We start from the raw sequence: 144,179 nt of genomic DNA, 5'->3' as shown, positions 1-144,179 counted from the left end.
CAGCTAAAATCTCCCAGAGATCTCCATCTCAACACTAGCAGCCAGCTTCACTCAACGACCAGCAAGCTACAGTGCTGGACACCCTATGCCAAATAACTAGCAAGACAGGAACACAACCCCACCCATTAGCAGAGAGGCTGCATAAAATCATAATAAGTCCACAGACACCCCAAAACACACCACCAGATGTGGACCTGCCCACCAGAAAGACAAGATCCAGCCTCATCCACCAACATACAGGCACAAGTCCCCTCCACCAGGAAGCCTACACAACCCACTGAACCAACTTTAGCCACTGGGGACAGACAAAAAAAAAACAATAGGAACTACAAACCTGCAGCCTGCAAAAAGGAGACCCCAAACACAGTAAGACAAGCAAAGTGAGAAAACAGAAAAACACACAGCTGATGAAGGAGCAAGATAAAAACCCACCAGGCCTAACAAATGAAGAGGAAATAGGCAGTCTACCTGAAAAAGAATTCAGAATAATGATAGTAAAGATGATCCAAAATCTTGGAAATAGAATAGACAAAATGCAAGAAACATTTAACAAGGACCTAGAAGAACTAAAGATGAAACAAGCAACGATGAACAACACAATAAATGAAATCAAAAATACTCTAGAAGGGATCAATAGCAGAATAACTGAGGCAGAAGAACGGATAAGTGACCTGGAAGATAAAATAGTGGAAATAACTACTGCAGAGCAGAATAAAGAAAAAAGAATGAAAAGAACTGAGGACAGTCTCAGAGACCTCTGAGACAACATTAAACGCACCAACATTCGAATAATAGGGGTTCCAGAAGAAGAAGAGAAAAAGAAAGGGACTGAGAAAATACTTGGAGAGATTATAGTTGAAAACTTCCCTAATATGGGAAAGGAAATAGTTAATCAAGTCCAGGAAGCACAGAGAGTCCCATACAGGATAAATCCAAGGAGAAACACGCCAAGACACATATTAATCAAACTGTCAAAACTTAAATACAAAGAAAACATATTAAAAGCAGCAAGGGAAAAACAACAAATAACACACAAGGGAATACCCATAAGGTTAACAGCTGATCTTTCAGCAGAAACTCTGCAAGCCAGAAGGGACTGGCAGGACATATTTAAAGTGATGAAGGAGAAAAACCTACAACCAAGATTACTCTACCCAGCAAGGATCTCATTCAGATTTGATGGAGAAATTAAAACCTTTACAGACAAGCAAAAGCTAAGAGAGTTCAGCACTACCAAACCAGCTTTACAACAAATGCTAAAGGATCTTCTCTAGGCAAGAAACACAGAGAAGGAAAAGACCTATAATAACAAATGCAAAGCAATTAAGAAAATGGGAATGGGAACATACATATTGATAATTACCTTAAATGTAAATGGACTAAATGCTCCCACCAAAAGACACAGATTGCCTGAATGGATACAGAAACAAGACCTGTATATATGCTGTCTACAAGAGACCCACTTCAGACCTAGAGACACATACAGACTGAAAGTAAGGGGATGGAAAAAGATATTCCATGCAAATGGAAACCAAAAGAAAGCTGGAGTAGCAATTCTCATATCAGACAAAACAGACTTTAAAATAAAGACTATTAGAAGAGACAAAGAAGGACACTACATAATGATCAAGGGATCGATCCAAGAAGAAGATATAACGATTGTAAATATTTATGCACTCAACATAGGACCACCTCAATATATAAGGCAAATATTAACAGCCATAAAAGGTGAAATTGACAGTAACACATTCATAGTAGGGGACTTTAACACCCCACTTTCACCCATGGACAGATCATCCAAAATGAAAATAAATAAGGAAACACAAACTTTAAATGACACATTAAACAAGATGGACTTAATTGATATTTATAGGACATTCCATCCAAAAACAACAGAATACACATTTTTCCCAAGTGCTCATGGAACACTCTCTAGAATAGAACATATCTTGGGTCACAAATCAAGCCTTGGTAAATTTAAGAAAATTGAAATTGTATCAAGTATCTTTTCCGACCACAACACTATGAGACTAGATATCAATTACAGGAAAAGACCTGTAAAAAATACAAACACATGGAGGCTAAACAATACACTACTTAATAACGAAGTGATCACTGAAAAAATCAAAGAGGAAGTCAAAAAATACCTAGAAACAAATGACAATTGAGAAACAATGACCCCAAACCTATGGGATGCAGCAAAAGCAGTTCTAAGAGGGAAGTTTATAGCAATAGAATCCTACCTTAAGAAACAGGAAACATCTCGAACAAACAACCTAACCTTGCACCTCAAGCAATTAGAGAAACAAGACCAAAAAAACCCCAAAGTTAGCAGAAGGAAAGAAATCATAAAGATCAGATCAGAAATAAATGAAAAAGAAACGAAGGAAACAATAGCAAAGATCAATAAAACTAAAAGCTGGTTCTTTGAGAAGATAAACAAAATTGATAAACCATTAGTCTGACTCATCAAGAAAAAAAGGGAGAAGACTCAAATCAATAGAATTAGAAATGAAAAAGGTGAAGTAACAACTGACACTGCAGAACTACAAAAGATCATGAGAGATTACTACAAGCAACTCTATGTCAATAAAATGGACAACCTGGAAGAAATGGACAACTTCTTAGAAACGCACAACCTGCCAAGACTGAATCAGGAAGAAATAGAAAATATGAACAGACCAATCACAAGCACTGAAATTGAAACTGTGATTAAAAATCTTCCAACAAACAAAAGCCCAGGACCAGTTGGCTTCACAGGCGAATTCTATCAAACATTTAGAGAAGAGCTAACACCTATCCTTCTCAAACTCTTCCAAAATATAGCAGAGGGAGGAACACTCCCAAACTCATTCTAGGAGGCCACCATCACCCTGATACCAAAACCAGACAAGGATGTCACAAAGAAAGAGAACTACAGGCCATATCACTGATCAACATAGACGTAAAAATCCTCAACAAAATAGTAGCAAACAGAATCCAACAGCACATTAAAAGGATCATACACCATGATCAAGTGGGGTTTATTCCAGGAATGCAAGGATTCTTCAATATACACAAATCAATGTGATACACCATAGTAATAAATTGAAGGAGAAAAACCATAAGGTCATCTCAATAGAGGCAGAGAAAGCTTTTGACAAAATTCAACACCCATTTATGATAAAAACTCTCCAGAAAGTAGACATAGAAGGAACTTTCCTCAACATAGTAAAGGCCATATGTGACAAACCCACAGCCAACATCGTCCTCAATGGTGAAAAACTGAAAGCATTTCCACAAAGATCAGGAACAAGACAAGGTTTCCCACTCTCACCACTCTTATTCAACAGAGTTTTGGAAGTTTTGGCCACAGCAATCAGAGAAGAAAAGGAAATAAAAGGAATCCAAATCAGAAAAGAATAAGTAAAGCTGTCACTGTTTGCATATGACATGATACTATACATAGAGAATCCTAAAGATGCTACCAGAAAACTACTAGAGCTAATCAATGAATTTGGTAAAGTAGCAGGATACACAATTAATGCACAGAAATCTCTGGCATTCCTATACACTAATGATGAAAAATCTGAAAGCGAAATCAAGAAAACACTCCCATTTACCATTGCAACAAAAAGAATAAAATATCTAGGAATAAACCTACCTAAGGAGACAAAAGACCTGTATGCATAAAAGTATAAGACACTGATGAAAGAAATTAAAGATGATACAAATAGATGGAGAGATATACCATGTTCTTGGATTGGAAGAATCAACATTGTGAAAATGACTCTACTACCCAAAGCAATCTATAGAGTCAATGCAATCCCTATCAAACTACCACTGGCATTTTTCACAGAACTAGAACAAAAAATTTCACAATTTGTATGGAAACACAAAAGACCCCGAATAGCCAAAGCAGTCTTGAGAATGAAAAACGGAGCTGGAGGAATCAGGCTCCCTGACTTCAGAGTATACTACAAAGCTACAGTAATCAAGACAGTATGGTACTGGCACAAAAACAGAAATATAGATCAATGGAACAGGATAGAAAGCCCAGAGATAAACCCATGCACATGTGGTCACCTCATCTTTGATAAAGGAGTCAGGAATGTACAGTGGAGAAAGGACAGCCTCTTCAATAAGTGGTGCTGGGCAAACTGGACAGGTTTATGTAAAAGTATGAGATTAAATCACTCCCTAACACCATACACAAAAATAAAGTCAAAATGGATTATAGACCTAAATGTAAGGCCAGAAACTATCAAACTCTTAGAGGAAAACATAGGCAGAACACTGTATGGCATAAATCACAGCAAGATCCTTTTTGACCCACCTCCTAGAGAAATGGAAATAAAAACTAAAATAAATAGATGGGACCTAATGAAACTGCAAAGCTTTTGCACAGCAACGGAAACCATAAAGAAGACCAAAAGACAATGCTCAGAATGGGAAGAAATATTTGCAAATGAAGCAACTGACAAAGGATTAATCTCCAAAATTTATAAGCAGCTCATGGAGCTCAATAACAAAAAAATAAACAACCCAATCCAAAAATGGGCAGAAGACCTAAATAGACATTTCTCCAAAGAAGATATACAGACTGCCAACAAACACATGAAAGAATGCTCAACATCATTAATCATTAGAGAAATGCAAATCAAAACTGCAATGAGATATCATCTCACACCGGTCAGAATGGCCATTATAAAAAATCTAGAAACAATAAATACTGGAGAGGGTGTGGAGAAAAGGAACACTCTTGCACTGCTGGAGGGAATGTGAATTGGTTCAGCCACTATGGAGAGCAGTATGGAGGTTCCTTAAAAAACTACAAATAGAACTACCATGTGACCCAGCAATCCCACTACTGGGCATATACCCTGAGAAATCCATAATTCAAAAAGAGTCATGTACCAAAATGTTCATTGCAGCTCTATTTACAATAGCCAGGACATGGAAACAACCTAAGTGTCCATCATCAGATGAATGGATAGAGAAGATGTGGCACATATATACCACAGAATATTACTCAGCCATAAAAAGAAACGAAATTGAGCTATTTGTAATGAGGCGGATGGACCTAGAGTCTGTCATACAGAGTGAAGTAAGTCAGAAAGAGAAAGACAAATACTGTATGCTAACACATATATATGGAATTTAAGAAAAAAAATGTCATGAAGAACCTAGGGGTAAGACAGGAATAAAGACACAGACCTACTAGACAATGGACTTGACGATATGGGGAGGGGGAAGGGTAAGCTGGGACAAAGTGAGAGAGTGGCATGGACATATATACACTACCAAACGTAAAATAGATAGCTAGTGGGAAGCAGCCGCATAGCATAGGGAGATCAGCTCGGTGCTTTGTGACCACATAGAGGGGTGTGATAGGGAGGGTGAGAGGGAGGGAGACGCAAGAGGGAAGAGATATGGGACCATATGTATATGTATAACTGATTCACTTTGTTATAAAACAGAAAGTAACACACCACTGTATAGCAATTATACTCCAATAAAAATGTAAAAAAAAAAATTACTAGTGTTAACAGAGTACCACTAACATAAACTCTTAATGAGAACAGTCATGTTTATTTTCTTAGGATAAATTCTTATAAAGAATTGCTGAGTCAAATGTATGCACATTTTTAAGAGTTTTGGTATATATTGCCAAATTGTCCTCAGGAAACTTTGTCTCAGCAGCAGTGTATAAAAATTCCTGTTTAATTTACAATTGACAATAATGCATGTAATTTTTTAAGTCTTTCTCAGTTGATGAATAAAAATTAAATCTCACTGAGAATTTAATTACTAGTGCTTGAAACTATCTATGTATTATCTATCTTTCCATACACACATATATATTAGAGATTTTTAGTTGATATCAGAAACATGTTCATTTCTTTGTCCATTTTCTATTGGTACATTAATTTTGTATTTATTTTATTTAAATATTGAGGACATCAAAAATTTGGCCTTCTGAAAAAAAAAAAAAAAAACTTGGTCTTCTGTATCAGTCAGACTCCAGTCAAAAAATAGAAACCACACTGGCTATTTCAAACAAAGAGAATTTCATACATGAGATAGGATATAAAGTTTTGGATTCTCTGAAAGAACCAAAATGAGAGGGGAATGCTAGAGAAATAAAAAGGATGACAGAATATTACCCTGAGATCAGAAAGCCACAAATGCCCTTGAGCGTGAGCCATGATCCTGCGCCTGCTGCCGCATGGCTGTAGGTGCAGCTGAAGTAGCTCCATCTCCAATGTGGCACTGACGTTGCTGGGGAGAGACCTGCAAAGAAGGGACCCTGGTGTTTGGGTTGGCGCTGCCATGGCTACTAGAGGCCATCACTGTCTTGTCACCACTGTCACTAGTGCCAAGGTCACCAGCTGCTGCCATTTTCAGAGCCAGATGCAGAACATGCATTTTTCTTCTTCCTACGTTTTACTATCTATCCTCTATCTCCCACTGACAAAACTTAATTGAAAACTAGCTAGTTACAGAGTCTGGTGAAAGCACTTTAAAGTGTACAGCTATAGTGGCACAAAGCAGAGGACATAAGAGAAGAACCAATGTGGGACCAAGAGAAAAATGATAAGTAATTTGCATACTACTTATAAATTACAATATTCTCCAGGTTTTCATTTACTTATATTTTTATTTTATAATGTCTTATGAACATACAGAAATTTTGAGTTTTATTTATTAAAAATTTGTCATTTTTTCCCCTGTTTTCTTCCATTGGTATTTTGACATATGTGAAAACAAATATATGTATAATATATATAAATATATATAAAATCTTCCCTAATTGATGTAAATTTGTTTATATATTTACATTTTAATCCTTCTGAGTATTTATTTGTATGTTCCTTCTTTCTTTCTGACAACCTTCTTTCTTTCTATTTTATTTATTTTTTCTGCAAGTGGTAAACTAATTATTTCAGTACTCTTCATTCAATAATTTAGTTCTTTTCCAACAATTACATATGTGATGTCGAGAAAGTCATCTAACCTGCTGGCTCTAATTTCTCTGTTCCAATTCTTTTACCACCTTCTAATCAAGCTTTGGCTGATCTTTCTAGGCCATTCATGACCCCCATCTACCTTAGTAAATCCTAACTTCAATTCTCAGTTCTCACCTCACCTGTTGTATCATCATTTGATCTAATTGGTTACTTTTTCTTCCTTTCTCTTATCTCATTAGTCATGCCTTCTCAGACTCCTTTACTTGTTTCTTCCTCTCTCCTTTACTTCTTAACATTTGAGTTTCCTAGAGCTCAGTTCTTAGACATCTTCTCTTCTGTTTCTATTTATTCCCTTGATGATTTTGTCTAGTCTCTTTGGTTTCAATACACCCATATGGAGACCTCTATCTCCGTTCCAGAATTTCCCCCTATATTCCAAAATTACATAGCCATATGCCAATTCGATATCACCATTTGCTTATTTAAGGGATATCTCAGACTCAAAATAAAAATCAACTACTTTCGGGCTTCCCTGGTGGCGCAGTGGTTGAGAGTCTGCCTGCCGATGCAAGGGACACGGGTTCGTGCCCCGGTCCGGGAAGATCCCACGTGCCGCGGAGCGGCTAGGCCCGTGAGCCATGGCCGCTGAGCCTTCGCATCCAGAGCCTGTGCTCCGCAACCGGAGAGGCCACAACAGTGAGAGGCCCGCGTACCGCAAAAAAAAAAAAAAAAAAATCAACTACTTTATCATTGTTCCCAAACTTGCTTTTCCTATAATGTTTTCTATCTCCGTAAATGGCAATTCCATTAGGTTGCTCAAGACTAATGCCTTGGATTCATTTTAGCTCCTCTAGTTCTCTGATATCCCACATCTAATCAATCATAATACCCCATCAGCTTTCACCTCAAATTGATTAAAAAATAAAAACTTCCACTGCTACCATCCTAGACAAAGCCACCATCACCTTTTATCTGGATTAATATAAAAGCCTCTTAATTGGTCTCTCTGATTTCCACTATTTTCCCCCTACATTCAATTCTCAGCACGATAACCAAATTCTGCATTTAGTATACAGATTCAACCATACACTGCTCTGCTCATAACCATCTAAATGTATCTCATCTCATTCAGAGGAAAATCTCTAGAAACCTTATGATATTCTTCAAGAACACATACCATGTCACTACCCTCATCTCACAGACTCAAGTTCTGGCTCTTTCTCTTCTTTTGTTTTATTCACACTGATCCACTTGCTTTTCTTCAAATCCACCAAGCATATAGTAATTTCAGGGACTTTTACTTTCCTCCTGTCGAGAATGATTTTTCCCCGCATATCTCTATTCCTCATTCCTTCTCCTCAGTTTTTCTCAAATTTTGCTTTTTCAGTCAGGCTTTTTTGACCATCCTATTTAAAATTGCCATGTCAGAGCTGGTACTCCAATTCCCCTTGCTTAGTTTATTTTCCTTCATTGTATTTGCCAACATTTAAAATATACCATATTTTACTTATTTGTTTATTGCCTGTCTCTTCAACTAGAATATGAGCTTAATGAGGGATTTTGTTTGTTTATTTGTTTGTTATATTTTGTTTACTGCTTTTATCTTCATTGTTCACAATGGTGCCTGGCACTTGGAAGATTTTTAATAAATACTTGTTTAATGATTTAAAAGCTTAGTATATAATTGTAGGTGTGTTTCATTATGTTCTATGCAGTGATTTACTTGTCCAGATTTGTAACAGTGCTATTGTTTATAAATTACTACATCTCTGTAGTGGACTTTAAAGTTTGGAATTTCAAACATCCTTTTGTAAACAAACTTTTAATTTAGAATAATTTTAGATTTACGGAACAATTGTGAAGATAGTGCACAGGGTTGCTAAATACCCTACTCCAGGTTACAATTATTAACATTTTTACATTAGTATAGAACTTTTGTCACAGTTAATTAATCAATATTTACACATTATTATTATTAACTAAAGTCCATACTTTATTCAGATATCCTTAGTCTTTATCTAATGTCTTTTTTTTTTTTTAATCTAAGAATCCCTCCAGCATACCACATTGCATTTAGAAATCCTGTCTCCCTAGGCTCTTCTCGGCTACATAAATTACAGTTTTTTTGTTTTTGATGACTGCAGGGGACTGAATGTTTGTATCCCCTAAAATTAGTATGTTGAAATCCTAACCTCCAGTGTGATAGTATTAAGAGGTTGGGCCTACTGGAATTAAGTCATCATAATGTGCCCTCATGAATGGGATTAATGCCCTTAATAAAGTAAACCTGAGAAAGATCCTTTGCTCCTTCCGCCATGTAAGGACACAGTGAAAAGTGAGCAATCTGAGCCAGGAAGTGAACTCTCATCAGACACCAGATCTCCTGGAGTCTTGATCTTGGACATCCCAGCCTCCACAACCGTGAGAAATTTCTGTTGTTTATAAGCTAGCTAATCAATGGTATTTTTGTTACAGCAGATGAGGATAGATTAAGACAATGAACTTTACAGTTTTAAAGAATACTGGTCGGGTACTTTGTAGACTTCCTCTCTTTCAAAATTGTTTTGATGTTTTTCTCATGATTATACTGGGGTTATGAGTTTTTGAAAGAAAAGCCACAGAGGAAAAGTGCTCTTCTCATTACATATCAAGGGTACACACTATCAACATGACATCAGTATTGATGTCAGTCTTCATCACTTGGCTGAGGTAGTGTTTGTCAGGTTTCTCTAATGTAAAGTTATTCTTTTTTTCCTCTTTCCATACTATATGCTTTGGAAGGAAGTCACTATATTCAGTTCACACTGAAGAAGTAAGGAGCTGTGCCCCTCTTACTTGAGGGTGGAGTATAAACATAAATTGTTTGGAATTCTTCTGCATGGGGGATTTGCCTATTCTCTCCCATTTGTTTATTTATTCAATCACTTATTTATGTAAGTATGAATACATGGATATTTAGTTTATACTGCTTTATTTATTTTATTGCTCAAATTGTTGTAGCTTTGGCCATAGGGAGCATGTACTACTGGCTCCCGCTTCCCTTTGACATACTCCATGACTGTGTTTTTTTTTTTTTTTTGAGTACTACCTTATTTTCTGGCACTGAAAGATGTTTTAGACTGATCTTGTATATTTCCTACCCTAGTCCAAGAACAGCCCTTTATCCAAGGGGACTCTGGTTCCTTTAATCAAATAATGGTTTTCAAAACCAAGATCTGGACACTAGGGCTCAAATATCTGTTATTCATTCATTCAACAATCATTTTTGTGTACTTTTGCTTATACATCGTAGATGTTGAAATTATTATTTCAAGTTAGAAAATTTTATATTTTTCTTCATACTCACTCTAAATTTTCCTTGTTTTCTCTCATTAAAAAAAAATTGTATTGCTATTGTGAATGGGTTCTTTTGTTCCATTTACATAACTGGTCATTGCTATTATATTTAATTCATAAATGAAGCTTTACTAAACATATATTCTAATACTCTTTCAAGGTTATTCTTTGACTAAGTAATCATAATATTGTAAACTACTTTTAGCTTTTATCTCCTGCTTTTTAACACTTATAGTTATCATTTATTTATGGTGATAAAACTTCCAAGAAATATTAAATATAATAGTGAGATTATTTTCTTCTTATTTGTGTTTCAGTTTTACTAAAAAGAAGATTCTAAATGAAAGCATACTCTGATTCAGTAATAGAATCTTGGCAATCTATGGCAAAAAATCGGGATTTATGCAGTGATAGGCACTTCAAATGTAATTCTGATAATATGTTGGGAATTTTAAGAAATCACCTCGAAGAGGAAATGTCAAAAAGCAGTAGGACCTACTCTAGGTAAACTGATACCACAAAAACTTTATTGAAGTCATTACAATTCTAAACCACACATCCGTTTCATCGGGATGTTTCTACTATAACTACATATTTCTTATATTTAAAAATAACTATTTGTAATCATTAAGTTTAGCTTTCTTTTTAATAGGAAAGGATGCCTAGTCTTTCAAATGTGAATTTGGTGAAAAACAGTGATAAAGCAAGTATAAGACATCAGACAGGTTCACCACAGATTTTTAAATGAAATTATATAATTCCTGATATTTTCCTATAAAGATGTAGTTAAATACATCTTCTTAAAATAAATGAAAAGTATCCTTCTCTTTGACTGCTATTAGATATATTTCTTAAAATAGATTATTAAATATTGTGTTTTGGGGCTTCCCTGGTGGCGCAGTGGTTGAGAGTCCGCCTGCCGATGCAGGGGACGCGGGTTCGTGCCCTAGTCCGGGAGGATCCCACATGCCGCGGAGCGGCTGGGTCCGTGAGCCATGGCCGCTGGGCTTGTGGGTCTGGAGGCTGTGCTCCGCAACGGGAGAGGCCACAACAGTGAGAGGCCCGTGTACCGCAAAAAAAAGAAAAAAAAATTGTTTTTTTTAAAAATTGAGTTTGTATTCTTTGTTTCTCCCTTATATAGAGGGTAAATAAAGGCATGATGATTCTAGGGATTTTTATGGAAGATATCTGTTTTTTTCTCAGAGAAATTTTAGTTTCTGATGGTTTAACATGTGGAAAAATGGATAGTATCAAGTTTATACATTGCAATAAAAGCTACTAGTTATTGCTGACTTGGTCATTATGATATTGAATGACAGCCCTTGATTTGCAGTTACCACCTGGCTGAAGGAGGATTTACCAGTAAGATTAGTTTATGCTTCATAGAAATGTTAAATCTTGCAGACGAAGAATCTGAAGTAGGAATGAAAAGTAGGCAGGATTTTTTTTTGACAATACAGACTTACCAAAATTAATTGCTACTTAATTCTACTTTTAATGCTGACACTTGAATAAACTTTAAAAGTTCATCTACTCCTAATGAAACAAAGATTATTCTAAAGCTTGTATAAATATTGTGATATATTCTATATGAAAGTTTATAAGTAATACATCAAACAATGTATGTAGTCAGAAGAACAGTCTTGAAGTTCCATTATTTTCTACATTTCAAAACTTTAAAATCTCTTCCTATGTTAACAATTCCCCAACAGCCTGAGGATTGTAGGGAGCCGAGATCTATTCAAGGAAAAGGTTATTTCTTCATGGACACAGTAGCTCAACCTCTAAAAATTATCCAAAGGCATTTTTGTCTGAAGCTAGTGTGCCATTGGGGGGTTTGTACAGGCTGCTTTAATCTCTCCAGGCAATGGAGTGAAGATGTGATTAATAAGAGAACTGTGCTGTAAACCAGGGGTTGGCAAAGTTTTCTGTAAAGGGCCAGATTGTAAATATTTTAGGCTTTGTGGGCCATATGATCTCTGTCACAAATACTCAACTCTGCCATTGTAGCATGAAAGAACCCATAGAACATTACATAAGTTAATGAATGTAGATATGCTTCAATAAAACATTATTTTTATACACTGAAATTTGAATTTCATATAATTCTCCTGTGTCACAAAATATTATTCTGCTCTTGAGTTTTTTTAAACCTTCTAAAAATGTGAAAACCATTCTTAACTTACAGGCTATACATAAACATGAGGCAGGTGAAATTTGTTTTCTTAGCCATTTGTTTTCATTGACCATTGTTTAATGATATAAACACTTGAATCCTCTCAGGATTCAGGCCTCTTAGGACAGAATTTACCCAATAATTGAGCAATTGATGATAGGAGACCATCATGTCTTTCAAGGGATACCATAAATCTAGTTTGGGGGAAAGTGTTACCATATTGATCTTCCAAATGTTTTTTGCCTTCTCTTGGAAACATTACTTTTGGAAACTATGTTGATTAGACTAAAGAAGCAGATTATTTCTAGAACTCCTGAACAAAAAAAATATATATATATACCTTTCCTTTATTTTGGTGAGGAAAGAAGTCTTTGTACGTGACAAGGATATCTCTTGCTTTTTCCCAGACTATGGATTATTTTTTTAACTTGGAAGGTACGAAGAGCATTCCCATGAACATAACTCATTTGTGTATATGTGATATATATGTATGTGTGTGTGTATATATATATATCAGTAAAAAGAAGGTACATAGCTCAAGGTGAGCCCAAACATATCCTTTCTGTCTCTGCTTAAGCTGGATGTCATTAAAGCTTTACCTAGATATCAGCATGGGGTAAGCTGGAAGAAGATTAGTTTGGGGAAGCCAGGGAGCTGCATGAAAGCATCAGTCCACATCAACTCTGAGGTTGGTATAAATATGATAAAGGGATGAAGAAGAGGCTAGGAAGACAAAATTTATTTAACTTAAAACTTCTGTAGTCACTTTCTTAAGACTATGCTAGATGAACATAATCTTCTATATATAAAGCAGAACATTTAGGACAGACTGGAGTCTACTGATGGTCAGTCTTTCCTTTTGGTCTTTAATTTGGGGAATGCATGATTTGAAAGCTAAAGCCTAAAAAGAATAAATGAGTTGCTTATTTAAGCTGGAAGAAAAGTAAAATGAATAGAAACAAAATTTATTTTGAATAACTTGAAAAGGTTTCTAACAATGTGATGGATTGACCCAAAGCACTGGTAAGACTCTGGTAATTGAAAATGAAACTGTCTTGTTGAAAGCAACAAATTATCTATAAATTTTAAAATGAAAATTGTTTATTTGGTATTGGCCATTATAGAGGAGAAAAAATTTAGATATTTGCAAGAGATTGTGCTGTTATGTTTATTTTATCTCAGATTTATGGACATTTCTAAAATGTACAGTGCCATGCGAAATCCATGACTTAATATAATTGACCTGAAAGTAATAATTCCACATTTATCTCTCAAGCTGGTCAGCAGAGGACAGGATGAAAATGTCTATTGAAATATTTTAATCAGTGTACATTCTCCACCCAAAATTGTGGTTGGATAAAGTCCAGAATGACTTTCTTTGTCTTCTTCATATTTATCAAATGGTAAAGTAGAATAAAAGAGCAAAAAAATGACTTGCCATAAATGGAAAACCTTAAAACTAACTATTTTTGTCATTCTCAGTTTTTTCTAAGACCTCACATTTGGCTACAGAAAAGCAAGGTGGTTTCCATCTTTTCAAGACACAATGAAGTACATGGTTCATTGAGCCAGTTGGCCTGCCAAAATTCCTTGGCAAAGGGAAGCTTCTGGCCAACTAACTGTGATATAATAAATGATCTGACCAGATTGTCAATGAATTGAGATCTGAAGTTAGAGCCGCTTTGGGGATGGAGAAATTAGTTATTTCTCTTCAACTTTTGCCCCTAAAAATATCAAAGCTCTGAAAAGTGTACCACAAATCTCCAGAGAACTAATACCATATCAAGTGGTGGTATGTTTCTCATTTGTCCATTATGAATCATTTATTTATTCATGAGAAATTTCATTATTAAATATTTATTATGTCTGATTTTCAATATAATATATGTTCATTTGGGTAATAGGGCAAAGTTTAAAGAAAAAAATAACAGCTATCCATAATTTCAGTACCCACATATATCTACTGTAAAAATTTTGATATATGAATAGTTGTTTTTTTCTCTGCATTTGTAGATTATATTATGTTTTGTGTGTTACTTGGTATTTTACTTTTAATAGCTTCATATTATAGCATGAGCAATTCACCAAGTCATAAATAAATCATCATAAATACTACTTAAGTATTTTAAGGTATAGTAAGTCCCCTACATACAAACGAGTTTCATTCCAAGAGCATGTTTATAAGTCCAATTTGTTCACAAGTCCAACAAAGTTAGCCTAGGTACCCAACTAACACAATCGGCTATATAGTACTGTACTGTAATATATAGGTTTATAATACTTTTCACACAAATAATACATAAACAAACAAAAAATAAAGAAAACTCTTTTTTTTTTTTTTCGGTACGCGGGCCTCTCACTGCCGCGGCCTCTCCCGTTGCGGAGCACAGGCTTCGGACGCGCAGGCTCAGCGGCCATGGCTCACGGGCCCAGCCGCTCCGCGGCATGCGGGATCTTCCTGGACCGGGGCACGAACCCATGTGCCCTGCATCGGCAGGCGGACTCCCAAGCACTGCGCCACCAGGGAAGCCCAAGAAAACATTTTTAATCTTACAGTACAGTACCTTGAAAAGTAGTACAGTACAATAGCTGGCATACAGGGGCTGACATCGAGTGAACAGGCAAGAAGAGTAACTGACTGGAGGAGAGAGAGGAGGTGGGAGATGGTAGAGCTGAAGGATCATCAGCAGTAGGAGACGGAGGGCAAGCTGCAATTTTATTCACACCTGATGTGGATTCAATTCTATCTACCCTCTTGAAAAAACAATCCAGTGATGTCTGGGTAGCAGCTCCTTTTTTCTCGTCATAGATGGCACGGTAGCACTGGACTGCATTCTGAATGGCTGCAGCAATCTTCATGTACCGTTCTTCGTTCGGGTTCTTTGCCTCAAAAACTAACTGTCTCCTCAAATAAAGAAAATCCCCTTGTCATTTCAGGCATCGTGAAACTCTTTGGTTCTTCCGTTACTTCTTCTTCCTCTTGTCTCTCTTCATCCTTTCCCTGGGCCGCCAATTCTACCAGGTCTTCATTAGTAAGTGTCTCGCGTTGCACAGCAAGGAGTTCAGTGACATCGTCCTCTTACAGATCTAGCTCCAGCTTCTCGCTGAGCATCACTAAGTTGCTGCAGATCTCTTTGGACTCCTCATCCACCTTCTCAAATCCATGAAAATCCATGAACAAACTGCAGGCAAAGGTTCTTCCAAACCCCACTCATGGTGATGGCTGTAACCTCACGCCAAGCAGTCAATGTTTTTTATGGCCTTGTAGATATTATAGTCCTTCCAAAATCGTGCCACGGTTGTTCCTGATTTATCACTCACCTTTAATGCCCAACGAAAAATGTGATGTAAATAATATTTCTTGAAAGTCGTTGTAACTCCCTGGTCCATAGGTTGGATGAGCGACATAGTATTCGGTGGCAGATGAACTACTTTGACGTTGGGATGAAAGTCGTCCATGAATGGGGGGTGGCCCGGAGTACTGTCAAGCAGCAAAAGAATGTTGAATGGGACATCCTTCTCCAAGCAATATTTCTCTACCTGGGATAAAGTGGTGGAAAAAAGAGTCCTAGAAAATGGCCCGTGCAACCCAGGCTTTGGGGTTACTCTTCCACACAACAGGAAAAGAGCCCTTGGCTATGTTTTTAAGGACTCTTGGGCTCTCTGAATGATAAGCTAAGAGAGGCTTCTGCTTCATATCGCCAGAAGCATTGCCACCAAACAACAGAGTTAGCCTATCCTTTGCTGCTTTATAGCCTGGCATCAACTTTTCCTCCTTACTGATTTAACTTTGGTCTGGCATTCTCTTCCAGTACCATCCTGTCTCATCCACATTAAAAACCTGCTCGGTAGTGTATATATACACTACCAAATGTAAAATGGATGGCTAGCGGGAAGCAGCAGCATAGCACAGGGAGATCAGGTCAATGCTTTGTGACGACCTAGAGGGGTGGGATAGGGAGGATGAGAGAGAGGCTCAAGAGGGAGGGGATATGGGGATATATGTATACTTATAGCTGATTCACTTTGTTGTACAACAGAAACTAACAGAACATTGTACAGCAATTATACTCCAATAAAGATATTAAAAAAACAAAAACAAACAAACAAAAACCCTGCTCAGGTAAATACACGCCTTCATCAATAATTTCTTGAAGTGTTTTAGGAAACTCCCGGGCAGCTACCTTATCTGCACTAGCTGCCTGACCACTTACTTTTACATTCTGAAGGTTGGCTCTAGACTTGAACCAATGAAACCAGACATGGCTGGCATTAAAAGATGCACCCTCTGTTTCTTGGCTGTGTTTCTTCTTCGAGTCTTCATAAAGGCTTTTAGCTTTCTCTTGAATCAGCACTAAGCTTAGCTGGTCTCAATGCTGGTGCTGATCCTGCATCCACACACTGAGGAGTTTCTCCATCTCCTCCATCACTTTTCCACACTTTGATATTATTGTTGACATCATTGGCACAGCAGACTTCACATGTTCCATGATCTTGTCCTTGTTCTTTAGAATTGTGCCAATGGTTGAACTATTCATGTTATAAGAACAAGCAACGTCTACCACCTTTTCGCCTCACTCCACTCTCTCAATTATTTTCACTTTTGTTTTCATGTTATCGCTTGGCTCTTAGCAGTACCAGCTACATCACCGCTGCTTTTATGCTTGCTTCTGGACAGCCTGGGCTTGAAATAAAGACACTATACTACTGTACTCTATATAGTACTATACAGTAAAGTACAAAAAAGCACAACCACTCATAGAGGATGCACGCATGTGACAATGTACGCCAGATATGTGAACTAACTTACATGATTGGACATGTGAATGCATATTAGCATCTTTGAAAGTTTGCAACTTGAAGGTTTGTATGCAGGGGACTTACCGTATTCAATCACAACAATAATTTTTGGCCATTTAATGTATCTGCTTGCCAGTATCTTCACAACTTCAATATAAATTGTTTTAATATCTATCATTGCTTCAGTTTTCCACATTTATTTTCTAAGATACCAAGAACTATATTCCTGATATCTATGTTAAATTGTTGCCTTTAAAGTTTTTGTAGTTGCTGTCCCAGTAAATTTATTTTTAAAAACTACATAACTCGGGCTTCCCTGGTGGCGCGGTGGTTGAGAGTCTGCCTGCCGATGCAGGGGACACGGGTTCGTGCCCCGGTCCGGGAAGATCCCACATGCCGTGGAGCGGCTGGGCCCGTGAGCCATGGCCGCTGAGCCTGCGCGTCCGGAGTCTGTGCTCCACAAAGGGAGAGGCCACAACAGTGAGAGGCCCGCGTACCGCAAAAAAACCCCCCCAAAAAAACCTATAGAACTCTATGTCAGAAATAGATTTCAAAAAACTTTGATGGTCTCCACTGAGAATCCGCATGAAATCAGATGGGGCTGAGCTAATATGTGAGATATCTAAATTTTTTGTGCTCTTTATGACATCCTAGGTGTGGACTTCCTCTGCTTGAGCATGTTTGTCTCATGCACTCTTTTCATTATAATGTCCTTAAGTTCTGTTCTATCTTGGGTAAGAACATTTATTCATATAAGTTAAATTTTATAAGTGTCTAGTTATTTCTGGATGGTCTTTGGTAAATATGTGAGCTAACCACTCCTCCATATACCCCTCTCATACTTTCTTCAATGCTCTGTTTTTACATCCAATGCTGGTTCTCAGTTTTCCATAAATTTTAATCATCCCTACTAGGACTCTAATCTAGAATAAATATAAATATCTTAATTCATTCAACAAAAGTTTAATAAATATCTAACAGGTGTCTCTGAGAGTTGTACACAATGGGAATACAGTAGTGCACTCAGCATCAAAACCTCTTCTCTCATGGAGTTATCAACACTTGGTGAGTGGAGGGAGAAGACATTGCATAAATAAAAAATAACCTGAAAAAAGTCAGGTAGTGGCAAGTACTAAAGTTTTATTTAAAATGAGGAAAGTTAATAAAGATAACAGGATGATTACTTAAGATTGCATGTTCAGAGATGGCAGCAACGAAGAGGTGACAGTTTGAATTCTCAATATCATGAAGGAGTCAGCCTTGTGAATACCAGGACGAGACTTTCAGACAGAGGAAACAGTGCAAATGTTTAAAGGTAGGGACCAGATTGGTGTGTTCAAGGAAAACAAAGAAGGTCCATATGACTGAAGCATGGTAAATAAGAGAAAATATGGAAAATAGATTGTAAAGGAAAAGTGGGAATCAGATGTAAATGAATATGTTAGCTAGGATGAGAATTTAAATTTCATTCTGTTTTTATGAAGAATCCATTGGAAGGTTTTAGAGAGATCAGTCGTATGATATGAGAGCTAGCAATACAATTTAAATTTCTTCATTTTGGATAGTTTATAAGAACTCAAGAGTAGAGACGGGGGATATTTACAAGTTGTAGTAGACAACAAACACAAAAAAGATGATGACTTGGACTTGGGTTGCAGAGTGTAGATGGAGAGAAGAGGACAGATGTGAGACATGTTTTATTTTGTTTTTAATTGAAGTATAGCTGATTTACAATAGTATATTATTTTCAGGTGTACTTCATAGTGATTCAATATTTTTAGAGATTACATTCCATTTAAAGTTATTACAAATTAATGGCTCTATTTCCCTGTGCTGTACTATATATCCTTGTTGTTTGTTTACTTTGTACACAGTAGTTTGTCTCTTAATCCCTTACCTCTATCTCACCCTTCCCCCATTCTCTCTTCCCACTGGTAACTACTAATTTGTTCTTTATATCTGTGAGTCTGTTCCTGTTTTGTTATATACATTCATTTGTCTTATTTTTTGGTTTCCACATATAAGTGATAATTTAGAGCATTTGTCTTTCTTTGTCTGCTTATTTCACTAAGCATAATACTCTAGGTCCATCCATGTTGTTGCAAGTGGCAGAATTTCCTTCTTTTTATGGCTCAGTAATATTCCATTGTGTATATATATATGCCGTATCTTCTTTATTCATTCATCTGTTGATGGGTACTTAGGCTCCATATCTTGGCTATTGTACATAATGTTGCTGTGAACACTGGGTGCATATATCTTTTCAAACTAGTATTTCTTTGGATATATACCCAGGAGTGGAATTGCTGGATCATATGTAGTTCTATTTTTAGTTTTTTAAGGAACCTACATTCTGTTTTCCTTACTGCATGTACCAATTTACAATCATGCCAAGAGTGTACTGGGGTTCAATTTTTTCCACATGTTCACCAACATTTGTCATTTGTAGTCTTTTTGATGACAGCTATTTTGATGACTGTGAGGTGACATCTCATTGTGGTTTTGATTTACATTTCTCTAATGATTAGTGATGTTGAGCACTTTTTAATGTGCGTTATATATCTTCTTTGGAAAAATGTCTATTCAGGTCTTCTGCTCATTTTTTACTTGGGTACTTTGTTTTTTTTCATATTGAGTTGTATGAGCTGTTTGTATGTTTTGGATACTAACCACTTATCAGTCATAACATTTGCAAATAATTTCTCCCATTTGGTAGGTTGTCTCTTTCTTATGTTGATGGTTACCTTTGCTGTGCAAAAGCTTTTATGTTCAATTAGGTCCCAGTTGTTTATTTTTGCTTTCATTTCTTTTGCTTTAGGAGACAGATCCAAAAAAAAATTGCTACCATTTATGTCAGAGTGTTCTTCCTGTGTTTTCTTCTATGAGTTTTATGGTTTCAAGTCTTACATTTAGGTCTTTGATTCATTTTGAGGTTATTTTTTTATATGGGGTGAGGAATCTTCTTGAAGGTAGAAGAAGAGCTAATGGATTTGATCTAGGCAGAGGAGATTTTTGGTGCAAAAATATTGGTGATTTGTGTGCATTTTTCTGGAGTGGAAAATCTACCCTCTACCGAGGGTAGAGCAGATTTGGGAGAGATAAATCAAGAGTTTGTTTTGGACATACTAACTTATAGATGCCAATATGATATCCAATTGGAGATAATGAGGCAGCTTCTATGACTCATGAAAATTAAAGACAGATAGGGACAGGGAATACTAGAAATAAAGACTCAGAATTTATCTGCCTATACATGGCATTTGAATCCATGAAGTAAGGTATGTTATCTACTGTAATCCTACTTAGTTCAAAGTATTCATCTAACCCCCAACTTATGCCATTGTGCTTGGTGAGCTCAGTACTAACATAGACAATTATATAACTCCTTATCTTCACAGATACTTGGCCTTTTCAATACTAGTGATCTTCACCTTACTCTATTTTGTCACTTATTCCCACAGCTTCATCCTGGACCTGGGGCCAGGCATGACCCATCACTTCAAAACTCATATTCCACACCTTCTTTCATAATTACCAAGCAAGAACCCAGACCAATCCCAAATCTATACTCTGTGCTCCTATATAATACCAGCTAAATACTGTTGCCATTAAAACACTTCAACACTTTTTAAAAGTTGTTTCCCTTTCCTATCTTTCAGGGTTTTTTGGTTGGTTTGTTTGTTTGCTTTCAAAACTGTAACATTTAGGATTAATGTGGCTGTAAGAATAAAAAATGATATAGAATGGCATACATAAAAAACTTTTAAATTTTTAATTATTATGGCCTTGGAGAGGAAAGTCTGTTGTAATTGGTTCAAAAGTCCATTGACATCACAATCAACATTCTTGTAATTCTCTTGGGCTTTACCCATGGCCACAGAAAGTAGTTCCAGTTCCAGGCTTTGTATTAACATTCAAGGCAGGAAGAAGTAGGAAATGGGAAAGGGGCCACACCAGTTATGCTTGTCCCTTTAAATCTAGAAAGCAGAGGCTTTCTTTCCATCTCTGCTTCACTTTTAGCATTAGAAAATTATTTTCCCTCCTATTTTTCAAAGCCAACTCTTCCACAGCAGTTCTTAATCCTGTTTGCTCCATTCTCTTCTTTCTTCATCATCATTTCTCTTCTCTCTCTCTCTGTCACTATGGTTAATTTTCAAACCTCTATTTCTCCACTCACTTTTTCTATTTAGCCCAATGAAAACAGCTAGGTCTTTTATAATAAAAAAATGCCTTTCCGTTGATCTTTCATCCCTCATAACTATAATCACTGTCTCTCTGATTCATGCTCCATTCTATTATGAGCCCACTGGGGTCTTTTCTCTCCCTCACCATTCCCAAACACTGTCATTTGAAAGGTCACTGATGACCTCTTTAATGGCAAGAGCACATCCTTGTTTTACCACCTTTTGACTAATTTAACCCTGTTAATTGGTGTTGATCATTCTTAGAAGTATCCACTTAAAAGTGTCTCAGATTCCATATAAATATTGGCTCTCAAGTCTCTGAATGCTTCTGAAACTATTCATTGATGGCCTTCTTTGTTTTTTAATATTTTATTGAAGCATAGTTGATTTACAATGTTGTGGATGGCCTTCTTTTTAAGTCCATCGTTGGTGTATCAGAATTCTCCCAATAAATGATATTTATTTTCTATGAATACTTGACCAATGTGATCTCAACAACTCTCATGTTTTTCACAAAATAAAAGGCAGATGATTGAACACTGACATCTCCACTCTGAAATCTTTCCTGATGGTTTATGTGACACTTATCTACATGATACATTATTTAAATGTTCCACAACTAAATTAGTGTCCAAAATTAATCTGAGATATTTCTATCCTTTTCCTCTATATTCCCATGGTCACCCAAAAAAATGAAAACTGGGAAGCACATTGGTTACTTCACTACAGTGCAACTCACAATGCTACGATCAAGTATTAATCCTAATATTTCTTAAATATTTCCTCCCACTTATTGATACCTACTACATCCACTTTAAATTCAGGCTTCATTCAGCTCTTACTGTATTATTTCAACAGCGTGCTAACAAGGAAGGTCACTCTGATTATATCCATCCCTCATACTGAAACAAAAACCATCTACCACATCTACTGCTCAAAAGTCTTCAGTTGTTCTTCATCACTCATAGGATAATCCTTCAGTGTTCCCCATTATTCACAAGATAACTCACAAGAGGCATTTCATGGCAATGAATAGTATCTCTGTTCTAGCTCTTATCTGAAACCTGGTCTTTATATGGCTATAAAGCTTCATCTCTCTTTACTCCTTTCCTCACACTATATGTGTTGGTAAAATCAAAGTGTGTGGAGCTCCTGGAGCAGGCTGCAATGTTGTACAGCTCCTGCCTCTACTCTCACTGCTCTTCTGAGGTTCCTTCCTACCTTACTGCCTTGATCCATTTAATTATTGCTAATTCTTGTAAATTTAGTTTGGTGCCACTTTTTTCAGATTTCATGTCTGGTCATTATTTCTCTCCAGATTTTTAGCTTTCTCCAATATCTGTATCACCTTACCTCCAGAAATATCAAAGTAATTTCAGTTCCCCCAAATGCTATGATTTTTTCCAATTGTAGACTTTTGCATTAACTCTTCCTTCAGTCTGATCTTTCCTCTCCTCTCCCCTTATCTCACACTTTTACGTTCCAACAGCTTTGCTCTAGAACATTTTCTATTTCAATGAGATATTACTGCCTTCTAGAAGTCTCCCTGAGTATCAAAGTCTTGATTTTCTCCCTTTAATGTGGCTTCAAAGTACGATAACAATATCAAACACCTATAGTATCTAACATGTGCCAGATACTTTTCTAAGTACTTTGCATTTATTAAAGTATTTAATTTTCACAATAATGCTGTAAGGTAAGCATGGTTATTATCCCCACTTTAGAGATGAGAAAACTGAGGTACTGGGATGTTAATTAACTTACCCTATGTTGAACAGTTAGCAAGTGAAAGGGACAGACTTCACACCAGGCCAAGCAGTCTTTGCTTTACTGTATAATACTTCTCCATGTACTACTTCTATGATACACAGAACTTGTTTACTTGCTGTTACCATTTGCCAGAATATAAATTCTATGAAAACTTATTTACTATTGAATCCCCACCATCTATCTAAAAGCCTTTGAACATATTTGGTGCTCAAGAAATTTTTGATAAATGATAAAAGGTATAACTTAAGTGTTTCTCTTCTGTGTTGCCATGGCACTCTGGGAATAACTATGATTTTGCTGAATTTTTTCTATTATTTACTTATAGCTTTCTTGGCTTTATTGAACTGCAAGCCCCTCTAGGACAAAACTTTAATTATCCATCAGTGTGTCCCAAGTGAAGCACATGTGCTCAATAAATGTTTGTTGAACAAATCTGTAAATAATACCAGTGGAAAAAATGTATGCAAGATTTTTGGGGTGGATCTGAACAGTCCCCTTCTATCTGTACTTCTATACGGCTCTAGGAAAATATTTATTATATAACACATATGTTAATCAACTATTTTTGAGACCTCTTTCTATTTTATTGTAAATAAGGATCATTTTGAGATAAATCTTTCCCCCTAGAACCTAAAACTTTTATGAATCTTAATTCTCTTCAAATCTTAGACCACTATCCAAAAACATACCAAAATACATCTTAATAGAACACAAATTACTCAATATTAAATTGCCACAAGGAGTTAAAATGAATCAGAAGATATATTTCTTGCTCACAAGGGCAATGTAATACAGAAGTTAGCTCCAGCACAAATAAATCTGGGCAAACGTAAACGATAGATACATGCATATCCTCCTATTGATATGTCAAGATACACACAGGTAAAAGAATATCTGAAGTGAATGGACCCAGGCGGATTTAGTTTGACAATTTTTCCAAGAGTAGAAATTTGAAGGAAGGTGATGTGGTTTTATGCATTTAAGAAAGGTGTGTAACCTAGAAAGGGCAGTGAAAACATATACTTTAACACCACATGAAGGATAATTTAAAATATTTTCATTTTTTTAGGTATTTATAACAAGTCATGAGGTTGCATATAATAATTTGACCTGCTAATCAGAGATGAACTCATAAAAGTCCATTTTCTTTGACAAATAGTCCAGGCATGGGCTTAATTTTTATTTTTTATTGCCCCACTGTGCTTGTATTTCCATATATCCTCAGAAGAATCCCACATATCTTTCTACCTCTGCTCCTTGAGATTTCTTCCCTTTTCTTTTATTCTCTTTCTTGTTTTAACAGTATTCTTTGGTTTGTTCTTATGGAGAACAAATTCACTAACTCTTAGCAATTATTGCTTACATTACTGCTTGCATTTTCAGTACCTTATTAGTTCATCTCACTTAAGCAACCTTTTTTTTTTTTTTCTTTCCTCTGGTACGCGGGCCTCTCACTGTTGTGGCCTCTCCCTTTGCGGAGCACAGGCTCCGGACACGCAGGCTCAGCGGCCATGGCTCACGGGCCTAGCCGCTCCGCGGCATGTGGGATCTTCCCGGACCAGGACACGAACCCATGTCCCCTGCATCGGCAGGCGGACTCTCAACCACTGCGCCACCAGGGAAGCCCAACAACCTCTTTTTGAAGCGAGGAAGTAGGGCTTAATGCTTTGCATCATAAGCATTTTGGCATCTAACATTAAATTAAATAAGTATGGATATTTGATAAATGTGAAATATACATGTATTCACTATATTTTTACATAATTGAACTAATGTTTAATGTTCATCATATAATGTAACATGTATAGCATGCCAGAAAGGAATAATCTGAATAATAAAATAACTATTAATTTCAAAATATGGTAGCTATTTTTAACAGACTTTTTTATTTGACTCTTTCCCAAGGGGGCCATTATGAACTTGATTTGAATGAACCAAAATTTTCCCTAAAGAAATCCCGATTTCCTACTTTGTTGAGCAGTTTCATTTACATAATCTCATAAAGCATTATCTTCAATCTAAATGAAAGGGTTAAGTGGCATTGCCTAACACTATCAGTTTATCTGAATTGAAACAGGGAACCACATCTCTAGTGCATGTCTTTACATATATAAGTCCATAAGCAACAGAATGAGTGGTCTGTAGACATAGCCTACAGTAATAAAATGAAGAAAAAAACTCACTCTGTTGTGCCTTCATGTGACCTTTCTTTGCCTAAGACTCGGTGTTATCTAATCTGGGTTTTATTCCTTCCCTTTGTCAGAAGGAGATCAAATCTGGGATTCATTCTTTTGCACACTCCTTATCAGAAAAAGAAAGAATTATATAAAGCAGTCTAAGCATGGCTCTTCTCCTTTCTGAACTCCTTTTGGTCTATGAAATTCCAGGTGCAGCCCACAACTCACAAACAATTTGATTTATTTTGATTTTCTTTTCTGTTTTGTATGCAGACAGTTTACAACAAATTAGGAACTATAGTACATATTCCTGCAGCTAGGATTTGGAAAGTGTTTCTTCTATTTATTCCTGGGAGAGAGATATTTGACTGCTCTACCAGAATGTAAAGTGAAGAATCAGATTTATTCACAGCTATATCGCTATATTAATTAGTATGGGAGGAAGAAATAAAGCAGTGTTGACCCTTTGTATAAGTAACATATAATAACAAAAAAGCTAACATTTATTGAATGTGCCAGATGCTATTTTAACTACACACTTTATTTGTGTTACCTCTTCATAGGTGATAGATATGCTACCAACTAGGTACCATCTTTATCGCTGCTTCACAGATAAATAAACCAAGGCTAAGTTTAAGTTATTTTCCTAGTAATTCTTAGCTATTGAGCAGGAGGGCTGGATTTCAGCCCATGTCCATCTGGCTCCAGAATGTGTATTCCTAAATAGCATGCTATATCATTCTATACTTAACACCCCAAACCTCAAAATAATTTTACTGTTAAGTACTATTTAAATTATGTGTTCCATTAAGTTCTCTATAATTACAATTACAATGAAATTTAATAGCTTTGGAACCATAATTCAAATGCAGAAAATGGGATAAGTTGCATCTTAAGATGTTTCAGGTGTTCAAATAAAATTTTTAACTTATAAAAATACTTTATATAGTTTTAACTGAAATTTCATGTAATACATCTATACCAATCTCCTTAGTACTCTCCTCAACAATCTCATTATTCCACTTTGGGTCTCTCCTTGGCTTATCTTTAATTATTCTCTCTCTACTGTTTTAATCCATTATATTTTGTCCATCCTCTCTCCATCATGTAAAAATGTATTTAAATATTTTGGCTTCTTTATGGTATTCTTCCTAGGGAAGGGTTTATTTCCTATTTCATATTTTGAAGGGTCTTAGGAGAAAAGAAAAAAATACATATTTGCTCAGTCTGATATCTTGAAACAGAGGATTTATATATTTAACTTTTAAAGAGAATGATAGATGGTGGTGGTGGGATGAACTGGGAGATTGGGATTGACATATATACACTAATATGTATAAAATAGATAACTAATAAGAACCTGCTATAAAAAAATAAATAAAATAAAATTCAAAAGTTCCAAACAAAAATGACAATGATAGAATAATTGTTAGAGGCATATTGGATGTTTAACATCAGCGTCAAATGGCACTATCACTTAACTCCATTCTTCATTTTTATTTTTGGATTTCTGAATTTTCTCACTCAAAAAGGAAGATAAAATTTTATTAAATTAAACTAGTTTGTACTGTTTCCCCCTTGACTCAGGCCCCTTTGCAGGATATATAATTGGAAAGAATATGTATAAAAATCAACAGAGGTGGTAACACAAATATGAGTCAAATAATTATTAACATACTGAAAAGAACATTTTATGATTACCGGAATTTGAAATTATATGGTGTTAAATAGAGATTGATTTTTACAGTAAGACTGAACAAACCAAATGACAGCTTTGTAAATCCAGTGTTGATGATAATTTCATGATCAATTTAAATATATTAATGGAAATAATTCTTAATATAATTTCAAATAATTGATGGCCAATTAAATTTACTATCAACTGCTTTTCAGTCATTTATGTCATATACCTCTGCTTAGGCATTGCCTTTTTCTGTTGTATCTTCTAAGATTTGAAATATTCCTGTGTCTGAGGATTGCTGTATAAATATAACACATGTCTGTGTCCTATGAATAGGTATAATATTTCCATGGTGAGTTTCTATATGAACTAAATTCATTGACACTCCCTTGAACTTCGGCTGTTACCATCAAGGCCCTCAGTTTTGCTTCTTTCTCTTTTACCACTCTCAAATAAGAGGGCAGACATCACTTTCTTATTTCTCCTTAATATAGATAAGGCTTTAAGTTTTAATAAGAGTCTCTGGAAAGGATTTTGGGAATATGGCAGGAATCAAGCAAACAGACATACATAAAACTGGCTACTGTTTGCAGTCAGCGATGTCTGCAGTTCTCAAAACTTAACCCATTCTTGTGAGTATTTCAGCATCTTGATATAGAACACTAATTTACTAAACTTTAATAAAGAATGAGACTCCATCCCTCCTCAAGCCCTTGCTCCTCCTTCTTGCTGGGACAAATGGAAGGATGAAAATGAGACCTGTATCACTCAAACCAGTCACTATTTTATTTCTTTCTCTCTAATTTGCAGCTATGTATGTGACTGATATTGATAAATTTTTCATTTTTAAAATGCTGGTTATCTGCAGTCTCTGAAGTCTATATGAGACCTCTGCAGGCCTATTCATCACATAATACCCTCCATCTGAGATATCCTGCTTTGACACAACCTCATTTACTCTCCCTTAGCTCTTCCCCACAGGGCACATGCTTCAGGGATTTTCTTGCCCAGCAAACATTCCTATTATATGGTACACAGGCAGGATTGCTCAAGCACAGCTACTTTTCCAGGTACCCATTTGATCCACAGTAAACCCATATGCATCCTTGGCCTGCTCTTGAAACTGCCATCTCTCTCTGCTCTTATATGAAAAGGGACAGATTAGCCAGTGAACAACTTATGTAGATGGCAACCAGGGAAGGGAAAAAAATGCTAGATTCCTCTTCTTACTGGCCTCCTTGCCTCTCTCTTCCCTTTTCAACCTCTCCTCAGAAACATTATCTTTCTAAGGGACAAGTCTAAAGACCCATTCCCTTTCTTGGTCCTATTGGAGAGTGTGGTGGGTTAACGTCTGCAGGACCAATTTTACATACTCTAAGCCTTGGATGAAGATGGCTAGGCCCAAATGTTTATGGGTTACTTACAAAGTGGAGTTTCTCAGAACCCATTATTTTCTAGTTTTAGCACAATCCTGAAAAAGTTAGACATCACTGGTTGAAACATGTCTGATCACTCTCCAAATACTTAACTGGGTCTCTGATACTCTCCTTGCATTTACTGTCATGTTTCCATCCTGTTCATTTTCAAGTTTTAATAGATCAATTTTCTGTAGTGTAAGATCAGTGGGTTTGTATATGTCATTCTTACTCAGGCCTAATGTTTTGAGATTTTACTGTGATCAAATGATTTCCTTGCATTATTTTCATTGGTACTATATTAGTGACTTTCCTTAGATGTTTAGTGTTTGAGAAAAGAACATGAAGGAAAACATCTTTCTTTTCTGTGCAGCACATATTCCCCCAAATAGAGCAATTATGAATTCACATCCAAATAATACCTTCATTATTATTTTTTCTAAAAATATTGATGATTAAGTTTGTAAGATTTCCTGTGCAAATTCTTTTTCAATATAATTTTCACAGAAGGAGAATTGCCCAAGTAATCATTTCCAAAGCATTGTAATCTCAAATTATCTTTGAAGGTAGATATATTCAAAATAGGAGAGAAAGCAAATTTTCACAGATAGAGGTAGGCTATGTAAAGTCATGTGAAATTTTTATTACAGTTTTATGGAGTATTACCTTTTCAGTAAAAATTTTAAATAAAATGATACCACTGAAATACAAAGGATCATAAGAGACTACTGTGAACAATTATACACCCATAAATTGGACAACCTGGAAGAAATGGAATAATTCCTAAAAATATACAAGCTACCAAGACTGAAATAGAAAATCTGAACAGACTGATTACTAGCAAGGAGGTTGAATCAGTAATAAGAACCTCCTAACAAACAAATATCCAGGACCATACAGCTTCACTGGTGAATCCTATCAAAGTTTCAAAGAAGAATTTATATCAGTTTGTCTCAAACTTTTTGAAAAAATAGAAGCAGGGTCCTATTCCAAACACATTTTATGAGGCCAGCATTACTCTGATACCAAAATCAGACTAGGATGCCACAAAAAAAGGAAATTACAGGCCAATATTCCTGATGAACATAGATATAAAAATAATCAACTAATTATTATCAAACAAAACTCAACAATACATTAAAAGGTTCATACACCATGAACAAGTGGTATTACTCTGGAGATACAAGGATGGTTCAACATCCAAAAATCAGTCAATGTTATACACCACATTAACAAAATTAAAGGATAAAAATCATATGATCATCTCAATAGATACAGAAAAAGCTTCTGACAAAAATCAAACATCCATTTATGATAAAAACTCTCAATCAACAAAGTGGGTATAGAGGGAAACATACCTCAACATTATAAAGACCATACCCACAGCTAACGTCACTAATAGTGAAAAGCTGAAAGCTTTTCTTCAAGATCAGGAACAAGACAAGGATGCTAACTCCACTTTTATTCAACACAGTATTGGAAGTCCTAGTTAGAAAAACTGGGCAAGAGAAAGAAATAAAAGTCATCTAAATTGGAAAAGAAGAAGTAAAAATTTCGTTATTTGTAGATGACATGATAATCCTTAAAGAAAACTCTAAAGGCTTCATCAAAAAACTATTAGAGTGAATAAATTAATTCAGTAAAGTTGCAAGACACAAAATCAATATGCAAAAATCTGTTTTCTTTCTTTATACTAAACAGTGAACTATCAGAGACAGAAATTAATAAAACAATTCCATTTACAATTGCATAAAAAGAATAAATTCCTAGGAATACTTTTAACCAAGGAGGTAAAGAACCTGTATATTGAACCCATCTAAAACACAAAAAGACAACTTACTGAATAGGAGAAAATAATTGCAAATCATATATCTGATAAGGGGCTAATATCCAAAATACACAAAGAACTCATACAACTCAGTAACAAACAACAAACAATTCAATTAAAAACTGGGCAGAAGATCCGAATAGACATTTCTCCAAAGAAGACATTCAGATGGCCAGGAGACACATGAAAAGATGCTCAACATCACCAATCATCAGGAAAATGCAAATCACAACCACAATGAGATATCACCTCATACCTGTTAAAATGACTATTATGAAAAAGGCAAGAAATAATATGTGCTGGGGAGATCGTGGAGAAAAGGGAACTCGTGTACTGCTGATAGGAATGTAAATTGGTTCAGCCACTGTCAAAAACAGTGTGGAGGTTTATCAAAATTTTAAAAATATTATTATCTTATGATCCAGCAGTTCTACTTCCAGGTATCTATCCAAAGAAAACAAAAACGCTAATGTCAAAAGATATCTCACTCCCATGTTTACTGCAGCATTAATTACAACAGTCAAGAAACAACCTAAGGGTCCATCAAAAGATGAGCGAATAAAGAAATTGTGCACCTTCAGGGCATTACACTAAGTGAAATAAATCAGACGGAGCAAAACAAATATCATACTATCTCTTTTATACATGGAATCTAAAAAAAAACCCCACAAAAATAATACAAGCTCATAGATTCAGAGAACAGATTTGTGATTGCAAGAGGCAGATTTGGGGATGGATGAAAGAAATGGGTGAACTGATTTTTTTTTTTAAGTTAAATAAATTGAATATTTTTTTTTAAATAGTAGAACATAATATAGTAAAAGAAAAAACACCTTGTGTGGGAGACCGTACTTTGTCACACGGGAAAAAATAGTATACTTCACATAAATATAGTCATGGGGTGTTTTACCAGAAATGCTGAAGCAACAGAGTTCTACTTGGTGTTCTACATGGTGTTAGCAGGAATATGAGTCATTCAGCTGAGCTATCAATGTGTGTTCTCTCTTTCTCTCTCTGAACACTGTAAGATTCTGGTTCTGCTCACTAATCATTATGCTTCCCACCTGCTAGTAGCTGAATCAATACAGCTTCTTCTCTACATGGATTTAAAAAGCACATCTTGATTTCAATAAATGCTTTGTAGAACCAAGGATTTTTAGGGCATGGCTATGTTAAACACAGGGCAACTTTACAATTGATCCTCACTCTTGTAAAGCTTAGAAATTGTTAAGAATGCCTTGAATCTATGCAACCCATAATTTAAAAAATGCTATTCTTAATGAAAATAACTGTTACTGAATCTAAAAAAAAACTTAATTGAATACTCATTCTGTCATTATGACAGTATAGGTGCTAGTCGTATAAAACAGGGAAATCATATATAATTATATTTAACTTTAGCAACATTATTATTCTTTCCTGGACTTGCTATATGTAATCAAATAAGACAAAAGTGTGGGAATTTGGAGAATCTGAAAAATCATGTTGACTTAGGGGCACTTGGCTATCTATGTCTAACTCTGAGATTCCTTCTGTTATCCTTAGCTAAGAAAGAAACTGAGTATTATGTGTGGATTACTGAAAAAATTATGATTAATGTATCTTTTAAAGTTAATTATTAATAATAGAGTTCTACAGTTCTAAGTTGCACGTGAACACTTGTGAACAGTATTTTACATCCATCATTTGATTTCATCTTTATGTATTAACACTGATAACGACAACAGCTATCATTGTCCAAGTATTTACTAGTTTCCAGACAATTTGTAGAGGGAACTTTATAGTTTCAGAAAAACAGCCATTAAAAACCCTGAGACACAAATACTGTATTCTATGTTGTTACTGTACTTTTAGAAAGCAATGAGCCGAGATTCTATCTCACATTTAACTGACTCTACCCAATATGCTATATTTCCTCCCAATGTTTCTGAGACAAAGGCAAGGTAATTATCATTAACCATTCAATAAATGAGGCTCCATGGTGAGGAAGATCTCACAGGCTTTGGATAATCTAAATCAGATCCTGCTGCACCCCCATATTACCCTTCTTGAATTATGCAGATGCTGAGTGTGAGGTTAGGTAGAATGCACAATGAAAACTCAAAATCCTTTATGGCACTAAGAAAGGTATATAATTAATATCAGAAGACAAATATATCTACTTGCAAAAGTGCAGAATTTGAAAGGAAAGGAAAGTCATATGAGAAAGGTTTTGTTCATCCACCTCACAATTTGTTAAAAGAGAAAGTTGGTAAACAGTGACATCTTGATTTATTTCACTCTTCATTTTTTTTCTAATTCATTTTTCTTTTCTCACATTTTCAAGAGATGGTAAATTAAAACCAGAAAACTTGTTTCTTTAACTTAAAAAAAAATTCTTTACACTATAAACATCAACTACTTAAGAAGTTACTTTGAAAGAACTTTGAACAAGTAAACAAAACCCACTTACTTCCTACTTGCTCTTAAGGCTTATAGTATAATCATGTCGTGTCCATTTTCTATCTTTTCCACTTATTATACAATGACACCATTGTTTTCACACAATAAGAAATATAATACTGTACTCTGCTTTTTTTCCCTCTAGAAGCTAGTAGAATATAAATGTTATCATCTCACAATGAAAAGAATTGTTTTAAGAAAAAAAATCTTTTACATCTTCTGTGACAATAATGATTTTAAACAATCATTAAACAGAATTTTTTCTTTTACTTTGGGTTCTTGTCAGAAGGAATAAAGACACAGTCCTTAGCACATTTTAGAATGTATTCTAATACTCTGCTTTTAAAAAGGTGTATCTCACTTTCCCCACAGATCTCTTGTATTCTCCAATAAAAAGATATAGTGAATTGCATTCAGCCTGTTGTCAAGAGCTTGAAACCAGTAGGTCAGAGGTATGAAGCTGTTAATATATAAAACATGTAATCTCAATAATGTTTTTTACTTTGAACACCTTCTTGCAAGGATTTTCCCATACCTTTTCTCAAGCTCATTGAGGTTCACCAGGGCAATGCAAAATAGAAAAAGTAACAGGCCAAGAGCTTGGATCAAGTTCAGGCCTCACCATTACATTAATTCAAAACATTTAAGGGAAATAATTGTGCATAGACCTTGTTTTATTCCCATTTCCTCACATAGAACTTGGCATGGAATAAGAAATAAATAAATACTTGTTGAATGAATAAACACATGAGCTCAAACAAGTTGTTAATGTTCTCTGAGTCACAGATTCCTCAGTTGAAAAATGGAAATAATAATATCTGAACTGTGATGACAATAAGAAACTATATGTGTGTTTGGTTTGTATGTATATGTACATAAATATGTTCTGAAGTTTGTGGAAGCTATATAGTACATGGACATGTAAAGAATTATTATGATTTTTGTTAATACTAGAATCCTTTGAAGACGCTAAGTGAGGAAAATGAGCACTTTATGATACTCACCTACTATGATAAACAAAAAGCTTGTAAATCCAAAGTGAGGTTATAAATACAAAAAGTGAGAAAACTACTATGTTTCTAGCTTGTGATAAATCTTCCTGACCTAAATACTACACATCTGTTCCCTGAGAGGCAAGCTGAATACCATTTAATGCTGTCAATAGGATATTCAAGAAGAAAAACAGTGTTTTTTTTCTTGAATATCAAACAGAGATGTTTGATAAAACATAAAAACATGTCAAACAGAGGTGTTCCTCTCACACACTGCACTGTTATTAAATACTGACGTCAATCAGAAATTCATTAAAGAAAGTAGTGAGTTTAACATTTGGATTATTCTTAAATCTTAGAACACTCACTGTGATTGGTAGAGGCATGTCAAAGATGAGTCAGTAGGAGCAGTCCATCTGTAGTGCAGGCAATTCATGAGGTGCACTGTCTGTAGAGAATTTAAAAACAATAATAAAACTTGACTAAGGTTGGTCTGCGTTTTATTAACACCATGCTTCAAGTCAGTGATAAAATTTTCCTTCCAGAAAAAAATCTGTTGTTCTAAGTTCTAAACAATTGCTATGGTTACTACTGAGTTTTAATAAATATATATGTAAGCTTCAAATTAGCACATTTTTATTACTTATCCTTTGGTAAACATTGTATTCTACATGGAATTTAATTTAACTCTCAGTTATGCAGCTGGACTTGATACATGCACTTGTTTCAGCAATGAGTTTATAAAGGTATGGAATCATTTAAGCTCTCTTCAAGCCCAGTCCATGCTCCATTTAAACAGCAGAACAGAAACGAACAATGATAGTCTAGTGAATGTAAATAAAGGAACAAAACTTGATCACCTATACCTTTATCTGTGTGTAAAGTATTGGAAGCTGTTAGAATTAATCCTAAAGAAAAAATCATGTAGAGCAATATGGCAACTTCTGGAATTAACTATAAAATGGGATTTTTACCACTCTATGACAAACTTTTCGTTATATTTTAGATTTTTTAAAACTGTATGGATCAGTTGTATCATGTGAAATATATTTTTTTGAAATTAAAATTAATGAAAAGTGTTTCTCAATCAGCTACAACCAGAGATAGAGTTACTAATCTGGTTACATTGTCTATTGACCATAGATATTTTAAGAAGATTCATTTTGATAAGGTCATTGACAAATTCGCAGATAAATAATTGCAAAAAGAAAATGTAAAGTTATTATAACTCTTTACAGCCATAGAGAAATGTATGTGTAAGGTATTTTCCTAATCTATAAAAGACACAGTAATAAACTAAAAAAATACTAATCCACTACATTATTCCTTTCTGTACCATACAATAATTCCAAATCTGTACTCTTTCATTTGTTTTACTGACATGATTATATATACATGAAGTTCAGTAAATAAAACCTTTACTGTCTGTGTTCTTTCCAGACATTAGTATTATGTCTTTCATTTCATGATTATTACTTGGTAATGATCTACTCAGGGTGTCACTTATGCTAGGTATGCTACTGATGATGATTCCTGACACACAAATTATCATGTGAAGAAAAGACTGTTAAAGCTGGGTATGTCTATTTTCAAACCATATGGAAGGAATGGTTATTTTTAATAGCAGAGAGATTCAGTTGTCAATTGAATGGTACAAAGGCAGAAAAAATTAAGGTTCTCATCTGTGTTTTTACATGTAAGTGTGTAAATAAGGTATGACACTGAGGCAATTAGAAAGGGAAATGTCCCCCTGATCTTTAAATGAAATTTCTGTTCATTTTAAGATACTATTAAGAGCATGAAAAAAGTAAGCCACAGAGTGGAGGAAGATACTTGTGATACCTGTAGATAATAAAGGATTCATATTCAGAATGTATGATATATCCTTATAATTCAATAGGAAAGAAGCTAGAGAATACAAATGAGAAAAAAAAAAAAAACTTGAACAGGACATCCAAATGGCTAATATACACATAAACAGTGTTCAATATCACTGTAGACAGTGACAGTGACACTGTTTAACATGAATTAAAACCACAATGTGATATCATTATAAACTCACTAGAATAGCTTAAAATAAAAGAAAATAAAAGAGACTAACAATACCTATCATTGGCAAAAATGCATTGGTAGTAGGAGTGTAAATTGGTACAATATTTTGGAAAATAGTTTGGTATTATCTACTGAAGTTAGTCATGTGTATTCCCTGTGACTCAGCAATCATTATAAGGGTGACCTAACAGCTTCATTTATGATGGCCAAAAATTCTAAACTACCCAGTTTCTTACCAACATTAGGCTAATGAATTACCTGTGGTATATGAATAGAATTGAATGTCATAGAGCAATGAAAATGAATAAACTACTGCTACATGCAACAAGATGCATTCTCACAAACATCACTTATATACTATATATAAAGCATATATAAAAAAGAAATCCTACAACATTTATATTAAATTCAAAACTGGACGAAACTAATATGAAATCAGGATAGTAACTAATTTGGGGAGAAGTACTGGTAACTGGGAGATATTTCAAGGAGGAATTTTGGTGTGCTGGTAATATTCAATTTGTTAAAGTTTTCTATATGCACTTTCTACTTCAATAAAAAGAATTTAATTAATATAAATTATAACACATTGCACCTACTGTAATTTCAATAACATAGCAAATCTAAAGAAGAACTTCACTTGCATAGCAAAACCACACAGACGATATCTCTAATCTATAATCACAGTAAACATAAGTTGACCTTATAGCAACCCTTGTTATAAGGCACTGGTATAGACTTTTATATTTCATCAAAAATGTTTTGGATATAAAGGTCATTAATAAGCAATTTAGATAAAATTGGATTTTGAGATTGAGAGAAAAAATCTATTACTTTTGTTTCTTATATGGTGATTTAATATCTCATTCACAACTTAATCATTATCTCACACAGAATTACTAGATTGCCTAGTGGAATTACCAGTTAAAGGGATATAAAGAATATGTGTATTACATTATTCTTAGCATTCCTCTATGAGTTTTCACAGATGTTTTGAAATGTACATTAGGGACAATTGCTTTGCCAGACACATAATTAACGCTTTTAAATCAAGAACCTATTGAAGGTTACAGCATACCTGCACTATTTTGAGTTTTTCTAATTAGATATATGTTATTATTTGTTGTAACCAGATTTATTTTTTTCCAAGAAAACACGAATAAATAGGCAGATTCTCTGGATAAAAATCCTTGAGTCTTCTCCAAGGGCAGAGGATAAGGGAATGGTAGTAACGTAGCATAATGGCAAGAAGTGTGCCTTTATAAATGTGTGCCTTTCTTTTTGATTTCCTGGGATTTTGCAGAGTGATTAATACTTGTAATACTAATTAATACTCATTAGTACTCATAGAAGTCAATTTTATCACTATTACAAATCATATGTGAAATTTCATCATATATGTAAGTATTGTAAATTACTGGTAATTTAAGAGTAAAAGCCCTCATAACAATGTGTTTGAAAAAATTTATCTAAATTTTATCAAAATGTGAAACAGAGAAAAAAGTAAACCAAAAGAATGAAATTCTGAAAGGCCTGACAGAAAACTTAATCAAGATTAATAAACGGTGTCCTTTTATCAAACAAGAGATGTTTTAAGACAATGTCTACATCATATTATTAGTTCTTAAATCATCAGAAAATTTTAATTCTATATGCAAATAAACTCAGTTATTTTTTATAATGTCAGATAATTATCGTAAGTTATGCACATGGAAATTGTGACGTTTTTAGTGTACTGACATCTCTTAAAATCTGAAAAAATATATATGACTTAAAAAATAAATATTGAAAAACAGGAGTCAAAGTTACAGTCTACAGTTTGTTTTTTAAAATTTGTGAGCATTAACTGTGTATGTTCTCTAGCATGAAATTAATGTCATTTGTCTATTGGTTAATTGATAAAATATATAGAAGAAATCACAGATGGTTTGTCATCCAGGTGAGAGGCTATTGCCTAAATATCCTTTGGGCTGAGTGGATGTCTGGAACCCAGGTTACTTGATATTTGGACCCAAGCTCTTAACTACCTCAGGTTTCCTCCCTTGTTCCCTTAGACTCCATTTCAACTTGCTGGCATCACATTATAGCTCCACCCAAGACCTATCCTGTTCAACTATAAAGCTGATTTACACACAAATTTCCTGATTCTTTAACCTCTAGAAAATAATCCTAATAGTTTGTGATCAGCATCCATTGATTTCTGCAGAAATGCCCTGTGAGAGAATTGTTAAATCTTTAACATCATGTTCCTTAGGAACATGTACTCTATTTAAAAAGTTGGTATATTTGTAACTAGTTATTAGGCTCTTCCCTTTAGAAATAGCCAACCAGAGCAATACTTTTCTAAATGCTCAATTTTGACTTCTAATATCTCTTTCAATTCTAATATTCAGGTATATTTTTGTTCCTTATGTTCTTTACGTGATGACTTTTTTTCCTTAAATGTAGCTAAGCTATTTTTTTTGTTGTTACTTGGCAGATGAGGATTAAATTGTATTATCAACTACAGAAAGAATTTATAAAGTTGAAAATTCATAGAACTCAAAATTTCATTTCTTGCTCTACTATTATCTATGTGGTGTTCAGCTGCATCATTTGTGAGTTGATAGGTTTTGAGGGACTCTGTTATGTCCAAAGTTGCTTCTGATGCAAGCTGTATGCGTCTCGGGTCATAAGATTCAGAAGACCCCTTTATTCAACAGCTCCACAATTCTGTTGTTAGCTGGTATAGCCACTTTTCATTGAACACTGGTTAATGAAGAAGCCATCAATCTGGGTTTCTGACCTAATGGACATGTAAGTCATTTAGTCTGATGAAGCTATTTCCCTTTTTACTTTGCCTTCCATTATGTTTTTTACTTTGTAACAAAATGCCCTGTAGTACTTTAATTATTGTTATTTCTTCTTGGAACTGAAGAAACATCACATAAAAGTCATCAACTCATCTTCAGAACACACTTCAGAACACCACTCCAATCATTGTGGTTGCTGTTATAAATGTAATAAGAAAGGCTTTGAAAGTGAGTTTATCTGGAAGTTATATTTTTGTCAATACTTTTAATACCAATATGTAAAAGCCTAATAAAATTCTTCTGGATTTTAGAAAAAGATGAACATTCATGGAAAAATTTTTTGTCAAAGAAAAGAGAAAAAAAGACAATAGTTTAAAATATTTGCTTTGATACCAAGTTAGAGTATCACACCTTGGGTCATGGAAAGACACTTAAACAATATATTTTCCAGCTACTACATAGCAAAAGTATGATTGGGTAAAAAGTTCATTTTCTTCCATATTATGTAACTTATTATTAAAGATAATTTACTTTCATTTCCATCAATCATGCCCTCAGAAAGAAACATTTACATATACCACTGGTCCATCTGTAGGTTTCTATCAAGAAAGAATATCCTACAATACAAAAAGTAGTTAAAAAAATCTTGGGTCTGCTATAGTTTTCAATATTGTTATCTCCATGAATTAGAATTCCATCTCTTAAAAAGGTATAATATATATCAATCTATCAATTATATGTCCTGATGAAATATTATATTTGTAATTGTTATTTTTATAGATCATTTTTGTTAATACTAGTATAAAAAGGTTAATATGTTTGATTAATGTATTTAAAAACTTGTTTTTAAAAATAAATTTCAAGTTAAAAACATTTTAGGATCTAATCAAGTATCTTAATAAAATTCTAAATTTCAAAATATGCTTGGGACACAAAAATATTGACATTAACTGGATTACCCACATTAACCATAATATACTTACTATTCCTGGTGAAAATTGGTGCATCATTCACAAACAATTCCCATTAGAAGCTTAGTGAATACTTTTTTGTTAGTTTCTTGATTTTTTTTTTTTTCCCATTCTAAATACAAACACAATCAGTTGGCTCTTGCTGGCAATTGTTTACTATTGGGAAATGAAGGTGTGTATTTTTTTTTTTTTTTTCTTTTTTGCGGTACGCGGGCCTCTCACTGTTGTGGCCTTTCCCGTTGCGGAGCACAGGCTCCGGACGCGCAGGCTCAGCGGCCATGGCTCATGGGACTAGCCACTCCGCGGCATGTGGGATCCTCTCGGACCGGGGCTCGAACCCGTGTCCCCTGCATCGGCAGGCGGACTCTCAACCACTGCGCCACCAGGGAAGCCCCAAGGTGTGTATTTTTAACCTGAAATTTACTGGAAGGAAAGTAAAAGACCACAATGATGCTGATGAAATATATGGATCTGATACCCTAATATGATTCAAGAAAAAGTGTGTGAAAAGGTGGCTCTGCTTGGTGTGGTATTAAATGAATGGGACATGTTGTTTTTCTTTCTTTTTAAATGTTTTTGATGATATTTGTTTAATTTTTAGTTTCAAGTCAATGACCTCAATGAATTAAATATTTTCAAAATTTTATCTCGATAGATAGATAGAAATGAACTTTTAAAACATAACCACAGGGCTTCCCTGGTGGCACAGTGGCTGAGAATCTGCCTGCTAATGCAGGGGACACGGGTTCGAGCCCTGGTCTGGGTGGATCCCACATGACGCGGAGCAACTAGGCCCGTGAGCCACAACTACTGAGCCTGCGCGTCTGGAGCCTGTGCTCCGCAACAAGAGAGGCCGCGATAGTGAGAGGCCCGTGCACCGCGATGAAGAGTGGCCCCCGCTTGCCACAACTAGAGAAAGCCCTCGCACAGAAACGAAGACCCAACACAGCCAAAAATGAATAAATTAATTAATAAACTCCTACCCCCAACATCTTCAAAAAAAACATAACCACAACATATTATCAGGTTTTAAAATTACTATTTCCTTAATACTATCACCAAATATACAGATTAAATAATAATTTGATTTAATTTGGATACAAATGAGATCAATATGTTCCTAGGTCTCTTTTAACTGTTCATTTAAAATAATTAATATTTAATTAACTATATACTTCCATAATATCTCTTTTTCTCCCCTTGCAATTTATTTATCGAAAAAAAAATGAGTTGTTTGGTAGAGTTTCCCAAAGTCTGGATTTTTCTGATTGCAGTGTCATTTATTGAACATATTTCTTCATAGTTTATACTTCCTGAAAATTGACAGTTAAATCTTACTTCATGTGAGAGACTGCATATACAGTAAGGTGTAATTTTTTTCATACAACATAAGCTAGAGTTTGGGAAATGTATTGTCGGCAATTATGGTTACATTGCCCTTATTCCTGAGTGTTGATTTTTACTCTGAGTGATGAGGAGGTTTCTTCTTGATGATAACCAATGGAAAATATCCTGTGGCAGAAAATTTGGAGAAGATCAAATCATCCTCTCCCTGTGACTCATGTTTGGATTAGGTTTATAAGGTGATAAGATACCTCCACATTTCACTGGAGACACTTGATCAGAGTCTTACTGACTCTAATGAGACCTATTGAGGAGTGCAGTGCTAAGATACTTTTTATGTTTTCTTCTATCTTTATTTCTGGAGAAAAGTTTGTTTTATCCTATCCTGTAATAAGCTTTTGGGAATTAAGGACAAACTTTCGTCAACTCAGTACAAAGTAGTACTGGGCACTTGCCCTTTAATTCCTCAAATATTAGATGATTACCTATGAGCCAGGCACTGTGTTAGGAACTGAGGGTATAAATATTAGTGAAAACAGACATGGTTTCTCTTTTCACAGCACTATGGTCATATAAGGAATACAGATAATAATCAAATAAATCTCCTAGTTAGTATATAATTACTAATTGAGAGTGCTCTGAAGGGAAAGAACATTATTTAACATCATTATAAAACAAAGGAACCAAATCTCAAGATGTAGCAAGAAATAAGACAGTCGAGAATGAGGCACATTTGGGGGTGATAAGTATCCACTAGGATATGTTTGTGGAACATAAAAATATTTCTCAGTTTCAATCTCAGAAATTCACTGAGGAAGGAAACCTTATTCCTGAAAAAGTTTCTGAAAGTTTTGAGATATAGTCCTCACACTTTTTAAAATTAGATATTGAATAAAAGGATTATCCCTGAAAGGAAGAGAGATATGAGCCATTTGGTTTCTATGACAAAACTGCTTGTTAAAACACAGGCCTTCTTATTTCTCTTATTTGCCCATACGGTCCACATGGAAAATATTGGGTAAGCAGAGAACTACATCTAGTCACAAAAAGTTTCGACTTCTGAATAGGTCCAAACATAATTTTAACTGCTGTTTGCAATACAAACTAAATGGTTTAGTGATTACATTAACTACATCGGTATTAGGCTAATTAAGTTGCTTTGTCTAGAAATATAGAGAAATTTCTTATAGGCCTTTGTAAAGCAACCATAAATAACCATGTGCAAAAATATGAACACAATCTGAACAGATTTAGAAATACAATATTCCCTACATCATGAAGTATTTTTCTACTTCAGCAGTTCTTTATGTGAGTCACCAAAGACTCTTTAATATAAAGAAACCACAACTTTTTTTTTGTAATAAATGGGGAACAGAAGAAACAGGAAAACAGAATATAGGAAATAATTTATGAAGAAAAAGATAGAAAACAAAAGAACAAATTTTTACTCTAAAATTTTGCAGTCTGATACCTGCCCTGCTCACATGAACCATTATTCAGAGAAGATAAGTGGTGACAGATGTGGCTTCGTTATGGAAGGAACTTAATGTCAAGCAGCTGAGCAACCACACTTCTTAAAGAAATTAATCTGAGCCCTCCTAATTGGACTCTTCCTCTCCTGTTTCCTCCTTAAATTTCTAACTGGAGTTTTCAGTAAACGATAGCAATCTTGATGGCATCTAATGGTCTAAATAATATTACATTCCCGAGTCTTCCTTCTGGTAGTATTCATAAACACCTTTCGAAAGTACCAGTGTCTGGGGTAGAATAATTCATCTGAAATATGGCCATTTACTTATGATTTGTTATCATTTACATATATATTCTCCTTTCTATTAACTATTTTTTCTTTCCTGTCATACTTTTCTTAAGGAGTAATGGGTTAGACAATGATATTATTAGTAGGCCTAATTTATGAGATTAAAAAATACCATTTTTTAAGTGTTATATATTTAACCATGACATTTGAGATTCCTGTAGTATGACGGTACCATTTTTGAGGGGGGAGGGGCAGTTTTGCCTTTCTGCTGGTTAGAGCCCTTATACAAAAACCTTTTTTAAAAAATCCATAATAAAAAATTAAACAGTGACGGGATATGAAGTTAAAAGCCCTCTGGAGAAGGTATATATTATAGAAGGGGGAACTTATATATATATATATATATATATATATATATATATATATATATATATATATGAAAATATATAAATAATACTTTGCCTATTCCCATATGTATGTGGTATTTAATCTCACTACACCATGAGTATTCTCCGAGTGACACTGGAGCACTGAGGATACCACTGGGTGATGATGGTGATGAAGTGGAGGAGGAAGGTGGTGATTTTTATTCTGAGGGCCACTCCAGCCTAGTGAGCTGCTCCAGGAAAGATTATGATTCCAGTGATACTTCCTTGCTCTGGAATGACCCAGCCTCCACATCCCAGTGAAATGGCTCCTCATCCCTGTGTGGTGTCATCTGGCCCTGCATGTGTAGTCTTTCACTCGTGTGGCTTTCTATTTTCCTATCCATCTTCTCACATAATGGTTAAAACTCCTCATGGCATTCTAGATCAGTGTTGTCCAAGAGGAATATTATTCATGCCACATTAGGAATTTAAAATTTTCTAGTAACCACATTAACAAAACTAGAGCAATTAAATTAATTTTAATAATGTATTTGATTTAACCTAAGGTATTAAATATTATTTTAACACACATCAATGTAAAAATCATTAATGAGTATCTTATGTTCTTTTGTTTTTTTATACTAAAGGTCCAAAATCTGGTGTGCATTTTACACTTACAGAACATCTCAGTTTGAACTAGACATATTTCAGGTGTGCAATAACCACATGTCCCTAATGGCTACCATATTGGAGAGCACAGCTCTGATTATTCCTCTCCTTCATGTAGCCACAGGCCTAGATCAAGCTATTATGTACTTTATCAAGGATGCCCCTCCATTTTCACACACTGAGAAACCTAGAAATGAGATGACACAGTTCCTCCCTTAGACAGTCAAATATCACCCTTTCTTTTAAAGTTCATCTTATTTGGACAAAATTTACATGATTTTCTATAACTCAGTTCATAAACAGAACATATAAAACTTCATTCTCAGTCTCCTTTCATCCCACATCAGGTTTGTGCATTCCTTCTTCTTTGAACTCTTAGATATCTATTTGTTGACCAAGCCCTTAATATGCTCTTATTATAAATTAGGCAGAAATAGGAAACAAAAGAGAATTCCAAACTCAAGAGAGGTTGGGAATCATATAATCCATGTACCATGTCCATAGGAAAATAGTATGTTCATAATAAAAGCCAAAAGCATGATTATTTTTACTCAGATAGAGCCAGATTTTAATCCTGCCTCTATCATCTGTTTATGTACCTAACATTTTCACTATAGGAACCACTTTTGCTCTAATATAGGAATAATAATATTAATAGTCCCTAATTAAGAATTACAAATGCAACCATACCTTGAATACTTGCATTGGATCAGATTCTTTCCTAAGGATTTCACATTCATTAATTATTTATTAAATAAAGGAAATAAATCTCACCAAATGAGATAATGCATGTAATATTTCTATCTTATACTAGCTTATCGATATAGTCACTATAATAAAGCAATATTTATGATGGTAATCATTGCTTTCCTTATTATCTTCTAGCCTATCTTCAATTTTCTTAATAGATAACATCTCAATCTTCATCATAGACAGAAATCCTGCAATGACAAAACTATGTGTATTTATTAAATGAATCCCCAGGGTACAGTTTATTTCTTGTAAACTTTTGGTGCTCAGGTGCTCAATAGACAATGAATACATTAATGAATTAATTAATAAGCCAAAAAAGGGGGCACTTCTGAATTCAACAGCTGTGGTATAGCAAAGCAAGACTGTATCAATTATGTTTACTATTTCATTTAGAGAACTGTATTTACTACACTACAGCCTCCAAAATTTGTCAAAGCAAACCAAAGGAGATGCATGTTGTATAGTCTTTGACAATGGGACCAATTTGATTCCTCTTCTCCTGCCCCTTCCCACTAATGACTAGGTCACGGGTGTGCCACCTGATCTGTTAATGGCTGGAACAGCCTTACATACACAGTGGTGAATCCTGTGGATGCAGAACAGATTCATATAAAAGTGGCTCTGCTCTTTCCTAGCTTTCAGATTTGGGAATTCATTGAATCTGCTTCCTTCTTTTTTTTTTTTTTTAAATCTTACAAAATACTAAAGTTTTTGCTTGTGCCATAAACATGTAAGTTAAAAACAAACCATACCAATTCATTTCTGAGCAAATGTTGAGTTAATGCTCTTTTGTGTACAAACTTCTAATTTAAAAGTGCTCATTTTGTAAGAGCCAACAAAGTTAATTGACAATAACATCAGCATTTCTGAGAAAATTAGATATTCACATATAAAAGAATAAAACTACACCCCTATTCTACACTACTCACAAGAATTAAATCAAAATAGATTAAAGGGTTAAATGTAAGACCATAAACCATAAAACTCCTAGAAGAAAATGGGAAAAAAGCTCCTTGACATGGCTCTTGGCTATGATGTTTTGGATGTGACACCTAAAGCACAAGCAACAAGAGCAAAAAAAAAACATGTGGGAATATAACTAAAGAGTATCTATACAGCAAAAGAAACAATTAACAAAATGAAAAGACAGCCTATGGAATGGGAAAAAGCATTTGCAAACCATATATCTGATAAGGGGTTAATATCCAAAATATATGAAGAACTCATATATAACTCAATAGCAAAAAACCCCAAATAATCCAATTAAAAATGGGCAGAGGATCTGAATAGGTATTTTTCCAAAGAAGATATATGAATGGCCACAGGTACATGAAAAGATGCTAAATATCACTAATCATCAGAGAAATGGAATGAAAAGCACAACGAGATATTATCTCACACCTACTAGAATGACAATCATCAAAAAGGCAAGGGATAACAAATGCTAGAGAGGATGTGAAGAAAAGGGAATTCTTGTGCACTATTGGTGGGACTGTAAACTGGTACAGCCACTATGGAAAACAGTATGGAGGTTCCTCAAAAAATTAAAAATAGGACTACCATACGATTCAGCATTTCCAATCCTGGGGATATATCCAAAGAAAACAAAAATGCTATATTGAGGTATCTGCACCCTTATGTTCATTGCAGCATTATTTACAATAGCCAGACATGGAAACAATATGTGTCCATCCACAGATATATAGATAAAGAAGTGATATATATACAACAATGGAATATTTTTTAGCCATGAAAAAGAAGGAAATCTGCCATTTGTGACAACATGGATGGAACTTGAGGGCATTACGCTAAGCAAAATAAGTTAGACAAAGATATATAAATTCTGAATGATCTCAATTATATGTGTAATCTAAAAACAAAACAAAACACCAAACTCCAAAAAAAAGGAGATTTGTGGTTATCAGAGGTGGTAGGTGGGGGGAGGAGGGAATGGTTGAAGGTGGTCAAAAAGTATGAACTTTCAGTTATAACATAGATAAGTACTAGGGATGTAACATACATATACAGTTAACACTGCTGTGTGATATATTTGAAAGTTAAGAGAGTAAGTACTAAGAGTTCTCATCACAGGAAAAGAAACATTTTCTCTTTTTTCTTTTTGTATCTATATAAGATGATGGATGTTAACTAAGCACTTGTTGTAATCATTCTACAATATACTTAAGTCAAATCATTATGCTGTATACCCTAAACTTATACAGTGCTATATGTCAATTTTATCTCAAGAAAACTGGAAAAAAATATGATAAAGAGAAAAAAATAATCAGCATTTTGTATTAAATGCTATTTGGAATGACGATCACCTTTAACTTTTCCTGCCCTTTTAAACTTTACTTAAATGAAAATATTTTTTTATGTAGCTACATTTCCTATTTACATGAACAGCAAACAACTGCTACCTTATATGTGATTGTATATCAGAGTTACATACCATTATTTTACATCTAGGCTGTTTAAAGAACTTCTACTTTAAAGGAACAAAAACTACTAAAGGGTGAAATTTTCATTGTAATGCCTCAGGAATTCCTCGTCTAAAAATTTTCAGGATATTTCCAATACCAGTATTAGAACTTCTGATGACAGGCTTATGACAGATAAAAGTGATTATAATTCTTTACACCTGATCATCTGGGAGAGCTTTTAGATGAAGTTTTTACTTAAAGAAAGAAATAAGCTTCAAAGTTTTTCCTCAAAGGAAAATGGATATGAGTGTACCTCCCCTCTTCTTCTTCCTCCTCCCTCCCTCCCTCTTTTTCTTCCTTCCTTCCTTCCTTCCTTCCTTCCTTCCTTCCTCTCTCCTTCCTTTTTCTTTCCTTTCTTTCTTAGCAGAGGAATAAAGCTTCAAAGATTGATGTCATGTGAGTACAAGAAATGAGATCCATACTTTGGAGCCCTAAAGGATTAAAGATTATTGCCTGAGGGGACAATGAGCTTGTCTCAGAAGGCTCTATAACTACTTCATTAGAGTAAAAGGTGTGCATAGCCCTGCTATTGAGCTTCCTAAGAAGTCTATCCTCTCTTTGATCACCACATTGTTGACAAGGTATCTCACATATGGAAACGAGAGATCCACAGACGCACTACTGTGCCCTTCCATGCATGAGGATTCAGCAGACATGATTTGGATTATGCACAATACTTAATGGAAATAGCCAAAAAAGAGACATGGCCTTGCAGGAAACTGATAGGAAACTTAGCTTGAACATGCTTGAAAGACAAAGAGACTATTAAAAAATGAAGGACATCATCAAACTCATGAGCTTTATCAAGCCATCCTAGTTTCAGGACCTATACAGTTCAAAGCTGAGTTACAGGACTCCAAGCCAGGAAGGTTTATAGATTTCTAATTCTGTCTTCAACTATTTGCTAAATGACAGGGAATTAAAAAACAAATCCAAACAAAAAAGATAAAAGCAAAATCTCTGCTTTATTAAGCTGCTTGCATTCTCAACGAGTTACCTGTGAAGTAGAAGAATCTGGCTGAATAAATGAAGGTTAAATCATCAACAGCAAGATCACTATTTTCTCATTCAAAAGATCTATAAAAGGATGTAGTGCTGCCCTTGCTGTATTAATTTGCAAGCATAAATACTTGAAGGTAAAAGCCTGTGATGTGCATCTGGTCCAAAGTTAACAATAGTAAATGAATGCTAACTTTCTTTGAATCTATTTTTTTCCTAGATTATAAGACAGATCAAATTATGATAAGTACACAAAGGAATTTTTACTATTATATTATGTATATTATATTTAATTTAAATATTATTTCACATTTGTGATACCTAACCTATTCATCTAAATAAATAAGGGCCATGTTACTAGTATTTCCTCTCATTGGTTTTACTCCATATTTATCATGAACCAAGTTTGGCATATGCATATATTAAGTGAGAGCCCTTACATATTTAGCACAACAAATATACAACAAAGTAACTAGAAGTAAGAGTTTTGTGTCTTAACTTTTGATTAGAAATTTTAATTTTCTGGGCCTTAATGTCTTTATTTGTAAAATGGTTTATTTGAAAAAAAAAATAGATTAGACCTAGATGCTTAAGGTGTTATAATTTTTTCTGGAGGGGGCACAGAGATAAATGCTCAGGAATATATCTATATTATTCTACTCTTTCCAAGACAAAAAAGCTGATTAATTGATTTGCTTATTTTCCTGATACTTAAAGAGTGATATTATTAAGCAAAATAAAGTGAGTTTATTATTTTTTTCTCCAGCTTTTGCTTTGAGGAGCTAGTTTGTTTTATAAGAAGGTATGAGGTATTTCTGTGAAGCTGTATTAACAATAAGAATAAATCAAAACTATAAAACAGTTTTATACCAAGCTTCAACAATAAATACATGCGTTGGCTCTTTATTTTAACTTTTGGACTATACACAATATTATAATTGACTGATCTAGTTACCTTGAATTCCAGTTTGTCCCCATTTGATTCTAAGCAATTATCTGTTTAGATGAAGTAAAGAAATAAATCATCTCCATTTTATATGAGGTGTTGACATTTATTGATTTAATGTTCTCTTAAAATCTTTTGGGGAAATGTTTTTTAAATTACAATAATAAGTGGGCAGAAGTTAATGGACTTACCCAAACTAGAGCAACATGTTGGCATGTAATTCATTGTCAAAATTCTGCGAGTGAATTTTATTTCCACTCCTTCTTTTAGTAAGGAAAATTATGGCTAAGGGGCTATATGTTGCTATCCTTTTGTAACTTGCATTGCTCCTTCTCTGTGAGCTAGTGTTTGAGGATACTGCACTACTAAGAAACAAAATTATTTCCTTTTAGACACTGACATGTACTATGTTTTCTGTCTTCACTAGACTAAAAGTCCTTCAAAACAAAATCTTTGAAAAAAGATTGTACCCTAATTTAGGAAGAAGAAATAGATAAACTATTATGAACATAATAAATGATTAACATTCAGACACTTCTGCATTAATATTTAATAAGAAAATGTGTTGTAATGTAACAGGCAGTATAAACTTTACTAAATATATAAAAACATGAGGCATAAATCATTCAGATTACCTTTCTTATCAGTCTCCAAGATAGCTGTGAGTACACATAAATTGTGCCTCTCTACAAATACATAATCAGCCCTTTTTCTTTTATCTCATAATTCCTTTCATGTTGTTTACCTTGCTTCTCTATCAGTTTTACCCAATCCTTTATCTATTATCTATCCTCTTCCTTTGTTTTTATGTTTAAAACAACAGTAGTGTGGTCTCTTTTTCAATATGCAAATAATTTATATTTCAAAATTGTTACAATTTGGGCTTCCCTGGTGGTGCAGTGGTTGAGAGTCTGCCTGCTGATGCAGGGGACATGGGTTCGTGCCCCAGTCCGGGAGGATCCCGCATGCCACGGAGCGGCTGGGCACGTGAGCCATGGCCGCTGGGCCTACGCGTCCGGAGCCTGTGCTCCGCAACGGGAGAGGCCACGGCAGTGAGAGACCCGCGTACCGCAAAAAAAAAAAAATTGTTACAATTTATTAGGTTTGATTACATAGGTACATGCAAATTAAATATAAAATTAGAATATACCACTTTTCCCATATCAGTTTCATATTTAAGCATCTTTAAGTAAATCAGGATTTTTCTAAAATCAGTAACAATACAAATTCTGTGCTCAACAAAGATTAGGTTAAAGGGGCAATTGATAGATCAAAACAAGTTCACTCAAAAAAGTAAAGTGAGCTGATTTTGCCTCAATAGGAGATACAGAAATGGTGGAAAGGGTTCAAAATACCTTCAGCTGAATTCTTGCCTTATTTGAAATCATAGTGAAGGATTATCTCCTTTCAGGAGCCTGTGTCCAACTATATTGTTTTCTGATATAAAACTACTTTTCTTCTGTTACAAATGTCTATACTACATTGTTAAATCTGAAGTCTGAGGTCAAAGAATACAGTACCACTTCATGTTTTAGATATACCACAAAAGGCATTCTCCCATACTTCTCTCTCTAAGATGCTTGAAGTGCTCTTGTGAGTTTCCATAGCTTAGCTCTCCAAAAAACTAAGATAGGGAAGGCTGAAGGGAATCTAAGACATGGGTAAAAACAACTTTTAGGTTCTCATTATTGTGGAAAATAAACCTTTGGCTTGAAATTTTATTTCAGATTGATTAGGCAAATAAAGCTTGAAAAAGCTGTTCCACTTCAAAATCATTGGCTTTTGTTCTCAGTTTGACTTTTGAAATACCTCTCTTCCCTGCCAATTGTGCTACCCCCATGGTCTTTTGGCATTATTTATCTGTTGGGTTATTGTATTTTAGTGTACAATCTTAGTATACTCAAAATGCAAGCAGCTGAAAAAAATTACTTTATATTAAAGGCATACACTAGTTTTTTACATGGGGAAGTAAATTTCCACACTTTTAATGGAAGTGTGGAAATCGTTCCAAAGAAAGTACAAATCTCACTTAATTTGGCAGGTTTAGACTTACTGAGCTAAACAGACTATTCAGCTGGATAGTGAAATTCAGGAAATACAATCACTGTTGGAATTATATTGGTGGGACTTGGCCTTTAAAGTTGTTTCAGTACAAACCTTCTACAAAACATCTATGTAAAAATCTTTCCTTCTCCTTCTGGTGTGTAGGTCATGATACGTAGTCATTTCCTTCTGAATGTCCATCAAATATTATTTTGCTAATTTTAAGAATTTAAAGTCTCATATATCCAATGGCAGACTCATTCAAAACCCCAACAACTCTCATCAGGATTGTTCACATTCCTGATTAATCCCTGGAGCATACAGGATAACTCGCTTAACTAGCTGTGTGGGGAAATGGAAAATCTATAGTCAGACAGAAGCCCAATGATTATTCTGAGAAATGCATTCACTCCTTCAGTCTCATTTTTTTTCTAGTATGTGTACTACTAGTCACTAAAAACCAAGTGATATTTTTCCATTATTTGATTTGTTAGAAAGGCTTTACTGCCTTCAGTTTTTAAGACCCTAAGTTATTAAGCTAACATGTTTCATAAATCATCAGACAATAACAATGCTAGTGGCTCTATACGAGATATATTTGGGAGAGTCTTTTTTAAACATTCAAATAAAATTAGCATTTGAAATTTTACCTTATTATTTAATATATAATTTGTACTTATAGGCCATACAATTTTAACATGATTATAGTTAGCATATGTAGTAAGATAAGTTTGATACTCTCTAACAGAAAATTTGTGGTGACTGAGGGTTTTCTGTACAATGATAGGCAGTGCTGGAGAAGCAACTGTTTGATGCTGAAGGCAAACATACAACCTCATGATTACACCCACATCAATGCCTTTAGAGTCTGTCCTGATGAGTACACAACAAGATGACAAAGAATCATTCAGTCATTGGAGACATACTCCACACTTCTGAGACAGGTACTGTGGGTGATACAAAGCTGAAAGAGACCTACGACATAGAACTTCAAAGTCCTAAGATATAGAACTTCAGTGCACTAGATTTTTCATGTCATTTCAAGGGGTTCACAGAGTACCTGTAGTTCAGATTAAACATCACTAACTTATATGAAGACTGTTAAGAAAAATCTTGAGTTACCATGAAAAATTTTAGCAAGACCAGTAGCATTATGAGGACAGATATGTTAAAAAGAGAGAAAGAAAGAGTTGTTCTTGTTGAAAGTCTCTTCAAAAACCCCAGGTCTGGGCTGCTTTACCATTCTGAATCATCCTATAAATCTGATTATTTTAAAATGGTGATCCAGTGAAAAACAATTACAGAAAATTCAAGTTCAGGGTTTGAATAAGTGCAATTTAGATAAATGCTGAGGCACCATGAGAAACGAGAATCTTGTAGACTCAGAGTGGCAATTAATTGATACAGAGCCATGATTATTCAGTAGAGGCTTGACATAAATGAGGAATTGTTTTATTATATCAAGTGGGGGGGCAAATAACAAAAAGAAGAAAAATGCAAAAATCAAAAATCTGGCTTTGGGGCTTACCTGGTGGCGCAGTGGTTGAGAGTCTGCCTGCTAATGCAGGGGACACGGGTTCGAACCCTGGTCTGGGAGGATCCCACATGCCGGGGAGCAACTAGGCCCGTGAGCCACAACTGCTGAGCCTGCGCGTCTGGAGCTTGTGCTCCGCAACAAGAGAGGCCCACGCACCGCGATGAAGAGTGGCCCCCGCTTGCCGCAACTAGAGAAAGCCCTCGCACAGAAACGAAACCCAACACAGCAAAAATAAAATTAATTAATTAATAAACTCCTACCCCCAACATCTTAAAAAAAAAATATATATATATATATATATATACACATATAGCTTTGGTGAATTTCGTCAAAGATATCATCCTTTGCTGAGTGGCTTTGTTGAAATTTTATTAATCAGAATATTACCTGTTCTATGTCTATGAGAATCTGTGACCTACACGACTTGTTTCCCTTTCCCATCCAGGGCCCTGGCTGGATTCTTGGAACATAGTGGATACTCTAATAATGGATTAATCAAGTAATAAATCAAAACATACCATATATCATTCAGTTAGTGGCTTTTTTTTTTCTTTTTTCCATAAAGGGGAATATTTTGAGTTTCTCAGCTTTTGTTCTACCACTCTTTTCATATCCAATTCAAGTCATATTTTTTAAATTTTTTTGCGGTACGCGGGCCTCTCACTGTTGTGGCCTCTCCCATTGTGGAGCACAGGCTCCGGACACGCAGCCTCAGCGGCCATGGCTCACGGGCCCAGCCGCTCCGTGGCATGTGGGATCTTCCCAGACCGGGGCACGAACCCGTGTCCCCTGCATCGGCAGGCGGACTCTCAACCACTGCGCCACCAGGGAAGCCCCATATTTAACTAGCTAAATAACTTCATCAGCATGTAATGAAATAAAAGTTATCTCTCCCTCAATTGCTCTTTCAAGGACCCGTTTGTATTTCTCTTCAAATTTCTTCCCAGGAAATATTTAATAAGTACTTATTAATTATATCTGTGTTCAAAGATGGGATATATCATTTAAAAGAAAGATCAAGTTTTTGCCTTTCATGGAACTTCTATTTTAGTGAAAGAAAAAGATATGAAACACAAAATTACATAATATAATACCAGATAAATAAAACAGGAAGTGAGAATAGAGAATAACAGAGGCGATTTTAGACAGAGTTAAGGAAGGCCTCTGTGCAGAATCAGCATTTAGGATAAACTATTTCAGGAAAATAAAAGGCAAACACAATGATCTAATGTAAGGAAGAGTTTTGTGAAGTGGAGGATTAGAAAGAAGTCCAGTGAGGGTGGGGGTGGGGGTTATGAGTAAACAGGAGATTGATAAGAAATGGAATTGGAAAGGTAGGAAGAACCAGATGTTGTATGGTCATGAAGAAGTTTGGATTTTATTCTGATTGTGATAAAAGCCACTGAAAGTTTTGAACAGGAAGTGATCTGATCTAATTTAGGTACTAAAATGATCATACTGCCTGCTCATTTTGGTTTATATTGTATTTTAAATTCTAAACTGTTCATTTTTTTTCTTTTTTATATTTTATTCCTTTGCTGAGAATATCAGCTAAAATCAATGTCTTTGTATAGACTAGCATAGAGAGGTGGTGTTGTTATTGAGTTTTCCAACTGCTTAATCTTAAGAGCTATTATTTTGGTCTTTAATTTTTCTTTTTCTAGGCAAAAGTTTGTACAAAGTGTTCATCAAGGACTTGTAATTCTTAGAGGGTGCTGTTTGCTTTCTAATCTTTGATTTTCTAGCTAAATCTATGACCTTGGGTTTAAGGTCTTCAACAAAAAAGTGCATAGGACAGTTAGGACTGTTGAAATGTCACTCCCTGATAGAGGGAAGAATATTCTCTAAAGGTGCTAGTGATGTGGTCTAGAAAGTCTACAATGATTTTTTTTCTATTTATAAGACTTCAACTTTTTAAAATATGCTTTATATTTTAGAACAGTTTAATATTTACAGAAAAATTGAGAATATAGAAAGTTCCCATATACTTTGTACCCAGTTTCCCTATTAGTAACATAGACATTAATATGGTTTAATATTAACAATAAATGAAACATTATTGATACATTAGCTAAAGTTTATACTTTTTTCAGATTTTCTTAATTTTTATTTAATGTATTTTCCTGTTCTAGAATCACATCCAGGGTCGCCAAGTCTTTTTAGCTTCCCCTCTGTTGTAACAAGTTTTTGGACTTGTTTTTGATGAATCTGACAGTTTTGAGGTTTACTGGTCAGTTATTTTTTAGAATGCCTCTCTATTGGAATTTTCCCGATTTTTTTTCCTCACAATCAGACTGGAGTTATGGGTTTTGGTCTTGCGGGGGAGGAACACCACAGGAAAAGTGCATTTTCACTACATCTTATTGAGAAAATATACTATCAATATGGTTTACCACTGTTGAACTTGACCTTAATCATCTGGCTGAGGTCATGTTTGTCATGTTTCTCCACTATAAAGTTACTCTTCTTTCCCCCTTTCCATACTACAATGTTTGAAAGTAAGTCACTGGGTGTAGCCCAGACTTAAGGAATGTGGAGTTACATTGCCCCTCCTGAATGCCAAGGATTACATAAATTATTTTGAAGCCTTCTGTACAGGAGATTTTTCTCTCCTCCCAAATTTATTTAATTATTCAATCATTTACTTATATAAGTATAGACCAAGGCATATTGATTTTATACTTTGGGTTATAATGCAGTATCACTTTAGTTCCTTGCTCAAATTATTCCAGTTTTGGCCTCTGGGGACTCTTTTAGTTTCCCCATCATCATTATCACTTATTAATTGGAATATGTGTGTGTGTTTAGTCACCTTCGTATTCTCTGGCTATATAAGAATGTTTCAGGTCATCTTGCATATTTTCTGCCCCAGTCCTAAAATAAGCCATTTCTCCAGGGAGCCTTGGTGCTTTCATTTTGCGAATGGTATAGATACCACAATCTGAGAGCTAGGACTGGAGTTTTGACTAATCATTTTTGATAGAAAAGTCCTTTGGGAAAGCTCTAGGCTGAATTGTGTTAGCCTTTTCAAAGTTCTGCAGAATAACCACTGAAGTTATTAACTGTCCTTGGTAAAATTCTGCCAGATTTCAAATATTTAGTTACATTTTCATCATAAAATTTGTACATGCAAGAAGTTGGACATAAAATCAGATTTTCATTGAATTGCTGAGAAAATCATACACAAATGATAGGAAATAATAGAGAATTAATAGATAAGAGTCTTGGTATTTTTTAATGCCCTAGGTAAACAAACATAGTCCAATCAAGAGGCTACACCAAAGTCAAAAAAGAGAGTAAAAGCTTAGGCAGCACTTGAAGCAGAGTAGGTATGCTCATCATAAATAGGAATTACTCAACTGTGCAGGCCCTGGGATTTTGAGGATGCAGACTTTAAGAGGTGTTGTTATGTTCTGTTCAGGAAGTGACCTGGGCTAAGTGTGATATAAGTGGCAGCACCAAAAATGGTGGAAGAAAACTAACCTGATCACCATTAAGGATAGTCTTTATTGAAAAATGCTACAACAGGTTCAGCTTTGAAAGAGTGTTTTATCATAAGGAAGAAGGGTAGTTTTTGTAGAGTTTTTTGCAGAAGGAATAAGAAGTATGTAAATTTTTGGAAGTGTTATAAACATTTCTTGGAAGACAGGGAGATTATTATTGTGCTTTAGCAGCTGATGGCTAAGCAATTTTAATTTGACAAAAGTGGTAGAAGAAAGAGGGCTTAATATCACATGAGGACTACCATAAGGGGTGGGACGAACAGTCTGGGGGATTGAGAACATAAGAGGGTCACAATAGAAAATTTTCAACCATCTAGTTTCTTATGCTTGATTATATTAAGCATCAGTGCTCTTCAGCTTAGAGTAAATACTTGTACCCTCCCACACATTACATTTATTAATTTTAATGTTTTAAGTAAATTAAATATAGTAAGAACACTGTATTAGAGGATTAAGTACCTCTGTACTGTACATTTTTCAGAATGCCTTCTTGTCCATATAATGTCCTAAATAAATATTTTGTGGAAAACTAAGCATTTAAAGTAGAAATATTTATGATTTATAATTAAAGAGCCATATGCTTACTATTAAAAACTCATAGAATACAGAACTAGGCAAAATTAATATCCACTATCCTTCCTCTCTCTCCGTCCCTATTCCCACATTCACATATTTTCCAGGGGTGGTGATTATTAGTATATTTTGCATATATAAAACATATATTTATGTGATAGTAATAGTACTAGTTAACATTTATTGAGTCAACCCAGGCAATGGTATAAGTATTTTCCATATTTATTCACCCTTATATTTTACAAAACCCTTTAAGGTAGTATTATTACTATTTCCATGATAACATAAAAGGAAATAATATAAGTAACAAAAAGAAAAAGTATGGTACTTACCCTGGCAGGAGCTATTTATGTGATCTCAGGCTACCTTGTTAATATCTGCACTGGTGAGTGCCATTTTGGAATTCTCCATCTAATCTGCTAGCACCAGTAGGCATGCCCTGATGAGAAGTGGGCCCACCCACTTCTGTGCCTCTGCTGGGACCTCACAGCCAGCCAATCAACGGTGGCCACCCCTGCCAGTACCAGTGACAGTTGCCACCTGGCCCTGTAGCTGGTCCAGGAGCCAGTTCCGCTCACCATTCCTCCATAGCTGTCACTGCCCCACCAAAACAGAAGGCAACCCATATAAGGGACACCACTTGAGTGTCTGGTTCTGTGTCCAGGCAGCACTGTGCTTCTGAGTCACACAGGATATCTTCTAAATAAAGTCACTTCTTCAAGACTGGGAGAGCTAGTTGATATGCCTAATGTGTAGAAACAAACACAGAAAATCTGGCAAGATAAAGACAAAGAGGAATATGTTCCAACTGAAAGAATAAAACAAAACTACAGAAAAATGACCAAGTAGAATGCAGATAAGCAATCTATTTGTTAAAGATGTTAAAATAATTGTCAAACATGGTCAGCAAACTCGAGAAAAGTGTGAATGAACAAAGTGAGAACTTCAACAGAGATAGAAAATACAAGAATGTTTCAAACAATTGAACTGAAAAGTAAACTGGACAGACTGAACAGCAAACTGGATGAAATAGAAGAACAAATCAGTGAGCTGGAAAATAAAGCAATGGGACTCATCCTGACAGAGCAGCAAAATGAAAAAATAATTAAAGAAATGAAGATACCTTAAGGCAACTTTGGGACAACATAAGGAGAATAACATTTGCATTTTAGGCACCCCAGAAGTAGAAGAAAGAGAGAAAGTGCCAGAAAAAATATTTGAAGAAATAGTAGCTGAAAAATTCCCTATCTGGGGAAGGAACAAACATCTAGGTCCATGAGGCACAGAGAGTGCCAAATAAAATAAATCCAAAGAAACACACAACAAGGCACATTATAATAAAAATGGCAAATGTTAAGGATAAAGAGAAAATCCTAAAAGGAGCAAGAGTAAAACAACTTGTTATGTACAAAAGAAACCCCATAAAGCTATTAGCAGATTTTTTCAGCAGAAACTTTGTTGGCCAGAAGAAAGTGGCATGACATATTCAAAGTGCTGAAAGGAAAAAATTGCCAACCAAGAATCCTCTACACAGAAAGGTTATCATTCAGAATTGAAGGAGATATCAGGAGTTTTACAGGTAAGAGAAGCTAAAAGATTTCATCACCACTAAACCAGCCCTATAAGACATATTAAAGGGACTTCTTTAAGGTTAAAATAAATAGCATTAAGTAATAATAGGAGAACTTACAAAAGTAAAACTCTCACTGAGAAAGGTGAGTATATAACAAACGTAGTGGGTCAATCACTTATAAAGCAAGCATAAAGGCTAAAAGACAAAAGTAGAAAAAGTAATTACAATTATAATATTGGGTGGGCCAAAAAGTTTGTTTTCTGTAACATCTTACAGAAAAAGCTGAACAAACTTTTTGGCCAACCCAAGGAATGCATAAAATTAAAAAATGTAAAATATGTCATCAAACTATAAAGTATGGGATATGGGGGAGTGGAGTAAAATGTGAAGCTTTGGAATGTGTTTATATCTAAATTGCTGCGAACGTAAAATAGACTTAGTACTTACTGGCTGTCATATGTAATCCTCATGTTAATCATAAGGAATTAACTTACAGTAAATACACCAAATAAATGAGAAAGGAATCTAAATGTAACACTAAAGAAAACCAGCAAAACGCAAGAGAGAAATAAGAGAAGAAAGGTACAGAGAGAAACTACAAAAACATCCAGAAAACAACTAAAAAACTGGCAATAAGTACATACCTATCAATAATCACTTCAAGTGTAAATGGAATAAATGCTTCAATTGAAAGACTCAGAGTGACTGAATGGATTAAAAAAACAAAAAAACAAAAACAGGACCCATCTATATGCTGCCTACAAGAGATTCAGATCTAAAGATACAGGTGGACTGAAAGTGAGAAGATGGAAAAAGGTATTCCATGCAAATGAAAACAAAAGGAAAGCTGGGGCAATATTTATATCAGACAAAATAGACTTTAAAGCAAAGACCATAACAAGAGACAAAAAAAGTCGTTACATAATGATAAAGGGGTCAATCTACCAAGAGGATATAACATTTGTAAATGCATATGCACCCAAGGAAGGAACATCGAGATATGTAAGCAACTATTAAGAGATTAAAGGGAGAAAGTGAAAGAAATGCAATAATAGTACGAGTCTCTAACACCTCAATTACACCAACAAATAGATCATCCAGACAGAAAATGCTAAACACTCCACCAAAAACTATTAGATCTAATGAATGAGTTCAGTAAAGTCACATCATACAGAAATCTCTGGCATTTTTACACACTAATAAAAAATTACCAGAAAGGGCAATAAATAATCCCTTTTACAGTTGCATCAAAAACAATAAAATACCTAGGAGTAAATTTAACCAAGGAGGTGAAAAATCTGTACACTGAAACCTATAAAATATTCATGAAAGACACTGAATAAGACACAAACAAATGGAAATATATTCCAGGATCACAGACTGAAATAATTAATTAATATTGTTAAAACGTCCCTACTACCCAAAGCAATCTACAGATTCAATGTAATCTCTAGCAAAATTCCAATGGCATATTTCACAGAACTAAAAGAAACAGTTCTAAAATTTGTACAGAACCATAAAGGATCCCATATAGCCAAAACAATCTTGAGAAAGAACGACAAAGCTGGAGGTATCAGGTGCTCTCATTTCAAACTATACTACAAAGCTACAGTAATCAAAATGATATGGTCCTGGCACAAAAACAGATACACAGACCAACAGAACAGTATTGAGAGCCCAGAATAAACATATATGTGGACAATTAATTTATGACAAAGAACATATAATGGAGAACTATTAGTTTCTTCAATAAATGGTGTTGGGAAAACTTGATAGCCATATAGAAAAGAAAGAAACTAGCTCACTATCTTACATCATACATAGAAATTAACTCACAATATTTAAAAGACTTGAATGTAAGACCTAAAAGCATAAAATTTTTAGAAGAAAACTTAAGCAGTACCTTCACTGACGTTGGTATGAGCAGTATTTTTGTGTATCTGACTCCAAAGTGAAGGGAAACAAAAGCAAAAATAACCAGAGGACTCCATCAAACAAAAAGCTTCTGCACAGCAAAAGAGAACATCATCAAAATAAAAAGACAACTTGCTGAATGGGAGAAGATATTTGCAAACCATATATCTGATAGGAAGTTAACATCTAAAATATACAAAAAACTCATACAAGTCAACAAAAAACAAACAAACATCCCAATTAAAAAAAATGAGCAGGAACTGAGAGCAGGAAGATGGCGGAAGAGTAAGACGCGGAGATCACCTTCCTCCCCACAGATACACCAGAAATACATCTACACGTGGAACAACTCCTACAGAACACCTACTGAAGGCTGGCAGAAGACCTCAGACTTCCCAAAAGGCAAGAAACTCCCCACGTACCTGGGTAGGGCAAAAGAAAAAAAGAATAAACAGAGACAAAAGGATAGGGACGGCACCTGCACCAGTGGGAGGGAGCTGTGAAGGAGGAAAAGTTTCCACACACTAGGAAGCCCCTTCGCGGGCGGAGACTGAGGGAGGCGGAGGGGGGAGCTTCGAAGCCGCGGAGGAGTGCACAGCAACGGGTGCGGAGGGCAAAGCGGGGAGATTCCCGCACAGAGGATCGGTGCCGACCGGCACTCACCAGCCCGAGAGGCTTGTCTGCTCACCCGCCGGGGCGGGCGGGGTTGCGAGCTGAGGCTCTGAGGCTCGGGTTTCGGTTTTGGACGGAGCGCAGGGAGAGGACTGGGGTTGGCGGCTTGAACATAGCCTGAAGGGGTTAGTGCACCACAGCTAGCCGGGAGGGAGTCCGGGGGGAGAGGTGTGGACCTGCCGAAGAGGCAAGAGACTTTTTCTTCCCTCTTTGTTTCCTGGTGCGTGAGGAGAGGGATTTAAGGACGCTGCTTAAAGGAACTCCAGAGACGGGCGCGAGCCGCGGCTAAAAACGCGAACCCCAGAGACGGGCGCGAGCCGCGGCTAAAAGCGCGAACCCTAGAGACGGGCACGAGCCGCGGCTGAGGGCGCGGACACCAGAGACGGGCGCGAGCCGCGGCTGAAAGCGCGGAATGCAGAGACGGGCGCGAGCCGCGGCTGAAAGCGCGGAATTCGGAGACAGGCGCGAGCCGTGGCTGAAAGCGTGGATCCCAGAGACGGGCGCGAGCCGCGGCTAAAAGCGCGAACCCCAGAGACGGGCGCGAGCCGCGGCTGAGGGCGCGGACACCAGAGACGGGCGCGAGCCGCGGCTGAGGGCGCGGACTCCAGAGACGGGCGCAAGCCGCGGCTGGAGGCGCGGACCCCAGAGGCGGGCGGGAGACGTTGGGGCTGCTGCTGCCGCCACCAGGGGGCCTGTGTGCGAGCGCAGGTCGCTCTCCACGCCGCTCTTCCGCGGAGCCTGTGCAGCCCGCCACTGCCGGGTTCCCGGGATCCGGGGACGACTTCCCCGGGAGAGCGCACGGCGGGCCTCGGGCTGGTGCAGGGTCACGCCAGACTTTGCCACCGCAGGCCCGCCCCGCATTCCGTGCCCCTCCCTCCCCGCCGGCCTCAGTACGCCAGAACCCCCGAATCAGCGGCTCCTTTAACCCCGTCCTCTCTGAGCAAAAAACAGACACCCTCCAGCGACCTACACGCAGAGGCAGGGCCAAATCCAAAGCTGAGCCCTGGGAGCTGTGGGAACAAAGAAAAGAAAGGGAAATCTCTCCCAGCAGCCTCAGAAGCAGCGGATTAAAGCTCCACAATCAACTTGATGTACCCTGCATCTGTAGAATACATGAATAGGCAGCCAATCATCCCAAATTAAGGAGGTGGACTTTGGGAGCAAGATCTATGATTTTTTTCCCTATTCCTCTTTTTGTGAATGTGTATGTGTATGCTTCTGTGTGAGATCTTGTCTGTATAGTCTTGCTTCCACCATTTGTCCTAGGGTTCTATCCGTCCATGGTTTTTTCTTAAAATTTTTTTCTTAATAATCAATTTTAATTTTAAGAACGTTATTATACTTTACCTTCGTCCTTTCTTTCTTTCCTTCTTTCTTTCCTTCCTTCCTTCCCTCCTTTAGACAACGAATCATCCCAAATTGAGGAGGTGGTCTCTGACAGCAAGATTTATGATTTTTCCCCCTTTACCTCTTTTAGTGAGGGTGTATGTGTACGCTTCTGTGTAAGATTTTGTCTGTATAGCTTTGCTTCCAACTTTTGTCCTAAGGTTCTATCCGTCCCTTTTTTTTTTTTTTCTAAATAAGAATTTTTTAATTCAATAACTTTATTATACTTTATTTTATTTTTACTGTATCTTCTTTCTATCTGTTTTTCCTTCTTTCCCTCCTTCCTTCCTTCCTCCCTCCCTCCCTCCCTCCTTTCTTTCCTTGCCTTCTTTCCTCCTTTGCTTCTTTCTTTCTTTCTTTCTTCCTTCCTTCCTTCCTTCCCTCCTTCCTTCCCTCCTTTCCTTCTTTCTTTCCTCATACTTCTACTAATTCCCTCTACTTTTTCTCCCTTTTATTCTGAGCCGTGTGGATGAAAGGCTCTTGGTGCTCCAGCCAGGAGTCAGGGCTCTGCCTCTGAGGTAGGAGAGCCAACTTCAGGACACTGGTCCACAAGAGACCTCCCAGCTCCACATAATATCAAACGGCGAAAATCTCCCAGAGACCTCCATCTTAACACCACCACCCAGCTTCACTCAATGACCAGCAAGCCACAGTGCTGGACAACCTGTGCCAAACAACTAGCAAAACAGGAACACAACCCCACCCATTAGCAGAGAGGCTGCCTAAAATCATAATAAGGCCACAGACACCCCAAAACACACCACCAGACGTGAACCTGCCCACTAGAGAGACAAGATCCAGCCTCATCCACCACAACACAGGCACTAGTCCCCTCCACCAGGAAGCCTACACAACCCACTGAACCAACCTTAGCCACTGGAGACAGACATCAAAAACAGGAGGAACTACGAACCTGCAGCCTGCAAAAAGGAGACCCCAAACACAGTAAGATAACCAAAATGAGAAAACAGAAAAACACACAGCAGATAAAGGAGCAAGATAAAAATGCACCAGACCTAACAAATGAAGAGGAAATAGGCAGTCTACCTGAAAAAGAATTCAGAATAATGATAGTAAGGTTGATCCGAAATCTTGGAGACAGAATGGACAATAGAATGGACAAAATGCAAGAATCAGTTAACAAGGACCTAGAAGAACTAAAGATGAAACAAGCAACGATGAACAACACAATAAATGAAATTAAAAATACTCTAGAAGTGATCAATAGCAGAATAACTGAGGCAGAAGAACGGATAAGTGACCTGGAAGACAAAATAGTGGAAATAACTACCGCAGAGCAGAATAAAGAAAAAAGAATGAAAAGAACTGAGGACAGTCTCAGAGACCTCTGGGACAACATTAAACGCACCAACATTCGAATTATAGGGGTTCCAGAAGAAGAAGAGAAAAAGAAAGGGACTGAGAAAATATTTGAAGAGATTATAGTTGAAAACTTCCCTAATATGGGAAAGGAAATAGTTAATCAAGTCCAGGAAGCACAGAGAGTCCCATACAGGATAAATACAAGGAGAAATACGCCAAGGCACATATTAATCAAACTGTCAAAAATTAAATACAAAGAAAGCATATTAAAAGCAGCAAGGGAAAAACAGCAAATAACACATAAGGGAATCCCCATAAGGTTAACAGCTGATCTCTCAGCAGAAACCCTACAAGCCAGAAGGGAGTGGCAGGACATACTAAAAGTGATGAAGGAGAAAAACCTGCAGCCAAGACTACTCTACCCAGCAAGGATCTCATTCAGATTTGATGGAGAAATTAAAACCTTTACAGACAAGCAAAAGCTGAGAGAGTTCAGCACCACCAAACCAGCTTTACAACAAATGCTAAAGGATCTTCTCTAGGCAAGAAACACAAGAGAAGGAAAAGACCTATAATAACGAACCCAAAACAATTTAGAAAATGGGAATAGGAACATACATATCGATAATTACCTTAAATGTAAATGGACTAAACGCTCCCACCAAAAGACACAGATTAGCTGAATGGATACAAAAACAAGACCCTTATATATGCTGTCTACAAGAGACCCACTTCAGACCTAGAGACACATACAGACTGAAAGTAAGGGGATGGAAAAAGATATTCCATGCAAATGGAAACCAAAAGAAAGCTGGAGTAGCAATTCTCATATCAGACAAAATAGACTTTAAAATAAGGACTATTAAAAGAGACAAAGAAGGACACTACATAATGATCAAGGGATCGATCCAAGAAGAAGATATAACAATTGTTAACATTTATGCATCCAACATAGGAGCACCTCAATACATAAGGCAAATACTAACAGCCATAAAAGGGGAAATCGACAGTAACACATTCATAGTAGGGGACTTAAACACCCCACTTTCACCCATGGACAGATCATCCAAAATGAAAATAAATAAGGAAACACAAGCTTTAAATGATACATTAAACAAGATGGACTTAATTTATATTTATAGGACACTCCATCCAAAAACAAGAGAATACACATTTTTCTCAAGTGCTCATGGAACATTCTCCAGGATAGATCATATCTTGGGTCACAAATCAAGCCTTGGTAAATTTAAGAAAATTGAAATTGTATCAAGTATCTTTTCTGACCACAACGCCATGAGACTAGATATCAATTACAGGAAAAGATCTGTAAAAAATACAAACACATGGAGGCTAAACAATACACTACTGAATAATGAAGTGATCACTGAAGAAATCAAAGAGGAAATCAAAAAATACCTAGAAACAAATGACAATGGAGACACAACGACCCAAAACCTGTGGGATGCAGCAAAAGCAGTTCTAAGGGGGAAGTTTATAGCAATACAAGCCCACCTTAAGAAGCAGGAAACATCTCGAATAAACAACCTAACCTTGCACCTCAAGCAATTAGAGAAAGAAGAACAAAAAAACCCCAAAGCTAGCAGAAGGAAAGAAATCATAAAAATCAGATCAGAAATAAATGAAAAAGAAATGAAGGAAACAATAGCAAAGATCAATAAAATTAAAAGCTGGTTCTTTGAGAAGATAAACAAAATAGATAAACCACTAGCCAGACTCATCAAGAAAAAAAGGGAGAAGACTCCAATCAATAGAATTAGAAATGAAAAAGGAGAGGTAACAACTGACACTGCAGAAATAAAAGAGATCATGAGAGATTACTACAAGCAACTCTATGCCAATAAAATGAACAATCTGGAAGAAATGGACAAATTCTTAGAAATGCACAACCTGCCAAGACTGAATCAGGAAGAAATAGAAAATATGAACAGACCAATCACAAGCACTGAAATTGAAACTGTGATTAAAAATCTTCCAACAAAAAAAAGCCCAGGACCAGATGGCTTCACAGGCGAATTCTATCAAACATTTAGAGAAGAGCTAACACCAATCCTTCTCAAACTCTTCCAAAATATAGCAGAGGGAGGAACACTCCCAAACTCCTTCTACGAGGCCACCATCACCTTGATACCAAAACCAGACAAGGATGTCACAAAGAAAGAAAACTACAGGCCAATATCACTGATGAACATAGATGCAAAAATCCTCAACAAAATACTAGCAAACAGAATCCAACAGCACATTAAAAGGATCATACACCATGATCAAGTGGGGTTTATTCCAGGAATGCAAGGATTCTTCAATATATGCAAATCTATCAATGTGATAAACCATATTAACAAATTGAAGGAGAAAAACCATATGATCATCTCAATAGATGCAGAGAAAGCTTTCGACAAAATTCAACACCCATTTATGATAAAAAACCCTGCAGAAAGTAGGCATAGAGGGAACTTTCCTCAACATAATAAAGGCCATATACGACAAGCCCACAGCAAACATCATCCTCAATGGTGAAAAACTGAAAGCATTTCCACTAAGATCAGGAACAAGACAAGGTTGCCCACTCTCACCACTAGTATTCAACAGAGTTTTGGAAGTTTTAGCCACAGCAATCAGAGAAGAGAAGGAAATAAAAGGAATCCAAATCGGAAAAGAAGAAGTAAAGCTGTCACTGTTTGCAGATGACATGATCCTATACATAGAGAATCCTAAAGATGCTACCAGAAAACTACTAGAGCTAATCAATGAATTTGGTAAAGTGGCAGGATACAAAATTAATGCACAGAAATCTCTGGCATTCCTATATACTAATGATGAAAAATCTGAAAGTGAAATCAAGAAAACAATCCCATTTACCATTGCAACAAAAAGAATAAAATATCTAGGAATAAACCTACCTAAGGAGACAAAAGACCTGTATGCAGAAAATTATAAGACACTGATGAAAGAAATTAAAGATGATACAAATAGATGGAGAGATATACCATGTTCTTGGATTGGAAGAATCAACATTGTGAAAATGACTCTACTACCCAAAGCAATCTATAGATTCAATGCGATCCCTATCAAACTACCACTGGCATTTTTCACAGAACTAGAACAAAAAATTTCACAATTTGTATGGAAACACAAAAGACCCCGAATAGCCAAAGCAATCTTGAGAACAAAAAAAGGAACTGGAGGAATCAGGCTCCCTGACTTCAGACTATACTACAAAGCTACAGTTATCAAGACGGTATGGTACTGGCACAAAAACAGAAAGATAGATCAATGGAACAGGATAGAAAGCCCAGAGATAAACCCATGCACATATGGACACCTTATCTTTGATAAAGGTGGCAGGAATGTACAGTGGAGAAAGGACAGCCTCTTCAATAAGTGGTGCTGGGAAAACTGGACAGGTACATGTAAAAGTATGAGATTAGATCAATCCCTAACACCATACACAAAAATAAGCTCAAAATGGATTAAAGACCTAAATATAAGGCCAGAAACTATCAAACTCTTAGAGGAAAACATAGGCAGAACACTCTATGACATAAATCACAGCAAGATCCTTTCTGACCCACCTCCTAGAGTAATGGAAATAAAAACAAAAATAAACAAATGGGACCTAATGAAACTTCAAAGCTTTTGCACAGCAAAGGAAACCATAAACAAGACCAAAAGACAACCCTCAGAATGGGAGAAAATATTTGCAAATGAAGCAACCGACAAAGGATTAATCTCCAAAATTTACAAGCAGCTCATGCAGCTCAAAAACAAAAAAACAAACAACCCAATCCAAAAATGGGCAGAAGACCTAAATAGATATTTCTCCAAAGAAGATATACAGACTGCCAACAAACACATGAAAGAATGCTCAACATCATTAATCATTAGAGAAATGCAAATCAAAACTACAATGAGATATCATCTCACACCAGTCAGAATGGCCATCATCAAAAAATCTAGAAACAATAAATGCTGGAGAGGGTGTGGAGAAAAGGGAACCCTCTTGCACTGCTGGTGGGAATGTGAATTGGTTCAGCCACTATGGAGAACAGTATGGAGGTTCCTTAAAAAACTACAAATAGAACTACCATATGACCCAGCAATCCCACTACTGGGCATATACCCTGAGAAAACCGAAATTCAAAAAGAGTCATGTACCAAAATGTTCATTGCAGCTCTATTTACAATAGCTCGGAGATGGAAACAACCTAAGTGCCCATCATCGGATGAATGGATAAAGAAGATGTGGCACATATATACAATGGAATATTACTCAGCCATGAAAAGAAACGAAATTGAGCTATTTGTAATGAGGTGGATAGACCTAGAGTCTGCCATACACAGTGAAGTAAGTCAGAAAGAAAAAGACAAATACCGTATGCTAACACATATATATGGAATTTAAGAAAAAAATGTCATGAAGAACCTGGGGGTAAGGCAGGAATGAAGACGCAGACCTCCTGGAGAACGGACTTGAGGTTATGGGGAGGGGGAAGGGTGAGCTGTGACGGGGCGAGAGAGAGTCATGGACATATACACACTAACAAACGTAGTAGGGTGGATGGCTAGTGGGAAGCAGCCGCATGGCACAGGGATATTGGCTCGGTGCTTTGTGACAGCCTGGAGGGGTGGGATAGGGAGGGTGGGAGGGAGGGAGACGCAAGAGGGAAGAGATATGGGAACATATGTATATGTATAACTGATTCACTTTGTTATAAAGCAGAAACTAACACACCATTGTAAAGAAATTATACCCCAATAAAGATGTTAAAAAAAAAAAATGAGCAGAGGATATGAATAAACATTTTTGCAAAGAAGATATAAAGACAGCCAAAGGCACATGAATAAATGTTCAACATCACTAATTATTAGGAAAATGCAAATCAAAATCACAGCGAAGTATCACCTCTCAGCCATTACAATGGCCCTTTTTGAAAAGACAAGCAAAGACAAATGTTGGATATATGTACCACATCTTCTTTATGCATTCATCTATCATCAGCCATTTAGGTTGTTTCCATGTCCTGGCTATTGTAAATAGTGCTGCAATGAACAACTTGGGTACGTGTCCTTTTTTTTTTTGCGGTACGCGAGCCTCTCACTGCTGCGGCCTCTCCTGTTGCGGAGCACAGGCTCCGGACGCACAGGCTCAGCGGCCATGGCTCACGGGCCTAGCCGCTCCGCGGAATGTGGGATCCTCCCGGACCGGGGCACAAACCCATGTCCCCTGCATCGACAGGCGGACTCTCAACCACTGTGCCACCAGGGAAGCCCCATGTGTCCTTTTGAATTATGTTTTTCTCAGGGTATGTGCCCAGTAGTGGCATTGCTGGGTCATATACAATGGAATATTACTCAGCGAAAAGGAATGAAACTGGGTCATTTGTAGAGATGTGGATGGACCTAGAGTCTGTCATACAGAGTGACGCAAGCCAGAAAGAAAACACAAATATCATATATTAATGCATATATGTGGAATCTAGAAAAATGGTACAGATGAACCTATTTGTAGGACAGGAATAGAGATGTAGACATAGAGAATGGACATGTGGACACGGGGTGGGGGAAGGGGAGGATGGGATGAATTGGGAGATTATGTTTGACATAAATACACTACCATGGGTAATACAGATAGCTAGTGGGAACCTGCTGTATAGCACAGGGAGCTCAGCTCAGTGTCTGTGATGACCTAGATGGGGGGTGAAGGGGGGAGGGAGGTCCAAGAGGGAGGGGATATAGGTATACCTATAGCAGATTCACTTCATTGTACAGCAGAAACTAACACAACACTGTAAAGCAATTTTACTCCAATGAAAAATAATAATAAAAAAGAAATGTTGGAGATGATGTAAAGAAAAAAGAACCCTCAAACACTGCTCAGTGGGTCTGTAAATTGGCGTGATGGATGGCAATTAAACCTGTGGTATGGATGGCAATGAGACTTGTGGTGGTGATCACTTTGTAGTACATACAGATGTCGAATTATAATGCTATACACTGACACATATAATAATAATAGTAATAAAGAATATGACGCTCAATATACCACATCAAACTAGGACTTCAGCACCCATGTTCTTAACAAAATGCTAATATCCATTCCAAGTTTTAAACTTTTCCACAACTTGTTTTCATTGCTAAGTAATAAATTTTATATCTCTTTCCATACTGGAATACATAAATCATCCTGATACTTTTCAACAGTTGCACAAAACTATTTTATGAAGGTAGTGTGATTTGTTAAACCACAATTTTATTGGTACATATAAATGTTAATTTTTCAGTGAAAATCTTTGTAAGTATATTCCTATACTTTTTGCTGCAATAACTTTATGATAAATTTATAGGATTACAATAGTTAGTCAAAAGAGCTTCAGCATTTATAAGGTATCAATTTATACATACAGTTGTTCTGGAAGGGTAATGGGTTCCCTTGCAAATAGATGACAACACGAGTAATTATCAAATTTTGATCAATAGCAATCTGATAACTGAATAGTCTTGTTATTTCATTATAAGTGATTTTGATTGTACTTTCATTTGTTAATTGACCATTCACTTTCTTTTATTAACTGCTTCTTTATGCTCATTGCCCATCTTTGTATTAGATCTTATTCTTTTTCTTATTGTTGTTAAAATTTCTTAGTATATTAAGGGCATTAGCATTTATCTGTCAGAGGTGTAAGTTTATTGTTGTCAATTATATTTTTACTTTCTCTGGGTGTTTACTTATTTCCATAGAATTGTCGACTTTTCATAAAGTCAAATTTATCAAACTTTTTCATTTTTTCTTCTTTACTTTTTTATATGCTTAGACTTTACCTAGTCTATGAGTATAGACAATATCCACACATTTTATCTAATTGTTATTCCATTTTAAAAAATTTCCTTTTTAACTTTTATTCATTTGTAGTTTATTCTGTTTCAATCTTTTTTAACCATTTGCCCCCAACAATTTTTTGAGTAGTCTCTCTTTTCTTCACTGATTTTAATTACTTCCACATAATATATTAAATGTTCATGATGAAAAGCTAAAAGTTAAAAATAGAAACAAGTATGTTTATAGTGTTTATAGAGTTGCATTCATCTACATTTTTGAAATCCAAGGAATATTTTACTTTCAGAAAAGTGAGCTACACATGAAACTTTTGCCAGAGGACCAAGAATTTAAAAGAATTTAAAACTTTGCAAATAGTGACAACCATGCCATTGTTAAAAAGATTAGAAACACATGAGGAAAGAACATATGCATAATTCTTAATTTTAAAATTTAAAAGTTGAAAGTTCTACGCTTTTCCATGTATACAGAGAAATATCCTTTTCCTTTCCTATAACCTTTTGGACCTCTGGATATAAAACAAGCTTGGGGAGTTTCTTGGTGTGTTGCAGTCTTAACAGTGCTCATTCTTTCATATTTAACAAGCAAATCTACTTAGAAGTATAGTAGATCTATGGCCCATGTTGCTATTAGACATAGCAAAATTGAAGTATCAAATCCCTGCTAAGAAACACTGAAGCTGAGCACAACTAAATATTACTGGATACTAACAACTTTAGACGTAATAGCTAATTGCCTACCCAGTTGTTAATTCTGTGTGATTTTCTGATTCACTTTTGATAGTCTACCAAGAGTCTTTCTCTCGGAGCTTAGAAAAGTTATACAATACATTCTTTATTTAAATGTATTATGGAAGAAAAAACTGAGAGGAAAGTTTGTCAGCCTCTCTGAATTTTCACAGAGAAATTTGGAGCATCAGGCATAAAAGTATGTCTCATTCAGGTTGCGTGACCCTCATTTCAATGAGCTGTACACTAGACATGGAATTGTTGCTTTTCTAAATGGATGATGAACTCCAGCCCCCAAAGTTTATATGATTTTCTTATGCCTCTGCAGGAGCTAAGCCATAATTCCTGAATTCATATCATGCATACAACCATCAGTCTCTCTGCTTACAGGCATACATGGCAGGCTTATTTGTTTCTTTTTAGATGTAGTGCCCCTTAGAGTAGGAATGTGTATATACACAAATCAGAAAAAAAGAGTATGACAGAATTCTAGAGGGCAGTATTTAATTTTGCTTTAAAAATGAGTTCTCACCTATTTCTTATGTGCTGAAAATGACGCTTATAATTTCCCAAAGGTGTGCAGTGGGAAATAGATAATATTAGGAAATTCATCAGTGGGCTTTTCTCCTGAAATGAAAAATATGGACCTAAAAAGAAAGATTGTTTCTGGTAGTCATGGCAGCATTTAGGAAAGTATGGAAAGAGGTCTTAATAGTAATCTGAACATAAACAAACACACCATTAAAAATTAAATAAATTCATTTCTCTCTCAGGTTCCAGTGTGAAAGATGGAAACGCATAGATAATAAGTGAATCAAAGGGAGAGTGGTTGTGTTCTACCCCTCACCTCTCAGCATTGTGAGCTCACTTTCGTTCCTTAAGTAAAGGAAAGGGCATCAAAAGTCAAGAATAAAAGAATAAAAGCAAACTACAGTGACTTTAGAAAGAACTCTGATCAGACACGTTCTCCTCTATGAATGTCTTTATTTATTTATTTAGTGGGAGACTTCTGTCTAGATACGAGGACATTTATTATTTACCATTATTTTCCACTATACCTTATAAACAGTAGTGAGTAGCATCCAAAAAATAAGAAAATGAATTAGACGTGGTTAAAACTAGCAAGCAAGTATAGATGATTTCACTTAAACAAAACTTAACTAAAAGGTCAATTTCTGTGCTAATTTGGCTACCTTGCAGCCACTTGCCAATATTTTTTTCTTTGTCCTTAACTTCTTTATCAACAGTAATTTACCTCATTTCTGTGTCTTTTTAATATTCCTTTTTGTAGGGAATCTGGAATTCTATCTTTAAAAATTTGAGGGCTTCCCTGGTGGCGCAGTGGTTGAGAGTCAGCCTGCTGATGCAGGGGACGCGGGTTCGTGCCCCGGTCTGGGAAGATCCCACATGCCGCGGAGCGGCTAGGCCCGTGAGCCATGGCCGCTGAGCCTGCGCGTCCGGAGCCTGTGCTATGCAATGGGAGAGACCACAGCAGTGAGAGGCCCGCGTACCACAAAAAGACAAAAAAAAAAAAATTGAAATTTCTCTCAAATGACAATATATAATAATTAAGCATGTATAAAATACAGAATCTGTATCTTTAAATGCCATTGCATATAGATTCCATTTTACTGCTCTTGCAGTGAATTATGTGTTGCTACTTAAAAGTAATGAAAGTTACATGGCAACATCAAAAGTAGAAGAAACTCCTTAAGACATTCTATCATCTAATTCATTCTTCTTTTCCTCCTGCAAATATATCTGTCAAATGGCTAAATTGCAGCTCAAATATTAGATGAGTCATTCCACATACTAAGATTAGACAGATTCACTCAACTGGGAATTCAGAGCAGGAAGAGGCAAAGCACAGACTAGAAGTTTCGTGAACCAGACCACAGTAGGTAAAGACATGGTGAAAGATGATTCAGATAAACACCTGCTCTGCAGATGACTGGGACTCCAGAGTTATAGTAAATTCAGATCAAACACACTGTAAAGTTATAGGCTGCTATTTTTAAATAACTCTTGGAAGACTAGAACATAGCTAAGGGTCAGAAAGAAAACTCTAGGCTTAGTTGACAAGTCTGGGTATTTGGAAGGAAAACATCATTGGATGATTTTACAAATTCTCTTAAGAGTGAAGGGGTCTGATAACTACCATAACTTCATGAGGCATAGCACCTATTTTTTACCACTTTCATTCAGTGTAGGGAAATTTCTTAAAATCAAAAATAAAGCTAGACGTTCACCTTGATCTCAGTATATTTTTGGATTCTCCCCTTTATGGCATGATAATAACTTTAAAATACATAGAATAGACCACACAACTGTCCAGGACTCATACAGTAGCTTGATAATAATGTAGGAATTGTGATGTTAAAGAATTAACTGTATTTTCTTCCTGGAATTAAAAAAATGCTCTAATCTAACATATTGGCTCTGAATCTTGGACAGTCAGTTAGACATGGGAATGGTATTTAATTAAAAGTGAGTTTCTAAAAGGAATGTAAATTCTGCTTATGTTGTATCCACGTCTTTTTGACTGATTCCGTAATTGACTTAAATTTGGGAAGAGAACCTGTCTTGAACTCCTCTCACAGCTGCTGCTGTTGATCTTGCTGCTTGTGCTGTTACACATTGCAGCTCATCAGGCAAAAGCCATGCATCCGAGGCTATTTCATCCAGCACTCAGCAAGTTGGGCAGGTCATATGCATGGCCCAGTGAGAGACTACCGTGGTCTATTCGCCTCACTAATTGTCCACACTGGAATCCTTGATTCATCCAAATGTTAGTATACATTTGTTCACACACTTACTGACTCTAGTTTCCTCAGTCAGCAGTGTTCTATAAAAAAATTGAAGATGTCTGATGCATTCAGTGGTTGAACCATCAAAAACACAAAAAAAACTTTCAAAGTTCAACCTGATGTAACTCAACACATCCACAGAAGGAAAAGTGATGGATATGAGATATAAATTTCTGCATTTGTTAGGAAATTTATAATTTAGATAAAGTATTGCATAAATTTTGGTAACTTTAAAAAAATAAATAGCTGATTTTGAAAATAAAGTCTTTTCTCTTGCAACTGAAGAGAGCAGACATATGCCATAGTCGAAAGATTTTTTCCCAAAGCTATATTTTTCCACAGGAAATTTTAATGTAGCAAAAGAATATCTGGATCCCATCAATGATAGTAATTTTATGAAAGGTGATCTCAGTGAATAACGAGCCTCTACCTAAATCTGAAATGGAGTTTAAGACCATTCAACTTGAACTTTTCTGATGTGCCCAGTTTCATTTCCATTCCTGGCAAAAATGGGTGTGGGGCTCATTTTGCCATTTTTGACAGCATACTTTTGTGTGATAACATTTCAAGTCACTTGGGTATAACACAAAACCAGAAACCACTTAATTGTGAGTGAAGACGTATTTGCTGCTATTTTATAAAATATGTCTTATCTCCCTACAACTAGAACAAGATTATTACAGTGACAACACAGTTTTTAATGTAATTTGGATATTTTTAAAGATTCAAAATAAAACATACTCATGTTAAAAAAGAGTACAAAAGGAGAGGGGGAGGGGAAATATAGACGTGGGGGAGTGGGAGGTACAAACTATTGGGTGTAAGATAGGCTCAAGGATATACTGTACAACACAGGGAATATAGTCTATATTTTGTAATAACTAAACGGAAAGTAGCCTTTAAAAGTTGTGTAAAAATTTAAAAAAATTAAGAGTATAAAATTAAATACAGTAAAATATGAATCTCATGGGAGTTCCACTTCCCACAGATACACACACTCTCTCTATGTATGTGTGTGTGTATCTTTTCACATAATTATATGAATAGAGAATTAACTAATGGAAAAGTAAGCACAAACAGTATACATTAAAACATACCTCTTTCACAATCAAATATAATAGATAACATTTTTACCTACCAAATTAGAGAATAAATATTAAATTTGATAAGAGTAGGATTTAGTTAATAATTTGGAGCTAACAATATTTTAAATACATGCAATTCGACCAGTTTATTTTTCTTCTTACTGACTTGCAAGTGACCATTATCTAAAATAAATGAATCATATTACTGTAGGTTTCTGGGTGTCAGTTTTTACCAATTTATAATTTGTCTTTTGATGTGTCTTCAATATTGATTTTGTAGGTAAATTTCAATTTTTATCACTTTAGGCCATCATATTAATTAGTTCTCCTTTAAGTCTTAGTTTTTGCCTTGCTTTAAACGGGTTTCTCTATCATAAAAAAGAAAGGCTTATCCTTGCTTTCTTTTTGTTGTTTTATGTGCGTTTTTGTGTACTGGTTTGTTTCATTTTTTTATTATCAAATATTAATCATAAACTAAAGTAGAAAGACTTGCATAACAGTCCTACATATGATTTTACAAATATTAATATTTTGCTGTATTAGCTTTATGTATTTTTTCTTTGATTAACTTGGGTTGGCCAAAAAGTTCGTTCAGGTTTGCCATAACATTGTACAAGAAAACCCGAATGAACTTTTTGGCCAACCCAATACTTTAAGAAAGTTAAAAATATCACGATATTTTACTTATTTTATGTAAATACTGCAGTATGCATACCTTGAAAACATAAGCACAGTTATTACTTTATAAGAATTTCAAACTATCAGGTACAGATTATTTTTTTCTTTCTTCTTTATTTTTATACAATATTTAAAGGTTAGTTTCCATTTACAGTTATTACAAAATACTTGCTACATTCCTCGTGTTGTACAATACATGCTTGAGCCTATCTTGCACCCAATAGTTACTACTTCCCATCCCCCCACCCCTATTGCCCCTCCTCCCCTCCCACTGGTAACCTCTAGTTTGTTCTCTATATCTGTGAGTCTGCTTTTTTGTTATATTCACTAGATTGTTGTATATAAGCGATAGCATACAGTATTTATCTTTCTCTGTCTACCTCTAGCATAATGCCCTCCAAGTCCATCCGTGTTACTGCAAAATTTCATTCACTTTTATGGCTTAGTAGTATTCCATGGTATGTATGTGTGTAGATATATGTATACCACAGCTTCTTTATCCATTCATCTGTTGACAGGCACTTAGGTTGTTTCCATGTATTAGCAATTGTAAATAATGCTGCTATGAACACTGGGGTGCGTGTATCTTCTAAATTAGCGTTTTTGGTTTTTTCGGTTATATACCCAGGAGTGAAATTGCTGGGTCACATGGTAGTTCTACTTTTAGTTTTTTGAGGAAACTCCATAATGTTTTCCACAGTGGCTGCACCAATTTACATCCCCACCAACAGTTGTACAAGGGCTCCCTGTTTTCCACACCCTCTCCAGCATTTGTTATTTATAGAAGATTATTTCTTAAGTAAAATATCAAAACTGGTTTTGGAAAGATTTCTATAAGAAAAAATTAAGAGACAAAAAAAAAAACCCTGTAACTTTTAACAGACGCTTTTAAAGATGAGGTCTTTGAAATCCAAAGTAATTGGTCCACCACATACTTTTATTTTCTGACCTAGTTTAACAGTGAAGGTTGTACTATGCATTTTGAGAGATAAATTTTTGAGATATTAACCATTTTGCTATATTCAGATTCAACCTGGTTAATCAATGTTTTTGTATGATAAAAGAAAAACTTCTGCAGACCTCTTGGCTACACATCTCTTTTCCATTAAGTATATATTAATGACAGAGACTTTGAAGAGTTTTTGACATATATCATCAGATGGATTATCATAAGCAGCCAAATTCATAATAATCAGTGAAAGTAATTTATAGAGACTCCTAAATTATTGCATTCAACACAGAAGTATTATTCATGTACGAAATTAAAAGAAAAAGTGTTTCCAAGTCACAATGCAGTATTGCTAAATAATTTTTTTGTAGATTTCTGAAAAATTCTATTACAGCTGCTAATGATTTTAACATGGTGTTAAAAGAGATAAAATACAATTCAGATACATCAACTTTTGAAGTACTGACAGATTCCCTTTTCCTTCTCCCTCCTGACTTCAAATTCATATATACTTCAGATTCATATTTTTCAGAACTCATTTAGGGCACAATCTCCATCTATTTTAACCCAAAAATGGTAGCCTAATGTTCATTGAAAAATATAGCAAATTGGACTCATTGCTTTCACCCAAATGCTTTCTCTTCTCTTTTTTCTTTATGTTAATAATTTTTTCATTCAACATTTAGTCAGAATTCAGAGCTCTGGTGGGTAGGGGGTGGGGGCGGTTGCTATTTTAAAATTATTTTGCCATAGAACTCTTAAGGTTGTCATTTTTTGATTATAAAAACACCATCTTCAATGGATAACTATCTTTTAATCTTTGATCACTTTCATTATATTTACTCTTTTGTATTCACAAATGTATTTTAACCAAAGAAAGAGGTGAAAAAATAAAATTATAAAGTGGAGCAAAGATATATACAAAACAAACAATAAATTCTTCACATATCACAGCTTAAAAAAGAAATCATTTTAGGCCTAAAGCTAATGGTGATGTCTCTTCATGACAAGGATTTTATATCTAATTCAAAAGAAATGGGAGAAAAGTCCACTGACTGATAACAGTAAACATCATAAAAAGAGACATTTTAACATCACTTTACCCTTCATTCATTGATTAGGATAGATAACGGTTTGTGATCAGAGAAAGAAGATAGAAAAATGAAAAGTATAATAACTGAAAAATATCTTCCTCTTAAAGAATGCCAGTTATGCCACTTATATGCAGCCTAAATATTTTGGTTTGGTTTTTTTAAATTTCAAACTCTATTTAAATTGTGTTTATTTCAAACACAAAAGTATTAAGATAATATTAAAATATTATTTTAATATTAAAATACTAGGAAGATTGCTTAGCATCCAGTGAGTACTCAAAGGAGGCAGATTTCTTTTTTTTAATTTTCATTTTATTATTATTATGTGTGTAGGTTTTCAGTGAATAAGTTTGAACCATTCTTAAAATCCTAACACGCTGTGAAAATAAATGGTATAACTTACATGACATCTGAGAATCTCAGATAAATACTGCCTCATTCAAGTGTTATCAGAGATCTTTCTCAGGAAACAGAAGTGAACGTCTTCATAGTCACTGATTTTCTAGTGTCAGTATATGTTGAAATTATCTTACTGACCCATTGCAAGAAATCATGTATTTAATTTTTTTGATGCAGGTACTGATTAAAATCACAGGTAGTGATTTTTAATTGTTTCTACTCAATAACACATTTTCAAAATAATTAGCTGGTAATAAATACACCATTCAGGAAGATGAGTGAGAGATGGTACTGAAAAATCAAACCCATTCCTTTGGTTTAATGCCCATCTGTCACATCAGTGCTTCTCAAACTCGAATGCACATAATGATCCCCTGGGGTCTTTTTAAAATCACTTTCTGGGCCTCACCTTCCCCAGAAAATCTAATTCAGTAAGTCTGAGATTGGTCCATGAAACTGATTTTTTCCAAATGCCCCAGATCATTTTAAAACTTTTGATCCATGACCATGCCTTGCCAAATATTAGGTTAGGTGGATCTCACAGACTTGCCTGATCACTTCCTTCTTTCACTGAGATGGCTACATTCTCTCAGTTGACCTGTTTTTTAGTGGTATTGGTATTATTACTTTGTCTCAAGGCAGATTCATCAGAGAATAAGTAACAGCACTCATACTTTTTCTAGAAATAGAAAACAGCTTAATTTTATTTTAATCATATTAGAGGTTAAAAAGAAATAAAATGTATCATAAATGTGCCATATTATTTACTAATAACCAACATACTGAGGCATTAAGGCAAAAGAAATGGATATTAATTTTCCTCCTCAACTATGCTTCTCAAGAAAACAAAACTTTAAGCTGTATTCTCAAAAACTCAAATTACAGTCTATTTTCATATTTAGTTACACACATTCATTCAACAGCTATTAGGTATCGCATACTATGATTCATGCCAGGTACAAAGATTTAGATAAAACATATCTACCTTCAAGTTACTTCAGTTAATTGACTCAAGATTCCAGGTCTGCCCTAGTATTCAGGTACTCTGAGATTTGGTAAGCTAAGTGGATGGTGACTAATGACATTTTTATAGAACAAATATACATTTAATAAATGAATCTATATTTGCCTATATATTTTTGAGTTTTCAGCTTTAATAAACTATTTTTAGGTTTTTATTCTCAGGGAAATACTAATGTTTTAGGATTGTTCTTTTCTTTACAGCTCTTCCATATTATTGACCATTTTAGTTCTCATCAGCTGTGTTCGGGAAAACTGCCTTAAAGGCACTAAAGTGCCCTTTTCTCCAACTAAGCAATAAAGGCAGATCTTGATTTCACCAGGCAATTACGTTAGGTTACTTGCCTTTCACTAAGGCAGTGTAGGCCTGATCTTTGTGTTTTGAATTAGAAATCAGTATTTAAAGAAGAGCTATTAACTTCCAAGGAATAGGAAATTCCATGGATAATAGACTGCTGCAACCATTATAATCTCACATTTGTCCACAATTAAATTCATATATCTTGACATTTTATATATTCACTGTTATTTATAGGTAGACAGATATAAAGGGACAGAATGACACAGTATAATAGAAGCTATTTTAATATTGCCAGCATATATTTTTCACAGTGGTTCAATAATGAGTTTGAGTTATTTGTGGAGAGTTTTTCTCACCTTCATAGGTGTACTTTGTAGCAAACTTTCATGAAATTATTAATTACAGCTTTGAATTATAATTAATCGAAACTTTTTAAAACATATATATGTACATGCTTAAACACATACAAATGTATCATATATACTCATACATATGTATATGTGTGTATGTGTGTGTATTTGTAAACTCTTATAATTTATCCATATAAGATTGTTTTCTTCATTCATTAACCACTCATCACAGTCTCCTTTTTTACTCTGGGTAAGGAAATGTACAAGAAAAATGATGGCAATAAGAAATATCACTTACTTGATTAGAGTCATTCAATTCTTTTCCAGGAATGCATTTCAAATACCTAAACCAATCAAACAACATTTCTAATCTGTGTGTTTCAAAAAGGCTTTACGAATTTTCTAATTTACTATCCATTAACAACAGAGTTTCTATAGCAACTGTGTAAGAACATAGCACTTGTGTTACAGCACTTGAAACAAGAGAAATGCTCCATAGGCACTCAAATACATTTAAAAAAAATAGATAATAACCTGTCTTTCAGTGAGTAGCATACCATATTATACACACAAACAGAACTTCATACTGTCTTTCCTGGAGAATGAATATATGTACATTTCTATCTATACCTATATCTATATACAAATCCATTTTCAAAGAAGTTAGCTAGAGAATTTGTACCTTATGGCAAACTGTATATATTACTAAATAAGTGACTGCTGTTCTTCATCACAAGTATCCCCATTGTTATTTATTTTTATTTAGAAGGCAAGACTCTATTATTCATTTGTTTGTTTGTTTTCTTATTGGAGTATAATTGCTTTACAATGTTGTATTAGTTTCTGCTGTACAATGAAGTGATTTTGCTTTTCTAAGACAAAATATTTAAAGACATTTTAGATTTACAAAAAATTCAGGGGAAGATAAGAAATTCAAGAGAATTTCCATATACCCCTTGACCTGACACATGAACAGCTTTCCCCATTACTAACATCACTCACAAGAATGGCACTATTTTTTTAAACCAAGGATGAACCTACACTGACATACCATAATCAACCAAAGTGCATAATTTACATTACAATTCACTCTTGCTGCTGTACATTCTATGGGGTTGGGCAAATGTATAGTGACATATATCCATCATTATAATATCATATAGAGTATTTTCATTGCTCTAAAAATTCTGTGTTCTATTTATTCATCCTGCTGCCCACTACCACCAAGTCCTGGCAACCAGATTTTTTTACTGTCTCTAAGGTTTTGCCTTTTCCAGAATGTCATACAGTTGGAATCATGCAATACGTAGCCTTTTCACATTGGCCTCTTTCACTTAGTAACATGAATTTAGGTTTCCTTCATGTTTTTTCATGGCTTGATAGCTCTTTTTTTTTTTTTTTAATGCTGAATAATATTCTATTTCCTGGATATACCAAAGTTTATTTATCCATTGACCTAGTGAAGGACATGCTGGTTGCTTCCAAGCTTTGGAGATTATGAATAAAGCTGTTATGAACACCTATGTTCAGGTTTTTGTGTGAACATGTTTTCAACTCCTTTGGGTAAATACCAAGGAGTGTGACTGTTGGGTTCTATGGTAAAATTATGTTTAGTTTTATAAGAAACTGCCAAACCATCTTGCAGAACATCTGTATCATTTTGCATTCCCATTAGTAATAAACAAGACAATTCCTGTTGCTTCACATTCTTACCAGCATTTTGTGTTGTCAGTGTTCTGGATTTTGGCCTTTCTAATTAGCTGTATTTCATTGTTGTTTTAATTTGCATTTTCCTAGTAACATATGACATGGAAGATTTTTTCATATGCTTATTTGCATTTGTATATTTTCTTTGGTGAGGTGTATATTAAAGTCTTTTCTTACTGTTCAGTTTTACGATTTCTTTGTACATTGTAGATAACAGTCTTTTATCAGACATCTTTTGGAAATATTTTCTCCCAGTCTATGGCTTGTCTTCTCATTGTCTTGAAAACATTGTCTTTTGCAGAAAAAACAGTTTTTAATTTTAATAAAGTCCAGGTTATCAATTATTTCTTTTATGGACTGTGCCTTTGGTGTTGTATCTAAAAAGTCATCGCCATATCCAAGGTCATCTAGGTTTTCTCCTATGTTATCTTCTAGGTATTTTATAGTTTTGATTTTTAAGTTTAGTCCATGAAACATTTTCAGTTAATTTTTGGTGCAATTCCTTTTTACTGTATTTTACAAAAGTATTGGTCTGCAACACTTGAAAATGTATAAAAACAACAATAAAAAATTCTTCCTTTCACACTAGATAGTTTGGAAGCACTGCTATAGGCCACCACTTGGCATTAATACTTTTTTTTCCCCCTCTTTCTATTCAAGGCCCTTTTATTTCAGTAATCTGGGAGATTTCATAAATTTACCCATTCATTGTAATCACTGTCAGTGTTGCCTCCTTGCCTGTTTCGTGTCTTTTGATGCCTTTACTTGATCAATTTCATCATGCCATCACCATACATGCTTATAACCCCTAGTAGAAGAATGAAGATGTTTGTTTTGATGACCTAAATAAATAAAGTTGTATTATGCCAAAATATCTCTCACAGATATTTAGTCTGTCAACCATTCTTACAATTCCTTCTGTGGCCTCCTTTTCCAGGACTCAGACTGGTATGCATGAAGGCAGATGAGCTATTTACTCAAGTGCTTTCCTCATGTTGCACATGCAGTTTTGGCTTCCAAACTACTCTCTCTTTCCTAGTTTATCTTCACTGTCTTCCACTCTCCCTGATCAACTCAGTGATCATAAATATATTAGTGAATACCTTTTTAAAAACTAAATTTCGGGCTTCCCTGGTGGCGCAGTGGTTGGGGGTCCGCCTGCCGATGCAGGCGACGCAGGTTCGTGCCCCGGTCCGGGAGGATCCCGCGTGCCGCGGAGCGGCTGCGCCTGCGGGCCGTGGCCGCTGGGCCTGCGTGTCCGGAGCCTGTGCTCCGTGGCGGGGGAGGCCGCAGCAGTGTGAGGCCCACATACCGCAAAAAAACAAACAAAAAAAACTACATTTCATCTATTTTAAGTATTTTATGTCTGGTTGGAGTTTAATGTCATTGTGTATTGAATACTAGCTTTGAAAACTGAAAGATGTATTTCTCAGAAATCTATGCCTATTGAAAAATATATGAGGCATCTCAAAGCTTCAACTTACACTAAAATGAAATATAATTTAAGTGTAAGGGCAACTTAATTAAAACTTTCATCTTATTTTAAATATTTGACATTGTTATAAACCAAAACAAAAACATCAACTATGATTGTGTCCTGAAGATCTCACACATCTACTGACTTTTCCAAGTTTTATAGGTTAGACTCAAAACTCTAAGGAACTAGATGATTCTAAACACTCACTAATGAGGTAAAGGGGAAAAGAAGTCTACCAGTTTGTCAACATTTCAAGATTGTGAAACACAGAGAGCCGTATGACTATGTACTATGTCAGATTTTAATTATAAAATGCCCCTTCAATATTTTAATTTGCATTTTGCAGTAACTATTTCATAGAATGTTAAAACTTGGGAGTAAAATATAGAAAATATTGTCAAAGTATACCTATGACAATAGATTAACTTTTTAAGCAAAGGCATGGGCTACCCAGGACTCTAGGATAAAGAATTAGAAACCATCAAACTGCTAGGATTGTTAGCACTGCCAGCTATCACTTCAATATATACAGTGTCTTAATGACTACCTGTACTATTGAACCTCTCAGCCACATTCATACAGAGAGATCAAGTATTTTTCCATGGTACCTTAAAAATAAACAATGTATATAACTGATAGTATTATTAGGAGTTGCTTTGTGAGCCAACAAAAATTATTATTCAGAATTTCAATGAATTTTCCTGAGGAGTATTTAAGCAGTATCTATTTTGGAAGTAGTTTCTCTTCTTTTACTGAAGTGTTGCTATCTAAGTCTTGATGAGTAAGTACTATTAGATTTCTCCACCTGGACATCTTCTCTCTTTTCAATTGAACTACTTATCTTTAGGGTCATGGAAATGTTCCATGTGCCAATAGCAAATGCCATTTCTAAAAATTTGATCCTGTGTTACTCTGAGAAAAATTTTTGCTTTCTGATTGAGTCACATAAAACATTTTCATTCTTTTTACAGACTAATAAAATGAACTAAATTGAGCCACCTAAATCAACTTTGAAGTAACAAAAACTATCAATTTTTGATCATATATAACTCATAGTAGGAGGAAGGTCAAATCTCTTGTTAGGCAATAGTACTGAATCTCAGTACGCACCTCATAAATTCTCATCCAGCACTGTGTTTGGATTGTACTCAGAATATTGAAAATATTTACACCTAGGCTGGTAAATTTCTTCTTATGTTATTTACATTTACTCAATTGGTAATTTTAAATTCTTTTTCAAACTTTCAGAAACATTTGTTTTTTCTGAACAATAGTCAAAAGTATTTTCCTTGGGTATATTTTTTTCCTATTCTTTCTTGCATGGCTTCAACATTTTAAAGTAACTGAGCTGTTAAAATGATGGGGCTTTTCACAAAATACACCTAATGTGAAGACCATCCTATATAAAAATCAAGTTCTATCTCCACTCCTGATCTTTGATTTTTTCCATTGAGATTTCTTTGTTGCAATTCACCTCTGAAATAACATATCTATATATCTATGTAGTTTTCAGTGAATTTCACATTTTAGTTATGGAACTTTTCACAAAGAAGTATAAACATATTTAATCATGAGAATTGTGTGATACTACAGTCATGTCAGTCTTCACTCTTTTGTGCATTTCTCTCACATCTCTCATTTAATTTTTTTCTCACTAAGAACTTTTCAATAATCTTCTCACCACTTAATTATAAATCTTTGCTTCTCAATTTATGAATCAAATTCAGATGATTCTATAACCTTAACTGCAACATTAGATAGTAAGTTTTATATAGTAGATTAGCAGGTAAATTCTTTATCTGAATGTGACAGTACTTAAACTCAGGACAGAGATATGGCAAATCTCTGACACATAAAAATCTCCACTAAAAAGAAATAAAGTTAAACTTTTAATCACTTTCATAAAGGTGAAGACATTTTGATAAGAAGGATTTTTAAAGGCTCAAATCTGACCTAACTTGCCCTCATATTGAGCCATATTTGTATAAACATTTTAGGGTAACAAATGCAATGAGTAACACATACTAAACAAATGCAAACACAAAATAATGAATACCTTTATTCTAAATGACTATTTTTTGGTTATACTTGTGGTTGTAAGTATATTTTTTATTATTTTTTCAGCCAGATGTCTACTGACTACAACTATAAAACTCTATAAGAATTTTTAAAATATTTCTCTAGTTAGAGTTTGCAGTTTTGAAAAACAACAAAGTAAGTTTGTCTGCAAAAATAAACTTGCAGGCCAAAGAGAGCTTTGTTAAAAAAGTGATGATGATACAAGTAGTTGGATGGATAACCCCATTCATCACCATGACACATGGGTAAGATCAGAGGTCATGTAATCCTTCTGAAAGGTTTTAACCCTTTATCAACCAATGGGTTTCAAGTAGAATAAACAGAAAAACATGTTTTGGGTTTTTTTAAACTAAATTTTCTTTATGCATAGTGGAACACACATACCAGTTTTAGGATTCTGTTGGCAGTCCCATATTTATTCCTAAATTAAATTATTTAGAAAATATTTTCTTTTGAAAAAATAGTTTATAAATTTCAATCTTGAAACTAAAAAACTTTTTAGATATTTTATGTATAACTTGTTTTTCCTTTATAATAATATTTTCTAATTGTGTCTTATTGTTTCATGAGATCGATATTTTCTTGTCCGTTGATTATTTCAGCCCTTAGCCACTTCCACCTTTATCAGTTCTATTTGACCCAGAAATCAATAAAAAAAATTAGTATTACAACCCCCATTCTAGCAGTTAAACTTAAAATAGTTTTTATTCTCATCACAGCAGCTATCTAGCCAAACTGGTAATATTTTCTCCAAATATTCAATATGCTCTCCACCTAAGCTTATAATACTTCTACTGACTGAAGCACAGTATTTGAAATAGTAATTTCCTCTCTGCTCTAAATAGCTATATATTTAAATCACATGTTTACACTAGTAGCAATGGTAGATTTAAAACTGTGGAATTCTATTTTTTTCTGTCCTGCCCAGTTTTACAGATATCATTTGCTTTTAGTATTTTAAAATCTGAATATTTAATATAGAATTGAGATTTTTCTGGTTCTCTTAAAAATCGGGATATCTGCTATCTCTAGGTCAACTGTCATGCAGAATCCTCTCAAACTGAGTGGCTATTTCCCTATTAGGACATATGCATGTACTTCACCTACTCAAGGATGCTGCTTTCACTTGAGCTGTGCATTGACTCCCATGGGCATTTGAGTTTATAATCTTTAATCTGAAAACTATCTCTAATCTCCCATTGTTCTTTGACAACTTCCTGACAATGTCTTGAGCCTGGCAGTCATTTCTGTTCCTGTCCTCCTAGCTCTATTATTACTTAAAAGGCTAACTTGGAATTTAGCATAAACATGATATGGTTTAGCTAGATCACCAAACTTCCAAGTGGATTATAAATCCATTAAGCAGTTGGGCCATATTTTGTAACAACCTATACGCCTTGCTTTTAAGCATAATATCATAATCACATAATTATTTTTTAAGAGAGTATTCTATTCCACTATGGCTTGGTATCTAAGGAAATGCTTCTATTTTTCTAAGTAGAAATTCATTTAAAATGAATTTGTATTACACAGGTCTGGGCATTTCAGGTTTATGTCTTTCTCCCCAACATGTTATGACACTGTCTCAGAAATCTCATGAGAAAATACTTGGTTTAATTTAGGCAGTCTTGTTCAAATCATAGTTTTGGTTCCAATCACCTGAGTTAAATGTTAGCAAATAATTTGCAGGATGGGGATCCCGGGGGGAAAATGTAGAAAATTGCCACAGGTATCATTTTTCATAACAAGAATTTTCCTCTGCCTCAGTCATGATTCATATGTACTATGGAAATACAACTAAAAATTCAAAGGGTACATAAAACTCCACGAAAACTGTAGTTTCATTATGTAGTAAATTGAATATGTAAGAGATATAATATCAGGAATTAAAAATTAAACCATGAAGACTGTAGAAGTCAAAGGCCTTAGAGTTTAAATTGTGACTTCAGATTCTTCAAATGTAGTTTAGGTACTTTCTAAACCATAAAGAATAGATTACATGTAGGCAAATTAGTTTATTTGATTGACAGAATAAAACAAACTTTAGGATATTTTAGTTACCCCAAAACTACTTCTTCAGAATAGCTTAATTAACAATTCTTAGTTAACAATTTGGCTTTTACACTCTCACACTAATGTGTAGCTTTATATCTGTCTACCATCCTTTCCATTATATACATAGGAGTTAAAAAATCCTCATGGAATCAACAGAAATAATTTTGAAGGTTCTACCATATTACGGCAACAGAGATGAATTTATTAGGCTGTTTATCTCCAATCAGTCCTGCCAGTATAACATTTCAACTCCAATTTGTGTTGTGTTGTCATGACACTAATTTAGTTTTGGAAATAAAGTAGAGCTTTAATAGATATTTCTTGAATTAAACAGTAATCATATTGTTCATTAATTATGCAAACTATTGGTAAATATTTGATTGGTAACATCAAAAACTTTTTCAAAACATTTTCTCTCTATCATTCCTCTGGTAATATATTATATTTCAAGTTATTTTAATTTTTTATGTATTTTGCTGAGGTGGATTGTCTCTATAGTATCTTAGAAATATTGAACTTCAAAATAAAATACAATAAATTTTCAAACACATAGCATACAATTTTCATATTAAAAAAAAAAAAACAAAAACACACCATGAACCAGAAAATAAGAGAGAAATCCAAGTGAGAGAACACATTTGTGTTAGCTCTGTAGCGACTCACTGGGGATAACTCTCCCCAAACTTGATCCAGCAGGTAAGTGCTTCCTCTTTGGGGAAGAGGAATATAGCCTTTACTGTGGAAAGCAGAAGTGCTGAAACTCCAAGTGATGGATGACAAAGACTCTTCTTGACCAAACTCTAGTCAGGTTCCTCTCAGCCCTCTACTAGACTAGGACTCAAACTTTACTTTCTATAAACCATTGCAGGAAATCAGCACAAATGACTTTATCCATACCATCACCCACCCCTTCACACATACACACACACACACACACACACACACACACACACACACAGACACGTGAAAAACACTAGCATAGTTGCATACTTTCTAACAGCTTAAGATCGCATTCCTAAGATGACCCCAGTGCCCTTTAAAATGCCTGCCTGAGAAAGCTTAAGGCTGCCAAAAGAAATTACTGTTTGCTTCAGCCAACACCTGAACACAGGGCCTCTGTCTCCTAGTCTCTGTGAGAAGGTAGGAGCCTAAGCTGCAGAAGCACCAGTTAGCAAACCCAGGTGTCCTAGTCCATCTTTTTGTAAATTTCTACTTCCCAGACTCTGCTCAAGCCCCTACAGTTCTCCCTCATCCTTCCCTTAAAATGCTGTCATCTCTGCAAAAATGGAATTTTATGGGGGACGCTCTTACCAATCTCAATAATTTATCACTGGATAAAAATTGTCCTTGCCGCTTTAACTAGTGTCCAGCTTTGTTTGTCTTTGACATGGTCCATGTAAGAAAGGAAGATTAAAGGCACAGTGTTTACCACTCAGAAAAAGCTGAGGAGTTGCCTACCCTTGACTGAGTGCTTAAATAAAAAAAAAAAACTATAAGAAATTAGTAACCCAAGTCTACAACCTGAATTAACTGTAAGAAAATAGTACCCCAAAGTTCATAAATCATGTTATATCTTTTTTATTACTTACAATTTATTAAACAAGAGGGAAATTAACTCTGCATGAGATGAGTACAAAATTTAAAACTTCAAAAAACAGGGAAAAAACATGAATAAGAATGAAAATAAGGACCCAATGAATGAAAAATATTAAAACAATTTGAAAGAAGCTATGAGTACCTTTGAAAATTAAAAAGAAAATGTTAAAATGGAAACTAAAGAAATATAGGACTATATGTAAAACAAGAGATAACTGGGAAAAAAGTCAAGCAATGTTCCTAAAATTGAAAACAGTGTCCATATCATTATGATGTTGTCTTGTATTATTTCCCCATTTTTAAGTAGAAATCCTACTTAATAGAAATCCTATTTTATTTTTTCAAATATTCACTATCATTTTACCTAGTTAAATGCCTCCGAGGATGCTTATTTAAGCCCAACTTCCAAGGATAGGTCTGACTGGGTACAAGAAAAATCCCACGACAAAGCTAATGACTTAGTTCTGTAATGGGAATGTACTGTAATTTGCCTCAATGAGATATTATTTTTAAAAAAATTTCATGCCCCCAATAAGAAAAAAATATTTATCTTCTTCAACTGAGTTATGTTGTATATGGATATTCTATCTATAACATATTATATTTATATAATAATACAATGTAAATATATTATGTTATGTATTAGTATACATTATGTATAATTATATATGCGATATCAGTAGAATTATAAAGATGCATAGGAAATGGCAAAGCAAAGAAATGAAAAGGAATTTGATATTGAAAACATGAACTGAACTGCATAATAAACCTATCCTGGAGGCTATACCACTTCTATACTTTTTATTACGCAAGGTATTTTATTCTGGTTTTCTGTTATCCACAAGCTACATCATCTTAACTGATACACATTGAAATATAAAACTACCTAACACCATACACAAAAATAAACTCAAAATGGATTAAAGACCTAAATGTAAGACTGGACACTATAAAACTCTGAGAGGAAAACATAGGAAAAACACTGTTTGACATAAATCACAGCAAGAGCTTTTATGACCCACCTCCTAGAGGAATGAAAATAAAAACAAAAATAAGTGAATGGGACCTAATTAAACTTAAAAGGTTTTGCACAGCCAAGGAAACCATAAATAAGACAAAAAGACAACCCACAGAATGGGAGAAAATATTTGCAAACAAAGCAACGGACAAAGGATTGATCTCCAAAATATACTAATGCAGCTCATGCAGCTCAATATCAAAAAAACAAACAAGTCAATCAAAAAATGGGCAGAAGACCTAAATAGACATTTCAGCAAAGAAGACATACAGATGACCAAGAGACACATGAAAAGATGCTCAACATCACTAATCATTAGAGAAATGCAAATCAAAACTACAATGAGGTATCACCTCACACCAGTCAGAGTGGCCATCAGAAAATCTACAAACAATAAATGATAGAGAGGGTATGGAGAAAAGGGCACCCTCTTACACTGTTGGTAGGAATGTAAACTGATACTGCCATTGTGGAGAACAGTATGGAGGTTCCTTAAAAAACTAAAAATAGAACTACCATATGACCCAGCAATCCCACTACTGGGCATATACCCTGAGAAAACCATAATTCAAAAAGACACAATGTTCATTGCAGCACTATTTACAAGAGCCAGGACATTGAAACAACATAAATGTCCATTGACAGATGAATGGATAAAGTAGATGTGGTACATATATATAATGGAATATTACTCAGCCATGAAAAGAAATGAAATTGGGTCATATGTAGAGACCTGGATGGACCTAGGGTCTGTCATACAGAGTGAAGTTAAGTCAGAAAGAGAAAAACAAATATATTAATGCATATATGTGGAATCTAGAAAAATGGTACGGATGAACCTATTTGCAGGGCAGGAATAGAAAGGCAGACGTAGAGAACAGACGTGTGAACACGGCAGGGAAGGGGAGGGTGGGATGAACTGGGAGATTAGGTTTGACACAAATACACTACCATGTGTAAAATAGCTAGTGGGAACCTGCTTATGTATAGCACAGGGAGCTCAGTTCGGTGCTCTGTGATGACCTAGATGGGGGGGGGAGGGAGGGCCAAGAGGGAGGGGATATATATATACATATAGCTGATTCACTTCACTGTACAGCAGAAACTAACACAACATTGTAAAGCAATTATACTCCAATAAATAAATAAAACTCAGTGGATAGGTGAATAAAAGTAAGTTATACAAACCTAGAGAGAGCATAAAGATGATGAGAAAACTATATAAAGGGATTTTCATCACAAGTTAAAATACAGGCACTGGCGATTTAAAAATTTTTAAGTTTTTAACAGGAGACAAAACAGTGAGATATATAATATGTATACTATGTAAAAATATTTTACTATATACATATTATCACTATGTACTATCCCCTTCCTATATTTATACTTATATAATCTCTTTCATATATAATGTTCATGAATATATACATATACATGAATATATACATGTAGGTATACACACATGTACATACATGTACACACAACTTATGCCATATATTATAAACGCCAAACACATTCACAATAAAAATAAGAAAAAAATCGAGAAAGACACAAAATGAGGTTGCAAATTTTCACCGGTAAGTATGCCATCAATTTGTTTCTCCTTTGCAAAATGTTCTCAAAATCAAAGCAAGAATTATACTTTGCTCTCCTTAATTAATTTATGCTTCTCTAATCAATGCACCGTAACACCACAATAGTACGTCACTTATTTTATCATTTAAAATAAAATAAATTTTGTTTGAGAGTGTAATATATTCCAACTGACTAGAAATCTATTTCATTTGTCTAAACTGCTATATATTATTCCATTATATTAATTTATACATACCTATTATTGGTGAATTAAATCTGTATTTTCTAACAGATAGATATGAAAATACTTAATGTTAACTGAGGAAAGTTGCATAGGTTCAGTATAAAATAATTTATACAAAATAAATATATTTTTATATAATGTTTTTAGCTATAGGTATACATCTGATATTAACACATTGGTGGTGATATTACATATTACATTAATAAATATGACCATGTTAAGGGATAATGAAAAGAATGGAACTCAGAAGGAAAGCACAGGTATTTGTAAGGTATCTGTAATTCATATTTTATGTATGAATATATGCATAAAACAAAAAATGAAAATATTAACATTTAAATACTCTGGGTGGTGGAAATGTGTATTCACATCATTTTCTGTTCTTTTCTTCATCATAAACATTGTCAAAACAAAAATAAACAAAAGTTACATTTCTGTTATACTGCAAAAGTAAATTCTGAGGCCTCTATTGGCACCACTGTGTACTAGATAGCAAGGCTGCATGGTCCATAGTATACAGATAACTAGTTGTGGAGAGAAGTTAGGTAGATGACCTCAAATAAGTAATCCAACATTTTCAATCTCTGACTCCTTATTAATAAAAGCGAGACAATAACAGTGCTTGCCTTGTACAGTTATTTTGAAATTTAAATGAGACAATATATGTATAATACTTTATATACAATACATATATAAAGTTCCTGAAGTATAGAAGGGAATATACAAATGTTAGTTCCTCTGCCATCAATAAATATCCAGTTTCTTCTATAACTCATTCCAGAAAATAGGAACAGTTTCAGTTTTTCATCCTTAATAATCTACTTAATCAATCATTCTAAAGATATTCTAGTATATCCTGATATTCTGGGGAAGCACTATAACACTTCAGAATTTTCAAAAATCCAGATTAATCAGAATTCAACAGTAACAATATTTAAAATATTGTTTTATTTTATATGATGAGCTTGCATGTTTTAGGTGTACTAATGTTTTTCATTTTGTTGATGTTTGAATACCACAGCTCTTGATCTGCACATATTCATTCTGGAGATTTTACCTTTATTTAAATTATATTTAAATTGTTCATATTTCTGTTTGTACTGGAAGTTGCACACCTCCTCTTAAAACTAAAAATTTAAAAAAATAAACAAGGTTTTAAAAAATGGGTAGGTTTGTTATGGCAACAAGTTTTCTCTGTGAAATGTTGGAGTTAGGGCATTACTGAATGCCAATAATATTTACTAAGGTAAACTGGCTTTGAAAATACCTTTACCTTTGAGAATTTGTTCTTTTTCAATCTGGGTCCTTTGACTGATATTTAATAATATGTTGCCATGGTGGGAGATAAGAGGTAGAATGTATGTAAGATGTGGGATTCAATATTGCATATTACGGTACTTTCATTCTTATAGATCAATTTTTATTTATGGTCTAATATATAACTGTCACATCATATATCTTTCAAAAGAGGTAATATTTTGACAAGGCAGGAAACTGCACACCAAAACATATTTTACCTACATAAACACTTAAATACACACACTTACTCTCTCTCTTCTGAATTTGAAAATTGATCACATAGAAGATACATAATTTCAAATATCTCTATTAGATGCCATCTAATAAACAGAAACTTAAATATTGAATATACCTTGTATATGTGAAATTTTGGATTGTAAATCCACTTCTTAATGTTGTAAAACTCACATTGGCCTGTATCCCATGGCTTTCTAATAATTGTAATCTGCTTTACCCCCTGTGCTAGCGATATAATTATGTTAACAGCTTTCCTACAAGGGCACCATACTTTGCTATTATGAAGCTAACTTCATTTAATTAGCATCATGTAGTAAATTAGCAGTATAAGGACTGCTGGGTACAAGGGGATCTCCATTTTCTCACCATTTACTTAATCCTCAGTCAATGTTACGATTACTTCTCATTGAATTTCCATAGCAAAATCACCATCACCCTCCTCAGATGTTGTGATTCAGCATTTGTAGGGATTTGGAACAAACAGTTTTTTCCGGATGCCCAGAAGTTAGGATTATTGAAACCCTGTCCTGCTCCTTGTTGGAAAGACACAGGAATGCAAAGAGACAATGCCCATGTGAATGCACTCTTTTTCTTTTAAAGCAACTTTTTTTTTTTAATGACTTGATAAAAAGAGTAGTATTAGCTACAGAATAAATGGAAAGGCAAAATGATTACTTTAAAAGGAAGTTCCCAGATTTTATTAGCATTTTAGTGAGAAGACTTTTTTATGCCTAGTGCTTGGAGGAAACATAAAATTAAACTACATTATTATTTATCCCATTATTGGGCTTATAGTGTGCTGTGAAGCTAACAACTTTTGTGTTGGTGTGTGAGTATACGCCTGGTAACTCATTGTGTTTCAACCTCATTAAGAATTATTTTCAGAGCAGCAAAAACTACTAGCTTTAAGCAGAAATTACCAAAATCATATAGCATCAGAAACAAATTTATTTTATTTATTCGCCTAATACAGAAGAGATATGATACATATTTAAAATGTCATCTCATCTTGGCACTTCAACATAAGATATTCAATAGCTGTATAAGAAAAACTCCGTAAATAACTTCCAATTTGTGGTTCTATGATCAGAGTCTGTAACTAATAATTCAGTCTCCTGACATAACCATTGAAGAAAATCTCCACAAAACATCATAAAAAGTAATCTAAAATCTTCTGTTGTCTACTTTCCTTTTGGTTCCACATGTGCCCTACCAAATAATCATAAACACTAAATATTATACAAATATAGAAAACAATTCATATATGTTGAAAGTAAAAACTAAAATCAAAATTTTTACTGGTCATCAGACAAATGAGAAAGATGGGGATGTACTTTAGATTACTTGTTTGAGTGTTCCCTCACCCAATGAGAACACAAAATACTTTTGGATCTAGATTATGTGAGCAGTGGATCTCTTAGTTATGAACTTCTACCGGATGCTATACTGATCCTTGAGAAAGATTATCTAGCGCCAGAAGCGTTTCTGAAGGCCCAAAGGGGGTTTCTGTCATCATTAGAAGCAGGCTCCTATAGTACAGTATCTGTCTCTCAGAGAGGTGGGGTTTTTGTGACCCTCAGCCTACTTGGCTGGCCTGGCTCTTTACCTTAGTTGCTCTCAGACCCTCATATCTCACAGAGATACAACCCAACAGTAACCTGCCTCATGCCTGTTTAAGGCCCTCTGGCCTCATTCCCTGGAGAGTCTTTGTACCCAGGGGTCCCAGAGAAGACAGGCTTGCTATGAATTCATGCAAGTGCAGTGGCTTACTAGGCTGAGAAGGGAAGACTGCCAGTTCACACCCACTTGCTGGCTTGCACTGCACCCTGTGGATTATACTAAGGTCTGTCACTGCTGTCTTGAAACCTGGTGTCTCTGGTAATTGCTCTGAGAGAACAAACAGCACAACTGACATGTGTATGGGAATTGATCGCTGTGAGGCAAATGTTGATCAATGAAGTATGGAAGGCATAGAGTAAATTCTTCTCCCATCATTTTCCTACAGAGATTCTTTTGAGACATATTTGTCCACAGGGTCTCTATGAAGATACACCTTCCTAGCTTCACTTTCCCTTTCCTCTCAATCTTGCTTTCTTCGTAATTTATACCCCATAATGCATGTAAGGCATTAGGCTCAATTTTCCAGGCAAATAAATCAGTTATTTTACCCATTTGAAGAGAATGTGTAGGTCTCTGGCCAGCTGGTTAAAAATCAGAATCAACACATTAAGCTTGTGTGCCCTTTACTCATTGGGAAACTCCAAATCCCTTTAGTCAGATCCTAGCTACTCTTATATTACATACATCTTAGATATGCTACACTATTTGTTTTAAAGCACATTATATTGGGAAGCAGCAAACTTGAAAAAATAATGAGCAATTCCTACATTGTTGCCTTTATGAGAGGAAGGTGACAGTGAGATAGCAAGAATAAGAACTAATAAAAAAGAATAAACATGACTAACATCATGCCAACAGCCCTAAACACTTTAATAAGTCTTGGAGCTGTTACTGCTATGAAACACAATACAAAAACTGATTCTGTAATAATGGCCTGGATGCTAAAACAAAACTCAAATTATGCTTACTATATTCTACATAAAGAGGGAAGGCAAGTTCCTTGGAGAATTCTCAGCTAAACAATTAAAATTAAAATATCTTGATGCTTACATTGGAGCCAGGCATTCTGACAAATACGGCCATATAGAATGATTTATTCTCTAAGGTTCTAGATCATACTTAATTTTGTCTTTTTCAAGCAGCTAAACATTTCCATGGCAATCTGAAAATATGTAGATGCATAATCATAGTAGCTAGGAAAGATCACATAGTGACAATCCACAACTGTTTTTTTCAGCTCTGGCTGTTTGAATCAGATTAATATTCTAAACACAAATCACAAAAAGAGAAAATCTGAATAGACCCATAACTAAGAAGAATAAATTAGTAAAAAAAAAATCTGACAAAGAAAACCCCTGGACCTATTGGCTTCACTGGTGAATTCTACCAAGCATTTACAGAAGAATTAACACCAATCCTTCTCAAACTTTTCCACAAAATTGAAGAGGAGGGAATATTCTCTGAATCCTTCCATGAGGACAGTATCACCCTGAAACCAAACTCAGACAAATTAAAACTACAGACCAATATCTTTTATAAACATTAATGCAAAAATCCTCAACAAAATACTAGCAAACTGAATTCAACGGCATATTAAAAGAATCATATACCACAATCAAGTGGGATTATTCTCCTGGAATGCAAATATCCTTCAACACATGAAAATCAATCAATGTAATACACCATATTAACAGAATGAAGGATTAAAAACCACATGATTATTTCAACTGATGCAGAAAAAGCATTTGACAAAGTTCAACACCATTTCATGATAAAAACACTCAACAAACTAGAAATAGAAGAAATCGACTTTAACATAATAAGTGACATATATGAAAAACCCACAGCAAAAATCACACTCAATTGTGAAAGACTGAAAGCTTTTCAACTAAGATCAGGAACAAGGCAAGGATACCCATTTTTACCATTTCTATTCAACATGGAACTGGAAGTCCAAGCCAGAGGCATGTGAATCAGAAAGGAAGTAAAGTTTATCTCTGTTCATTGGTGACATGATCTAGACAACTCTACATGTATGTAGAAAACTCTAAAAGTTCTACGAAAAAACTGTTAAAACTAATAAACAAATTCAGAAGAGTAGCAGGATATCAAGCAGGATACAAAAATCAGTTGCATTTCTATACAAACAATGAACAATCTGAAAAGGAAATTAAGAGAACAATTCCACTTATAATAGCAACAAAAGAATAAATTTTTAAGAATTAACTTATCTAAGAAGGTGAGAGATTTATATACAATAAAAACTATAAAACATTTCTGAAAGAAATTAAAGAAGACATAAATAAAAGGAAAGATATCCTATGTTCATGGATTGGAAGACTCAGTACAGATGGTCCCAACTCATGACGGTTTGACTTACAATTTTTCAACTTTATGATGGTGTGAAATTGATACTCATTCTGTAGAAACCTTACTTCGAATTTTGATATTTTCCTGGGCTAGCAATTTGCACTATGATACTCTCTCATGATGCTGGGCAGTGCCAGCAAGCTGAAGCTCCCAGTTAGCCATGTAATCATGAGGGTAAACAACTGGTACACATACAACCATTCTGTTTTTCATTGTTTGGTACAGTATTAAATAAATTACATAAGATATTCAACAGTTTATTATAAAACAGGCTTTATGTTAGATAATTTTGCCCAACTGTAGGCTAATGTAATTCTTCTGAGCTAGGCTAAGCTATGATGTTTGGTAGGTTAGGTGTATTAAATGCATTTTCAACTCATGATATTTTCAATTTATGATGGGTTTATGGGGACGTAAACCCATTGTAAATCAAGGAAGATATGTATTGTTAAGATGTCAATGCTATCCAAATTGAATTAATTTAATCCCTATCAAAAACACAATGATGTTTTTTACATAAATATAAAAATCCACCCTAAAATTCATAGGGACTACCAAGGGACCCCAAAAAGCCAAAACAATTCTGAAAAAGGACAAAGCTGGAGGACTCACACTTCCTGATTTCAAAGCTTATACAATGCTACAATAATCAAAACTGTGTGGTACTGGCAATAAGACAGACGTATAGAGCAAAGGAATAGAATAGAGTGTCTAGAAATAAACCCTTGCATATATGGTCAAATGATTTTCAACAAAAGTACCAGGACCATTCAATAGAGAAAAACACAGTCTTTTCAATAAATGGTGCTGAAAAAACAAGATATGCACATGTAAAAGACTAAAGTTAGACCCTCACCTAATACCATAAACAAAAATTGACAATGTATCAAAGACCTAAATGTAAGACCTAAAACTATTAAACTCTTAGAAGAAAACAAAAGCTTTGGATTTGACAGTGATTTCTTGGATATGACACCAAAGGCACAGGCAGCAAAAGAAAATGTAGACAAACTGAACTTCATAAAAAAATTTTTAAAGTGTGCCTCAAAATACACTATCAAAAGAGTAAAAAGGAAGCACACAGAATGGAAAAAAAATACTTGCATATCATATATCTGGTAAGAAATTAATATTTCTTAATTTATTAATATTTATAATTTATTAATATTTATACTACATCGAGAAGTTCTAAAGCTTAACATCAAAAGGCAAACAACCCACTTCAAAAATGGAAAAATGACTCAGACATTTCTCCAAAGAAGATACACAAATGGCCAGTAAGCACTTGAAAAGGTGTTCAGCATCACTAATCATTAGGGAAATGCGAATTAAAACTACAGTGAAATATCACCTCACACTAATTGGGATGGTTACTGTAAAAAAAAAAAAAAAACTGAAAAAAATGATGGAGAAAATGGAGAAAATTTAACCCTTGTGCACTGTTAGTGGGAATGTAAAATGGTACAGCTGCCATGGAAAACAGTTCCTCAAAAAATTTTAAACAGAATTATCATGCAATCTAGTAATTCCACTTCCGGGTATATGCTCAAAACAATTCAAAGTAGGGTCTCAAAGACATATTTATATGCCCATGTTCATAGCAGCATTATTCACAATAGTTAAAACATAAAAGCAACACAGGGCTTCTCTGGTGGTAAAGTGGTTGGGAGTACGCCTACCGATGCAGGGGACAAGGGTTTGTGCCCCAGTCCGGGAAGATCCCACATGCCGCGGAGCGGCTGGGCCCGTGAGCCATGGCCGCTGAGCCTGCGCATCCGGAGCCTGTGCTCCGCAACGGGAGAGGCCACAACAGTGAGAGGCCCTCGCATGGCAAAAAAAAAAAAAGCAACACAAGTGTCCATCAACCCATGAATGGATAAACAAAATGTGCCATATACATACAATAGAATATTATTCAGCCTAACGAAGAGAAGAAGTTGTGATATACAGTACAACATGGATGGATCTTGAGGACATTCTGCAAAGTCAGAAAAAGACATATATGCTTTTTGTGTGTCTTTATATAATTTCACTTATATGAAGCATTTTATTCCCATATGTTGTTTTATATTATCAAGAATATTCCAACTTCAACATTTTCTCAAAACCTTTTATACTTTTTTATACTGTTAGGTAATAATAAAGCATTGTCATTTTCTTGCACTTAAGTTTTCTGCTTTTATTTGGGTAAATTTAGGTAAGATATTATTATCCTTGAAATTTTGTTTGATTTAACCCAATTCATTAGAAACAATACATGTTTTTAATTAATTTCCTTTATCACCATATCTTACTCTAATTTCCATCTCCCCACAGGAAATCCTATTAATGGATTTACATTATATATTTTAACTTGAATGTGTACTTAAAATTGTGCACTATTTTTTTCTGTGCATGATTTTTTTCCTTCTGGAAACTATCTACTTTCCCCTAAGTTATGGGAAAGAGAAATATTCTCTTTACACCAGTAAGAGACTGGTCAGGGTTTATGGCAAGTTAGTTATGTCATGGTGCCCTAGACTACCATCTTCTTTTTATAGCATGTAAAGTATGTCATTTTTCCACTGATGGGCCACCTGGTACTTATTACTTTGGTCAATCCAACACGTTAGACTTAGTCGGCCATTCTTACCCAGGACATGTCAGTATATGCATAGTACTTGTGAAACTTAGTTTTCTTCTTCAAATATGAGTAGTGTGCTTACTCTAATTCAAGAAGTCAAAATAACTAAAGCAACAATTGTTGATACATTTAAATTTGAATTTTCCATCAATCTGTGTAAATGTTTGCCTCCTATCTGTCATGGTCAGTGTGCATAAAAACTTGATGAAAAATAGTTCAATCATCACAATTAATATAATACTATTAATCCACTTTTATATTTGAGCCTATACTACACTGACTCTAAGAAAAATAATTATCTATAATATTTATGCCAGTAAAAAGAACAGCACATTACTACTGTATGCATGCTGACCTTCTACCTTAGAATAAAATAGGATTATGATTTTTATCTATTTCAATTAGCTGGAACTTAAGAGAAACTGTTAGCCAATTTGGATAAAATAGAAAAGTGACCTTCAAAGCTATTCTTGTACTTTAGATATAAATTCAAAATATTGTTGATAATCTATAAAACTCTGTTTTATGATGTAGATAATTTAGTATCAAGGTGAAGTATGGAATGGAAATAACCAGCTGGACCATTCAGACATAATGCCTTGCTTAAAACTATCTTTATAAATTAACTTCTTTTCTGATTAAATAAGACTTTATAGTAAACACATATTATTATAATTTATATTTATTAATTTTAAAGATTCAGTAATATTTCATAAGGTAAATTACTTGCAAATGACACAATTTTTGTTAAGCTGCATTGATGTTACCAATCAAGTATTGAATTTGGTCTTACATTTAAACTGTTAAGTTAAAAGAATTACACAACCTTTATATTAAATAAGTAAAAATGTCACTACAAAACTGAATAAAGAATATTTCCTATTAGACATAAACTTAGAAGTAATAAAAATTATAGTAAATTTTTCTCTTGAATTGTAACTCAATCAAACAAGTGTGGTTGGTAATACAGCTTATGAAATTATCTACATCAGTATGAATTTATCTAAATCACACAAATACATTATCAAAGGTAGAGTCTGCCATCCTCTAGAAAAATGATAAAAATCCCTAAAGGGCAGAAGAGTTTCAGAAACTTGACTTACGTAAGAAAACTTTGATTTAGTGTTTAACACATCCTTTCTATTATATTAGTGATCAGGGGGAAAGAATTTTAAAAATTTTCCACAAGGTATTAATCTTGGAAATAAAATTATTATATTCCTTTTCTTGTGGCTGAGAACTGAGCATTTTTAAAAGAATATGTGATAACAAAAATATTGATTTGTTGATTTAGGGCTTGGTTATTTATACCAATAATCTGATACCACTAGAAACTCATCAATATCCTGTCAGTAGCAATAGGGTGTTTAATATCCAAGACCTAATATTTAGTCAGTTCCTATGTTTCTTTTCCCTTCCCTATTATCCCTCCCCCTTCCTTCCTTTCTTCCTCTCTCCTGCCCTACTCTCCACTACTTTTTTTCCTCTCTCCCTCTCTTCAGCTGACACTCTTTACCTGCTATTTCTCTTAATTTAATCCTTGAGAGTCTAATCTCTAGTGCATGTATTGAACTGCTCATGGCTCAAATGTTAATCTTCTCTGTTAAACCTTAAAATGGTACAAAAACACTTTTCCCTCTCTTTCAATAGATTTTTCTAAGTCTGGCAAAATAAACATTGCATTTTGTTCAATTATTTAAATATGTATCTGTTCCTATCTCCTGACCAAGAGACACCCTGGAAGGCAGGTCTAATGTTCTGGTTATCACTGTATGCTTAGCTTTAGTACAATTTGTGAAATACAGAAGATTTTTGATGAGTGCTTGTTTAGTAGATGGATACTTATATTTTTAGGCCATTTTCCCCAATGGGTCAAATAAACTAATCTTATTCTCTGTGGAAAACTTCAAGGAGGAAAAATAGAGTATATAAACTAGAAAATGCATTTTCCCCTTTAGAGATGCCTAGTCCAGGTGGGAAGAAAATATAACTAGGAGATGCTTTCCAACACATAATCTTACTCCTTTGCATCAAGAACCTCAGAATTCTAACATTTGTCTTCCCAACCAGAAAAACTTGGGAATCTCTTATGTGCCACAATTGAATTAGGGAAGTATCCAAATTATGTTTACCTTCTCCCATGTATCTTTTAACATGGGTAAAATGTTAGACCATGTAGTAATAATAATAAATATAGCTACTATGATAGCAACAAAAGCAGCTAAGCAATAAAAAAATTCACTGATGGCTTTCCATGACTATAATTGTTAGCAGACACTAGGCATTTCTTGGGATCACAATTTATTTTCCTTTGTGGACATATAAATCCCATGTTCAAGCAAAACACCTGACAGCTTTACATGAGTACCAACCCTTACCTGGTTAATTTATAAGAAACACTACAAAGCATCTAAAAGATCTTATTTGAGAATCTTGGGCAATAAATACATTGTTAAAATTCATATTCCAAAGGTAAATAGTTTTGACTATCATTATCAAAGAAGAATATTAGGAAGTGAAAGTAGAAGCAGAAGGAGACATATCAATAAGATTCTATTTATAAATTATTTGCCACCTGCCAGACAATGCACTGAATTTTAAGCTTTTAAAATTTTCTCATATAGTATTACTTCATATTCAATGAAGACATACTATTATTTTGCCCACTTTACATAAGAGGAAATAGATAAGGAAGGCTAAGTAACTTTTACATTGTGACTCAGCAAGCAAATGTCTGGAGTAGATCAAACCCAGTTCCGTCTGCCTGTCTTAAAAGGCCATTCTATTAATTATGACCTCCTTCACTTTTCACAGTAAGATGCCTTCTTCACTACTATGCCAGAAGTATTTGCTCACTTGGAATTTGGTTCTTCTTCTATATTTATTAGTTAGTTGCTTAAAAAGGAAGGTAGGGAAAGGATTTGAAAGGTAATTGAAATTTTGTGAAGGACAGAGAAATATCTCTGTTGGAAAGAGGATAAGAATATCTGAAGACCTCTTTTTCCTTTCTTATTTATTAATGATAACATTCTATAACTGAAGAGGAAAAAAATCTAGAAATACTAACTACCATATATCGATCACTCTCTGTATATCAATCATTGTGCTAAGTACTTTACATATATTATATCTAATTGTTAAAACACTGCCTCAAAGTAAATGTTAGTTACCTGTTTTACAAATAACAGAAATTGGGGCTCAGAGAGATTAAATTCTCTGCTCAATGACTGCAGAGCTAGGACTCGTAGTTGTCAAGTCTTACATATAAACACCTATAAAGAATAAAATGCCCTCTAGCAAGGTAGAGGAAGAGAGACTGACAATACCGAGGGATGAAAGAATCTTGCGTAGAGATTAAAAGAGATGGCATCACTAGTATAAGACAATGCTGTAGAAATGAAGATGTTTTTTCCCTTGGATTATGAATTCAGAGTTTCTATAGATGAAGCTGTAACCCATTTTAAAGGATAATACTAACATACCGATTGATAGTTATACCTATCATTTAGTAAACGTTTAGATTGTATTGTTTACGACATAATCTCCATTCTTACTAGAACCTTGTGAGATAGGTAAGGTATGCATTTCTAACTCTGGTTCATAGATGATGTAAGAGAGACTTAGAAAGTTTTAAGATTTTACCAAAAGTAATGCAGTTAATAGGTGAATACAGTAAGGATTCAAAAGCATCCCTGGTTAATACCTTGCCCTATGCTCTTATCGAAGGAAAACATTCTGTTATGATACCCTATTAATAACATCCTATGAGCTGAATGTAATTTACACTTAATGTAACATGTCTCACAAAAAGAAAAAAAAAAAGTGGAGATTTTTGGACTGAATGAGAGTGTCTAGCCTCAGCTAACAAGACTTTATTCCTACTCAACAGCTGTCAGACACTAAAACCCTGTGACCAAGACAAAAGCCCTATCAGTTGGAAATCACTGAGTTGAGGAGGAATAGCTGAATTATCTAGTAAATGCCAAGAACACTGCTTATCCCTGCAGCACATGCATCAGGGAGATTGCTACTTCTACAACATCCTTAGTTCTGAGAATGAGCCCCAGTGTGCTGTGATGTCAGATCTCATTCGCTAACTAAACTTATAAACTGAAGGCTACTATCAGTGCAACTGGTTGTGGCTGAGATAAACAGAAACTTAACTATATATTCTGACAGGTTATTTTTATCTCGGGGGATCATAAAAATCAAAACTTCAGTATGTATTCTATAGTCTGGTAGAATTTTTTAATTAATGAGAAAATGCATATAGAAAAATTAAGAGCGATTTACATTTTGGCATGCAAATATAACTCTAAAATGTTGATTAATGGATCAATGCCAACAAGAGGGATATCTCTAGAGAAGAACTATAGGAATTTGCAATATTTTTCAAAAGTGACTTGGCTCATGACATAGAAGCCACCCTTTTCATATTTGTGGATGACAGATTTAGAAGGATTATCTAACAGTGGTAGAGTTCAAAAATCTTGATCGGCTTGAATGATGGACTGAAACCAATAAAGAAGAATTTGACAGAAATAAATATAAGATTCTCCATTTAGATTAAAAACAGGTTATATAAACGTAGATTCAGAGAGTTCTAGCTTTAAAGCAGCTCAGTGAAAAAGACTGGATTTTTAAGTTGGTGACAGATTCAACAGCAAGACAGAAATTTAAAAAAAAATAAATTCTAGGCTGCTTCAATAGCTCTGTTAAATGTATGTAATTCCTATATGGTAATGTTTTTCAAAGTGGGAGTCAAGATCCATTATTGAGTCTTGAATCAATTAGTGGGTCCTAAAGAGCAACTTACTTTATTTTTATAACTAAAAAGAAGATAACAGGATAGAATGAGATGGATGGAATAAAATTTATAAGATTTCATTGTTTATACAAAGAATAATGAGAGAGACAGACAGACTAGATTATTAGCTCCGTGGGGCAAGAATTTTTCACTGGGGACCTGAGGCGGGAGGACCTTCAAGATGGCAGAGGAGTAAGACATGGAGATCACCTCCCTCCCCACAAATACATCAAAAATACATCTGCATGTGGAACAACTCCTACTGAACACTGGCAGAAGACCTCAGACTTCCCAAAAGGCAAGAAACTCCCCACGTACCTGGGTAGGGCAAAAGAAAAAAGAAAAAAACAGACAAAAAATAGGGATGGGACCTGTACTGCTGGGAGGGAGCTGTGAAGGAGGAAAAGTTTCCACACACTAGGAAGCCCCTTCACTGGTGGAAATGGGGGGTGGGTGGGGGAGAAGCTTTGGAGCCACAGAGGAGAGTGCAGCAACAGGGATGCAGGGGGCAAAGCAGAGGGATTCCCACACAGAAGATCAGTGCCGACCAGCTTGCACCAGCCCGAGAGGCTTGTCTGCTCACCCGCCAGGGTGGGTGGGGGCTGGGAGCTGAGGCTTGGGCTTCGCAGGTCAGATACCAGGGAGAGGACTGGGGTTGGCTGTATGAACATAGCCTGAAGGAGGCTAGTGTGCCACAGCTAACTGGGAGGCAGTCCTGCAAAAAGTCTAGAACTGCCTAAGAGTTAAGAGACCATAGTTTCAGGGTGCACGAAGAGAGGAGATTCAGAAAACTGCCTAAATGAGGTTCAGAGATGGGCGTGAGCTGAAGTACCAGCGTGGACACCAGAGATGGGCATGAAATGCCAAGGCCGCTGCTGTAGCCACCAAGAAGCCTGTGTGCAAGCACAGGTCACTATCCACAACTCCCCTCCCAGGGGCCTGTGCAGCCCGCCATTGCCAGAATCCCGTGATCCAGGGACAACTTCCCTGTGAGAACACACAGCACGGCTCAGGCTGCAGCAACACCATGTTGGCCTCTTCTCCCGCAGGCTCACCCTGCATTCAATACCCCTCACTCCCCCTGGCCTGAGTGAGCCATTGCCCCCTAATCAGTGGGGCAGCGGTTAAGAATCAGCAGGCCAACCCCACTCCTTTAACCCCCTCCTGTCTGGGTGAAGAAAAGACGCCAGAGGGCGACCTACACACAGAGGCAGGGCCAAATCCAAAGCTGAACCCCAGGAGCTGTGCAAACAAAGAAAAGAAAGGGAAATCTCTCGAAGCAGCCTCAGAGGCAGCAGATTAAATCTCCACAATCAATTTGATGTACGCTGCATCTGTGGAATACCTGAATAGACAATGAATCATCTCAAAATTGAGGCAGAGGTCTTTGGGAGCAACTGTAGACTTGGGGTTTGCTGAATTCGACTGACTAGTTTCTGATTTTTATGTTTATCTTAGTATAGTTTTTAGCACTTGTTATCATTGGTAGAGTTGTTTATTGGTTTGGTTGCTCTCTTCTTTTATTTCATTCCATTTTTTATTTTTTTACTTCAATAATTTTTAATTATTTTAATAACTTTATTTTATTTTCCTTTTTTTCTTTTATTTCTCCCTTTTCTTCTGAGCCATGTGGCTAACAGGGTCTTGGTGCTACAGCTGGAGACTCTGAGGTGGGAGAGCCAAGTTCAGGACACTGACCACCAGAGACCTCCTGGCCCCACGTAATGTCGATCGGCTAGAGCTCTCCAAGAGATCTCCATCTCAACACTAAGACCCAGCTCCACTCAACGACCAACAAGCTCCAGTACTGGACACCCCATGCCAAACAACTAGCAAGACAGGACCACAACTCCACCCATTAGCAAAGAGGCTGCCTAAAATCATACCAAGTTCACAGACACCCCAAAACACTCTACCAGACGTGGTCCTGCCCACCAGAAAGACAAGATCCAGCCTCAATCACCTAAACCAAGGCACCAGTCCCCTCCATCAGGAAGCCTACACAACCCACTGAACCAACCTTAGCCACTGGGGGCAGACACCAAAAACAATGGGAACTACGAACCTGCAGCCTATGAAAAGGAGACCCCAAACACAGTAAGTTAAGCAAAATGAGAAGACAGAGAAACACATAGCAGATGAAGAAGGAAAGAAAACCCAACAGACCAAACAAATGAAGAGGAAATAGGCAGTCTACCTGAAAAAGAATTCAGAATAATGATAGTAAAGATGATCCAAAGTCTTCGAAGTATAATGGAGAAAATACAAGAAACATTTAACAAGAACCTATAAGAACTAAAGAGCAAACAAACAATGATGAACAACACAATAAATGAAATTAAAAATTCTCTAGACGGAATCAATACCAGAATAACTGAGGCAGAAAAACGGATAAGTGACCTGGAAGATAAAATAGTGGATATAACTACCACAGACCAGAATAAAGAAAAAAGAATGAAAAGAACTGAGGACAGTCTCAGAGAGCTCTGGGACAACATTAAGCACCCCAACTTTTTTTTTTTTTTTTCTTTTTTTGTGGTACACGGGTCTCTCACTGTTGTGGCCTCTCCCGTTGCGGAGCACAGGCTCCGGACGTGCAGGCTCAGGGGCCATGGCTCACGGGCCCAGCCGCTCCGCGGCATGTGGGATTATCCCGCACCGGGGCACGAACCCATGCCCCCTGCATCGGCAGGCGGACTCTCAACCACTGCGCCACCAGGGAAGCCCGCACCCCAACTTTTGAATTATACTGGTCCCAGAAGAAAAAGAGAAAAAGAAAGGGACTGAGAAAGTATTTGAAGACATTATAGCTGAAAACTTTCCTAATATGGGAAAGGAAATAGTCCATCAAGTCCAGGAAGTACAAAGAGTCTCATACAGGATAAATCCAAGGAGAAACACACCAAGACACATTAATTAAACTTTCAAAAGTTAAATTCAAAGAAAAAATATTAAAAGCAGCAAGGGAAAAGCAACAAATAACATAGAAGGGAATCTCCATAAGGTTAACAGCTGATTTTTCAGCAGAAACTCTGCAAGCCAGAAGGGAGTGGCAGGACATATTTAGAGTGATGAAAGGGAAAAACCTACAACCAAGATTATTCTAAGCAACAAGGATCTCATTCAGATTTGATAGAGAAATTAAAACCTTTACAGACAAGCAAAAGCTATGAGAATTCAGCACCACCAAACCAGCTTTACTATAAATGCTAAAGGAACTTCTCTAGGCAGGAATCACAAGAGAAGGAGAAGACCTACAAAAACAAACCCCATAAAATTAAGAAAATGGTAATAGAAACATACATTTCAATAATTACCTTAAATGTAAATGGATTAAATGCTCCAACCAAAAGACATAGACTGGCTGAATGGATACAAAAACAAGACCCATACATATGCTGTCTACAAGAGACCAACTTCAGACCTATGGACACATACAGACTGAAAGTGAGGAGATGGAAAAAGATATTCCATGAAAATGGAAATCAAAAGAAATCTGGAGTAGCAATCCTCAAATCAGACAAAACAGACTTTAAAAAGAAGAGTATTACAAGAGGCAAAGAAGGACACTACATAATGATCAAGGGATCCAACCAAGAAGAAGATATAACAATTGTAAATATTGATGCACCCAACATAGGAGCACCTCAATACATAAGGCAAACACTAACAGCCATAAAAGGGGAAATCGACAGGAACACAGTAATAGTAGGGGACTTTAACACACTCCTTTCACCAATGGACAGATAATCCAAAATGAAAATAAATAAGGAAACATAAGCTTTAAATGACACATTAGACAAGATGGACTTAATTGAGATTTATAGGACATTCCATGCAAAAACAACAGAATACACTTTCTTCTCAAGTGCTCATGGAACATTCTCCAGGATAGATCATATCTTGGGTCACAAATCAAGCCTTGGTAGATTTACGAAAATTGAAATCATATCAAGCATCTTTTCCGACCACAGTGCTACAAGGTATCAATTACAGGAAAAAAATCTATAAAAAATACAGACACATGGAGGCTAAACAATATGCTACTAAATAACCAAGAGAGCACTGAAGAAATCAAAGAAGAAATCAAAAAATACCTAGAAACAAATGACAATGAAAACACAATGACCCAAAACCTATGGTATGCAGCAAAAGCAGTTCTAAGAGGGAAGTTTATAGCAATAAACTTCAGGAAACAAGAAACACCTCAAATAAACAACCTAACATTACACCTAAAGCAATTAGAGAAAGAAGAACAAAAAAATCCCCAAAGTTAGCAGAAGGAAAGAAATCATATATATCAGAACACAAATAAATGAAAAAGAAATGAAGGAAATGATAGCAAAGATCAATAAAACTAAAAGCTGGTTCTTTAAGAAAAACAAAACTGACAAACCATTAGCCAGACTAATCAAAAAAAAGAAAGAAGACTCAAATCAACAGAATTAGAAATGAAAAAGGAGAAGTAACAACTAACACTGAAGAAATGCAAAGGGTCATGAGAGATTACCAGAAGTAACTATATGCCAATAACATGGACAACCTGGAAGAAATGGACAAATTGTTAGAAAAGCACAACCTTCCGAGACTGAAGCAGGAAGAAATAGAAAATACAAACAGACCAATCACAAGCACTGAAATTGAAACTGTGATTTAAAATTTCTAACAAACAAAACCCCAGGACCACACGGCTTCACAGGCTAATTCTATCAAACATTTAGACAACAGCTAACACCTATCCTTCTCAAACTCTTCCAAAATATAGCAGAGGGAGGAACATTCCCAAACTCATTCTACGAGGCCACCATCACCCTGATATCAAAACCAGGCAAAGATGTCACCAAAAAATAAAACTACAGGCCAATATCTCTGATGAACATAAATGCAAAAATCCTCAATAAAATATTAGCAGACAGAATCCAATAACACATTAAAAGGATCATACACCATGATCAAGTAGGGTTTATCACAGGAATGCAAGGATTCTTCAATATATGCAAATCAATCAATGTAATACACCATATTAACAAGTTGAAAGATATAAACCATATTATCATCTCAGTAGATGCAGAAAAAGCTTTCAACAAAATTCAACACCCATTTATGATAAAAACTCTCCAGAAAGTAGGCATAGAGGGAACTTACCTCAACATAATAAAGGCCATATATGACAAACTCACAGCCAACGTCATTCTCAATGGTGAAAAATTGAAACCATTTCCACTAAGATCAGGAAAAAGACACGGTTGCCCATTGTCACCACTATGATTCAACATAATTTTGGAAGTTTTAGCCACAGCAATCAGAGAAGAAAAAGAAATAAAGGGAATCCAAATCAGAAAAGAAGAAGTAAAACTGTCACTGTTTGCAGATGACATGATACTATACATAGAGAATCCTAAAGGTGCTACCAGAAAACTCCTAGAGCTAATTAATGAATTTGGTAAAGTAGCAGGATACAAAATTAATGCACAGAAATCCCCTGCATTCCTATACACTAATGATGAAAAATCTGAAAGAGAAATTAAGGAAACACTCCCATTTACCACTGCAACAAAAAGAATAAAATACCTAGGAATAAACCTACCTAAGGAGACAAAAGACCTGTATGCAGAAAACTATAAGACAGTGATGAAAGAAATTAAAGATGATAGAAACAGATGAAGAGATATACCATGTTCTTGGATTGGAAGAATCAACATTGTGAAAATGACTGTACTACCCAAAGCAATCTACAGATTCAATGTGATCCCTATCAAACTACCAATGACATTTTTCACAAAACTGGAACAAAAAATTTCACAATTTGTATGGAAACACAAAAGACCATGAGTAGCCAAAGCAATCTAGAGAAAGAAAAATGGAGCTGGAGGAATCAGGCTCCCTGTCTTCAGACTATAGTACAAAGATACAGCCATCAAAACAGTATGGTACTGGCACAAAAACAGAAAAATAGATCAATGGAACAGCACAGAAAGCCCACAGATAAACCCACACACATATGGTCACCTTATCTTTGATAAATGATGCAAAAATATACAATGGAGAAAAGCCAGCCTCTTCAATAAGTGGTGCTGGGAAAACTGGACAGCTACATGTAAAAGAATGAAATTAGAATAGTCCCTAACACCATACACAAAAATAAAATTAAATTGGATTAAAGACCTAAATGTAAGGCCAGACACTAGAAGACTTCTAGAGGAAAACATAGGCATAACACTCTATGCCATAAATCACAGCAAGATCCTTTTTGACCCACCTCCTAGAGAAATGGAAATTAAAATAAACAAATGGGTCCTAATGAAACTTAAAATCTTTTGCACAACAAAGGAAAACCTAAGCAAGACGAAAAGACAAACCTCAGAATGGGAGAAAATATTTGCAAACTAAGCAACTGACAAAGGATTAGTCTCCAAAATGTACAAGCAGCTCATGCAGCTCAATGTCAAAAAAAACAACCCAATCCAAACATGGGAAGAAGACCTAAATAGACATTTCTCCAAAGAAGATATACAGATTGCCAACAAACACAGGAAAAATGCTCAACATCACTAATTATCAGAGAAATGCTAATCAAAGCTACAGTGAGGTATCACCTCACACCAGTCTGAATGGCCATCATCATAAAATCTACAAACAATAAATGCTAGAGAGGGTGTGCAGAAAAGAGAACCCTCTTGCACTGTTGGTGGGAATGTAAACTGATACAGCCACTGTGGAGAACAGTATGGAGGTTCCTTAAAAAACTAAAAATAGAACTACCATACGACCCAGCAATCACACTACTGGGCATATACCCTGAGAAAACCATAATTCAGAAAGAGTCATGTACCACAATGTTCATTGCAGGTCTATTTACAATAGCCAGGACATGGAAGCAACCTAAGTGTCCATCGACAGTTAAATGGATAAAGAAGATGTGGCACATATATACAATGGAATATTACTCAGCCATAAAAAGAAACGAAAATGAGTTATTTGTAGTGAGGTGGATGGACCTAGTGTCTGTCATACAGAGTGAAGTCAGAAAGAGATAAACAAATACCACATGCTAACACATATATGTGGAATCAAAAAAAAAAAAAAAACTGGTTCTGAAGAACCTAGGGGCAGGACAGGAGTAAAGACACAGACATAGAAAATGGACTTGAGGACATGGGGAGGGGGAAGGGTAAGTTGGGACGAAGTGAGAGAGTGGCATTGACATATATACTCTACCAAATGTAAAATAGATAGTAGTGTGAAGCAACCACATAGTACACGGAGATCATCTCAGTGACCACCTAGAGGGGTGGGATAGGTAGGCTGGGAGGGAGATACAAGAGAGAGGGGCTATGGGGATGTATGTATACGTATAGCTGATTCACTTTGTTATACAGCAGAAACTAACACAACATTGCAAAGCAATTAAACAATAAAGAGGTTAAAAAAAAAAGAAAAACAAATTTTTTACTTTTCCAATTATTTTTGCATCCCCAGTACCTCGACAAGTAAGAGTGAATAGCACATGAATGCCGTGTTCCTAATTACGATGAAAATATATATTTTACTATGGGTCATACTAAAAATGTTTAAGAGACAAGCTTTCTGTCACTGTGCATGATGAAAACACTAGGGCACTGGGCCACCTGAAAGCTTTGTAAGGTATATTCATACACTATGGAGGCTCCAGATGAAGTTTACCAGGATGGAGCTGTCTGGTTTTAAAACCATACCATCTTATAAACTATGGAAGTAGTGATGTTTAACCCCCAAATATTCTGGGACAATGAGAGATATCTTTACAAAAATGAAGAGCTTTCAAGTGAAAGAACAAATATTTCAACAGTACTTGTACAAGAAGGCAAACTTTAAAGAATGTATATGTATTCTTCATATGAAAATACCAAAAATAGGAATGTTTACAAAAAATATTTCCAGTAGGGAAATAGCGTTCAGCACTTTCATTAGTGGATGGTGTCTTGATACCGACATTTTTAATTTTTATTTTATTTTATTTATTGCGGTACGCGGGCCTCTCACTGTTGTGGCCTCTCCCGTTGCAGAGCACAGGCTCCGGACGCGCAGGCTCATCGGCCATGGCTCACGGGCCCTGCCGCTCCGCGGCATGTGGGATCTTCCCGGACTGGGGCACGAACCCATGTCCCCTGAATCGGCAGAAGGACTCTCAACCACTGCGCCACCAGGGAAGCCCGATATCGACATTTTTAAAGCAGATAAATTCCTCCATTTTCAAGGAAAGGACTCTAAGTTCTTTCCTGAGTCTATTTAATCTTTAGTTAAAATTTACTTTGTATAAAGATTATTTCCACATTAAAAAATAACTAAACAATTAGTAGGTTAGTGACTTGGTTGTGCTAGGAATTGTGTAGCTGGTACAGCAAGGGAATCCAGAAAACAACTGCATTATGGTATACCATATTACTGACATTAACCACTTTTGTTGTTTCTGAGAGATATGAAAATGGTCCAAATATCGCTTGTAATGACCATCTTTATAATGGAATATTACCTATTTTCTTTTAGAAAGAATCAATTACTCATCATGTGATAGCTTAAATTGAATTAGGTGTTCTTTTTAAATCCAATGCAAATTCTAACTGTATGGTCTGTGAAATAGCTGATTGTGAAATATTTTACAACTAAATACAAAGAATTTTGGGGGGAGGAGTCAGATTTATATTTTGTCATCACCATTTTTATATGGTCTACATTTTATTATTATCACTTTTTTCAAAAACAAACTTTTTTTAAAATTTTGAGAATTTACATTTTCTTTTCTTATAAAGGCAATATACAGTTCTGATAATTTAAAAATGGAAAACTAAAAAGGATAAAAATAAATTATTTAAAATTTCAGTTCTTAAAGCACACCCATTGTTTACTTTTCAGTGTATATTCCTCAGTTATTTTTCATACATGGATTTTATAAATTTGGGATTATATTATGATCAGTTTCTTATATTCTTTCCATTAATCTGGAAGATGATACACAATATTTTTTAAATACTATTTTTGTACATTTATGAAATATGTACTATTATTTTTTGGTAGGGAAAGTCCCACATTATTTCTATTTGTTCCTAAATAGCCTTAGCTAATCTATCTCTTCCTTTTATCAGATGTAATCCTGCATATTTTTGACAAGTTACAAAAACAATCTAATTGGTAGTTTCTTGGAATGTCATGTCTGTAAACTGTGGAAGGAAAAAAGGCATCTTTATATTTTGCCACCTTTATATTTTGCCATATATATATTCTCATATATAGTATACATGAGAACATATATTATCATATATAAAACATGTTTTATAAAACATACAAAAATTAATCTCCTCCTGAAAATGACCTATATGTCCAATAGAATCCCTCTTATTGCACTCCTTGATCAGTTAATATGTCCATAAAATATGACAAGATTATATGTTATTTAAATTTTATTTTCCCTGAAGAGGAAAAGTAGAAGGAAGAAAAATAAAAGTGCTGCCCTAAGGGAAATACTTATATTTCCTAAATATTTTGAGGAATATGCTGCAACTTTTGGCTAAATCTAAATAAAACCCTTCAGGAATTTATCAATCTGTAAAATGGAAATGGTAAAAAGAAGATATAAAATTCATCATAGTCTGAAAATCAAATTGAGACAGATAGCTTTTATTTACAACTTTTACTGCTGTATAGTCCTCTAAATTCTATTTTATTATTATTAAGATTTTTTTCCTAGTTAAAGTCATCTTTAGTGTGATGTAACATTCTTTAGGTTGGACATTATTGTACATGAACACAAATGAATAATAGCAATATTATATTGTTCAACATAAGGTGGCATTGGTAGTCTTGTGGTTTTCAAATATCAAGTTATAATGTCAGGAATACACAGAAGAGGACACTATTAAAAAGAAAAAGCTCATTACAGATGTGAAAAAAAAAGCTGTTAAAACTATCCATAAATTAATTCTAGTACAGTCCAGGATTCTGAAAATGAGTAGCAATGTACCTTATTGAATTTAAATAGAACTGAAAAATCAAATAGTGTTCATGATAAGCAGAATTGCTTCGATATGAAATTAGGATAAGGAATCTTGCTGGTTTAAAAAATTAGCCATGAATTTTTAGATTTATATGCCATAAATGCTATCTATTGTGAGTTTAATAGAACTATGTATTAGTTGTCAACATCTCAAAATAGTTTTAGATAGACTCAACAAGGAAGATGAAGGACTGAGCAAGGGAGGACATTCAATTTCTCATTTTAACTTAGTTTACACCAGCAATTTCAAGAGAACAAATGATCAGGCATGCCTGGCATTTTTAGCAGGACAACATGTTACAGTAGAGGTGAGAAAGAGCTCAGAAGATGGTCTTGACTGACTAATGTGCTCAGAAGCTTCTGTCTGCTTGAACAAACAGAAAAATACGGAAATCAATAATTCCAGCTGGACGATAACTCAATAGTGAGAAGAACCAGATACACTACATCTAAAAGAATACATGCAACACTAATGAAAAGGAAAAAATTAAATATGCATAAATCTCAAAGACTAAGCTATGAGTAAATGTTTACTTAGTATGTCTCCTGTGCCAAGCAGTGTTTTCAGAGCTGGAGGATATGGTAATAAATGAGGTAGACAAAATCCCTGTTCTCACAGAAATATTTTTGGGCAGGAATGGGGTTGTTGAAGTGTGGAGGGATTTGGGAGTAGAGACTATAGCTAATAAACTCCTAAATTATTACTTCAAAAGAACAACAACTGAAAAGGAACACGGTGATTTTACATAGTGGTAATTGGAGAAAGAAAACAAAATTGGATGAGAGCAAGAATAATTTGTTCTCAGGCTCAATGTTTTAGGAAATAAGAAAATTATAAATGATTTTGCAAGCATAGTCAATCTTGGCTTTAAGTGCATGCAAATAATTAGGGGCTATATTGTGAGAGTAATGTAAGGTGGTAAAAGTGAATAGTGAACTGAGTCATAGAATATAAGCTGAACCTTTGCAGGTGGATATTAAGCATATTATGAATCCTAGTTCCTACTCACTCTTTAGAATGTGTTCTCTAGAGGCAGGGGGATATGGAAAGAGAGACTCTAGAAGTTTTAATTCAGTAACAAAATTGGGATTTAATAATAAATGTTAAAATACTGGATTTAAAAAATTATTGATCAATGGCCTTTTTGGAATATTTTCAGTTTTAATACATCGACTTAAGTTTTCTTCTATATTATGATCTAGGCACTGTACCAAGATTCCTCAAAAATACAATGTTGTGAAGGCCTTTAGAGAATTTATAAATCAGTAGCAATGAATGCTAAAGATAAAACAAAGCAAATATCACAAGACAAATATATAGTATTGTAGATATTTAAGTGAGTTATGATATAGGGAATCTTTGTGATGTTTCACATTGATGAAGAATGGAATATGACTTTTAAAATATTTCTGATGTGTGTGATACATAGTCAAATAGGAAGCACACTAACAGTCAAATAGGAAGCACACTAAAAGTTAAACATGAGCATTTAAATGATTAATAAAAATTAGTCATGCATGCTTAATACTGACATATGAACATGCACATGGGATAAAGTATATTTTGAATGTTTAGGATATATGATCAACTATAGGGTTTATTCTTTTCCTTATATGAAAAATTGATTATTAATGAGTGATTTACTTATCAAATAGATTTCAAAGATTTTGTTGAAAATATTTGATTACTGACCTTACATTATAGTATCTATAATTAAGAATAAGAAATAGCAATGTAAACTCTAGGGACTATTATATAACATGTTCCTGAAAATTTGCAAGATCAAATATTACACTAATGGGTTCTTGCTCAAGAGTACTCATAAAATAAAATAACAAATTTGTTCTCTTGTGAGGCAGTTTGAAAAATAGCTTTCATGACTATAAAGTCACTAACTGATTAATATGCTCATTCTTTTTATTTTTTCACCATCAGATCAGTGTCCACAATGTAAGACTTTTAAAACGCTTATATTAATAAAAATTATTTTATAAGTTATACTTGTTACTAAAAGTAAAGCATAAGCACAGACATTGTGGATGCCAATTAATAATACCTCTTAACTATTAATTATATGTTCTAATTATGCAATTTGCATGTACAGTACTTATACTAATTAGGTAATTAGAGTATATGCCTAGAACTGTGCTGCAATATAGTGAAAGACCTTAAAATATTTTAGATAGTAAAAAAAAAAAAGCACATAGTCATCCAATCTTTTTCTAAATAAGGATAACGGTATCTTAAAAGAGAGATTAAATAATATGGTAACAACAAAGGTAATATTTGCAGTCAAATGCTCTACCCCTGAGCTATACCTCCAATAATATGGTAATAACAAAGGTAATATTTTTCCAAAGAATCTCTCTGGATTCAGATTCTGTGGAGATGCCCATAGAAAACAAAATATTAACTATACCTCCCATCATACGCAATATAGGAATTCCAACATTCTCTGTAATATTATCAGGAATATTATCTCTGTATAGATTATCAGTCCCTTTGCTGTATTCTCTTTGAAAACACATCATCAAAATTGTGATGGATAAGAAACTCAAAGTCAAGATGGCAGATAGTGGAGACATAATTTAAGAGCCTTACACTTCTGTAGACAAACAGTTAGTTACCAATATACCTCCTTTCTTCCACTAATTAAATCCCTGGAAAGTATACATAAGTTAATTTTCCTAGAACACTGAACAATGTTAAACATGATGACAGAGGAAGGTCCTGAAAGGTAGTCTCAAAATATCTAGGCAACTATTATCAACTGCTGCTGAAGTCATTAGGTGAACAGTTGATGGGGAACTTTATAACAGATAGACCAGGCTGAACAACTCCTGAATCTAATAATCATTTTTAAAGCACTAAAACTGAGACAACCACACCATGTATTACCTAATGTAACACAATATAAACTACACACACTACAATAATATATTATTGTGGGGGAGGGGGCCAGAGCAGGAACAAAAAACACCTGAATCTAATTATCAGTTTATAGGCAATATGAAGAATAAAGGTTCATGTTAAACTATGCTATGAAGCTACAATTAGCCAAATCCAGAGTTTGGGAAATTCTAAGGAGTACACAATTAAGCAGCATCAACTATTACTTGACATGAAACAAAAAAATATAGATGGGGAACGGTTACAGAGTAAAAGAAATTCAAGACACAGAGCAACCAAATAAAACATGTGAACCTTATTTTGATCATGATTCTATCATCAATTGTAGAAAACACTTTTTTTTTTTTTTTTTTTTTTTTTCCGGTACGCGGGCCTCTCACTGTTGGGGCCTCTCCCGTTGCAGAGCACAGGCTCCGGACGCGCAGGCTCGGTGGCCATGGCTCACGGGCCCAGCCGCTCCGCAGCATGTGGGATCTTCCCGGACCGGGGCACAAACCCATGCCCCCTGCATCAGCAGGCGTACTCTCAACCACTGCGCCACCAGGGAAGCCCCCAAAACACTTTTTTTTTTTTTTTGCTGTACGCGGGCCTCTCACTGCTGCGGCGCCTCCCGCCGCGGAGCACAGGCTCCGGACGCGCAGGCCCAGCGGTCACGGGTCACGGGCCCAGCCGCTCCGCGGCACGCGAGATCCTCCCGGACCGGGGCACAAACCCGCATCCCCTGCATCGGCAGGCGGACTCCCAACCACTGCGCCACCAGGGAAGCTGCCCCAAAACACTTGAGATAATGAGGAAACATTTGAAATTGACCAGGTACTAGATCGTATTATACAATTATTGTTTTATAAGGTATTATTTTGTTTTGGTTATGTATAAACAACATGGCCTTACCTATTTAGATACACACAGAACTATTTATCTGTAGAGCAACGTTAAGTCTGAGATTTGCTTAAAAATAAAACTGAAGCAAACAAACACATAAAAATGTTTGGATATGTGTGCTCTGGGGGAAGGGAGATGGATATAATGGCAAAATATTGATAATTGTAATAGGTATAGGAGGCAGAAAAATGACCACCCCTATCCCCCAAAGAGGTCTAGATCTTTATCCCTGAAACCTGTGACTATCTTGTTAAATGGCAAGGGATAATCAAAGTTGCCGATGGAAGTTTGCTTATCAACTGACCTTGAGATGGGGGAACTATCCTGGAAGACCCTGCAACAGGGAGGAGTGGGGAGGAGATGGAGTGAGTCAGTGTATCATAAGGGTCCTTAGAAGTGTAAAAGGAGAGCAGAAGGGGGAGTACGAGGGAGATACCAACATGAGAAAGACTTGGCCTCATGTTGCTGGCTTTGAAGATAGAAATATGACACCCTGAAGCTGCAGGAGCCTCTTGGTACTTAAAGGACAAGAAAACAGATTCTCCCCTAGAGTCTCCAGGAAGGTAACACAGCCCTTATTTTTAACCCAATGAGATCCATTTCTGACTTCTGACCTCTAGAACTATTAAAATAATGACCTATGCTGTTTTAAACCACCAGGTTTGTTATTATATTATTATTTTTTACAGCAGCAATAGAAAAATAAAGCACTAGGTAATGGATATGATAGTTTCATTATTCTCCCTACTTTCGAGTTTATTTTAAACTTTCCACAGTAAAACTTTAAAAAAATATTTTAAGATTCTGAGAATTTTCCATCACCCATTTTGTATTTAAAGTCCAATAGCTCAATAGCAAAAAGCTTAATTTATGGACATATGAAATCTAACAACACGACCAGTTATGAAGATGCCCTTTATATATAATCAGAGATGTCACAATGTAGTATAACTAGTTGAGTAACATGGCACTGTTAAAGAGTAGGAAAAAAAAGTGGGCAGTGTCTTCACGATAGATTTGTGGTCACATATTTAAAGGCAAATATACCACATGATGAGACCATCAATTCGTAGATCAGAGAAGATGGTACACTCTTTGTGCCATTTTGTGTTGAATATTCATCATTAATTTTGGAATGTTTGGAAGTGAAGCATAGTTAAAACAAAAAATCCCTCTTATAAACCCTACATTTTTAGACCAAAAAGTCAAAGGGTGATAATGTATTATTTTCTTAAACTGTAATTTATGTGCTAGCTTCGGCAGCACATATAGTAAAACTGGAACTATACAGAGAAGATTAGCATGGCCTCTGCGCAAGGATGACATGCAAATTCGTGAAGCGTTCCATATTTTTGATAAATCTATTTGCAGGGCAGGAATAGAGACCCAGACACAGAGAATGGACACGGGAGTGGGTAGAGGGGTGTGGGATGAATTGGGAGATGGGACTGCCCTATGTGCACTGCCATGTGTAAAGCAGATAGCTAGTGGAACCTGCTGTATAGCACAGGGAGCTCAGCTCCATGCTCTGTTATGACCTAAATCGGTGGGATGGTGGGGGGATGGGAGAGGTGGGGGGTGGAAAGAAGTTCCAAGGGGGAGGGGATATAGGTATACTTGTAGCTAATTCACTTCATTGTACAGCAGAAACTAACACAACATTGTACAGCAGCTATACCCCAATTTAAAAAAAAAAGCTGTAATTTAATATTATAATCATTTGTTTAATAAAATTATATTCTCAGGAATATATATATATATATATATATATTTTTTTTTTTTTTTTTTTTTCAGTACGCGGGTCTCTCACTGTTTTGGCCTCTCACGTTACGGAGCACAGGCTCCGAATGCGCAGGCTCAGCGGCCATGGCTCACGGGCCCAGCAGCTCCGCGGCCCGTGGGATCTTCCCGGACCAGCGAAGTCCCCTGCATTGGCAGGCGGACTATCAACCACTGCGCCACCAGGGAAGCCCTCTCAAGAATATTTTTATGTGATTATGGTAGATTGTGACTTTTTTGAAGGGTAGTTTTTTTTTCTATCGTCTGAAAAACAATTCTCTATGTCCTCAGATACTTAATTTAATTAAAAAAAAAAAAAGACTACTTCACAGTAGTGAAGAAAATGGAGATTCCTGAATCACATTTTCCCTTTAAAAGACATTTTACATTTTAAAGTAATAATAAAAGGTGATGTAGAAGAAAATGCTTTTCTCTAGGGTACATCAAATACGTATAAGCTTACCTAAAATGGTTCCAATTTCTCCACTGCAGCCACCGTAATTCAAGATTATCTGTGGTAAATTTAAGCTGCTTGTTCAGGCTTAAAACAAATTTTAATTTACCTGAGGCTTCACACTAGACCTCGTTCACTTTAAGTCGGACCCACTTTGACCCCGACTCAGCCCAGTTTTTAAGTCGGAGTCAGTCTGACTCCGGAAATGAGCGGGGTTTCTAAGTTGGACCCAGTCTGACCCCGGAAGCAGTCTGACTTTTTAGTCAGACCCGGTCAGACTCCGGTTGTTTCCGGACCCAGCCCCGCCCGAAAAAGAAGTGCGCAAATAGTCTGAAAGCTCATAATGCAAAAGCTGCAGAGCTAAAGTCTGGTATCTGAGAGTTATTTATCCACCAGCTCCGAGGCAGCGAGAAAGAGAGGAACTTAAGCGGCTTAAAGGTACCTCAGCCTGGTTGCTCATGGCTCCTGGGGACCCTCAGGGGCCTCCTTTGGTCCCTTCTTTTAAAACGAGAAGTGTTAAGAGATAAACGGAGGTATATTTTAAAATTTAAGAATTTTTTTGAGCGAAAATCTATTTGACTCGGCATTGCCAAACCTGAAGTGGTTACTAGCACTCCAGCTGACAGGAGCTCCGAGAGCGACTTTTATAGAGAGAAGGTAGAAGCAAAGTAAGAAAATTGTTGATTGGCTACAGCTTGTAGCCTCGTTGGCCTTTGGACTTGGTTTTCCTTAGCGTTTTGATGTCGTAACCTTGAGGCATTCACAGGCTTAATTTCGTTTTGGTTACAGTAAGCAGCCAAGGTATTAGAGCCACATCAGTGAATGGTCTCCCTGTTTAATTAATATAACAGAGCAAATTTAACATTAGTTCCCCATCACTGACTTTAAAGCAGGATTCAGATTTTGCTTTATGCAACTCTAGTCTAAATAAATTTATAGCAAACAGCAGAGGTAAAAGCATTTTGAACTTCTGGACATAGGTGATAGTGGCTATATTTTATTTTTTGTTTTCTGAATTTGGTCATCTTTCAAGAAAGAAAAAATGAAAACAAAACACCAAAACACAGTACTTTTATTATAATTGTCTTATGTCATAGTTGTGACTGTGAGTGAAATTGAAAAAAAATTATTTAAAATTTTACTCTTAACTAGCTCATTTTACAGGAATAGAAAATCTCACCAAATTAATAGAGGACAAAGGATGAGATATATTTTTTAAACTGGTACTATTAATGTGCCAATATTAGTAATTCAATTTTTAATAAGAAATTCCATATATAAGCTCTGTATGGTAGCAGTCAAAATGATTCTAATGAAGTAAGCAATGATTCTTCTCAAAAAGTATAACTTACTCCTGACTCATACATATGAATCAGTTGTTATCTTTAATTTTATAATTGCTTTTACATAATAAAACAGTATCTTAATATCCATAATGAACACTCGCTGTGACTGTTGAGGGTGACTTTGATTCATATTCATATTTGAAAGTCTTTTGGAGTTATATCTACATATATGTTTCGAAAAAACTGCTGTTTCACTGTTGGCCCCATGATGGAAAGGAATGAGACTCTCTTGTTCATCTTTTAAACTACAGAAAAACTAGGAATTCACAAAGTAAAATCTTGTTAACTTCTTGCTAACTTTTATAAATTGAGTGATCAGTTTAGGTATAACAGTTTTTCACCAAAATAGACAGCTTTATAATAAAAGAAAAGGACTGATTCTCTTATGTTCATTAAAAGGAAAGAAAAAACATGACTACAGCTGTCTAAGGAATATAATACATAAATGTAGAAACAGTTGTTAAATCACACAGTTACTATCTATTTATATTTTTTCTTTGCTCTCTCTTTTACTTTCTATCTTATTTCTCTCGATATTGCTATATTTATGTCATAAATTTTTATTAATAGAAAAGACCACTGTTATGAATATTCTATTAATTCATTGAACACTACTTTTTTAGTAAATTATGCATTATATACATTTTACCATAGCATTAATTTTTAATTTTCTTCTTCTTATTTTTATAAACTATACTTTTAGTCTCTGTATGCCCAAATTGCTTCACCAAACGCTGACTAAAGACTAGGATATCTCCAAGTTTTCAGAAACAGGATGAATATAATGTCAAATACAAAATAATGATAACTATAATAAATATCTGTCATTATAAAATAATATGACAAATATATAAAATATATGACAGTATGTAAGTATATAAAATATTAACAGTGTATGTGCTTATTGCTTTAAGAAAAATTTAAAAATGCATCTATTCAGTCAAACATTATAAACATTTTAGGGCTTTTAAAAATGTGTAGTTAACATTCTTTTATCCCATATCTTTTTACCACATTGTACAGTAGAAGAGGAATCATTTTGGAGAAGGATACAAACCTTTTTGAAATAATGAGTAAATATTCACCTAAGCCATCATAATGAGACTCCTCAGAAGAGAGGGTATATAAATGTTGGTGTCCTTAGTATATTATTCATAATCAAAACTGTTAGGGTGGATAATATCATCTAAGTAGAGAGATTAACCTGAAGAGAAATGATTTTGGATAAAGTTCTAAGGAATTCTCCCATGTGTGGTTAGGTAAAGGAGGAGGAGTCTTTAAGGAGACAGAGAAGGGAAACCTGTAGGGATAGGAAAAACATTAGAAAATTGTGGTGTCATAAAAGTCAAGAAAAAACTCAAGAAGGTGAAAATCGAGCAGTAAGACCCAAAATTTACTCAACATTGAAGAAGTTATTGTCAACTACCTGGAAAATGGTACAAAACTGAAAACCATGAGGGTTGCAATCAAGTGGACAAAATAGGTACTAAAATAAGGAAATAATATTCTGATAAGTTGATATATTAAAATGTAGGGTGCCATTAAAATTGTCACAAGGATGAAATTTTATAAAATTTTTATGTTTAAAATTTTTAAATATTTGGAGAAGATCTAAATCTTCTCTTGAAATCATTCCTTGGGTTTGGTGACATGATGTTGATTGATTATATTCATGAAAATGGTTTCAATAAAATGGTAGGATTTAACTTTCATAGGACAGGGATTGCAGAATGAAAGAATAAATGGGAGATAAGTGTGTAGAACTTATATAAAAAATTTGTGAAGAGAAGGAGAGAATTAAAAAATAGTATCATCAGTGGTCTGAAATTCCTAATAAGCTTGTAAAACATATAGTAAGGTTAATAGATTGAGTATATTAAAAGATCATGATACTTGAGATGTCAGAATGAGTGGAGGAGGTGGTCCTCAGAGGCATAGAGATGATGGACTTGAGAATTGGTTATGAATTCTTGTGGAAAAAGAAATTATGGGAGGTTGATTTAGGATCTTGGACAGAGACTATAGGCAAGTGCCAAAGTCTGAAGTGAATGTGTATGTGTGTCGAGGGGGGCGGGGGAAGGTATTGGATGGTAGTAGTGGTAATGCAAGAGATTAAAGATAAAACTTGAGCACATAAAAAACAAAAATACTTAGGGGCTTCCCTGGTGGCGCAGTGGTTGAGAGTCCGCCTGCCGATGCAGGGGACACGGGTTCGTGCCCCGGTCCGGGAAGATCCCACATGCCGCAGAGCGGCTGGGCCCGTGAGCCATGGCCGCTGAGCCTGCGCGTCCGGCCTGTGCTCCGCAATGGGAGAGGCCACAACAGTGAGAGGCCCGCATACGGCAAAAAAAAAAACCAAAAAAAACTAGGTAAATATACTTTATTTATTCTCTTGTGATAGTAATATTTTCTAAGTCATTTGCTCTGTATGAGATTTGGCCTTCCTAAAGACAACAGGGCACAGTATTCCATTTTCTCCACAAATAAAAATAATTGCACAGAGATAACAGCCACCAGGAAGACACATTATAGATCACACGGTGGTTAAAGATTATCTCTGATTCATTGTATGAGTAGTAGATACTTTTTGCTAAATTGGGTATTAGACAAAGCCAGAGTTAAGAGTAAATGCTTAGTTGGAAATATATTGCTTCTAAAGAAATATGCTCATTTAATTTTTATCTCTATTTGAGAGGTGTTAGAAAAAGCAACAATTATTTAAAAAACCACCATGGTGTTACCTTTTTATCTCAAAATCATCCTAATTATGGTTCAGATATTGAGCAATATTCAGTGGCTGTCATCACTACACTTTGAGCACTAAGACTGCAGAAGGCAGATAAAAAGCTCATAGTCCTATTAGACACACTGTACAGTTTTATTGCAGCATAAATACATTTTGTCATTTCTGATTTTTTAAAAATCTTTTTTCTTCCCAAACTGACAACCATTAATACATTTTTAAATGAAGAAACATGTTGTACTATTTTATACTATCATTAATTTTTCAAAGAAATGCCAAAGAGTATAATATTGTACACATACATGGTTTACCAACCAGCTTAAAATATAAAGCGCACAACATATTGAAGCTCCTTTAAAACTCCCTAACTCATGTCCTTTCCTCTTCATTCCTCCTTCCACAAAGGATGGTATTATTACATTTTCATATGTGTTCTCAAACTTTTAATACATATGTGTGTATCCACAAACATTTTACATTTTTGCATTGTAGATTTTAAAGTTAAATACTTTATAACAAATAGTTTTGTATAATTTGTTTTTTCAGTTCATTAGTTTATGACATTCATCTGTGTTGATAGTATAACTCAAGTTAATAATTTTCATTAATTATTAGTATTTTGTTATACAGTTTACCCTTGAACAATGCTAGGGTTGGGGCACTGACTCCCCACACAGTTGAAAATCTGCATATAACTTTTGACTCCCCCAAAACTTTACTAATAGCCTACTGTTGACTGAAAGCCTCACTGATAACATAAGCAGTCAATTAACACATATTTTATATGTTATATGTATTATATACTGTATTCTTACAATAAAGTAGGCTAGATAAAATGTTATTAAGACAATCATAAGAGAAAATGCATTTATAGTACTGTGTTGTATTTATCGATACCCTAAGTTTACATCATCTGTTTACAAAATGAATTGTCTATCAATACCTATATCAAATTGTCTTATATGATACAAAATAATATATATCTTATATGTATTATTAACACTAGACATCAAAAATGAAAAGATAATGTGAAAAAGAAATTCATATTTATTTACAGGTATAACGATTCATGCATTGATAACAAAGAAGAAGCAATATGCTTTCTTTATGGTCGCCTAGCCTATATGCTAATAAATAAATCATTGAACATGTTTATGCCATACAGTATTAGTCATATTCATAATACAGTCTTGGAAACATTGTTTCATTTCCTTAAGACAAAGTGCTTACTTGCGATGATAGGCTGGTATGTAGTTTCTCCAATTATGAGAGAGGAGCGTATGCTACAGTAATATAATTCTTTGAAAACAAAACAAAACAGTAAGAAAACTAAGATATTATTAGTTTTATATTAAATATCACTTACTTTATGCCTGTGTAGGATAGGCTATCCTCTTCAGTACAAGTCTTGTATACAACGTTCTACACGATGAAAACTTAGGTAATGCTGTTGGTGATGATGCAGAGATGTCTGATACATTTTTTGCTGTACAGTTATTAGATCTTCATACAAAGACACACACATACACAACAGATAGGTTTATTAACTGTGGCATCATGATTATTTACTATTTATTATGTGGAAGTGGATCATCATAAAGATCTTTATTCCCATTGACTTCATGTTGTGTAGGCTAAGGAAATGGAGGAAGAAGATGGGTTGGTCTTGATGTCTCAGGGCTGACAGAGGCAGAATTGGTGGAAAAGGTGGAAGGAGAGTCAGGAGAGGCAGACACACTCAGTGTAACTTTATGGAAATACATTGTAATTTCTGTCTGACTTTTTTGGTTTTTTTCATTTGTCTAAAAATATTTCTATAGATACCTATTCCTCTTCCACTGTTTGCTTTACTTTTAGTGCCCATATCATAGACGGGTCCATGTTATAAAAGAAGTCAAAAACAGTCTTGAAAAGTCAGAACCCTTCTGCAAGATTGTCTAATGTCAATTTGTTTCCTGGCACTGCTTCTTCTACATGTTCTTCCTCCTTGTCTGGCACTGGTTCAGAACACTCACCACCATCATGTTGTCTTCTGTTAATTTCTCTGTTGTGGTGTCTGTTAGCTTTTGAATTTCTCCAAGATCCTTCACCTCCCACCTTTTTTGCCGTGTCCACAATCTCTCATGATTTTCTTGATTGGCTTTTTCAGAATTCTGTGAAGCCTGCCCAACATCTAGACAGTTTTCTTTGATAGGAATTTATTGTTTGGGGCTTGATGGCTTTCACGGCTTTTACTATAACAACGATGGCATCTTCAATGTTGTAATCTTTCCAGACTTTCATGATGTTCTCTCTATTGGGATTTTTTTCCACAGCATTGACAGTCCTCTCCACAGAATGCTGTGTAATGAGCCTTAAATGTCCTTGTGACCCCCTGATCTAGAGGCTGAATTAGCAACGTTGTGTTTGGGGGCAAGTAGACTACTTCAGTGTCCCTGGTGTTGACCTCATGGAGTTCTAGGTGGCCAGGGGCATTGTCCAATATCAAAAGAACTTTAAAAGGCAGTCCCTTACCGGCAAGGTACTTCCTGACTTCAGGGACAAAGTATCAATGGAACCAATCCAGGAAAAGTGTTCTCATTGTCCAGGCCTTCTTGTTGTACAACCAAAAGACTGGCAGCTGGTGTTTTTCTTCTCTCTTCAAGGCTCAGGGTTAGTAGCTTTATAGATAAAGGCAGTTCTGATCATAAACCCAATTGCATTTTCACAAAACAGTAGAGTTTGCCTGTTCCTTCCTGCCTTAAATCCTGGTGTTTGATTCTCCTCCTTACTAATAAATGTCCTTTGTGGCTTTCATTTTATTTTATTTTTCCAGATAGGGCACTTATGTCTGCATTAAAAACTTGTTGAGGCAGATATTTTTTCTCCTCAATGATTTTGTTAATGTTGTCTGGAAACCTGTCTACTACCTCTTGGTTGGCAGAAACTGCTTCTCCTGTTATCTTGACATTTTTTTAAGCCAAACTTCTTTCTAAAATCATCAAACCATCCTTTGCTGGTTATCCATCTTTTGATCCCTCACCTTGCTTGTGTTTTAAGTTGCCATATAATGACTTCACTTTTTCTCGAATCATATTAGAGTCTATAGGTATCCTGCACCCACAGAAAATCTGCACTCAATACAAGAGTAAAAGGTATTACACAAAAAAGTAGAAGGCTTTCGTGCCTGCTGGTGTACCTGCAGTGACTAGTTCACACATTTCCTTTCCTTTTACAATGGTCCTTATGCTGATTGTTTTTATCTTGAAATGGCAGGCAACTACAGCTGAAAACCTCAATCTTTAGTTCATTTCAAGCAAGTTAACTTTTTCTTGTAACATCATGACTTTTCTCTGCTTCTTAGGAGCACTTCCAGCATCACTAATGGCACTTTGTGTGGGTTCCGTGGTGTTATTCAGGATTTACTATATTGCACTAAACATGATGAAAAATACACAAGAATCTTGAGAGATCACTTTTTACTGCAATACACAGTTTACTGGAGAGGAGAACTGCTCACATGGAGCTGCATCACACAGTGTTTTAAGCTGACACAGCACTTGAGTTCAGCCCAATAGCAACAGGTGATGCCTTCAAAATTATGACTGTAGTACAGTATGTACTACAGTTAATTTTATGCAGTTATGGTGTAATACTGCATCTTTATATTTCTCTTGACTGTGAAAGGTGCTATGTATGGTCTGTAAGGATATGCATAAGTTTTGATAAATTTTAACTTTTATAAGGATATGCATAAGTTTTGATAAATTTTAACTTTTATAATAGATTTGTATATATTTTTTGGTAGTAAATGATAAGATAGACTAGTATCTACATATATTTTATTCATTCATGACATACCTAACTTTTTCTTAATTTTAAAAATACTTCTAGGCTACACAGTTTGTGAGTTTTTTCAAATTGTTACAAGCCTCTAAAAACTTTCCAATATATTTATTGAAAAAAATATGCATATACTTGGAACCACGAAGTTCAAACGTGTTATTCAAGGATCAACTGTACTGTTCAACCATGATTCCATTATGAATTTTTCTGGCAATGGACATTTGGGTTGTTTCCAATTTTTTCAGTTCTATAAACAGTGTTGCCATAATATTATTATAGGTGCCTACTTCAGCACATCTGCAGATGTACCTGTTAAAAATATATAAAAGGAAAGAATTTCTGCATTGTGGAGAAGGTGCAATCATCTTTATTAAAACACCAACATGCCTATTTTTCTTTGGGCTGCTTGCTAATAATAACAATAATAATTTATTATAAATAATATAAATAGAATTTATGAATATAACATGCATTATTATAATATATAAATATAAGATAAATATAAAATTATATAAAATATATTTTATTATATAAAAATAAGTGTCCATTGATAGATGAATAGAGAAAGATGTGTGTGTGTGTGTATATATATGAATATATATATGAATATTACTAAACCATAAAAGGAATGAAATCTTGCCACTTGGAACAACATGAATGGACCTAGACGGTATAATGCTAAGTGAAATAACTCAGACAGAGAAAAATGAATACTGTGTGATTGATTTCACTGATATGTGGGATCTAAGAAAACAAAACAAATGAACAAACATAGCAAGAGAAAAAAACCAGACTCATAGCTATTGAGAACAAACAGGCAGTAGCCAGAGCTGAGGGGGCTAGGGGGATTGGTGAAATAGGTGAGAAAAAATAAGAAGTACAAACTTCCAGTTACAAAACAAATGAGTCATAGGGATAAAATGTACAGCATGGGAAATAAATTGAAAGTATTACATAATAATATTATTAGTAGCAGCTTGTGGTTTTTTAATAAAGATATTCTGAATACCAAGCCTTTTCATGTATATAGCAAGATTCTTCTCCTAGTTTGTTGCTTGTTTCTCCTTATTTTTTTGTTTTTTTATTTATAGAAACAGATTTTTTTCATTTTAACATGATCATATTTATGTTCTTTTTGTTTTTGAGTCTTCTTTAAATATCCTTTGGGAACTAAAATTTAAAAAATTATACACAAATGTTATATTTTGCTTGATATATTTCAGCCTTGAATTTATCTGGAACTAATTTTGAATGGTCTAAAGAATTTGGTTTTTTATAGAGTAAACTAAGCACTTTTTTTTTTTCCAAAAAGCTTGAACTACACCCCCTATCCTGATTGTCAAAACCATCTGTACTATATAGCAAATATTCTTTCTACTTTGAGCCAAATTCTAGGCTTTCTACTTTGATCATTTGGCATCTTTGTTTATCCTAGTGTAATACAACACTTTCCTAATAACTCAAATTCATTAATGTTTTGACGTTGACTAAGGTAATAATTATGAACAAGACTATGGAGCTAAAATGTCCAGGTTCAAATTCAGTCTCTACCACTATATAAAAATGGACAAATTATCCATTTTTGCCATGCCTCTGTTTGCTCAGCTACAAAATGGAAATTATATTACTTATATAATTGTCATGGTGATTAAACAATATTTTAAACATAAGCATTTAAAAATAATGTTGGCAGGTAGAAAGTACTATGTAAGTGTAAGCATTATCAATGTCTTTTTTGCCGTACGCGGGCCTCTCACTGATGCGGCCCCTCCCACTGCGGAGCACAGGCTCCGGACGTGCAGGCCCAGCGGCCATGGCTCACGGGCCCATCTGCTCCGCGGCATGTGGGATCTTCCCGGACCGGGGCACGAACCCGTGTCCCCTGCATCGGCAGGCGGACTCCCAACCACTGCGCCACCAGGGAGGCCCCATCAATGTTATTTTTGATATAGCAAATCCCTTTACTTCTGCCTCCGAAAATTTTGGTTCTTGTCTCTTCCATATATATAGAAGTATGTATGGAATAGACAAGGGCACTGTTGGGGTCCCAGAACCCCTGGGACAGCATGGGGAGCCTCTGGCCCCTGGCTCCCGGCCCCGCAGACTCCCACCCCATGGCAAGCAGCCATGCCTGGGAGCCCTCAGCTTAGCACTGTTTGGCCACTTCCCTCTCTGCTGGCCCTAGAGCGTGGTGAGCCCAGCGGCCCGGAGCTGCGGGATAGGGCTGGATGTCTCTCTCCGAGGTGTCGCTATTGGGAGGGCAGCCTCCCCAAGCTGCAGCACCCCGGCATCCTGTTGCAACCTTGGGAATCGCGTTCGCTGGTCTGGCCTATTCCACATATATTTTAGCATGAGCTTTTTAAGTTTCATGAGTATAACCAGTTGGTACTGTAAATGTAATTACACTAATTTTATAGGTGAATTTGGAGAGAAACGGTGGGTGTATGATACAAAATGTTCACATATCTTATATGGTACACCTCTCCTTCTTCCCATTCTTTCTCCTCCTTTTTCTCCTCTTTATTTTTCTTCTCTTCTTTAATGTCTTTTCATAAAATTTTATATTGTTTTTCAAGAATATACTACACAGCTTTGTTAGCTGTAGTCATAAAAATGTAATATTTTTATTTTTTTAAGTCCTATTTTCTTCAATTATGTTGCTTCTATTTTTGTTTCTGGTATATTGGAAAATAATTCATTTTGTATATTGATTTTATAATTTATTGCATATTGACCTAATAAATTCAAATACTTTGTCTAGAAAGTCTATTTAATTTTCTATGGGAATAATGAAAATAGTTGTAAGTGATAAGTTTCTATTTCAATAGCTTATAATTTTTATTTATTTCCCATATCCTTTTGCTTTACTTAAGCCTTCAAATAAAATATTCAAAAGCAGTAATGAAAACACTCAACCATGCTTTTTTTCTTTTAATTTAAAAATAAACTATTGTTTAATGATGGATTTTTGGAAGATATACTTTATTCAATTTGTAAATCTCAGGTTTATTCTTAGTTTGCTAAACTTCTTTTTCATAAAAATACAATAGGTACTGAATTTTCTAATTGCATTATATCTCTTTGAGACATAAATGATTTAAAGTATTACTTTTCTAGATGTTTGCTTTTGAAATTTTTCATAGCTAACTTATTATTTTTAATTAATGGAATTTTGATCACAAATGTAGTCTATATATTAAGTCTTTGAAAATTGCTAAGTCTTTCTTAAGTGCTTAGAATGTGGCCTTTTTTTTTTTAATGAGTAGGTTTGTGGTTAATTTGTTGGGATCTGTTGAATTCTGCTCATTTTTCTTTATATATTTTAAGACTATAACATTAATTTTTTACATTTGTTAAAAAATCGAGAGAGATTTATTAGAGTTCATCATATGATAATAGAATACATAATACATGCCACAAATTATATATGTTATTATAATATGATGACTCTCTGCTTGAAAGTATATTTTGTCTAACAGTAATCTGGCTATACCATTTGTTTTCATTGCTATTTGATTAGTATAATTTTCTTTTGTGTTTCTAGTTGCAGTCATTTTTTAACATTATGATTATGTTTATAAGTAGTGCAAAGTTTATTTCTGTTTCTTTTTATTTACTCCTATTACTTTTGTCTTTTAACTGGAAAATTTAAGCCATTTACATGTATCACAATTATGAATGCTTTTGACTTGTTGCTAAAATTTTATTGTTCTATTATTTTTGTTAATCTCTTTTGTTGCCTTCTTTGCATTTGATAAGTGTTTCCTTTTTCCCCTCTAATGGTCTTAAAACCTATTTTTAAGTTTTTATGCTTAATATATATATATATACGTTTAGTGTATATATATGTTTAGCATATATATATGTTAAGCATAAAACATATATATGTATTGACATAGTGTATGTGTGTATGCACATACATACACACAGACACAGACACATGCACATACACACATGTACACATTCACCACTACCATTAGTCTTAAGAAGTATATAAGGCTATTAGAACCTTAAAACTTCTCAGAACTAAGAACTGTTTTTGCTTTACATGTTATTGTTGTCTAATATTTTAATTATGACTTATATTTCACTCCCAACATGTATTGGATATTATTAGTGTTTTATAGTTACTATGTTTAAACTACATACATATTTATCAATTCCTTTGCTCACTATCTCTTTTTTTAATTTTTTTATTGAAGTATAGTTGGTTTACAATGTTTCAGGTGTACAGCAAAGTGATTTAGTTATATACATATGTATCTCTATTCTTTTTCAGATTCTTTTCCAGTCACTATGTCTTCTTACGTTTCATCCCTTCTTTCTTTTCTTTATATTATTTTACTTTATATTTCCTAAAGCAAATTCTTTAGACATTTATTTAGTAAGTATTCATAAGTGGTAAACTCTATCAATATTTATCTAAATTCTCTTTATTTTACCTTTTTTATTAAATAAAAATTAAATATCTATAAAATTATGCATGGGAAGTTATATTGGCTCTGTATTATTAAGGGCTTTTTCCCTCTGTTCTTATTATTCTGCTCCTGTCTATATTCTTGTGATTGATAGTCTGCTGTCAGTCTGGTCATCATAATTTCTACTTAAAATGCCTTTCCTTTGTGGCTGATTTAAAATCTTCTTTTTAAAGAGGAATTTTTAAAGATGGTGACACAGGAGGTTCCTGTACTCCATTCCTCCCACAAACATTAAACATACAGCCATATATGGAGCACTTCTCTCTGAAAGAAAGCCAGAAACTAACTGAGTGACTTCTACACATTGGATGAACAAGAAAAGACCCATATCAAAAGAGGTAGGAAAGTCTGGGTTTTCCAGAGAAGTAAAAGCTGAAAGAGTTCATCACCACTAGACTGGCCTTATAGGAAATATTAAGGGGACTTCTTCAAGATGAAGCAAAAGAACACTAATTAGTAAATGGAAAACATATGAAAGAATAAATCTCACTGGTAAAAGAATAAATCTCACATAGTTAAATTCAGAGTATTCTAATGCCGTAATGGTGGTGGGTAAGTCACTTATAAATCTAATAAGTTTAAAAGACAAAAGTAGTAAAAATAACTATACAATAATCTGTTAATGCATACACAAATTAAAAAGATGTAAATTGTGACACTGAAAGCATAAAACATGGGTGAACAGTGGTAAAAATACAGAACTTCAGTATGCACTTGAAATTAAGTAGTTATCAGATTAAAATAGTCTATTATATTTATAAATAGTTTTATGTAAACTTCATGGTAACCACAAAGCAAAAATCTGTGGTAAATACACAAAAGAAAAAGGGAAAGAAATCCAAGAATGCCACAGATTTGTGATGTGTGATGAAATCACAAAGGAAAAAAATCAAGAAAAGGAGAAAGTAACAAAAGAATTACAAAACAGCCAGAAAACAATTAATAAAATGGCAATAGTACATCCATACCTACCTATAAACACTTTAAGTAAATGGACTAAATTCTCCAATCAAAAGACATAGAGCCTCCTTCAAGAGACAATGAAAATCTCAAACACTAACTTTATACTGCAAGGAACTAGTAAAAGAGGGACAAATGAAGCCCAAAATTAGTAGGAGGAAAGAAATTACAAAGATCACAGTGGAAATAAGTTAAAAAGAGACTAAAAAAACAATAGAAAAGATCAATGAAACTAAGAGCTGGTTCTTTGAAAAGATAAACAAAATTGACAAACCTTTGGTTAGATTCATGAAGACTAAATGAGAGAGGACTCCAATAAATGAAATCAGAAATGAAAGAGATGTTAAAAACTAAATAGACATTTTTCCAAAGAAGACATTCCAAAGAAAACATACCTGGACAACAGTTATGTGAAAAGGTGTTCAATATCACTAATCATCAGGGAAACATAAATCAAAATCACATCATGCCTGTTAAAATGACTATAAAAAACGCGAGAGAGGGCTTCCCTGGTGGCGCAGTGGTTGAGAGTCCGCCTGCTGATGCAGGGGACACGGGTTTGTGCCCCAGTCCAGGAGGATCCCACATGACGCGGAGCGGCTGGGCCCGTGAGCCATGGCCGCTGAGCCTGCGCGTCCGGAGCCTGTGCTCCGCAACGGGAGAGGCCACAGCAGTGAGAGGCCCGCGTACTGCAAAAAAAAAAAAAAAACGCGAGAGATAACCAAGTGTCAGCAAGGTTGATAAGAGAAGGGAATGCTTGTGCACTGTAGGTGGGAATATAAGTTGGTGCAGCCACTATGGAAAGCATTATGCAGGTTCTTTAAAATTTTTAAATTAGAACTACCTTATGATCTATAAATTCAGTTTCTGAAAACAGGATCTTGAGGATATATCTGTATTTCCATCATCTTACAGCATTATTTACAATAACCAAGATATGTAAACAACCTATGTGTTTGTTAAGGGATGGCTAGACAAAAAAGATTTGGTATATATATCCAATGGAATATTATTCAGGCATGAGAAAGAAGGAAATCCTGCCATTTGTGACAACATGGTTGGATCTTGAGTGCATTATGCCACATGAAATAAGTTAGACAATGACAGACAAATACTGTGTTATATCACTTATATGTGGAATATAAAAGCCAAACTCATATGAACAGAGGCTAGCATGGTTACCAGGGATTTGGGGGGTGTGGGAAATTGGAAGATGTTGCTCAAAGAGCAGAAATTTCCAGTTAAAAGATGAATAAGTTCTGGGGTTCTAAAGTACAGCATGGTCATTATAGTTAGTAACACTATTATATACTTGAAATTGAAAATAAAATACACTTGACCTTTGAGCAGCCTGGGTCTTAGGGGGACCGACCCTCCATGCAGTCAAAATCCATGTAAAACTTAAGTTGGCTCTTCATATACATGGTTACTCTGTATGCATAGTTCCACATCCAGAGATTCAACCAATGTCAGATCATATAGCACTGTAGTATTTACTATTGAAAAAATCTTTGTATAAGTGGACCCATGCAGTTCAAACCTGTGTTGTTCAAGGGGCAACTGTAAATCTTTTTGCTTTTGGCACCTTAAATGTTTATTTCCATTTATATAAATATTCATTATATATTCTTTGTGCCTTTTAATATCTTGACACATATTTCATTAATTCTGGAAAATTATCGCCTGTTATCTCTCTGAATACTGTCACTTCTCCATTTTCTTGTCTGTTTCTCTAAAACTGCTATTAGCATTCTTAAATCTTTTCTGTCTCCTTTCCATGTTTTCTAATGTTTATTTGCTGTTGATCTTCCATCTGTGTCAATCTAGGTAATTTCTTCTGTTTTATTTTGAGCTTACTAAAGTTTTCTTTAGCTGTATTTAAACTGTTTTTCTGATCCAATGACTATATAATTTCAGTAATTGTATTTGTAATTTCAAGAAGTTCTATTTGATATTTAAATAATATACTTCATAATTTGGGGGGACTTGTTCTATTTTCTTCCTTTTCATATTTTAATTTTTATCTTTATCCACTAATTTTTAAATATATATTTTATACTTATATTCCAAAATCCTAATCTAAAAATTCTGGGAGTCTACGTCTTCTCGGTCTTTCACTATACCATATTCATTTTTGTGTTGACTAATTTTATATTGTGTGTTAATATCTGTTAAGCTTTATACATAGGAATTTTGTGCAGTCCTAGTTGAGGGTCATTGTACAAATAAGTTGTCTTTGCTTTTGGTTGGTATCCCAAGGATCTTCAAAGCTATAAACTCATGAAAATGTAGATGTTTAGTTACAATTTCATGGGTAGATATTTTCCACCTGGAGTTCAGGTTAAACATGATTTTTCTTTTTATATTCCTCTACTGGCAGTAGATATCTCTCTGCTGGCATTATTCTGGCATTTTAGTTCTGACTTCCCACTTTCATGGACCCCCCAAGGCTTCAAGTCCTCTACTGATGCAGCCATTAATATCCAAATTCTTGAACACAAAGGTTGGGGGAAATTCTGAAGTTAACTACACATTTACTTGTTTTTAATTTATTTATTTATGACTGCATTGGGTCTTTGTTGCTGAGCATGGGCTTTCTCTAGTTGGGGCAAGCGGGGACTACTCTTCGTTGTGGTAAGCGGGAGCTACTCTTGGTTGCGGTGTGTGGGCTTCTCATTGTGGTGGCTTCTCTTGTTGCGGAGCACAGGCTCCAGGGGCGTGGGCTTCAGTAGTTGTGGCATGTGGACTCAGTAATCGTGGCTCACAGGCTTAGCGCAGGCTCAGTAGTTGTGGCTCACGGGCTTAGCTGCTCCGTGGCAAGTGGGATCTTCCCGGACCAGGGCTCAAACCCGTGTCCCCTGCACTGGCAGGCAGATTCTTAACCACTGCGCCACCAGGGAAGTCCCTACACATTTACTTCTAATTAGCCACTTTAGTCTTGGCTTTCTTTTCATTTTAGTATGTAGAGACTTTCTTTACTTTCTTGTGAGCTAACTCATATAATTGAGGGAATATTTATAATATTTTAAACCAGCATTCCTAAAGTGTCTTTTATGAGGAGGTTATTTGAATTATTTATTCTGTCATATCATTTAACAGTCTCTCTCAATTAATATGTGTGTGTGTGTGTGTGTGTGTGTGTGTGTGTAATTGAACATTTTTACTGATCAATAGGACCAGTGTTGACTTAACTGTTGGAAAAAAAATCACCACAGCTCATACATGCTAATATGCTTTATTTGCTGAGAGCACACTTAGAAGATATATGTGCTACATACAAGATACACTTTTTTCCCAATTTATGCTTTGCAAAGGACATACAAGTATAATGCCTTCTTCCTTTAAAAATGATTATGCAGGGCTTCCTTGGTGGCGCAGTGGTTGCGAGTTTGCCTGCCGATGCAGGGGACACGGGTTCGTGCCCCGGTCCGGGAAGATACCACATGCCGCGGAGCGGTTGGGCCCGTGAGCCATGGCCGCTGAGCCTGCGCATCTGGAGCCTGTGCTCTGCAACGGGAGAGGCCACAACAATGAGAGGCCCGCGTACGGCAAAAAAAAAAAAAAAAAAAAAAAAAAAAAGATTATGCAGTAGAAAATTTAGAATTTGTAGTGGCTGAAGTAGGTGAAAAAAGACAAATGGGCTTCAAATGTCATTGTGAATTTTACTTAAGTTATTTTAAAGATTGTGTCAATTTAGTAAAGAGCTCCTCATGGATTCTTAAAGAAGCCTTCGGGAAGTAGGCACTGACTATACACAGAACACTACCTGTAAAACTGAGACAAAAAGATTACCCCATTTCAACTCTAGAAAGAGGAATATTAATAAAAGCCTTTTATGGATAGTACAAAAATGAGCATTTGATCTCTTCTACAATGTCGAAAATCGTTTTTTTAATGGAGAGCATAAACTAAATGAGAGAAAAAATAATATGGCAAAGATTAATATCTTACAATGACTATACAAAATTTCTCTGAGTGTTCCTTTATTTCTTTTCCATTTTCTTTTATTTTATTTCCATTTGTTCCTAAATCACTAATCACCAAATTTTCAAAAGGCACAGTCAATACTGAAGTCATTTACTAACCTGATCGTCTGAGTGTCATATGCCACATTACATAACTCTATATGCCAATATAATCAAAATCTTAATGAAACCGAATTAAGCTGTCTGTGCTTTGGCTCTTCAGGTATCTTGCCTCTTTATTATAGAAGTCAATCTCATTTGTTAAGCCCTTTATAAATTTGAACTAAGCCAAGAAATATTTAGCTAAATGTTTTATTGGGATCCTGAGAAAATAAACCAATTCCTTTCTCTATATTCTTAATTTTTTTCCTATTCCCCTCTACCTATTTTTTTGTTCAATTCTGTGTTGTGTAAAATTCAGGTTGGGTTGATTTTTACTATTGTGAGACATATGTGTACACATGAGTGGTAAAATACATGTGTCATTTAAATAATAAGTATTAATGAATATATAACCATCACCTTGCTCAAAAAAAAGATAATATTTCTGGCACCCTTGAAACTTCTTAATGTTCCTCTCCCAAAATATTTTTTCCTGAAAAAATTATCACTCTCCTGATCTGTTATAACAATCCTTTGCTTATCTTTTATATTTTACTATGTATTTACCCATTTATAACTTTGTTTTAGTTTGCCTGGTCTTGAACTCTACATAAATTAACTCGTACTATATATAATTGTGTGCCTTCTTTCCTATGGTAAATATTATGAACTTGTTTTATATTGTTGCACATTGCCTGTTTTAAACAGGGTTCTCCAGAAAGCAAAAACGTGTGTGTGTGTGTGTGTGTGTGTGTGTGTGTGTGTGTGTGTGTGTGTATAGAGAGAGAGAGAGAGAGAGAGAGACAGAGAGAGAGAGACAGAGAGACAAAGAGATGGAGAGAGACAGAGAGACAGAGAGAGAGAGAGAGAGAGAGATTTATTAGAGGAATTGGCACAGACAAATATGGAGGCTGAGAAGTCCCACAGTGTACAGTCTGCAAGCTGGAGAACCAGGAGAGCAGGTGGTGTAATTCAGTCCAAGTCCAAAGCCAGGGCAGCCAATGGTCTAAGTCCCCGTCTAAATCCAAAGGTCTGAGAACTAGGAATGCTGACTTCAAAGGGCAGAACATAGATGTCCCATTCAACCAGAGAGAAATTTCACACTTCCTCTGCCTTTTGTTCTATTCAGGTCCTCAAAGGGGTGGATAATGTCTACCAGCATTGCTGATCTTTACTCAGTCTACGAATTCAAATGCTAATCTAATTTGCTTCCATGTTCTGGCTATTGTAAATAGTGCTGCAGTGAACATTGGGGTGCATGTATATTTTTGAATTTTTAGTTTTTTAAGGAACCTCTATACTGTTCCCCATAGTGGCGGTACCAATTAACATTCCCACCAACAGTGTAGGAAGATTCCCTTTTCTCCACACCCTCTCCAGCATTTATTGTTTCTAGATTTTTTTGATGATGGCCATTCTGACTGGTGTGAGGTGATACCTCATTGTAGTTTTGATTTGCATTTCTCTAACGATTAGTGATGTTAAGCATCTTTTCATGTGCTTTTTGGCCATCTGTATGTCTTCTTTAGAGAAATGTCTATTTAGGTCTTCTGCCCATTTTTGGATTGCATTGTTTGTTTTTTTAATATTGAGCTGCATGAGCTATTTATATATTTTGGAGATTAATCCCTTGTCGGTTGCTTCATTTGCAAATATTTTCTCCCATTCTGAGGGTTATCTTTTCCTGCAAAAACTTTTAAGTTTAATTAGATCCCATTTGTTTATTTTGTTTTTATTTTCATTACTCTAGGAGGTGGATCAAAAAAGATCTTACTGCAATTTATGTCAGGGTGTGTTCTGCCTGTGTTTTCCTCTAAGAGTTTTATAGTATCTAGCCTAACATTTAGGTCTTTAATCCATTTTGAGTTTATTTTTCTGTATGGTGTTAGTGGGTGTTCTAATTTCATTCTTTTACATGTAGCTGTCCATTTTTCCCTCACCACATATTGAAGAGACTGTCTTTTCTTAATTGTGTATTCTTGTCTCCTTTGTCACAGATTAGGTGACCATAGGTGCGTGGGTTTATCTCTGGATTTTCTATCCTGTTCCATTGATCTATATTTCTGTTTTTGTGCCAGTACCATACTGTTTTGATTAGTGTATGCCCATCAACATAGGAATGGATAAAGAAGATGTGGTACATATATACAATGAAATATTAGCCATAAAAAAGAACAAAATAATGCCATTTGCAGCAACATAAATGGACCTAGCGATTGTCATACTGAGTGAAGTAAGTCAGACAGAGAAGGACAAATATCATTTGATATCGCTTATATGTGGAATACAGTCGCAGATATAGGAAACAAACTTATGGGTACCAGGTGGGAAAGGGAGGGAGAGATAAATTGGCAGATTGGAATTGACATATACACACGACTATATACACTACTATATATAAAATAGATAACTAATAAGGACCTATGTATAGCATAGGGAACTCTACTCCATACTCTGTAATGAAGAGAATCTAAAAAATAGTGTATATATGTATATGTATAAGTGATTCACTTTACCGTATACCTGAAACTAACATAACATTGTAAATCAACTATACTCTTAAACAGATTTTTTAAAACTGCTAATCTCTTCCAGAAACACCTCACAGACACACTCAAATAATGTTTTACTAGCATTCTGGGCATCCATTAGCATAGTCAAGTTAACACACAAAATTAACCATCACACAGCCCATTCATTTTTGTAGACGTTCAAAACATGTTATCCTGAAAATATGCCACTTTGGCATATTAACTGTTTTGAGCTTGAAAGCACTAGAGAAACAGCAGTTGCAGGAAGGGCTCTCTGACCTTCCCCTTTCTACCTAAAAGCAGGTCATAAAATTAACCATGAGAAAGGTGCCCTCACTGTACCAGGAGGAGAACATTCTTATCACTGGAGACTGAGGGGTGGTGTCAAAACCGATCTGTACAAACAAATCTATTAAAATAACCCTTATCTTCTATTAATTTTCGCTATTTATTTCCTATTCACTTTCTCATAATTTACTACCCTTAGCCTGTATATCTTTGTTTTGTCACTTCTCCACAAATGTATCATTTCTTTGTTAAAAATGAATAAGCTCTTGGTCCTAACTGCTTATTCGGGTTTTCGTTTTCCTTACGAAAACTCCTTTGTGCACATAAAAATATTAAGTAAAATTGGTGTGTTTTTTCCTGTAAATCTGTCTTATGTAAGTTTAATTTTCAGGTTCAGCCATAGAATCTAAGAGAGTGTTTTTCCTCCCCAATATTTTCATACTTTACGGCTTTATATTGCTTGAATAAAAATGTATCCATTCTATGAATGGTGAACATATCCAGTTTCAGACTAGTCTGAAAAAAACTTGTTGAAAACAATCTTGTACATGTCTTCTGGTACACATGAACAAAAGTTTTTCTAGAGTATATATGCATAGAATTGAATTGCTACCTTGTAGAATATGTGTAATTTAAAATTTCCTAAATAGTGTTCCCAAATAGTGTACTAGTTTGCACCCATAGTATCCACATTTTCATCCACACTTAGCATCTTCAGATATGTTTAAATGTTTGTTAATCTGGTAGGTTTTTAATGGAACCTAATTGTGGTTTTAATTTGCATTTCTCTGATTACTAAATGAGTTGAGATTTTTTCACATGTGTTTGAGGGATTTTGACTTCCTCTTTTTTGTAATACCTAGATTAAAAAATTACATGTAGAAAGCACATTTGGTAAAGCATATTCTATCAAGTTAAACATGTCTTTCAAACCTAATCAACCTATAGGGTTTGTTGGCTAATCTATGCTTCTTGTTAGACTCATATATATACCTGAATGTAGTAGTTAACACTCCTTTAGAATTCAGAGCATTGAGTTAAGGTTTAGGAAATATGGTGGAGTACAAAAGAAAGAAAATATAATACTTAGATGAGTAAAACTTGTTGATCTCAGAGAGTTTGTTAATAAATTTGAACTGATTTTCTAAAAACTTAATAAAAATATTGAAGATATGTAGCATAAGAGACTTATCTAAGTAAATTGAAACTAGTTTATGAAGTTTTCATGGAAAATGTGCATTTTAAGTTAGGTTTGAATCTTCCAGTTAAAAAAAAAAAAGGTTTTACTGAACACTAGCGAAGTACTTGCAACTGTTTGAAGTAGTTGGAAAAAGATAAGTTATGAAAAAGTCTTAATATAATGGTCTAACTATCCACTGTGCTTAAAGGATGAGATTATCACAGATAATTATTGATAATGTAATGATGAAATAATTGTAGAAAATATAAATTAACTTTTTAATACACCCTGTGAGTATTGGAATTCATAAAATGGTCTACCTTTAGATAAGAAAAAAATGAGATGATAGTGTCCTTGTCCTTAAAATGGGTGAGTTGTAGACTGTCAAAAGAATCTCAAAATGAGTAAATAGTATGGATGGATAAAGGTGAGGCAAGGGAGATTTTGGTAGAGGAGAAACATTTATTGAATATTCCTTCAAAGGAAACGCTAGGCTTGACACTCACTGCCTGTACATGTCTTAGTTCTTCTAGTATTTTTTTTTTTTTTTTTTTGCTGTACGCGGGCCTCTCACCACTGTGGCCTCTCCCTCCGCGGAGCACAGGCTCCGGACGCACAGGCCCAGCGGCCACGGCTCACGGCTCACAGCCGCTCCACGGCAGGTGGGATCCTCCCGGACCGGGGCACGAACCCGCATCCCCCACATCGGCAGGCGGACCCCCAACCACTGCACCACCAGGGAAGCCCAGTTCTAGTATTTTAAATGATGTCAGTTTTACTTGAAGAAATAGTGGTGTTAGATAAATGTTGGTCTTTAGGGTAGGGTCTGGTAATATTATCTCTAATGTCTAAAACTATATGTCTACTTTTCATGCTTAAAATAAATGCTTTTATTTCCTTATGTGCACACCATCCATTATGAAGAAAAAAAACCTGGCAATTATTTATTTAGTTTGTTCAATGCATATAGTCAATTAAAGTAGCAAATTCTGTGGGGCTAGAATTATATGGCATTTCCTCATTTAAAAGAAAAATGACATTGTTACTGTATAAGCAAAAGTTATGGTCTGGTAACCAGAAACTCTCAATTCTCAGTCACTTGTGAGGACAAAGTAGATTGCATTTTAAATTTTTTATTTTCTAGTTGTTTCTCATGCAAAAACACATCCTGATCAGCAGAGCAACTCTATTCATAGAAACTTGAGAGTCACAAGTGGACCTAGGCTGATGGGGCAAACACAGTTTGGAATATAGTTTGTCACTTTGCCAGGTGAAAAATAAAGCTCAGGAGATTTGTACAACAAATTAAATATTTTGCCAAGAAGTGTTACAAATCATTTACACACACAATTTGTGGCCAGAACTCCTAAATTTGCTCCATGCAACAATAAGGATCAAGGAAGTATACTATGTGCCTGAAAGGTTGAGCATTAGAAGCAGTGAGCAACACTAAGCTTTGCCCACCTAAAATTACTACCTTTTCACTTCACATAACAGAGATAAAATCTTTAATAATGGATAAACTTTCTGGTTATTTTCTTTTATTTGTTAAAATTGTATAAGCAATTGAAATTTTTCTGGTTAATTTTCCTTATTATGTGATCAAAAAATTTTTTTATTGGCTTTATCAACTTGGGATTTTTAATTTAGTGTCAATACAAATAATGACCATCATCACTCACAAAAATTATGGTGCCTGTTTGAATGGCACAGTAACAGCACCACCATTAGATGTTACTGCTTCAAAGGTTAATATTTAAACTGAACAGACATCAATTTGATGATCATTTATTATTTTGCTATCAATATTTATATGAGTTCTCCTTTTAAATACAGTTCACTGATTTTATTCCAGTTAAATATAACAACATCCTGCTCTTATCTACGCAAAATATGTAACTTGGGGGTCATGAAAAATATAAATATTAATAAGGGTATTCAACATCCTGAAGAACAATGGAGTCACACATGTACCTGCTAGAACTCATCTGAATCATATGGAAATAAAAAATAATAATAATTTGGAGGTGATGATTCAGCATTGTTCTCAATGATAATGTGCCTCTGAGAATAAATATTATAAAATCTTAAGTAATCAATCCATATTTTAATGCCTTTGAAAGGAGAGTGGGGATTCTCCAAAGAGTTTCCGGATCACTGAGAAAGAAATGAATAACGTTGTTTGTGCAAGTGGTTGGGAGTTGGAAAATTAAATTGAAGGATTATATTTATTAGAAAGAGACCATTGAGAAACACTGACTATGGAGGATTTATAAGAATTGATATAACCCTCTACAATGTTGTATACGTAAGACAGTACATT

At 35.1% G+C, this 144,179-nt stretch overlaps 1 non-coding gene across 1 annotated transcript; it reads left to right on the top strand.

Annotated features, from left to right (window-relative positions):
- The first annotated feature begins 119,452 nt into the window (after positions 1–119,452).
- LOC137222923 (U6 spliceosomal RNA) lies at positions 119,453–119,559 on the top strand. Its single transcript, XR_010942688.1, has one exon. It is a non-coding gene; the product is annotated as a U6 spliceosomal RNA (small nuclear RNA).
- The last annotated feature ends 24,620 nt before the right edge of the window (positions 119,560–144,179 follow it).

This window comes from Pseudorca crassidens, chromosome 3, assembly GCF_039906515.1.
Source record: "Pseudorca crassidens isolate mPseCra1 chromosome 3, mPseCra1.hap1, whole genome shotgun sequence".
In the NCBI taxonomy this organism is placed as follows: domain Eukaryota; kingdom Metazoa; phylum Chordata; class Mammalia; order Artiodactyla; family Delphinidae; genus Pseudorca; species Pseudorca crassidens.
This window is presented reverse-complemented; position numbering and strand designations above follow the sequence as displayed.